The sequence below is a fragment of the Cryptomeria japonica genome, chromosome 2 (assembly GCF_030272615.1).
Source record: "Cryptomeria japonica chromosome 2, Sugi_1.0, whole genome shotgun sequence".
Classification (NCBI taxonomy): Eukaryota; Viridiplantae; Streptophyta; class Pinopsida; order Cupressales; family Cupressaceae; genus Cryptomeria; species Cryptomeria japonica.
The window spans coordinates 650,929,002-651,073,180 of NC_081406.1; the positions used below are offsets into that span (position 1 = coordinate 650,929,002).

The 144,179-nt window shown below is 37.7% G+C and overlaps 1 protein-coding gene across 4 annotated transcripts; it reads left to right on the top strand.

Annotated features, from left to right (window-relative positions):
• The first annotated feature begins 21,136 nt into the window (after positions 1–21,136).
• On the top strand, positions 21,137–98,925 carry LOC131038394 (protein PIGMENT DEFECTIVE 338, chloroplastic). Of its 4 annotated transcripts, none has more exons than XR_009104412.2 (9): positions 21,137–21,976; positions 51,562–51,636; positions 51,819–51,893; positions 52,192–52,272; positions 63,174–63,271; positions 65,716–65,841; positions 96,484–96,532; positions 96,815–98,558; positions 98,648–98,925. XR_009104412.2 is itself a non-coding variant. In XM_057970819.2 (8 exons), the coding sequence occupies exons 1-8, from the start codon at positions 21,251–21,253 to the stop codon at positions 96,959–96,961; spliced, it is 1,377 nt and encodes a 458-aa protein (XP_057826802.2). In that variant the 5' UTR covers positions 21,137–21,250; the 3' UTR covers positions 96,962–98,925. The 4 variants fall into 4 exon arrangements, 1 of the variants encoding a protein (XP_057826802.2); XR_009104413.2 differs by having other exon boundaries at positions 98,660–98,925; XR_009104414.2 differs by having other exon boundaries at positions 21,137–21,972.
• The last annotated feature ends 45,254 nt before the right edge of the window (positions 98,926–144,179 follow it).

The window sequence follows — 144,179 nt, forward strand, 5'->3', positions numbered from 1 at the left end:
ATTTATTTAATTCCCTTTCCTCTTATTTAAATAAATTAAACATTTATTTAAAAACCCTAACCAAATCCCTATTTAAATAAATCATTATTTATTTAAAAATTCCATCCACTTGCATTCTCCTACAAATGCAAGTTGCACTCCCTATTTTAATTAAATAAAAAAATTAATTAAAAGGCCTATTTATCCTCACCCACCTGCCAAACTCACTTGCTCACTAATCCCCTTCTAGATTCTTCTAACCTCCTTTTAGACTCTTCTAAGCCCTTCTAAATTAGCCTAATCCCTCTTAAAATCATTTGCACAATCCTAAACCAAAATTAACCCCCAACCCATCATCTCAACCATTTAAGACTCTTACAGAGTCATAAATGGTTCCCCTTCTTCAACACACTAACCCACATGGGTCTTGACCCTTTAGTCAAGGCTCAACCATGGGTAAACTTTTCACAAGAGTTTACCCATTGGATAATAACCTTACTCTTGGATAATAGATTTATCCAATAACCCAACCCACATGAGGTTACCCTCATGTCTTCTCAAGCATTAAATGCTCTTTCCCTCTGTTATCAAGCCATCTCATGTTGACACTTGTCATCATGGGATTGGGTTGAAAACCTTCACATGGATCATGAATCATGCAATCTTGGCCCTCCACAAACTAGATCAATCTTGACCATCCAATCTTCTATTTTGCCTATAAGTAGAACCCTTCTCCTCAAGCGAAAGGTTGAAGCATTAGAGCATTGTTACTATACTAGAATTAACATAGATACCTAGCTTTCTCATAGCATTACTCTTTGCATTTGCATAGCATTAGTGTTTCATTTTCCAACTATCTTGAATCTCCATTTGACATCCATGGTTAGTGCTAAAAACTGAGAGCTACACTCATTTGGATCTTGGAGAGGAGAGAAACAAGGGAGGAGCAACAAAGACATCATGGAAGCATCTTACGGAGTCTGTTCTCCCTTCTTTTAATTTGTTCATGCTTCATTTATTCTTTTAATCTCCTTTGGTATGTTTTGGATTAGTTTTTAGTTCATTTGTTTTGGTTTTTTTATGGTTGGAAACTAACATACTAACATTTGAATATTGTCTTTGGCTTGTCCTCTTTTCCACACACACACACACACATGGAAACAATAGGGTTAAATCCTATCAAAGAGATTCAATCCAACATTTTGAGCAAGGATAAACAAACCCTACTAAACAATGCTAAAAAAACAAAAGGCATCTTACCACTAACCCAACTAGTCTAACTCAACTTGACCAACTAGGTTGTGAGTGTGTGATAACTCAATACTTAAGGCACATATATTAAGATTACCGAACCAAATTCCTCTCCCGAGTGATACTCTTCCTCTCGTTCGAAGGCTTGTTAATTTCCTGCATCCAACTTAGCACATCACAACAATAGTTAGCTATGATTTAAAACATACGTATATATGTATTCATCATATAATTCATATCAAAATTTTATATTGATTGCATTATCATTCATTTGATTTCCTAATCAAAATACATTTATATACAAAATATATTCATGCGATAAAGCATTTTAACTAAAACAAGTAAAAGTAAACAATAATATCACAATGGGGTAACACTAAAGTTAAACAAACTAATTGCATCTTAGATATTTAAATGTAGTACATTCACACACCTCGCTATTTTTTTATGTTTACATGTCCAACTCTTATAGTGAGTTGGTATAAATCCTTAACATATTCGTTTACATTTGCTTCCCTTTGTCTCAAGTTTTGTAACCTTTTGAGTAAAATTAACTGATAATTTGAAGGTAAGAGTTTGGCCTTCAACTTTGACACCATTTACTCCAATTTTGATTTTCTATTTCCTTTTTCGTTGTCTTTCAACTTGAACATAGTCCCACATAATACTACATGACCTTTTGACCTTCACAATCAAAGTATCTTTTCATCTATGTGATCTAATCAACGAGTTTGTCACCATTGATGCTTCCACTATAATAAGGTGTATCCATTAGAGGTTTACCTCCAATCTTTACAACAACTCTAATAAATATGGTCTTTGTAGCATCCAACACTTCTTCTTCATGTCCTTGAGCTTCTTAAGTCACTCCTCCTTCGTCATCACTCACATCTTTGAGGTAAACTACTTTTTTTTGCATTGTCTCTATTGTAACCAATCTTCCTAGGATCTCTCCCATTCTTTAAGCTAAATCTACAGTTATAGATGCTTATGCTCTCCCATGCTATCTGTTAGCATCATACTTTAAAAAATTATTTGTACATTTTTCTCGACAGTATTAGAGCTCTTCTCACACACTCAACTCAAGGATCGACTCGATTCGATACCAATTGATGTAGTTGCTCTCTCTCTGCTTATTAAAATGTAGTTGAAATTGTAGCATTCCTTATACATGGAATCATATTTATAATAGAAAGAGAAATGCTTCTATTAAATCTATAACCGAACTTAAATGTTCTAAACCATAATGTATAAAAAAATAAAAAATAAATGATATTCAAGAATATCTCAAGACTAAAACACTTAGAAATGATTTGCAACACATAATTTTATTTTATTCACCAGTCACATTTAAAGCACAAATTTAGCACAAACAAACATGACATACATGTACCAATAAATGAATTTTACCACCTGAAACTCTTATAAACACTAATCTCGCAAAACAATACCAAATACTAGTGGTACAAAACACTCACAAAAACTAACTTCCTACATACCAATAATCTTTGCTGAAATGAATCGCATTCTACATGACTTTTTTAAATTCTTACTCTCACTCTCATGTTTGCTTTGCCTCAAACCTTCCTCGATTCATTTGCACACACCCCAAAATAGAAAATACAACCACCTTTATTTATTAATGCTATGATAAAATATGAATCCAAAAAAATTAAAAGAATACACCTTTATTTAACCGATCATGATTGTAGACACCTAAAATTGTCATGTCTAATTAAATAAATATTTTATTTATTTAATTATCTAAGCTTAATTCTTCTATTAATTAAATAAATCTTTATTTATTTAATTAATTCATTTATCCTCTTCTAGCCTTATTTCTCATTTAAATAAATACATTTATTTATTTAAATTATCCTTTTCCTAAATTAAATAAATATCTTATTTATTTAATTTATCCCACTTCTTCTATTAATTAAATAAATCTTTATTTATTTAATTAATTCATTAGCCTTTTCTACCCATGACACGTGTCATTCATCTCTTAATTCATACACTACCTACCCCTTTCATTATTTTATTATTTCTTTTACCTACCCTCTAATCATAGCCGACCTCCTTTTACACCTCTCAATCTTATCCCTCCATTTCATATAGTGTCTTCTATATAAGGAGATGCTTCCTTCATTATCAAACCCTAATGATTCATCCTAATGATACATTCTAATGAATCAATTTATGCAATTGACTACACTACAATCCTATTTGCAACCACATTCCGTTCTTTGTTGAGCTCTTGTGCACATAAAATCTGAGAGCAAATATATCAAGCAAGATCAATGGAGATAGGAAGAATGGAGATCCAAACCCTATTGGACATGTGATGGTATAATCTTTGTGATTTCATTTGATTTGCATTATCTTAGGTAATCTTCATATGTTATGGTGGATCTTTGTTGTTGTTAGGCTAGGGTTTTGTGGTTGAATTCATTTAGCCTTTCAATATCATTATTATTGTTATCCATTTTCACCATATACATTTTGGCACGCCCAGTGGGACTCTTGTCCCTTTTGCATTTAACATCCCTGTTGCAGATTTTGTATTTTGAAGTTGCAGATCTGACATTTTCGGCAGCATTTTGATATTTCCGCGTCTGCGTACTTTCGGATCGCATTTTTTGATTTTTTGGCGCGTCTGCGACATCTGGAGTCGCGTCTGTGTTATTGGCAATATTTTATTTTGCAGGTTCCAAGAAAGCACGTCTGTGTTATAAAGTCGCGTCTGCACTATTTTTAGTCGCGTCTGTGTCTCACAGAACCACGTCTGTGTCACCCAGTCACGTCTGTGTTGAGGGTAATCGCGTCTGTGTTCACCAGTTTCAAATTTTGGGTTTTTATTGATTCAGTTTTCGGATTTTGCATTTAGGGTTTCAGATCTGGTTTATTTTGAGCTAACATTTTCAGATCTAGCTAACGAAATTGGTGCAGCTTGTCTTAAAAGCTAAATCATTTGGTTGAAGGCCCCTATTTTCACAAAGTCTTTTGGGTTTAAAATTTACCTAACTTGTGTGCTTGCAGGAAGGGGTGATCATTTGAAACAATCCAAACTACTAACAACTCTTTGTTGCAGGTCCTTGGCAAGGGTTTTTAGATTTTTATTGTGTGCCTTGTTTTCATAGACTAGCAAACACTTCAATTGGTGCACTAAAATTGAATCATTGTCTTTTGTGTCTTGAGCAATAGGCTCTTTTTGTTTAATCTTTAGAGGGTCTATCTTCCCGTGTGGTCATTAGGACTACTAGTGAGAAGAGAATGACCCAAGTGGTAGCGAGGAAAACCCACCTCTTCCGAACCACTATAAACAAATGTATTCATGGTGAAAACTATGAATAACGTGTACTGATTAGTTCATACCGACACTATGTCTCCGCATAAACCCGTTTGATCAAATTTATTTGATCACTTGTAGGGCATAACCCCTACCGGCTGGGAGCCTTCTATATTTACAAAGCTGAAAGTGCCGCATGTATGGCCACACGAGCGGATGCCCTTACTAGCACCTTTTTGTTTTAGAAGCCCAAATCCTTCTAGTTGTTGGGGCAGGAGGTCGGACCTCTAGTAGTGGCCCACACACATACGGTTCTTAGTAGAGATACAAAGTTCACCACGGGGAGTTTTCGTGGGGACTGATGCTTGGCTGACTCGAGAAGTGAGTGCCGAGGGTGGAGCCAGTGAGGTCAAGCATCTAAGTATCCGCTCTGAATAGCGTAGCCTCAGGGGTAAAACCCCATGTGGGATCAACAACTATTGTCTTGGCGAGCCATAAGAATTGTGCTTGACTTATTTTAAACATTCAAAACATTCAAGATCAAAAAGCAAAACATTGTGTCTTTTGTGTCTTCAAGTGTATGCAAAACCTTTTTACATCAAACGACACACTTTTCTTAGAGTCATTTTGAGTCTAGACACTTGCAAACATTGGGTCTTCATCAACAGTGTGTCCTCTTGTCACGAAAAAACAGTCAAACAGTCAGATTTGGTCACAACAAAATGACTTCACAGATTGGAAAAACAAATTGCACAAATTTTACAGAAACGTGTCTGTGTCGGACATAATAGCGTCTGTGTGGTATAACCGCATCTGTGAAGGGCAGAATCGCATCTGTGTTCCAACAATCAACATTACACTTTGTGAAAAAATCTTAGAAACGCGTCTGTGTTAAACAGAGTCGTGTCTGTGTCGAGAAACCGCGTCTATGAAGTATACAGGCGCGTCTGTGTTCAGAATTGAAAAACTGTTATAGTCCAGCAAACAAACATAGTCAGTTTCAGAATTCTTGAGCTTCCTAGGTCATTTCTCCAGGGTTTCATTTAGCATTCAACCTATCTTTGGGTCTCACAAAGTCCATCATTGCTTCACATCTCACTTTACATTCACAATTGTCTAAACTTGAGTCAAAAGGTCACTTGCTTGTCCTCACTATACTTTGTCAACACACTACATACAACACTTTGCTAAGTGGTCCCTCATCAAGGTTTCTTACCTTTGGGTCTCATTTGGTCTTACTTAGAGTCAAGGTCAACTTACCTCATCAAGAGAAACTATCCTCTCTTTGGAAGTCACACCTACTCTACTACATACATACTTGGTCTTACACTTTGGACATTGCAAGTACACCTCAGATTCATTTACATTCCATTCAACTCTTGGTCTTCCATACTTTTTCTATTTTTCATCTAGTCTCACACATCTTGGTCAATACCTAGTTCATGGTTGAAACCCGTCTTCAAAAATCTAGGAGAGAAACTAAAGAGGCTCAAGAGTCCGCAAACATGAGTTCTTATGAGTATGACAATGATATCTTTTTCAATTCTGATCATACTACATTACCTAACATGATGCCTATAGAAACATTCCAAATGTTGAGAACATGGACACTATAAACAACAATGCTATACATAATGACAATATGGACAACTTTTCAGTACATTCAGCAGATGTGGAAGAATCCATTATGAATCCCCATTTCAATCGATTGGTTGAGGAAATAATGAGGAGGGATAGACAATACTTCTTACAAATGATGGCACAAAGTGGAGCCAAGATACCTCATGATTTTGACATGTCTCAAATAATGGAAAATCGACCTTTGCAACAACCTCACTCCAACATGGATCAAAGGAGACCTAATAGTGGAGGCAATAGAGGACCACATATGGTACCTGAATCACCATCAACTTTGCTTCAAAAACCAAAGGTCCCACATACACATGGTCAAACATATGATACTTACCTTCACAGACCATTATGGAAATCTTATGGAGAGAAATATGCTCAATCACATATCAATGCTAAGGATCAACCACCAAAGCAATTGGATATTCAAAGGCATGCTCAAAATTTGGACACAAGGAAACCCCGTGTCAAATTTGGGGGCAACACATTAGAACATGACATGCCTGTAGAGTATGGTATACATGCACAAAATAGATATGGTGTTCCTCAACATGAATCTATACCAAGTGGTCGATATACGCAGCATCATTACAGACCTCCTCCATATGAACATGTGTATGATCAATATCATCCATATATGCAACATGCTCCTCCTCCAATTGGTGCCTCAAGCATGGGGTATGGTCCAAGAATTCGATCTCCACCTAAGAGCAATTTGGAGCAACAAATCAGGGACTTACAAAAGAAAATGGAGGACATAAATACACCGAAGCCAACATACACAATGAGAGACATATGTCCTTATCTATTTGACAAGAGCATTCCAATGCCTCCTTTTCCTACACACTTTGTGACGCCTAAATTTGATAAGTATAGAGGAAAAGGGGATCCTAAGGCACACATAAGACAGTTTTTCACAGCTTGCATGGAGATAGCAGCAGAAGAGACATATTTGATGAGATTATTCCCACAGAGCTTAGGTGATCAAGCTATGGAATGGTTCTCCCAACTTCCACCTGGAATTAAGTCATGGGGTGACTTAGCAGAGGCATTTATTCAACATTTCTCCTACAACATAGAGACAGACATATCAATCACTACTTTGTGCAACACCAAGCAAAAGGAGGGAGAATCTTTTGCATCATTCTTACAAAGATGGAGAAATCTAGCCAGCAGATGCTCTTGTGAAATTCCACAAAAACAAATGGTAGAGATGTTCACACAAAATGTTAACAAAGACATTGGCTATGATCTAAGAAAAGCTTGTTTGTCCACCTTCAATGATGTCATTGAAAAAGTCTTAGCGACAGAAAAGGTCCTAATTGAATAAGGAGTCATTAAGATATTCAAGGAAAACAAAGATGACTTTAAAGAAAAAGACAAGCCAAGATTTTGGAATAAAAACAAGAACATAGTCAATGATGGTGTTGTTGATGCCAATACAGTGCGACCCAAATTCATTTTTTCTGGATCAAGTTCTACAAACAATCAAGTGAATACTCAAACAACTTCCAGATCACGAAGGAAGTACACTCCATTGGGAGAACCGCTTGAGTCAGTTTTCAAGAAGCTAGTGGCAAACAAGGTAATCACTATTCCAGATTTTCCTCCATATGAACCAAAGGTTAAACCAAATTGGTGGAATGATGATGAATATTGTGAATTTCATAAGAGCAAGGGTCATAAGATAGGAAATTGCCATCGACTGAAGAACATCATACAATATCTCATTGATAGAGGTGACATTGAGATTGAGGGACATTCGTCTAATCAAGAACATGAGATGTTTAAGGAACCATTCCCAAAACATGACAAGGGAAAAGATAAAGCCACAGAGGATCAAACCAACTATACCAGAGCATCTTACAACTATGATTCAACCATCAATCACATCTCGATGGACAATTATGTCTCTACCATTATCATCAAGGACAAAGCGTCTAAGAATTCTACTCGAAGACCCAGGATTGTCCTAAAAGGTGTTGGATCTTCTTCTGAACCTACCTCTGAATGTCATGTTACAACCCGCCAAGGTAAAATCACTTTGCAAGGTGCTCCAACTAAAAACACCACTTCTTCATCAACTAAACCTGAGTATGATCTTGTAGAACAACTAGGGAAGACACCCGCGCTCATCTCCATCCTTGAGCTATTACGCATATCTCCCGCACATAAAGCCATTCTTGACAAAATCTTGAGAGATACCGTTGTTCCTACTGATCTGAACGTGGACCAGTTTCAAGCCATGGTGGGATACCTTTCCATTCCACACTCCCTTACATTCACAGAAGCCGATGACGCCTCTGTAAGTCAGTCACATAATGCACCATTACACATTGAAGCCTTCATACACAAACATCGAATAAAAAGAGTCCTGATAGATGGAGGAGCAGGTCTAAACATTTGCACATTAAGCACTATTACACAATTGGGATATTCTGATAAAGCTGTGAATTCTACAAATCAAATCACCATTAAGGCATATGATGATGAAGAGCGTTCATCCAAGGGTACAGTCACCTTACCTCTTAGAGTTGGGCCAGTTACAAAGGATGTGGTTTGTCAAGTCCTGGATTTAAATCTCACTTATAACATATTGTTAGGACGCCTTTGGATTCATGAAATGAGGGCAGTCCCATCCACATATCACCAATGCATTAAGTTTCCTCATAATGGTGTGGAAGTAACAGTTAACGGTGATCCTAATCCATTCATATACTACAATAACCTAAAATCAAAGACTGAGACCATCATTCCCAGTAATTGTGAGGATGTTCCTTCGTCGGCATACATTGATCCTGAGTCATTAAAACCTTCAACATCAAAACAAGGTAAGCTTAAAGGCAAGTTTCAGGACAAAGGCATGGGGGAATATACTTTAAATCAGACCATGTACTTACGACAAGTCATGAGTTCCCCAAAAGAATATGGAAGACCACATCCTAACAAACAAATCTCCATCATGATGCTCAAATGGGACCCTACTACCTTTCAAAGATGGGGTGAACTAGAAGAGGAAGATTTATACCAAATGCTTTTCAGAGACAATGAAGAGGAAACACAAGACCACATCAATCTACCATGTGAGAAATATGGCACAGGCTTCAAAATTCTACAAAAATTCGGGTATGATGGAAAAGCCCTCTGGGGTTATGAAAGGAAGGCATCATTGAACCTTTACAACCTGAATTGACTTTCAAGAAGGAACGCTCGAAAGGACTTGGTTTCTTAACTTCCAAGGTCCACACCTAAAGGACAGAAGAAGCCTTACAAATCAAAGCTGCCAAAATACAACAAGAGGATCGCTATTCCACAGATTCTAACGAATGGGAATGGGGTTCCGACAAGTCTTCCAATGACTACGAGCTCACCAAGATATTCAGAAAGCCAAATGAACCCACAGAAGAAGAGAAATTTTATAACAAGTTTAGAGTTGGTCAAGAAACAACCCATGAGGATTCCACACAGTCCTTGTCTCAAGGTTCTAGGTTGAAATCACATAGGATTAGAACACCTGTCCCAAAATGTGCTACTAGTGATGATAATTTAGATTCACTCGCGATCGAGACTGATGAGGAGAGTGCCATCGATGACCTCGATAATTACCTTGACATACCTGAATATAACTACATCTTCACTCTTAGCTCCGCTAACTTCGAAGACATTAATGGCCTTCCCCTTGTTCACCACCAACTCATTGACTAGGATCATGAAGGACCTGCACAGTTTGACACATTCGAAAATGATGAAGCTTTTATTGACTACCTGGGGATATGGGATGATCTTCCCCTTGGAGACCATAAAGCGGGATACACTAGAGAACTCAATAGCATGGCATATTTTGGTGAGGGTGTCGGACCTTCCAGTTGCAAAAATGTGAAAATAAGAACAAATCAAGGGTCTTATGGCGAAAACCACACTGTGGCGCTGTCTGACCCCAAAAAAGTGAAAAGAAAGGACGTATATGAGGGCGAAAACCTCTCTGAGGCACCCGAAGATGGAAGGCTCGACATTCTCCCAGCATCATATGAGGAAAAGTCATCCATGTTGGTAGAGGAGACTATCAAAACAAATATTGGTACAGAAGAGGTTCCACACAACATATTCCTAGCTCAATCATTGACAGAGTCCGAAAGGTCAAAATTCATAAGTTTCTTCAAAGAGCGACAAATCAACTTTGCCTGGTCATACGCTGATATGCCTGGATTAGATCCGGATTTGGTAATGCATCATTTGACAGTCAAACCGGGGGCAAAACCAATAAAACAGAAATTAAGAAAAATGCATCCCCAAGTGGCATTACTAGTCAAAGCAGAACTTGAGAAGTTATTGGATGTCGGATTCATACGCCCAATCGATTATCCCGAATGGATCTCCAACTTGGTACCTGTTAGTAAACCAGATCATAGCATCAGAATTTGCATAGATTTCAGAGACATCAACAAAGCTTGTCTAAAGGATGACTTCCCATTACCAAATATTGACTTGATTGTTGATCTCACAGCAGGTCATGAAATGTTATCATTGATGGATAGATTCTCTGGTTATAATCAAATAAGGATCGCACCCGAGGATCAACACAAAACATCATTTACTTGTCCGTGGGGAACTTTCTGCTAGAATGTCATGCCTTTCGGGCTAAAGAATGCAGGTGCGACATATCAAAGAGCCATGACTACTATCTTTCATGATCTCATGCATGTAACCGTGGAAGATTATGTTGACGACCTCTTGGGCAAATCAATAGACAAAAATACACATTTGGACATACTTTCAGTCGTCTTTGATCGGTTGGAAAAATACAAAGTAAGATTAAACCCCAAGAAATGTGTCTTTGGAGTAACCTCTGGGAAGCTCCTAGGATTCATTGTATCCAAAAGGGGAATTGAAGCTGATCCAGCAAAAGTCAAGGCCATCTTGGAAATGCAACCACCAAGAAATATCAGTCAACTTCGATCCTTACAAGGTAGACTCCAGTCCATCCGAAGATTCATAGCACAACTGGCAGATAAGTGTAATCCTTTTCAGCACCCGCTACATAAAAACATCAAATTCAACTGGGATGATAACTATCAACAGGCTTTCCAGACGCTCAAAGATTATCCTCTAAATCCGCCAGTCTTGATGCCACCAGTTCCAGATCAACCACTGTTACTATACATATCAGCTACTCCAACAGCACTGGGGGCACTCTTAGCACAACAAATTGCTGAGGGCAAGGAAAAAGCAGTGTACTATATCAGTCGCACATTGGTGGGATATGAGCTAAACTACACACCAATTGAGCGTGCATGTCTCGCCGTGGTCTTTGCTTCACAAAAATTACGACATTACATGCTCACTCATAAGACTAAGTTAGTTGCAAGGATAGACCCATTGAAATACCTTCTTAATAAGGCAACACTTACTGGGCGACTGGCCAAATGGGTAATGATCCTAAGTGAATTCGACATCAAGTATGTGGACAGAAAAGCAATAAAAGGACAAGCCATCGTAGATCAATTAGCAGATGCTCCCATGATAGATGATGTTCCTCTAAGTTCAGAATTTCCAGATGAATCCATTTTGACAACGTCACATGCAAAGCCATGGCAACTGTACTTCGACGGCTCATACACACAGCATGGGGCAGGAGCTGGCATCCTCTTTATAACTCCTCAAGGAGATTCTATACCAAAATCATACCGCTTATCATTTCCTTGCACTAACAATATAGCGGAATATGAGGCATTAACAACAGGATTACGAATTGCAGTTCAATGGAAGATCCAGGAACTTCACATTTTTGGGGACTCCCAACTTGTCATCCGTCAAGAAACTGATGATTACCAAACAAAAGATGAAAAATTAATGCCTTATAAACAAATGGTGGATGATCTGAAACAACACTTCACAAAGATAGACTTTGAGTAGATACCAAGAGAGCAGAATCGTACGGCAGATGCCATGGCTACAATTGCTTCCCTGATTGATTTACCTCCAAACGAGACCCGCTATGAGTTCTTGGTGGATAACCTTTTGGTTCCTTCATATGAGATCATGCCTACTGAGACACTATGTGTTGTCGGTCTCGAATCCCATATATATGGTTCCATTTTCACATACCTACGTGACAATACTTTACCTCCTGATCTATCAAATAACCAACGTCGCACTTTCATTCACCAATCCTCTTGATATGTCATTTTAGTTGATATCCTATACCAGCGAGGTCTAGATGGCACTCTTCTTAGATGTTTAGAAAGCGACGAAGCTCAGATTGCGTTACGGGAAGTGCATGAAGGGATATGTGGTCCACATGCTAGTGGTCCTACCTTGGCCAAGAAACTCATCAGGACTGGATATTATTGGCCCAATATGGAGAAAGACTCATATCAGTTTGTCAAGAAATGTAAGCAATGTAAAATTCATGGAGACCTCATACATGCGCCAGCACAAGAACTTCAACCACTTGTGTCTCCTTGGCCCTTTTGTTAGTGGGGACTCGATCTCATAGGCAAGATTCACCCTCCTTCTTCCAATGGTCATAAATTCATTATCACTGCCACAGAGTATTTTACAAAATGGATTGAAGTCGTGCCTCTCACACAAGTTACTGGAAAACAGATTGCTACATTCATCCTCAACTATATCATTTGCCGATATGGTATTCCTGTTTCCATTATCACTGATAATGGGCATCCCTTCAAAAATCAAGATGTTCGTGAACTCTGTGACCGCTTCCATATTTCCCATCGTTTCTCCACACCATATTACCCCCAAGGTAATGGCCAAGCTGAGGCATCTAATAAAACAATCCTTAAAATCCTTAAGAAGACAGTCGACGATGCTGGTCGTAATTAGCATATCCAACTTAATCCTGCACTTTGGGCCTATCGCACAAGTGTCCGCACACCTACAGGAGCTACACCCTATTCACTTGTCTATGGTACTGAAGCCATCTTTCCTATTGAGGTCGAGCTACCCTCTTTACGGGTTTCTTTGCAAAACATCATCAGTGACGAAGACTATAGGGTCTCTCGCTTACAAGAGCTGGAACTATTGGATGAACGAAGACAAACTGCTTTTAATCATCTCAAAGCTTACCAACAACGAATGAGTCGCAGCTACAATCACAAGGTCAAGCCTCACACATTTGAGGTAGGTGATTTGGTTCTCAGAGAAAACCCCCAAAATCAACAAGACAGAGAGAAGAAGGGCAAGTTCGAACCAAACTGGCTTGGTCCTTACATCATTACAGTAGCATATGGATCTAGGGCATATCAGCTCTCAACTATAGAAGGTGAACCTTTGGAGGATCCTATCAACAACATGCACCTTCGCAGGTTTTACACATAGCTCTTCAGAGTATCCTAATTCAAAAAATACAAAAAAATCAAAAATTTCAAAAATACAAAAAAAAATTATAAAACAAAAAAAATCGTTACTTGGTGAAAACCTGGCAAACAGGTGCCTTGTGACACAAATTTTTTTTTGAAAAATTGAAAAAAGTAAAGAGAAATAATTTCGTCCAACGGTGAAAACCACTTCGGTGGCGCCCTAGGCAAGTACCATGGTGAAAACTGGGTCACCAGCGCCATGTGTAGAGACATTGCTCCTCCCTCCTTCAAGATTCTCTTTCATCACTTCACTTTGCACACAGTCACGACCAATTCATCCATAATAAACTTACCCATTCCCATCATGGCTTGTTATTGATCTCCCTAAGATTGGTTAGCCATTCATAATAAACCTCCCTTTTCACTCCCTTTCCATCCATAATAAATCAGATCCTATCTATGGCTAAGACAAATCCTACGTTTAGTGATGGGTGTGGAACTGAGAACATCACACGCTCTGAGGAGTACAGTTTCTTCTAGCTTTCTTCAATCTATCCGTGCACAATCCACAATAAAGCAACATTTGCATCACAGATCCGCAATAAAGTTTCATCTTCTCCGCAATAAAGTATCAGTTTCATGGATTCAGTTAGTTTCAGATGAGACACAACAACAACAATGGGCTTCAACAAATCAAATCTTTCGACAGACTCAGACAACATTATGGTTCAGTGCTATCTATCCTTTTTGTGAAAGTAAACATTGTGACCACAATCAAATAAGACTTATACAAGTGACAAGAGACACTAAATTTGAGGACTATAGTGGATGTTGGTGTCGAGTCTTGGTTTTCTTTTGATTTCATCTTTTTTTTGGTGACATGTCTTTTAGCTTTTCCGGGATGTCTTTGACTAGAGATTCTATCTCCAGGATGTCTTTGACTAGAAAGGCGAGGATGGGGTATCGTCACCTATTTGTATTTGTTGTCTGTGGATTGTCTCTTAGTAATGCTATGACTTGTCCAAGGATATGAGGACACTGTGAGTCTAGTATGAACTGGGGCATTCCTTGTTTGCAACTGTCTTATCTCCATGCAAACAGGTACAATGACTTTCTGGGTTGAACATATGCCTCGATTGTCATAACCTACTTGCCATAATAAAGCTCAATGATGATACCGCAAAAGAAGCTCTTTCACTTTCATATCTTCTATCTTCCATACACTTTCTTGATTGACTTCCATCATCCTTCTCGAGTCCGCGTAGCCTGCTATCACATGACTGAGTATAATGACACACCAAAAACATTTGCATTTCATGTAGTTGCACCTGCATTACCACATATAAGCATTTCATACATACATATAGATATCACAACTGCATCACATCCTGCACACAACACCTGTTAGCACAATTTACATTTGCATTATCATATTCGTTTGCATTACATACACTCACATTTGCATCATGCATACACATATAAAACATAAAAGAACAAAAAAAATACTGCATTACATCATATACATATTTGCATCCATATCATAAGCATCACATAAGAACATCTCATCACATAGGTACGCATGCATATAGCTGCTGCAAAGATGAATCATCTCATACATACATATATATATATATATATATATATATATATATATATATATATATATATAAAGTGTCATGATACAATGATGTCAAAATCATATGGCTACAAAAGCACCCACAGGTGTCTACAATACAAAAACGGTACAATACTGATACATAGGGAGCCCTCTACGGCTATGATGAACTCCCTCCCTCAGAGCTGCCTAGCCTCGATGGAATCTGAGCCCCTGAAGGACCCGCCCCAGGATCATCCCTCCTGTCTCCTCTATTTGGTGGTGGTGGAGGACCCATAACCCCACCACTCGATGCCTGTCTCCTCCGGCTCCCTCCCGTAGCTGTAGCTGTACGCAACGGTCTATGGAAGCTCCTCGCCCGCTGATCTGCTGGCACTGCACCATAGTAGAGATCTCACCAGTAGGCAATCTCCTCCCCTGCCCACAGGACATAAGCATATCCTGCCCCTGTGTCCTTCGCTGCCTGTCTCCCCACCCTCAGCGCTGTCTTAGCCTCTGTATAACGCTGAATAACCTAATCCCGCTCCCACTCAGTATCTCTGAGCCTCCCTATGAGCTGATCCCTCTCCCTCTCCAACTCCTGGATCTCATCTGCCTGGCCCTGGCAGATCTCCCTCAGCTCTATCAGCTCATCCTCCTCTGCGTCAGCCCCCTCCGCCTTTGCCTGTGGCTCCCCTTGTACGGGTGCCTGCCCCTGTGCCTGTACCTGTACTGGTACCTATCCCTGTATCTGTCCCTGTACCTGTACCTGTTTGGGACCCTGTGCTGTTGGCACCTGTAGCGGCAATCCACCGCGACCCCTCATCACCCGAGCCTATCTCTCCTCACCACCCTCCCTCCGAGGTGCAACCCTCCTCTCTCCAACTTCTCCCCTCCTCCTCCGTCGGCCTCTGCCCCCATCACCTCCACCATCATCATCATCCCCACCCCCATCTCCATCCAATGGCTCTCCCGGATTTGTCAAGCGTGGGAAGGGATGCTCTGCCCAGTATGCTATGTACTCAGCATCCATGCCGACATCCTCAATCTTCGGCCACATGTCCCAAGGTACTGACATCATCTCTACCAGCTGTGTAATTGCCTGATCATATGACAGCAAGGGCCCAAACTGTGCTTGATCTCTGACTGTCCGTGCATACATTCCTGAGCCCCGTGGCATCCTCTGAATACTGCCAAACTGTCGGCTCACCCTGTCCGCTAGCTGCCTCTCCAGCACATAGGGCATCCGCCCAATCAAATACCTGCTCCGGAAGGTGTAGGGAAGCTCAACTGCATCATCCTCCCACTGCTCGCAGCCCAGGTATGGCCTCCATATGACCATGTCGATATCATCTATCACCCGCCGCCAGTGCTCCAACCTGCCAATCCGTGGCTGTGACGTGATCATGTCATACAAGTGCACAAAGCTGCGTCCATGACCCCTGCCTCTGAAGTGTATCGGCCTCATCACTGGTAGATGCTCATAAGCCCGCACCTGCAACAATGTCACCCCGCAGCCCAATCCCACTGATCCGTGGTACACAAACTGATGCAGCTCATAGTAGAGGTGTGCCAGGACACACGGTCCCCAAGCATATCTGGTGTGCTGTGTCACCAATGTCTCCAGTGCTCCTCCCCAGCCCACAGCCAACCCCCGTGTCGCCCTATCTGGACACAGGAACCCACTGATCGCTCCTCCTACCACTGCTGGCAGCGCTAGCCCTATGGCTGTCATGGTGTCCCACGCCACATGTCCTGCCCTCATCTCCAGTCCTGGGTCCTGGAATACTCGTCTCAGGGCCTCCCTGTCTCCATCTCGATCGTATGGGATCAGCTCCCCATTGATCGGTATCCTCAGTATCCTATATACATCCTCAAGGGTGACTATCATCTCACCCATCGACAAATGAAATGTACAGGTCTCGGAGTGCCATCTCTCCGCCAGCGCAGTCAACAACCCCATGTTTGCCCGAAACTCAGGCACATATAGAACATGTCTCAATCCCATCTCCTCAATAGTCGCTCGGTCCTCGAAGGTCAGCTCAGGTCGCAACCTCTGAGTAGACGAGAATCTCTCCGGTGACTCCAGCATCGGCAAATACTCCTGTAGTCAAGCAAATCACTCATGTCAGTCATAGTGGCATTCCCTGTTTATCACAAAATGCTACTTTTTATCTAAATGCATATGGCATTCTATCCTAGTGACACTCATTGTTCATCACAAAGTGTTGCTATCTATCCTAGTGACACTCACTGTTCATCACAAAGTGTTGCTTCTATCCTAGTGGTACTCCCTGTTCATCACAAAGTACTATATCTTGGTACTCACTATTCATCACAAAGTGCCTTGATCTATCCTAGTCTTCCCTAGAGGACCTGCTTGAGTGTATCCTCTCAATAGCTTATCCAATCGACAACGTATGTTCATCATAGAACTGCCGATTTGACCTAGAAGATCAAAACTTAACACAAACGCGCTTTCTTGACATAAACGCGCTTAAAGACTGTACAGACGCGCCTGACAAACACAAACGCGCCTGAAAAACATAGACGTGCCTATGCTCTGCATAGATGCGCTGGGCGACACAGACATGCCTTCTTGGCACAAACACGACTGACCATCATAAACGCGGCCGCATTTGACATAGACGCGGGTTCAAACGCAGACGCGCCTGGCACAAAGACAGACGCACCTCGCGAGCACAGACACGCCTGGCACCAACGCAGACGCACCTGGATGTTTTTGGACATTTTTTGGACCCTAGTCTAATTGCATTTATTACCCTATCTAGCATGCATTAACGACAAAATTAAATGCGTCAAAGTACGAGGAGGTTTGGTGGTACTTACCGGCTCTCCTGCCTCTGCTGGCCTCTGAAATCGGCGAACGCGGTCGAATTTGTGAATGAAGGCCATCGCTACTAACTGCTGCTGCTCTATCTTCGCTCTGCAATTTGCTCTCGTGGATGTGTAGATGACAATGAGGATGTATTTTTTCCCCGTGGTCTATCTTATAGCCTACCCTACCCCTAGCCCTCGTTTCCTGAGTCAGTCTTCATTATCCCGTGACTCTGTCACTTTATCCGGTCAGTCCATTCTAGCCTCTCTTTCTTATCGAGAGATTGTCTGCAATCTTTTCAGACATTTTCATCCAATCTCTCGAGGGGGCATATCATTCCCATCCTGGGGCAACTCTGTATCAGTTCATCTTATTTTCTTTGAAACAATGCGACAAGCCGCATTGTCTCAAAGAGGGGCAAAATGTAGACACCTAAAATTGTCATGTCTAATTAAATAAATATTTTATTTATTTAATTATCTAAGCTTAATTCTTCTATTAATTAAATAAATCTTTATTTATTTAATTAATTCATTTATCCTCTTCTAGCCTTATTTCTCATTTAAATAAATACATTTATTTATTTAAATTATCCTTTTCCTAAATTAAATAAATATCTTATTTATTTAATTTATCCCACTTCTTCTATTAATTAAATAAATCTTTATCTATTTAATTAATTCATTAGCCTTTTCTACCCATGACACGTGTCATTCATCTCTTAATTCATACACTACCTACCCCTTTCATTATTTCATTATTTCTTTTACCTACCCTCTAATCATAGCCGACCTCCTTTTACACCTCTCAATCTTATCCCTCCATTTCATATAGTGTCTTCTATATAAGGAGATGCTTCCTTCATTATCAAACCCTAATGATTCATCCTAATGATACATTCTAATGAATCAATTTATGCAATTGACTACACTACAATCCTACTTGCAACCACATTCCGTTCTTTGTTGAGCTCTTGTGCACATAAAATCTGAGAGCAAATATATCAAGCAAGATCAATGGAGATAGGAAGAATGGAGATCCAAACCCTATTGGACATGTGATGGTAAAATCTTTGTGATTTCATTTGATTTGCATTGTCTTAGGTAATCTTCACATGTTATGGTGGATCTTTGTTGTTGTTAGGCTAGGGTTTTGTGGTTGAATTCATTTAGCCTTTCAATATCGTTATTATTGTTATCCATTTTCACCATATACAATGATAAACTAGCAATCGCACTTTAGTGTGCAATGGGTATGCCGAAGAGGTGTGAAAGGTCAATCAGGGCAAATTTTGGTCAATTTTTTGCACAAATTTGTGTAGTACATGAGATCAATTGGTAGGCTAAATTTAGAAAATAATGTTTCTTGTGCAACAGAGGTCTCAATGGAGAAGTGATGGTTTCAAATCCACTTTGCATCCTCTTACAAGGTTCCAATTATAACTGAAACAAAACTTTTCAATTAGGAAGATAATCAGGTTCCATAACCAACAGACTCATGTTATGTTTGCAATCAGGTGAGAGGGAGAGAGACAGAGGGGGGAAGCAAGAGAGAAAGAGAGAGAGGTAAAGAGATAAATTTAGAGATACAGATAGAGATGAAGATGAGATGAATATGAAGATGGAGAAAAGGAAAGAGATATGGAGGGAAACAGATAGAGATGAGATAGGATTAGATATATGTGGAAGCTCAAAAAATAAGGAGAGAGAGATATAATAAATAGAGAGATAAAGAGATGTAGAGTTCGAGAAAAAGATATATAGGGGGATAAAGAGGTCTATAGAGGAATATGGAGCGATAAAGGAATATGGAGCGATAAAGAGATATATAGATGGTGAGATAAAGTGATAGAGATATAGAGATATAAGGGGACATAGAGAGGGAGAGATGATGAGAGATGCAAAGATTGATATATAGATATATAGAGAGAACTAGAGATAGACAAATAGATATGAAGGGAGAGGGAGCAAAATATGGGGAGATAGAGGAAGAGATAGACATATATTGGAAGAAGAGCGAGAGATAGATATATACAAGAAGAGAAAGGGAAAGAGAGGTAGTGATAAAAAGATAAATAGTGGTATACAGATGGAATGAGGGAGGGAGAGATAGGGGGGAAATAAAGAGAGGAATAGCTATAGATAAAGGGAAATATAAAGAAATGAAGAGGGATAGGAAGAGAGATAGAGATAAAGAGAGGGAGGGAGAAACAAAGAGTGTGTGTTTGAGTTAGAGAGAGAATAAGAAGAGAGAGATATAAAAATAAAAGTTTAAAGATAATTATTCTACAATAAATTAAAAATTAATAAGACAAATGTATTAATTAAATTAATTCTATTATCTTTTGAAATTATTATTTGTAACTTCATAAGACAAAAATAATTAAAATTAAATTTTACCTTAATGTAAATTAAACCTTAAAAGAAAAAGATGATGATTAGAATAATTAAATTAAAAAAAAGATAGAATATCCTAATAAAAGAAGATTAAATTAAAATATATTCTTATAAAAAAAAAAGATAGATTTCTAATTCAAAAAATAAGTATTCTACAATAATTAAAATTTTAATAAGACAAATAAATATAAATTAAATGAATTCTAATATTTTGGAATTATTATTTGTAATTTCATTAAAAAACATAAAAAATAAAGTATGATTTTCACTTAATAAAAATTAATCACTTAAAAAAGTAGAAAAAGTAGCTAATTCTTTTTAAAAAAAAATAATTTTGCCTATTCCACTTGTCAAACTTAAAAAAATATGGAATATTCAAATAAAAGAAGATACCATTAAAAGATATTATTATTAAAAACGAAAAAATAGTAGATTTTTCTTTTGTACACATTTTTTTTTCTAATTAATCATATTAAAATATGTTTTTTAGATTTTTATCACTTTTAAAAATCAATATTAATGTAAACATAGGATTGAGATCAATTCAATTGTCTTGCATCCGTCTAGAATTGATTTCAATAAGTAAGTTGAAAACTTCATATAGAATATGCCTTTCGCATAAATATGAAACCCAGAAATTAAAAATAAATATCTAATACTAAATTTAATATAAATAAATAAATTAAATTGAACATAGAATAATACTATACCACAACAATAAATCTAGATATAAATTAAAATTATAGGATGTTTACATACTGTATATATATATATATATATATAAAAACATATAAACATATAGTATGTAAATACCTACAAAATATTTAATATATGCGTAAAATTCTAAGATGTTTACATGAAAACGCATATGAAGACGGACTTTCCCTGGATTGCATCTTCTATGCTTTTTTCAATACGTTCCTAAAACCTCGAGTTAAACCCTACGCTGTCAGAATGGCTGCTCACATCTCTTATTGCAGTCATTTAACCTCACGCACTATCTTCCTTCCTCATCAAAATTCTCAACAATGCAGACTGCATGGAAAAAATTCGGCCAAAGTTCTCAACAAAAGAGACGAAACCCCCCGAAACACGATCAATAATTTCCATTTTCTCCAAGCAAATACTTCTGTATACTCTACTAAACTGGGAAATGCAATAATCCTGGAGAGAAAATCAAATATATATAATCTAGCCAAAGCAATTTTAAGACCCAGAAGCCCTTTTAAGTATGAACCAAAACGAGAAGAAGAAAAGGAAGATTTGGAGTATTATAATCCCAAAATGGGGGACCTCGTTGTTGGGGTTGTGGTTTCCTGCAATGATAATAAATTCAAGATCAATATAGGCTCCGAAAGCCTTGCTTCCATGTATTTGGGTGAGTTACTCCCTATTAACCAATCTGAGACCGCCCAAATATCCTGTGAATTGCCCGCGAACATAAATGTAGAGGGAGCATCTGAATCATCATCTTCTTATTCGTCTGCTGTTAATGGTTATTATGACCGTTTTGCGAATGGTAGAATGGGTATTCTGACGAACAAAATTGCGGCAACAAAGTCTGTTATTGAAGAGGGAACTCTAATCTATGCTGAAGTTCTTGGTCGTTCTTTTAATGGCGAGACTCTGCTTTCGTCCAGGCTTTTTGCTAGAAAGATTGCATGGCAACGACTCAGGCAGGTTCTTTTCTATCTTCGATATTCCCTTTCTTTAATTATTTTTGTTAGGCACTTTCAACAGCATACTGCCTTAAGTGCTCTAGGACTTGTCTTTAGACAATGTAATGCTCTTCTTGTTGGTTTAAAAATTGTAGGATTTGTTATATATTTAACTTGTATATTACAGACCTTAGTAAGATATCAGGTCTCGGGTCTAAACTATACGAACATCTTGCTCTCTAAAATTTATCATTAGTATTTGAGAACACCGATGACATTTGTGGTTTCTTCTAACAAAATTGTTATCCTTCACATTCCTTTTATTTGGAGATTCTTCTTAGGTGTAGATGCAAGGATGTAGTTATCAGTTGAATGAGAGGTCCTCCAAGTAGCTAGTTAGTCTCTTGCCCAGTGAGAAATCTCGGGGTCAAGCATAAACTGGGTATAGCTGTTGCTAATTTAGTCATGGCATAAGCTGCTACTAATTTAGTCATATTCATCATTCATTTGATAGGTGTCTTGTTAAGGATACCTCTAGGAATACCCTCCTAAGTTAAGCTAAACCCAAAGTGAAGGAGAGAATACCCACTCTTAGAAATTGGCTTTTATTCATCCACAATCCACTGAAGAGGCCATGTCCCATCCTCTTGAAGAGAATTGCTTGGCCCTTGAGGATTGTGAAATTGCAACTTTGTGATCCAACAAAATGGCATTGTTGCTGGGGATGTAAAATTACTTGGTTTTGTTTATTTTTTATGCCACAATAGATGATGACTCCTTTGGTGAGTTGAACCAAGACTAGTTTGTTGCCTTGGAGATTAGGTTTTTTTCAAGCATAGTTTGCAAATCCTGCAATTACTCGTTGAATTGCCTAGGTCTTTGGGAATTTGTCAATCTCATATCACATAAACATTATCCTTTGAGTTCGATGGTTGGCGCCTCGATGTTTCATTTTTTCTTGGGCCTTTGGGCTTATGTATGCTTTGTTCTTTCATTTTTGGTACAATGTCATCTTGATCCCTAATCCTTGAATTTTGTTCCATGCGATGTTCTAGGCTTTGGGGATGGGGATTTTTCTTGCCTTCATCCTTGGTGTACATAGTATCACGTATCCTCGAACCTTGAATCATGACAAGTACTCCATTCCTTTTTCCCTCTTGTGTTGTGGTATTGGAGATCTCCACATTCTAATCATCGCTTCCTCTTCCTTCAACATCGATATTCTTTTCCACCAATCCTTGATCACTTTCACCAAGCTTGTGGACTTTTCTTTCTACCTTCTCCCCAAATTGCATCAAGTACCTAGTAGCTCTGATCCTTGTTCCCTGCTAGTTGATATCTGGTAGGCCATAGCTCCAATCGTCACTTGCCCTTATGAAGCAATGCATAGGTTTTTTGACTTTTTCTCCTCACAACCTTGTCCCTCGATATCCCATTTTCTTGGGATCTTGACCTCCTTCCTGAATTTCTTCCTTGGATCTTTGAGGTTTTCCCTACCATCATACCTTTGCAGCGTTGTTTGCCTTTACCCCTTGAAACCCCAAATCTTGTTGTTCCTCTATTCTAATACCTTAGGTCCGTGGATCTTTGCCCTTGAAATCCTTGCACCCCAACTCTTGACTTGTTGGTCCACTCTAGCATTCTTGCATCCCTCTCGGCTTTCCTATCCTTGGATCCTCGTTGTCAATCTTGTGGAATGTTTCTTCCATATTTTCTCTCTTTGGCATGTGTTTCAGCGGGACCTTGTAGTTTGAATGCCAAGTTTCATGTACGACCTTGCACAACCTATAATGCCATTAAATGCTTTGAGTGGATTGGATTTGACAAAGGAAGATTTTTGATTGCCTCTTAGCATGTTTGGAGCCCTTAAGGATGTGGTTTCAAGTACATGGCCATGTGAAGATGATGCAAGTGGACATGGGTAGCCTACAAGCTCCTTTGACACTCAATTTATTTGCCCAACTTGTGAAGTTGTAATGCTATAAATACAAGTTATATAACAAGGGTTGGTCATTGAGCCAATTTACTAGTTGTATAGTGTCTCAAGTTGTTCTAGGGCATCAATTAATGCAAGTTTGGTTTTAAGGGGACAAGATATACATTGTAAATCATAGGAAGATTATTCAATGAACACAATGCATATAAATGAATGTCTCCATGGTAGTTTATAATAATTTAGGGGGATTTTTTAATCTAGTCATGCATCCTCTCTTACCACACGAAAGATTCCCAATCCTGAAAATTACCACTTTCCTTCAAATGCGCTAATTTCTGGTAAAATAAACACTGTTGTTTTGGTTCTCAGTTAAGGTTTTCAGTCTCAACAGAGTAAGATAGTAAATCCATGAGTAGACATATCTATTTGACCAAAATGTAGAAGCATTTTCAGAACCATTTAGACAAACTCAACCAGAATACAATAACAGTATTTTCTAACCTCACAGATGTTACCAGTTATTGGAGTGCATTCACTGCTGTAGGTTTACAACGATATATCCTTGGCGTTGGAAGTCGTCAAGCTAGAAAGACATTATTTTTACAGAGACAACGATATCAGAAAATACTCTTGTTTGAAGTCCAAGCCCAATCGGATACTCCTTTAGCTTGAACCACCATGGCTAGAGAGGATGCTTGTGCCCTTAGTAGAGATTCTCATCTTAGATGAGGGTTGCTGCAATGAGTACAAGTTTTGCCTGGTTTTGTTCTCTTAGAAGGTAATATGTAATTCAAGCTTTCCTGTGCACTACTAATTTGATATACTCCACGACCTTAATATGATTGCCAATCTTCTCAATAGCATCAGCCAATTAAAGTGTGTCTCTCATCAAATATTAAAATGCTGCACATCTCCAGAGAAGTTGTTGCCAAGATATATTCACTGCCACAATCTAATTGCTCCAACTCTTATGCGTAGGTTCAGAGATAATATATGTGCCCAGCGATGAATAGATAGCCCGCAACTTGAGTCAGTTCAATTTAATAGCTTAGGCGGATAGAGATGTTATGCTCAGAATGATATTCACAACCCCAGTCAGCTGAAGCAGAGAAAATACTATAATCATGCGATTCTGAACAAGCCCTGATATATATCTATATACGCAGGATTGATGCAGAGTCCAGAAAAATTGTGATGGAAGAACTTGACAAAAGACACATTGTGATTGGGAAGGATGAAGATAAGATCATTTGGTGCTCGCCAAAAATGGGGAGATATGCAGTTAAACTTGGTTATAAGTTGGAGACTTTGGTCTGAGAACAGTGTAAGTGGCAACACTTGTGTTGGAGTGCTCCAATTTTGCCCAAAGCTGGAGCCTTTACTTGGCTGGCTGTATAGTACGAGTCTCTTATAGGGGAGAAATTGACGAGATTGGGATTCATAGGTCCCTTTCGTTGCCCTATGTGTAAAGAGCATGAAGAAACCACAAATCATTTATTTGTAAATTGTCCATTTGCTTATGAATGTTGGTCTTTCTTTTTGAATATGATGAATTGAAGACGAGCTTTGCCTGGTACGATTAGTGGATTGTTTGAAAGTTGGCCCATTGTGAATAAATCCTGATTTTTGGGGGGGACTATGGTATGCTATCCCTGCTTTAATTGTTTGGCATTTATGGAGAGAGAGGAATGCATGTATTTTCAATAGTAAGGAATCTTCACTATACACTGTTCTAAGCAGCATTGAGGTTGGCATTTGTGAGCATTTGAATACAAAGGTGGCTGAGAGAAAGCATGTCCATTTCACTTGGCAGGATCTTCAAATGGCAGCAAAATGGCCACATCTTATCCCACCTAGGGAAACTATTGGAAACAACAAAGCTCGGGATGAAGCTCGATGGATTCTTCCGCCAACAGGCTGTCTCAAACTCAATTTTGATGGAGCATCTAGAGGGAATCTTGGTTCGTCAAGTGCTGGGTTTGTTATCAGAGATGAGAGAAGAGTTTTGGTGTGGGGAGGTTCAGTTAAACTTCCAGATGGCACTAACAATGATGCTGAGTATGTGGCCCTGCTTGGCGGTCTAAGACTATTTGCAAAAAAGAACCTTTGATCGATTGATATTGAGGCTGATTCTCTCAATGTTATTAGAGCGGTTATTAGGCATGTGTATCGGGAAGCGAGTAGGGATGCCGATCTTCTCTCCAATCGTGCCATTGATCAAGAAGTTGTGGAGTTCATTTCTAATTTGGTAGAGTTGGGATGGACTGTGCTTGGTCGCTGCCGATACAAACTCACGGGATGTTCCTGTCCAGCGTGTTTAACTGATCTAGACAAATGGGTGGTGGAGGATCTATGTTCGTCCAGCATGTGTGGATTTCTTCTTGCAAACTGGATTCGTTCCTTGCAGATTGGATTTGGTAATCCCTGTGGAAATACACACTTGAGAGTGGTGAGGCTATAAAACAAAGCCCAATAAACATATGCATCACAGTGGATAGATTATGGTAGGTTTTAGGGGCTCGGCAAAATTCATCAATATCCACCAGTATGGTTGTGATCGTGATCAAGGCTCCATTGCAGAGCAGCTCAAGGAGATTTTTTGTGGAGGATGGTGATGTGGTAGAGGAGGTTGTTGTAGATGACATAAAATGCCTATGGTTTTATTTGTTATCTGCCAATGTATTAATTAATTATATTAAATGGGTTGTCACTCTCGGTAGTTATGTGTCGGTTGGTTGACGATTGTGTTCCTCTTGACAACCGTTGGGTTCTTTAAATATTTTACTTCCTGTTGATGTGTTTTTCATGCACATGCGAACACAAAATTACCTTATCCTCTCTTGAATAAAGTTTCCCGACTGCTGAAGATCTCGCCGAAGGATCAGTTGAGGCAACCCCAAGGTTCTTGTATGTAGGTTCTCTACTCATGGATAAGCTCTTTGTGGTATGATGTGATTTTGCTGGAATAAGGGAGATCTTGAATATCTCAGATTCAACTTGAACGTTCAACTGGTTCCAGCTTGCTTCCTTGTTTTTGCAAGTCCAACTGACGATCCAACGAGCACCTCCTTTCTCTGTTTTTGCAAGTCCAATTGACGATCCAACGATCACCTCCTTTCTCTGTACCACCTATGTTGAGTGTTGAAGATGACTTTCCATTGATCTTCCTTGGATTCAAGAGTTCGCATTAGCTCACCTTTCTTCTCCTTTAATTTTGTTGAGCGTGAAGAGGGTAAAAAGCTACGGATATCTTCTCTAAATATGACCTGATAAGTTCCATTGATCGCGGCTTAACAATGATCAACCCTCCTTCTAGCGCCAATTTTGTTGAGCGTGGGAGGAGGGACAAAAGTCTTGGATAACTCCTTGCGAATTAGGATTTCGATTTCATCTACTCACGACATGCTAATGCTCAGCCCTCCTTCTAGCGCCAATTCTGTTGAGCGCGGGAGGAGGGTGAAAAAAAGTCTTTAAGATTACTCCTGTAAACATGAATTGATAGAATCTGAAGTCTAGCTGTTAGGCATTCATCACGATCATGCCCTCCTTCTAGCGCCAATTCTGTTGATGTGTTTTTCATGCACATGCGAACACAAAATAAAATACCTAAAGGTACCTTATCCTCTCTTGAATAAAGTTTCCCGACTGCTGAAGATCTCGCCGAAGGATCAGTCGAGGCAACTCCAAGGTTCTTGTATGTAGGTTCTCTACTCGTGGATAAGCTCTTTGTGGTATGATGTGATTTTGTTGGAATAAGGGAGATCTTGAATATCTCAGATTCAACTTGAACGTTCAATTGGTTCCAGCTTGCTTCCTTGTTTTCGCAAGTCCAATTGACGATCCAGCGATCACCTCCTTTCTCTGTACCACCTATGTCGAGTGTTGAAGATGACTTTCCACTGATCTTCCTTGGATTCAAGAGTTCGCATTCGCTCACCTTTCTTCTTCTTTAATTTTGTTGAGCGTGAAGAGGGTAAAAAGCTACGGATATCTTCTCTAAATATGACCTGATAAGTTCCACTGATCGCGGCTTAACAATGATCAGCCCTCCTTCTAGCGCCAATTCTGTTGATGTGTATTTTGTACACGACCAAACACAGAATAAAATACCCAGAGGTATCTTATCCTCTCTTGAGTAAAGTCTCCGAATGCTGAAGATATCGCAAAAAAGGATCAATCGGAAGGACTTCAAGGTTTTGCTTTGTAGGATCTCTACTCGCGGATAAGCACCAGTGGTCGTTGTGTTTGCTGTTTCTTCAAGGGGCCTTACGTACTTTCAAAGAAAGCTTGTCCGTGCTACTATCTTTCCAAATGAGGAAACAGGATTTCCCTAATACTAACAGATTTTCAAAAAAGATCAAAAGATAAGGGTTTCGAGGAAGAGATACTTAAACTAATCCTAAGAATGACTTAATGAAGACTGGTCTTGATAAGATTCTACCAACTTCAGTATCGCCAAAGGATTACAACTTCACTGGAATTGGTGCGATCTTCTAAGGGGATTCAACGATTTTCAAATCACCAAGGAGATAGATACTATCAGGGAGATACATATCAATACTTCTAATGATAATTGAACTCTTAATCAATTTCAATGTTTCCAGTTGACTACACAAGGCGTTCTTACCATCAGTAAGGAGCTAGTGGTTTGGAATGAGTCTTATCAAAGATCAGGCACAACATTCGTCCTTCAAACTTAAAATCTAAATGATATTTCTACTAAGAGTGATTCAAGAAGATAAACAACCATGAAGATAGCCACAAGGATTGCAATAAAACACCATAACTTCAATATTTTATTGATCTCATAGCCAAATAAACAACAATTGTTCAACTTTCTCTCTTCACTACTCAATTTTGCTACAAACAATATTAAACTTATTTCTCTCCAACTTTCTAACTTTTCTAACTTTTCTAACCCTTTTCTAATTGCTTAAAATGAAATGAGTGAGGGCTTATATAGCACTCTCAAATACAATGAACGACCTGGATCAAAAGAAGATCGATGGTTGAGATTCTGACACCTAAACCCTAATTAGGGTTTGTTACAAAAAAAGTCCCCATTTAGATAAAAATTATCAATCCATAGCCAATAGGAATTGGCACAAATAACGAGGAGACATAGACCAATAGGAATTAAGCTACCACATCATCTTATAACAACTTTTCATCTAGAACTTTGTTCCCTTTCCTATGCTCTTTTCTAGCATATTCAACGAATCTGGACACAATTCCCTCAATCTTAGCAATGGGAATCTCAGGAAGATTCTTCATTCGTTCTTCCAAGTGAAGGACTTGATCAAAAGCAGTGAGAAGAGTCGTCTCCCACCTAGGCTCAAGTTCTTTGGTCTTCTCAATCAGGAACATAGTAGCATACATTTGATCTCACTGCCTTTCTGTAACAATGTTCTCTTCCTTGCAAAAGATGACCCTTATTCTGTCCTCCAACTCCTGGATGTCCACATCTGTCTCGATCTCAATCCGTCTGTCAAGGATGGTACACAACACCTCAAACACCTTGTCTTGAATTGGATGGATGGTGCCTTCAACTCGGCTGCATCTGGTGTTGACGTCTTCGAAAAGAACTTCTTTCATCTGGAGCAGAGTTGACCATTGCAGGAGGCTATGGGTTCCTCCATCCATTATATTTTCTTGTGCTAGAATCCGTCTTGGTGTCTCTCTTATCACTTGCAAGACTGGGATGATAACATCTCTAGTGTGAGTGAATGCAGCTACAGTTATCATTAGATTATGGATAATCTCAAGGACCTGGATGGCTCGATGAACTGTCTTCATCATTCTTGTTGCAAATTCAATGGCTACCTGGTAAGATTCTTCAATCCAAGAACTCATGAGTTGGACTAAGCTCTTCACCCTCTCTGCCTCACTTATTGATTCAAGAGGAAGTGCATTTAAAGGAGATATTGCTGGATCTTGTCGTCTCAAAGGCTGGTTAAGATGGCTAAAATAATTCCTCCAAGCATTGACCTCTCTTTCAAGCTTCTTATTCCTTTCCACTTCTTCTTTGAGTTTGTCTTTGAGTGCTTTCAGTGAATCAGTTGCTTCTTCCATAGCTTGCTCGGAGGTAAGTGGACCAAGATCAAATGTTTCTAGATCATATTCTTCTGCTAGAATCTCATCCTCATACTTGTCCACCACTGGTGTAGCTATCTGCACTTTTCTGGATCCTGTCTCATCTCTAATTACCTTTGACATCTTTGTGGCCTTCTTCTTTTCTATTACTTCATGAGAATTTCCTATAAGGCTTTCCAAGTCAAATACATGTTCTTCCTCTTCAACCACAACTACCCTTGTCAACCTCTCTTTTAGCCAATCCGGAATGGTAGATCTCCTTTCCCTCACTTGTATTTCTTTAGGCAGAGGTCTATCTTCCCTAAAAGGAGATGTTGCTTCATCATCATTCTTTTCTTCTTGTTGCTCATTAGCACCAACTTGGGGAGATTGACTTGATGAACACTGAGGTGTCTGTCCTTTTCCTTGTTTATTATTCTGTACCATGGATTCCATAGACTCATCAATTTCATACACTATCTGCCTCTGATCTTCTCCTTGTCTTGCTTCCTTTTCATGCCTAGAAGATGTGCTTGGTGGACGATCAGGATTCACTTTCTGCTTCTTCTTGGAAGGCTCTCTCTTCTCAGGTCCTTCTTTCCTCTTCGAACCTTTTGAATGAGAAGTATTCTCACTCACACTTGCCTCTCCTTCTTCTGGTCTTGTTTCCAAGGTGAATGTCATAGATACATTCTGCTCCTTCAACTTTTGATGCTGTACGTCCACCCATCTGCGAGTGCAAGATAAAACGGGAGCCATCAAAGCTCTTAGGTCTGAAACCTCTAGCTCATTCCAATCTATCTTCACTTCTTTATCTTCCTTCTCATAGGATGATTGGAGGTATCTACCCCTGTCCTGGGCTTGATCGGCTACTCTATAAATTTTGCATTTCCTGATGAGATCTAAGGGTAACCTGGAATGCATCTTTCTTTTGACCTCTACATCATCTTGGACATTCATCCAAAAGTCTTCCACTTGAAACTCATGTTTGTACTTCTTCCCGACTGTCTCTTCTATATGACCATGAGGATCAAAATTCTCCCTTGAGGCAAAGGATGTGAATGAATATAGAGATAATTCCTTCTCCGCATCTTCTGTGGCCTGAGTATTAGGACACACTTCAACTGAGTTCCCTAGTAAGATGGGTACGGGAATTCCATTTCCATGTTTGTGTCTTGATGCCTTTGCATAAGCTGCCAACTGCCTAGTCACCTCAAGTAGTATTATCCTGTCTGTAGGATATCTCGGCAACATGTAGGGAGGTGAAGGACATCCATGAACTCTGATGTACGTGAATTTTGGAAACTGAATGAACCATGCACCATGCTTCTTCACGAGCTCCTGTGCATCCAGAGACAGTCGATTGTGAATCCCTCCTTGCAATGTCCTGGTGATGTACATCGTGAAGGTGTCATTGACTAGCTTGTAGTCACTTCCTGGCGGATGATGCAGTTGAACATAAGAATCACAAACTCTTATTTCTCCGGGTCCTCTTCCAACAACTCCTCTGTGAGGTAGTCCTGCATACTCAAAACCTCTGATCAAGACATATATAACATATGAACTCATGTGAAATGACTTGGTAGGCCTTAGTCTTCTCAATTGCACGTCCAGGCTGTTGCTAATGATTTTAGCCCAATTGAGCATTCCCTTTCCTTGGACTATCAGTTGTATGAAGAAGAACATCCACTTGTCGAAGAAGAAAGCTTGAGAGGCACCCGTGACCCGATTGAGCAAGGTTATCAAGTCCTTGAATTCTTCTTGGAAGTCGATTCTGTGTGGTGTATTGGGAATCTTGTTCAGGCGAGGTCTACTCTTGAGTAGCCAATTCTTGTTAATGAAGTTCAAGCAGGAATCAGGATCATCCTCATAGATAGACCTAGCTCCTTCTAGACTTTTGTAGATCATGTCTCTATGTTCCGGGAGATGAAAGGCTTCACTTATAGCTTCCTCCGAAAGATAGGCTAAGATAGTTCCATCCTCGGCTATAATCGTTCTTGAGTGTGAATCATAGTGCCGGGCACACTCGATCATCAACTCATGACACTTGATTGCGGGAGGGAAACCTGCAGCCTTGATGATGCCACTCTCAATTATCTTCTTTGCAACAGGTGACGGCTTGCCGATGTAGGGCGCTTCCCGAAACTTCTTCATATTGAAGTTTCCTAGGTTGGTGTCTCCGATATTGCTCCACTTGGACACGATCCTGGTCTCCAATTCGTCATTCTTCTGATCTTCTTTGATGAGAGCCTGCCGAGTAGCAGATCCTCCGGCCTTGGGGGTCGTCATTTGATACCTACACAAAAGCTTAAAGTTAGGGTTTGAGCATAATATCTTAAGGTATAGGATTTAAGACCTTTCAAGGAAATAACTAAATATTAATTTGAAAATGATATGATAAATCCTAGAATTATGGATTTTCAAATTAATAGTAATTATGAATGGAAATCAGATTGCACAAGACTTAGATTTTCAAAGGATTGCTATGGAAATCAAACTAAAATCTTGAACAAACTTTCAAAAATCTGATTATTCATACCTCTCCCTTTATTTTTAGCTATCAACCTTTGAAAAATGAATGAAGGAAGATGAGAATTTGCTGGACAAGGATGTTTAATTTGAATTTCTGGTCCTTTCTTTGATGAATTTAATCCTCAATCGGCCTTCAAGAAGAAATTCGCCTTCTACTAGCCTTCAAATACCTTCCAAATTCTGGAAATTTGCCTTCAACTAGCTCAATTTCGCACCTCCAAATCTGCTCTTCAAGTTCGCATGAGAGACAATGAATGAATGATTTGAATTTGTCAAAACACACCTCTCTTAATATAGGGCGCTCGCCTTGATTTCCCTTAAGGCCGACTTGGTAAAGGTTAAAATAAAATAAAATAAAACACCTCCACAAGCATGGCCGACTTGTTTTGCAAAGGCAAAATAATGAATATTGAGCGCTCAAGCATAATTTTTAATTTTTTAAATTAATTTCCAAGCTAAGGGTGGATTTTTCATTTATTTTAAGGCTTAAAAATTAATTAATCAAATTATAAGTGCCTTAATTTATGCGAATTTGCCTTAATCTCCCAAATGTGCTTTAATTGGCAAATTTAGTGAAAGGCTATAGGCCAGCTTAAGGAATGTTAAAGCTTGATCAAGGCTTGAGGTATCTTAGGCATTAAAATGTTCAAAGTTTAGGTCTCTCCAAGGAGGCTTGCTTGAATTTTTATCTAGGTTTGTTTGCTTCATTATTCAACATCCTTACAACTTGGATTTGCCATCTCCCATGTTCTTGCCATCATAATTTTGCAACTTGCCTTCAACTTAGCCTAAACAAGGTGAATAATAGGTGTTTTCAAGAATTTTGCCTTGGACCCTTTGGAAGGGTTAGGAGTGATTTTCTTTATTAGGCCTTGAATACCTCCTTTTCTTCACTCCAAAATCCTTCGGAAGGCGAGCTTACGCTTGTTTTGGTCTAACAAAGCCTAGGATTTCAAATTTTAGCCTTTCACATGGGTAAATTAGGTGCAAATGGGAATTTCGCTCTGGACCCTTTGGAAGGGTCAGGAGTGAAATTCACTTTTTAGGTCAAAATTCACCTTTGCTTGATCATCGACCTTCTCCAAGGCAATCTAAATATCTTCTTTCATTGTAGTCCAGGCCTGGTTTCACTCAAGTCTTGAAGGAAAAAGTGTTTTTAGGGTTTTTCGCTTTGGACCTTTTAGAAGGGTCAGGAGCGAATTTCTTTGCTTGTAGCTCATTTTTCATCATTTCAACTTCAATTCACCTCACAAGGCTAGGAAATAGTTCTCTTCTTTCATCCAATCCAAGTTTGATTTGATTCTACAAGGCAAAATAGGTGATTTTAGGATTTTCGCTCTGGACCCTTTGGAAGAGTCGGGAGTGAAAATCACTTTTAGGCTCAATTCTTTCATCTTCCATGGTTTCTAGCAACTTAAAGTCATTCATAGGGGCAACTTCTCCTTGACCTTACCTTATCCCACACTTGATCTTAGCAAAAAATTGATAGCAAAGAGAAGTTTTGAGAGAATTCGCTCTGGACCCTTTGGAAGGGTCAGGAGCGAAAATCTCATTCTTGACCAAAAATCATCATTTTTTCAACTTGAAACTTCTTTGCAAGGTAGAATTTCATCTTTCATTGCCCTAGGAACAAGGTTTCATGTCCAATAAAGGTCAAAAAGTAGGCTTATTAAGGAATTTCGCTCTGGACCCTTTGGGAGGGTCAGGAGCGAAATTTCCTTTCCTGGCTAAAATCCTTCATTTTCATAACTTCCAAACATCCCCAAGGATTCCAACATGTCAATTCTCTCCTTCAACATGCCTTGGTCATCAAGATTTGGCCAAACAAGGAAAGAAATGCCTTTAGAGAGATTTTCACTCTGGACCCTTTGGAAGGGTCAGGAGCGAAAATCTTGACTTGGGCTAAGATTCTTCATTTTTTCAATTCAAAACATCTTCAAGAAGCAAAGACAAGCTATCTCCCTTCCATTCAATTCATAAAAGACCAAGAACTTGACCTTCTTCAATGCAAAAAATAAGAGTTTTCAGGAATTTTGCTCTGCACCCTTTGGAAGGGTCAGGAGCGAAATTTCCCTTTTGGTCCAAAATCCTTCATTTTTCAATGCTTTCAAACATTTCAAAGGCAACAAGAATGTCCAACCTTCCTTCCAAGATACCCTGCAAATCAAAATTTAGTCAAACTTAGGAGGAAATGAGCTTCAATAAGATTTTCGCTTTGGACCCTTTGGAAGGGTCAGAGCGAAAATCTCATTCCAGGCTAGATTGCTCACTTTTCAAACTTCAAACCACCTCATAAGGCAAAATTAGATTATTTTCCACATTAGGAACAAGGTTTCTAGTCCATTCAAGGCAACAAATAAGGTTTATGATGAATTTCGCTCTGGAGCCTTTGGGAGGGTTGGGAGCGAAATTCTCCTTTAGGCCAAAATCTTGTTCTTCAAAATCAATCAACTCCATCTCCGGGCAAAAACATATCAATTCATTCTCAAACATGCCTTAGAAACCAACACTTAGCCAAAATTGGGAAGGAAATGTGGGCTACAAAGATTTTCGCTCTAGACCCTTTGGAAGGGTCAGGAGCGAAAATCAAGAATTGAGCTTGATTCTTGACCTTTTGAACTCCAATTTTCTTTGAGAGGCAAACAAAGACCCTTCTTCATGCATCCCCGTCAAGATCCTGCCTTTAGCCAAGTAAAAATGTGAGCTTTCAAGAATTTCGCTCTGGACCCTTTGGAAGGGTCAGGAGCGAAAATCATATCCTTGGCTAGTTCCTCACCTTGGTCCATTTCATCTTCCATCAAACTTGATCAAATCAACTTCCTTCTTTCACTATCAAGACAATTCTCTATCCAATTTGGTCTAGGCAAGGTCCAACTGGGTTTTCAGGGCCAAAGGGAGGCAAGAAAGGGAGATTTCGCTCTGGACCCTTTGGAAGGGTTAGGAGCGAAAATCTCATCCTAGACTGGCTTTCATCATTTCAAAGCCTAAAAACTCTTCTTCAAGGCGAAAAATGTATCAACTTTCTCAATTACGCCTCAAAAGTCAACAATCTTGATTATTTCCTTCCAAAACTCCTTAAATCATCATCCAGTGCATTCATTCATCAATTTCTGAAATCATCACTTTCATCCCTCTCTGACCACTGACTCTGCTCAATCGACTTAGACCTGGAAGAAAACATGACTCTAACAAGAAAACCATCAAACTAGACCTATCTTGACTTGAGACCTATTCACCCTCTTCTTCAATCTCACCATCTTGATACTCCTAAAAGGAAATACTTCATTAAGGCAAACTTAAGGTTCCAGGCAGACAACTAACGACCTCCCAAAACTAGGCTAGACTCAGCTTGAAAGAAACCCTAAAATGAGCTTTCAGAGATTAGCCCTAATCTAGCCAGCCTGGGCAACTACTCACTCACTCAAAACCAAGCAAGCAGAGAGAAAAACTAACTAAGGGAAAGCAAAACCCTAAGAAAAAGAGGGGGTCCCCATTCTAATGGGGCGATGTGTGAAATGGTCACAACACTACCGTGTTTGGTATGCATTGTCCTGTAGATAATCATTTCCTGCATTTAATTTATCAGTTGTAGCGGTAAACATTTTGGCACCGTTGCCTTAAAAGAAATCGGGTCAGCCTTGAGTGATTCATGTTCGTAGATCCCATTAAAGGTGAGAAGAGGCCATAGGGTGGTCAAGTCCAAGCGATTAGGTGATCCGCTGACCCTCGGCCGGAGGGAGCACAGAGATGAGTTGGAGCCTGGAAGTACTCAGAGTGTTGGGACATTGGAGGTGGATGTGTAGAGGACGCGCACGCGTTTGAGAGTGCAAGGAAAGCATCGAAACGTAGTGGTCAGAACAGTCCACCCAGGTTTGACACACCTGGAAGTACTCGGAGTGTTGGGGACGTTGGAGGTGGACGTGTAGAGGATGCTTGCGTGGCTGAGAGTGCGGGGAAAGCACCAGAACGTAGGTTGAAACAGTCCACCGAGGTCTGGCACACAAGGCGAATACACATGTACCTTCTGAGTGAAAACAATGTTGAGCACCTAGGAGAAGTAGAAACTGCCGAAGTTCACGGGGGATGGATTAGAGGATCCTGTACGACATTGTAAGACATGTATAACAATATGGGAGGCGAATGGCCAAGATGACAAGGACTACTAGTTGAAGGCATTTCTCACCACCCTTCGGGGGATCGCCATTGATTGGTACACAGACCTTGACGCCCAACACAAGATGAGATGGAGTGATCTGAAGGTGTTCCAAGAGGAATTCAAACTCCCGAGGGATGATAATGAGATCGTGACCGAAATCTATAATACCAAGCAAGGGATAAATGAGAGTGTAGGTGCTTACAACTGTAGGCTCAAAGAACTGTTAAACAAGATGGAGAACTAGCCAGCCGACGGGTTGAAGAAGAGGTGGTTCACGAAGGGATTGATACCCTCACTGCGCAAGAAGATGAAATTAGCACCTCTGTCCTCGTACGTCGATGCCTACAATCGGGCGATGGACATCGAGAGTGAAAACAAAACCTCCTCCCAAGAGAAGAGGAAGACCAACGATGATGAGAGTCCCAAAGGTAGTAGTGACGAAGAATCCAAAACCGTACGAGCCCTTCGACGGGATTTGTTGAGAATGATGAAAGAATTGAAGGCTGAGAAAGGAACCAGCAAAGATGGTAATGAACTATGATGTACTGAGTGCAAAAGGGAGGGGCACACGAAAGGTAGTTGTCTTAGAAATATGTTTTGTGAAATTTGCCAAGTGCTGGGGCATTCAATCAAGGAGTGCTTGTACAATTTGAAGATGAGAAGTACACAAGTACTCTTCACACAGGGAGAGTCCAACCCATCAAAATCACCGAATGTATCGCCAAGAGGTTATGGAAATCAACAAGGGCGAAACCAAATATAGTACGACTCCAGAGGACGTCCTATCATACAGTGCCGACAATCTAGTGAATGGGGACACTTTGCGAGAGATTGCCAGAACAAGAAAGACAACGTACAATTATTGTGCAAATGGTGTGGACCAGGTGACCATGAAGACACCAACTGTCCAAAGTAGAAAGGGGTAAATATGCTGGACGTCAAAGAGCTAGATGAGGAGGTACTCACAATCATGAGGTTACAAAGCAAAAAAGCAGTGTACTCCTATCCCCGTACGGAGAAGGAAAGACTTCGAGAGGCAAAGGCAGATGTTGAATGCGTGTGTGGCGGAGGAGAAAAGGGCCTCACATGATGCCGCCAGTACTACACCACGGTTGGAGTCCGAAAAAGCTATCATAAAACAAATGTTGCAAGCTACCCTACCAGTATTGGTATCTGATCTTCTGTAAACTATGCCACAATTGAAAATGGCGCTCACAAATGTAGTTGGTGACAATGTCATCGACCAGGAACGTCGCGATATGACGACAAAATCACCTAGCACATCTGCCATGGACCAACCAGCGGCAAAACGATTTGGCACATCGGCTGTGGACCCCATGCTGCTCACTGAGAGTATTGGTCGGGAGCCAACTGTGGTGGAAATGGACATAATGGAACAAAAGTTGACGAACACAATCGTGGACGATGGCTCCGGGGTGAACGTATTGCCAAAGGAGACATGGAGGGGTCTGGGCAAACCAACCCTCTGGCCACCAACATTCCACCTTGTCGGTGCGAACTAGCACGACATCAAGCCCCTTGGAACGCTCATGGCACAAAAGGTTATGGTTGGCACAGAACATTTCTTTCTTGATTTCGTGGTCATCCCATTGGAGAGAAAAGCTTATGATGCTCTCCTCAGAAGGGGTTGGCTGATTATGGTCAAGGCAAATCACAATTGGAAGAGAAATACACTCTCCATTGAGAATGAAGGCCGCAAATATGTGATTGACTTGAGGAACTAGGTGGTAATTGAATAACTGGCATCCTTTGATTCAGAGTCTGAGGGTGGAGAGTTTGGTCTAGACAAATGGAGGAAAGGCATGGAACCCAACGATGAAGGGGTGCTCGAACTGGAAGATTGCTCTGAAGATGAGACGAGTTCCCTAAATGGACTATTCCATTGGCAGATGGAGGACTATGAGGTGTTTTCACCAGCATGTAATTTTCTTGAAGCTACAACTCTTGGTGAAGAGCAACTGATGAAAGCATGTCGAGTTATGAACGATACATCTGGTAGTACGGAGATGGAAAGTGGAAGGGAAAAGCCCACGAAGGAAGAACAAAGGTAGTACGAACAAGGCACCCGAAAGGAATTACAAGTTGTCAAGTACTAGAGCACATTAAAGATATGTAGAGGAGAAAACCAGTTGGCAACTCAACTGTAATGCCCCGTACAAAATTTAGGAAGCATCATTGGCACAAAGCCGTACACACTTGTACGAGCCTAGGAAAGCAACAAAGAAGGGAACCAATTGTACAATTTTGCACGAGAGAGATATCTGTACAAACCCATACGACAAGATATTGGCGAGAGGGAAGATCGGCCGTACGCATTTGTACGGGCTTGCAACTTTGGCAAGAAAACATCACATGCACCATATGAATCTGTATGGAGAAGATGACGGTTGGTGTTGTATGGATCCGTACGGATAAAGCAGGTGACGAGACAGAAGGGCCCTACAAAAACCCGTATGAAGGTTGGGGTTGTTTGTACGACATTGGTAGAGAGGGGTAAAGGGATCCGTACGGAATTGACTAGGGTAGAAGGCACAAAAGTTATCTGTACAAAATTGCCAGACAAATTTAGAGAAATTTGGAACTCCGTACACGAAGTTGCAAGATTGAATTCGTACGAAATCCATACCATAGCAGAGGAAACAAGTCGCACGGGAGGAAATATGTATGACCAAACACAGGAAAATCCGTACGGCGAGACACAGGAAAATCCGTATGGCCAGACACAAGGAAATTTGTACGGCTAGCCACAAGAACTCTTGTACGGATAAATAGGAGAAATTCCACATGAACAATTATGAGAGATTCCGTACGGCCAGGGGCGGACGGAGAGGATTCCGTACGCACAAACTGAAGAAGGATTTTTGTATGATGAGGAGAGGTGGTCCATACATAGTCCAGACCATACACTATATGGCTTTGAGGCAGAAATTGTAGAAAATAATCACCAGAGAGGAAGTTGGGAGCCGTACATGGAGGTGCCACCTGAGCCGTGCGAGATAAACTCTCACTGGAGACTATTGTTTGACTTCATCAACAATGTTTTTGGCATCTCAAAAAATTAGAAAAATGATGTGCGCCATGGAGTTTTGTGTGGTTTTGAAGGTTGTAATTTGGTGTTGGCAGCGGGGGCGTTGCCCCTCGACCCAACCCTGTACTGCGACAGGGAGCGCGTCTTGGGCACTGCCCCCAGACCCCTGCAAGGGGCGTTGCCTCTTGACCTTGTTGGGGGCATTGCACCCAAACCCCCATTTGATTTGGCAGGTACACTACAAGTTGGGGTTGTCCAGTACAAGTCATTTCTTACACTCTTGTCATTAGTCTTTTCAGATGTTACTTGATGTTTACTTGTCGTTTGAAAGGCGACTTTTTCTTTTGGGGGCGATGATGTAGACGACATAAAATGCCTATGGTTTTATTTGTTATCTACCAATGTATTAATTAATTATATTAAGTGGGTTGTCACTCTCGGTAGTTATGTGTCGGGTTCTTTAAATGTGTTGTGCACCGGCAAGGAAGAAGTACGGTATTGTCGGATCTATTGTAATCCTTGGCCAACCATCTCTAGTCTTCTTCTTTGTAACATTTGCATGTGTGAATAAAGATATATTTTACTACCATGTTTGGTATGTATTGTCTTGTACATTATTATTTCCTGCATTTAATTTATCAATTGTAGCAGTAAACAGTTGTGAAGAAGATCATTCGGGAAAAGCTTTAGTCTAGAGATCACTCTCATAATGGAGCTCTTTTGGAGCACTTTGTCTACAACATAGAACGTACTATTGGAGATTTTAATGCTTTAGAGATAGCTGTGAGGAGAATGGTGGTACATGGGCTACAAGAAGCTACAGTGAAGGCTTTGAGGGATTTAAATCTTGTTGATGTGTGTTTTATGCACATACGAACACATAATAAAATACCAAAGTATTTTACCCTCTCCTGAACAAAATCACCTCAGATGCTAAATATCTGATCAACTAAGACGATTCCAAGGTTTCTACGGTCAGTTCTTGACATGTGGGTAACTCAATGGCTTGATGTGATATGTTGTTTGCACTTGGGGACTTACACAATTGTTCGAGTTTGTTGAGCGTATCATGGATCTGGAATGGGTTATGTTGATGACTTAGGATTTTGCATTGAAGCTCTTAATCTAATCTAAGAAGGATTTTTAAAAAAAAGGGACAAAAGGAATAGGGTTTAGGAATTCTATTCTAAAACCTAGAGTGCAAGAGGCAATGAATGATTCAATGGAATCGTACTAGGCAAGTTCTCATCATCAATGAGCAATTTGACACAAGCTTAGTGCAATCATCTAAGGTAAATTTCGTAGATATTCAAATTATCACCATCAAACATTGATACCATCAAGGCAATACATACCACTTGAAGTGCAACAATTGAAGTTAAGTTCAATTTTAAATTCCAGTTGACCATGTGAGGCAATCTTACGATCAGTAAGAAGCTGGTGCTATGGATTTAATGGATTTTACACAAATGCATTCAATAACTTTTTCATTCAATCTAAGAAACTTGAAATAAATTCTAATTTAACTTGGAGTTAATGAGAACCACAAATGCATACAACACTTAAACTAAATCACCAAACTTCAATGATTGTATTCAAATCTGTAGTATATAGGTGACAATTCATAAAAATCTCTCTTACAAATGAGACGCAATGGGGTATATATAGAGTCTCAAAAGAAATGAATGGCCAAGATTCATTTAGAATCAAGGGTCAAGATCATGCCAACACAACCCTAAAGTTGCCCTAATTAGGGTTTATATCAAAAAAGGAATCACCTACATGTGATCCAATGGAATGACGCCTAGTCATCAAATAGGGAATCTTCTAGAAGATTCGGGCTTGCATTCCTCTCTCTAGCAGCATATTCCAAGAATTCAGCCAAAACCGAATCGAGCTCCTCCATGGTGATGCTGGGCAAAGCCTCTTGTTGTGCATCCATTACATCCAATGCATCTGAACAAGCATCCTAAACATTCTCCCAATTTGGCATAAGCTTCTACGAACTATGGATGTGGATCAATAGGGAAACTAAGTCATCAATTTGATTCTTCTTGAAAGAATCCAATTGGCTGAAGTACATGAACTTCATCTTTTCTCTTAATTCTTCTAAGTGTAGATTGCTGGAAGCACTGACATCTACCCCTAACAATTCTTCAATGGACGAAAGGATTTTGGATTGAATCTCATGGATCGATCCTTCCATCTCTGCACAATCTTTCCTTGCATCCTCATAAGTAGACTTCTGCTTGGGCAATGAACAATACCATTCCTGAAAGTCATAAATATCTCCCTTGCGCGCAACTCCCTCATGGATCGAAGTGTAATCAGAATTTGCTTTAACACCCTGAGTCGGGGAATGGTCTTCTCCTATATCGGTTGGAATTCATCCCAAACTCCTTCCAAATATTGTATCTTGAATGTGAGCATTGACAATTTGTCAAATACCTGGAAAAACTGAGTTAGGAAATCATCCGCCTGCTTTGTCACATCTTCAATCCACTTCCCAAATTCTGTATGTGTATTCCTCGCTACCTTATGATCAAAGTGAAATCCATGATCAACTGCAATAGGCGAGACAAAAGTGGGATCTTCATTCCTATGGGAGCTGATCCCTGCAATATATTCCCTAAGTCTCATGTTCTCTTCCTTATATTCGTCTTCTCAATCTCCCTACCCAATCTTGCACTGATTGCTTGGACCGTATCATTGAGTTCTTGGAAGTCCTGCTTCTTTGTAGTTCGTCCAAGGGCAATCGAAGTAATCTGATAGTCCATGGGAGTGGCCACATCTTTGGTCACATCTCTAGCTACATTGGAAAATATCTTAGTTAGCCTTCTTTTGCTCTTTCTCCTTGTCTGTCCTTGCTAAGACATCAATATTCTTAGTAGGCTGCGTCCCTGCCATCTTGCTTTTCTCCGTACTCTATAATAACAAATAAGGAATGGTGGAAATACCCATCCCATCATCAAGGCACATCTCTCGATCTAGTCCTCTCAATGCTGAGATGACATCATCATCTTCCTACTTATCCCTAGTCAAATCAAACACATTATTGCCCAAACTAACATTCAAATGGAATGTGGGAGATCCTGGTGGCTTTTCATCCTCATTCGGCGGTGCCAATTGCGGTGTAGCTTGTAATTCTTGAATATTTTCCAGCAAAATCTCCATATTGGAACACTGTTCAAACTCTTTACTCTTCTTTGGCATTCCTATTTGCTTGATTGATGAGGAACTGGAAGTGGATAAAGGAGCGCTAAGCTTATGCTTCTTCTTCTTCTTGGATTGTTGGCTAACTGTCTCCTTCCCCTTCATTTTTGATTCTCCAAGCATACCCTTCCTTCTTTTGGGAGCATGACTCTCCTCATTTGCATGTATCCTTATATCAGTAGGTGTTCTTTCATCATCATCATCATCGTCAAGAGAAGGCTCCACTTGCCTCGTTTTTTCATAGGTAAGGGTGACACCAATTTCTATCAATTTGTTCACGTATTTATCCACCCATTCCCTGGAGAAATCAATAACTTTCTCATAAGTTCATTCAAGTCCACCACCTCAGGCTGCGTCCAACTAGGCAATAAGATGGGCTTGCCCACTTCATTTACTGATCAGGAATGGAAAAGATTTCACATTTCCTTATGAAATCCACTGACATTCGAGACCACATTCTCTTCCTTACTGCTTGTTCATCCATGAGATTAGCCCAGTAATCGTCAATGTCAACCTTATGTATGAACTTTTCTCCTCTGATCTTCACAACTTTATTATGCGGATCAAATCGATCTCTGCTCTTGTAAGTTCCAAGGCGATAAAATGCAAGTTCATCAATCACCGAACTAGCTGCAGTCGCATTGTGGCACACCTCCAAAATCTTCCCTAATGCAATAGGGAGATCTATCCCTATTCTATGCTTCTCCTTCTAGATAAAATCAAACTCCAAAAGCTATCTCAGCACCTCAATTAGGATCATTTTGTCTCGAGGATACCTAGGAAGTTTGTAAGGTGTGGATTTGAATCCCTGAATCCACAGTTATGTGAAGGTGAGAAACTGAATGTACCACGATCCATATTGTTCAATTAATTCCGTTGCCGCCTTGGACAACCGTTGTGGACTCCGCCCTGCAGTAGCCTTGTGATGTACATGGTGAAAGCATCGTTCACCCCCTGTAAAGTTCAATTTTGTGCATATGAAGTTGCAGATAGCATTCGTAAACTCTGTACTGTCCCAGTCCGTTTCCAACTTCACCTTTGCATATCAATCCCTTGTATGTAACAAAACTTGCAAGTAGGTACACAAGGTAGGAAGTCATTCCAAATGACTTGGTTTTCTCCACATTTCTCAATTGAAAGTCGAGATTATCACTTATAATCTTGGCCCAATTGACCACAATTCCTCTTATACAATCTTGGATAAAGTAGAACATCCAACCCTCAAACAAAGCACCCTGAGGCATTCCCATCACTTGATTGAGTAGGAACAACAAGTCACTATACTCATCCTTAAAATCTGTACGCATGAGCCTCTTGGGCATCTTTGAATGGTGAGACCTTGGTTCAATCATCTACTCTTTGTTCACAACTGTCATGCATGCATCTGCCCTCTTCAAGAACTTTGCCTCATATTCATCTTTGGTTTTCTCTCTTATATCCGCACTCCTGGGGATCCCCAATACTTCCATGATCGCATCCTTGGCAAGGTATGCAAGCACGGACCCCTTTAGGCGATCTGATCATTTGGGTCATAGTGCTTGGCATGCTCCACAATTAGTTCACTGCACTGTATGGATGGAGGAAAGCCGACCGCCTGGTATACGCCACTTTTCATGATATTGGCGTAAAGTGTGGAAGGAAGCTGATTCTTCATTCCGAACATCCTTTGCTGCATCCGCTCAATGTCCAAGAACTCCATGTTTGTATCTGAAATCTTCTTCCATCGGGATGACAAATGTGAATCTGGATAGAAACCTTCTTGCACTATCTTCAATTGATCCTTCCTCACAGTGATCCCTGCTTTAGACATAGTACCTGTATGAAACTTGAAGTCAATATCATTGAAAAATTACCTAAATGATTCATTTTCAGAATTGTTTAAGTTCCGATTTCTTATGATTTAGACAAATTTAGGAATAAAAATCAGAAATTCTAGCGTTATTCATCATGAATTCGGAAAATAGAATGAAAATTTGATAAAAATAGGGCATAAGGTCTGATTATAAAAACTGTGTCTGAAAACAAGCTGGTATACTCAGAAAATTGTCAAAATGGTGTTTGGAAGCATACCACAAGTCTGATTCCCTTTGGAAAAGGTGGACAAAAGTCTGATTTTCAATTTTCAATGTCTGAAGAGACACCCTTCCGAGGTCAACAATGGCTGCCCAAAGTGTGAAGACAACCTCTCCAAGGTTGAAAATGGCTAAGTTTGGGCACAAATAAGTGGCTGGAGGTGAAAAACCAGTCTGAAGACAACCTGCAAATATGGAGTTTCAGACTGTAACAGCAATGGAGTCCTCAAAAAATGCCTTCAAACCTCTCCAAAATGATGCACAATCAAATCGCCTAAGTATGAAGGTGGCTGGAAATAGAAAATAAGTCTGAAAATGTGATGTTCCAGCCAACAATGATGCGAAGACCACTTCCAGCTATGGTGCAAAATCTGATCTGAGTGAAATGCAGCCCTCAAACATCCATAATGCTCAGCAACAGCAACAAAATCGCCCCACAAAGTGAAGCAACCAGCCACACAAGCAAAACTGTGGCCTCCCCAAAATGGCGCCACCTCCAAATTGGCAAATTCGCCCAAATGTGGCCCAATCTGCCACTGAAACTCTCTGCAACTCTTCCTAATGAATGACAGCGTCCAGGTCTAATTGGGCAAATAATCTTCTCCAATCTGCAACTTCGCTCACAACAATGGTGTCAAGTGGACGCTTAGGCAAAAATCGCCTAGCTGGGAACACCAATCAGCCTCCAAATAATGTCTTCAATCAATCACATCAGCAAATATAATATTATTATATTGCTAGCTGGGCATATTTAAACTAGTTTTCACCTCAACATTTCACCACACAAGCAATGTGGGATAAAACTTGCCTTCTTATACTTGCCTGGGAAAATCGATTTGTCTTGGAAAAATATTTTAATCATTAAATAATTGTCTCCCGACATTAAATAATTGTTCTTGATCATTAAAATTATTGTTACTAAGGCAAAAACAATTAAATCCAACCACAATTGCATTAAATTCGTTCAATTTCATTGAATTCTAGCCAATTGGGGAAAATCGCCCATATCTGGATAAAAAATCCTCATTAAAAATTGTCATAACTCATCACAATTGCCCTTGGGGAAAATCGACCTCCATCTAGATGCATAAAAACCTCTTCGTTTTGCTCACCAAGTCAAAAATCCACTTTTGGGGAAAATTGACCCCCATTTGGATAGTTATCTTCATCAATTTTGGTCACAAACACATTTTGGGGACATTCGCCCTTCATCAGGGCAATCATCTGCACTAATTTCCATTAAATTCACTCATGAACTGACCTGAGGAAATTCGATCTTCATCAGGAAAGTTTCCAACACTTAGACAAATTTTGGGCCCTTTGGTGGAAAACCGTGGTCCATCAAGAAAAATAACAGGATACCTGGGAAAAATGCCCCTCATCAAGAATTTGAGTGGGGAAAATCATGGGTCATCGGAAATTTGTCCAAAAAGCTTAGGGAAAAACGTCGTCCAGTAGGATAACTGACTTCTAGATCTCAATTTAACGTTTTCCATCGGGAATTTGATGATTTTCACCCTCAAAAACATCTAGACATGTCAAATTTCATCATTATGCATCGGGACTTGTCAAATTTATTTGAATTTGAGCGAAAAAATTAGGATTCCATTGGGATAAAGTGCAATTTTGACTTAATTATCCTCCTAGTAGAGGAAAAACAACTCCTAAAGGACCTCTTTACGTTCAGGCACAAAAATATCACCAACTTAGACACATTTAAACTCAATTACGCTCAAAATCCAAACTTCGACAAAATTAGGATTACCTAGACAATCTAACATTTCATACACTTGATCCTATTCAAAACTCAAAACCCTAATAGCACTTTAGGCACGATCACATCAAAACTTGAGACTCAAGCATTGAAAAGCTCAAAATTGCCACCTAACTTCCAAAACCCTAAACTAACACGATGCAGAAAGCAGGAAAGAGGGGGTCCCCGTTTGCAATGGGGTGATGTGTGAAAAGGTCACAACAAATCCCACAACACATTTTGGTCTGGTTGCAGATGCTTTTCCAGTGGAGGATTTACTGGCTGATGGGAACAAAGTTGACCTGATCAAAGTATTGAGGGATGGCATTTGTAGCAACAATCTTGAGACTTGTGAATATATGATGTCTGAAAACAACAGTTTGTTCCCGTTTGAATAGATTGAGAGAGCGCAAGAAGTCATAGAGGCCATTCAGACCTTGTTGTTCTCTCTCTGTGCTCAATATGTAATCCTTTTGAAATGAATAGAATGGTAGCTACCCCTAGGTAGTAGTTTGCTTATACACACACACATACACACACTACCTCAAAGCCTTTCACAAATATTAGCAATCAATTCATTGATACTCCTTGTCAAATGTAACTATTTAGTTAAAGTCACCACTTCACTATAATATTTATTTATTCAGCAGATAATAAACACTAAACTCAAGCCACAATCTGAAAATATGATATTCAGATAATAATATTTTCCTCAAATAAGATATAATCATCAAAATCGCAATCTGACAATAACTTTATTTTCTGAAACAAACCCTTACAAATTTGTCTCCAATGGAGACTTCTCAAATTTGGCACAATGCAGATTCTGTCACAAATCCACTCCTAGGAAGAGTTAGGTTTTCGTCCAACCCTTCTGCTAAACCCTAAAGGTTTTCGTCTCTGGAAAGCATAAAACGTTTATCCAATTTCAAGCATGGCCAACTTCCTACATCTAGTTTCCTTATAAAGAACTCCAAGAAGCTTCTAGATATTAGGCCGACCACATTTGGAGAACTTTATTTAATAAGTTGACATTATTTTACTGTTTATTTAATTAAATTAATTAATATTAAGTCATCATTGAATTTATTATTTATTTTTGACAACTTAATAAAAATCAATTTAATTAATTTTCACTTTTCAAATTGGGAACAATACACCACATTTGCTGGTATGAATGTAACAAGGTTAGACAAATCTGTGATAGCTTTATTACAAAACATTTGTAATGGACTTTCCTTTGTTTCATGTGGTTTATTGCAACATTTTGATGGATTATTAAGCAGGTTTTAGTTGCATGCAATGTTATTTATGATTTGTATTTTTGAACACATCTAGTTCCATTTATGCTTAGCTGGTATATCTTCTTCTTGCCTGTTGATTGTGACTTTTTTGGCTAATGGAGTAGGCATTGGAAGAAAGGGCAAACATATTTTGATTTTAATCTCTTTGTCTTTACTATTTTAAGAGTAGATTAGGGTCCTACATGCTTTCATGATTCATTAATACAACCTGGGATTATTCTAAGTGAGAACACACCATTAAGATTGTTAGACAATCATGTCATGCATGCCTATACCTTGGATTTGTGTATGAAATATTAACTGGATTCACTTGTGGGGATATAGTATTGTTGTCATATTTAGGTGCATATGCAAGGATGTAGTTATTGACTCAATGAGAGGTCGTATAAGTAGCTAGTTACTTGTTGACCTAATGACAAATCTTGGGGTCAAGCATACATTGGGTGTAGCTGTTGCTGGTTTGGTCATATCATCATTTAGAAACACTCTCCTAAGTTTACCAAAGCCCAAGATGAAGGAGAGAGTGCCCATTCTTAGAAACCAGCCTTTAATCCATAATCTACTGATGGGATCATCTCCTATCCTCTTGAAGAGAACACCCTGGCCTCGAGGATAGGCTAATGCTCTAGGATTTTGGAATGTGACTTTAGGACCCAACATGTGCAGCACTTAATAGTTATTGGTTCCTTTCACATGTGCGACCGCCAAGATGAAAATGAATGGCATACTTGGAACATCATCACTCTATTTTCATTCAACGTACAACACTTTCTTTAACATTTGTGACTAGTAAACAAACAACTGTGATGCTTAGGACTATCTCTATCTCAACTCAATCACTAGGTATTGCCTAGCTGGGTAAATGCCCACACATATGTGCACGTTATAGATAGAACACCATGAAATTATTCAAGTCTCTACATGCAATTGGCACCACACAACCATAACATTCATTTATTATGCTTCTTGTTTACTTTTTCACTTGTAAGGAAGTGATTTACTTGCCGATGGTTCTCCCTTTATATAGGTTGCTGAAGATATTGCACTCCACCAAGATGTCATTGTGGCACATTTACCACTCTCATCTCTGTGCAAGACTACCAGTGCATTGAGCAAGCCTTGAATAACATTGCAAAGATTTTCCTTCAATGTTTGCTTTGCCGATTCTCAACTAGCTTTACATGCTACAAAATCATATCTCTTACAAGTCACTTCTAGTCTTCTTGTGAAACTTCTTGATTGATATAAGTTTGACAACTTCTCATCTTCAATCTATCTCGTTTAGAAATGCAAAGGATTCAACTCTCCTTGTGAATTTCTTCCTAGTATTGGTCAAACATCATTATCCCTCCTTGTCACTATTCCAAGAATAAAATGATGTCTCTTTTAGATATATTCATAATTTAATAGCCATGCCAGTCCACATTTGCTTATCTTGATTACTTCCTCATACCAGTCCAAAATCATTCTTTTCATTGCTCTCTTTCCACTTGAGTGTGCCTTAATCCTCTTATTCATTTGATATGTATCTTTCTCTTCATCAGTTGTGCTCCAAACTTGAGGCAACCATCCTATCCATCATTAAAAAGAAACATCTCAAATCTGATTGGCCTTCCTCCGTTAATGCTTGCAGAGATCCTCTTTCATTCCCTTCGCATTCTTTCTCTTCTTGTTATGTTGCTCACTTCATTTCTTCATCATTTTTGAATTCCATTTCTTTTCATTAATACTCTTTACTTACTGCCCAACTCTAACATTCCTTTGTCATTCTTCTTATGCATGTGACACTTAACATCTTCCTACCCCTCTCATTTCTTATTAGACACATTACTTAACATCTTCCTACCCCTCTCATTTCTTATTAGACACATTATGCCCTCATCCCATCTTAACTTTAAAACTCAATTTAAAGGGCCTGAATGTTCGTATGACCGAACCTAACCAAGCCAAGGCATACCCACATAAGATCTCACAGCTTAATTTCTCACGTAGTCATTGAAGACCATACACATTATCTACGTGACTATATGCAATACTTTAGACATCACAAGGCTCGGTTTGTTCTTTGGTGCCTAAACAGAAACACATGTTTCTACACATGAGGTAAGTCCCTTGATTCCAGTTTGATTTAACCTTGTCATTTGCTCACTCAAATAAACATCAAATGCAATCACGGAAACTTATATAGCTGAAGCAACATGAAAATGCAACACCTCATCATGTAGAGGGTGTAGACACATCAGACACAAAATCATAGTTAATTTATTACATTGCATTCCACATATTCAATCCATTCATAATGTCAACTTTACTGTCAATCCATCCAAGAATTACTTCATAATATTTTAATGCTTCAAAATAAGGAACATTAAGTGCAGATGTTTCCAATCAACATTCTAAGTATAGCCTCTTAACAAAACACAGTGATGCTATCAACAAGTTTACACGTGGGTGAGTGTTACATTGGCTAATTTGAGACCTGACCCCAGGTAGAAAGAGCTACTTTTAACAAAAGAACCTGAATGGGAAGCTAACATCATCCCTACACCAGCTGGACCTGAGTTACCAATCACTCTTTGGATGATTTTACTTTTTTTCGATTATCCTCTTAATGGGATATTTCTTGATGCAATTAGTGACGACATTAATCAATCATGTTGGGAAAGTAATAAGTTAAGAAGAACAAAAAATATTATTCCTTGTTTAAAGATATTGAGAGACCACTGGCTCATGGAAGAGAAGCAATAAGAAATCTTTAACCCCATTTTTAAGCGAATAGACTGCTGCTGGTTGGTGTTAGTAGGTTGGCCCAGTCAGTCATTCATTTAAATTCAATTTTTTCTTGATGTTCAGTCCCTCGGACCAGCATACCAACCAAGGAGAACACAGTCACCAGTAATTTAATCCTTCCATCAAACCTGCCAACTTGGTCTGATGGACTATTCAAAAAGAAGATAGACCTCAGCAACAATGAGGAACATTTCTAATTCTTTTACCAAACTTTAAACTCCTCCACTTTTTTGTGATCTCACTAATCCTATTGTTTGTTGCTTAGGCAAATATATCAATTCCTTATGTATGAAAGATAACCTGCGTCTTAGATAGCTACCGTAGCCTTTAGCCTATGTTTTATAAGTTATGAGAGGCACACCATCACTGTATCACATGCATTCATTAATATTTAAATAATTAATACTAATAACAATGAATGTTCTAAAGACAAGGATAAATTTGTCTACAAAAGAGAAGAATAGATTTTGCTTTTGGGATGTGGGAATTTAATAGTTTTGGGTTCATAGCATACCAATGATTAAGTTACGAATGCCAAATGCTAATAAGATATATTTAGGTTTTCTAGAGTCAAGTTCCACTTGAATCGGGAAAGCTGATTTTTCTATATTGTTTTTTGTGGGGTGCTTGTCATTGAAGAGCTTATTGACATTAGTCAATTATTAACATGTTTTTTGACTTTAAGAATGGATTCATTCATCCACTCTTTTGCGTTTCTTGTGATTTACAGATAAAACATATAAACAAACCAATTGAAATCACCATTTCTGAATGGAACACTGGTGGCCTTGTCTCACGAATTGAGGTATTGTCAGTACTAACCAAAGCTTCCTTTCAAATTTTCAGTAGGTTAGAAGGTTATTTCAAGGAGATTGATTTATGTCTCTCTTACTTAGGTGTAGAATTCATCTTATTTGTTTTGGTTTCCACAATCTTCAGAAGAATATCAAGTTTATTATGTAAATCTAATTAAAGTTATATTTTCAGGGGCTAAGAGGGTTTCTTCCCAAACGTGAAATTCTGAATACACCTCTTGATAATTTTTCAGTGTTAAAAGAATATGTAAGCCAACAACATATCTTGTACCTTAATGCATTGTAAATTAGGGATATCATTTCAGGTCTAATTCTTAACAGGATATGTATAATATCTTTGGTGCTAAAATTGGATGGAAGTCCATCTAATTTTGGAGATGCGTTTGCCTTCATTATATTCTGAAAATTGCCTCTATTGTGCTCGTAATACAACCCAGACTACAAGAGAAGTGTTTTTTTTGCAGTTCTTGGATGAATATATGATTTTGGTTGTTGAGGCATAGGTTCACTCTGACAGAGGCAGATTATGATTTTTGTCTTTGCAGGTTGGCACAAGGATGGAAGTGGTTATTATTGACGTGAATGAAGAAGTAGGTGTTCTAGTAGTTAGTGAAAAAAGCGCTTGGGTAAGTTTATAATTTACTTCAATTGTCATTTTCAATATCTGCTATGCAGAAGTAATGGTCTAACCCCCATCCATTCTCATAAGTGATCACATTCTGCATATGCCCTCCTCATATTCACGTTGTTTTATATCCTTTGATTATTTGATATTTGATATTTATGTCACTTTGCAATTAAGTTTTACATTATTCAATGCAATATGCAGTTGTTAAATAATTAGACAAATTGGAAACTCACAAATTATACACAAACACAAATATTTAATGCGGTTCACCAATTTGGGTACATCCACAGGAAAGCAAGCCTTAATCTTTATTATTCATTGCAGTTTACATACATAGGGATTTACCCTCACATATATACAATAGTCTTCAATAGAAGACGAAGCGACAAAGATGGGAAGATGAAATGAATAGTCGGACTTCACATCCAACGATCTCCCACTTGAAGTTTGACTCATGCTTCGACTTCACATCTGAACAGCCTCCCATTTGAAGTATGCTTTCCATGACCCATTTGCTGCTATCCATTCTCAAGCAATATCCAAACACAATCACCAAATTCCATGGTAATAAATAGGCCAAGAATCAATTACCATAGCTGGAATAGCAACCACAACTAATTGCTAATCACATCCAACTAACCATACAACATTAGTAAATTCATGCCAACCTATCCAGCCAATACAACAACTCTTATCACTGTATAATCCATTGTCCTGCTAAAAAAAACCATCTTCAAGGATAACAAAACACACCATAAAACCATTGATGTGCAAAAAATGTGAAGACCCTTATAGTATAGTCCAATGAAAAAGATTACACATGTTGCATGAGCAATGTCAATCTACCAATCAGCACTTACATAAAAGGTGTTGCAATAATCAAATCACAATGATCTGCAACCTGCAACTAACCTGCTGCAAAAGAGCTTATTTGCTGCTCAATTCTCTCACCTTTGATCTCACTTCACTTCTTCCAAGCCTCATTTAAAACACAACATACTGCTGTTAAAAAACAATAAAGTACAAGAACAATATATGACCACAAACCAATGAATAAGAGACTTTAGGAAGAAACATAATGTCAAAAGAGAAAATGCAAACCATATCTCATCCTTCTACCAGCACCACCAAGTGCTAAGTTGTGCCAAGTATGATCTCCTTTACCTCCCCAAATGAAATCATTAACAACACCAAACCAACATGGATGTAAGCCCCTTTAAACAAGGAAGATCAAACTCAAATTCATTCTAAAGCTGGGAACAAACTCAAACATCTCCTAAATTCAAATGCATAAGGAGATCTGCCAAGTAGACCAAGACTGGGGAGTGAGAATGCTCCTTTAGGATACACCAAGTCACAATGACTCTCTCCAAGAACAATCTCGTCCAGTTCCATAATGAACTTGCGTCCATTACTAGGTGTAGGCTCCTTGGTCTTCTTGCTGAAACCTCCAAATGAAAAATTGTCACAACAAATGTTCTCTAATCCCAAGAGAACTCCAGACTTACCCAAGTCTCCTAATAGTCAAGTGTACCTCCATGATCAATCGAGCAATGTACTCAATACCAAGAGCACCAACAAGACCAATGTCAAAACTCCCTTTGCATGTCTGCATAACCTGGGAACACAACATGACAACTTGATCTAACATCTCCAGAAAGTAATACCACATGCTCCAAAGAGCATAACTTGCCAAGAGAACCTGCGTCATGCCAATGCTCTAATCTAGAATCAAGAGCCTACCATGGCATCTAAGAATCAATATCTCCAATCACATGAAGATAACTATCTTGTGACAGCAAAAAGCTCACTACCAAAAGAAAACTCCCACTGCAGTGTGACACTGACTATTCATGGTATCATGATAAGCATGCCACAAGTCTAGTGGAGACACCCTAATTATCCATCCGGATAATCTGTAGACTTAAAGATTCAAACACTAGATCCACCTCAGATCTGATTTGCCAATCCACAACAAGTAATCATGTTCATAGACATCATAGACAAAATCTATAAAAGAATACCAAAAAACTCCACATTTAGCAGTTATAACTTACAGCTGCAAACACCTTGTCACCATCAAATTTCCCTCTTCTTTGAAAATCTTGTGGCTGCCATTGTAATCAGGGCATGAAACAAACCTCACATCTCCATTATCAACAGTGTCTTCATAACCGCCAGCTAATAGAATTCTGGTGACCAGCAGAACCCCTCGCTGTGTTTCTTCTTCTCCAATGAAGCCAATCCCAGCTTGAAGAGGCCTGTGTAGGTATTCAACATCTCCATTACACTTCCATCCTCCTCCTCTACCTCCCTTCTTGTCCTCCTTAGATTTCTTCACAGACACCAAAAAATAATAACTATTCTTCTCTCTAATACGATTGTGCTGGTTCAAAATTATGCCAAAATTCATATTGTTATTCATAGACAATCTCTGCCGCTTTGTTCCTCTGTAGATGAAAGCTATAGATTGCTGATCGGGAGGAATTCTCATCAACAAAGCCACCATATCTCATCAATTGAACCCAAAACAACAAAGCCATTTGAATGCATGTTTATACACTTATCCTGTAGATGTAAACACCATTACATTGATATCTGTCATTGGTTCATTTACCCATTTTCCATTCTTAGAAAAAATTTATGTTACCTTGAGTTTCCGGGACGTTTTTTTGTTTTCTCGGAATAGGGGATGACAGGGGATATATATATATATGTGTGTGTGTGTGTGTGTGTATAATGGAAATCTGAAATTTATATAACATTGTAACACAATAAACATTCATCATAGCAACATAATAACATTTATAAATTAGAGTCTTGATTCTAATTCCAAATAGTCTTACAAGTTGCTGTTGCTTCTTATATTTTTTTAATTTTTTCCCCTTGCTCAGACCAAAATCAAAAAAGTTAAAAACCCTTTCAGCTTTAAGCATTGCTGTGAAAGCTCCTCCCGTCCAAGCTAATGTTTTTTATTTTTTTTGTTTGGGAATGACTTATGGTATCCATATAGTATTATATTGTATGGAAATCGACAGTGAAACGGAAACCAGAAAATGTGAAAGTAAAAAAATTAAAAAAATTAATCTCTTACTGAGTTTGTAAATTATTATATTATTTAATATTTTTTAATAATTATTAATTATGTCCAAGGGGTTGAGCTCAATTGGTTAAAGCATTGAGTTCTCATTGTGGAGATCAAAGTTCAAATCCCAAAGGGACAGCTAATATGGAATTCAAAGTTGTGACTCTTAGTCTTCCACAGTTGGCTTCTAGTTTGGAGGTGGTTTCTAATAAGTGGATTCTTGTAACATGCTAAAATTAAATGAAGCATTTATACAAAAATATAACTTGCTGAAACGAAACTAGCCGTTAACAAATATAGTCGTTATCCAGATCAATTTCAAACTTAATATATAAGGAGGAGATTTTTTATTTTTTATAACGAGATAAACAATATCTACAAGTAATTATATTACTCGAAACTAAACGAAAACGTAAGATAGAAAATAACTAACATTGCATGAATTGAAAGAGAGAGGGTTTAGAGAGTACATTTCAACTGATGCTAATATCCTAAACTTCATAACTTTATCAAGTTAGCGGGGAGGGAAAGTATAATCAGGGCGCTTTTCCGCCCAACCACGGACTATCTAGTCCCCTGTGCCATATCCAACTGGATTGGCTTGACCCTTCGTAGGGAGTTAACAGGAAGTGGAACTCAATGCCATCTGAACCACATATAATCCTACACAAATCCCTAGTCGGTCATACCCTATAGGTTCCCCCTAATTGGTATGACCTCTGACTAGATTGTGTATCTGGATTAACATATTGGTAGACGTTTAGAGAAGTAACATCACTATGTCTGAGGGTTTCTAGGTTATTGCAAACGCGCTAAAACATGAAGCCAATTGTCTACATCCTGCTTGGTTGGATTGAATTCCTGAAGATGACCAAGTCCTCAAATCTGTCTCTATGCTACTGCATTCTGACTCTATGAGGCTCATTGGCTACGTTTGGACTCAAGTTTTCCATGTTGGTCAACAAACTCGAGATAACTTATACTCTTAGAATGAAACCTTTCTTGACAAACCTTATGTTAAATACTTGTGCCCTTGAGCTAGCAACCTGCTCTTTCACAGGTACAAAGATGAATCCAAGTTTAACGAATATGTAGAAATCACCGTCCTACTTCTTTTCATGAACCAATGTTCTGTACAAATATACCAGTATTAAGTACAATAGTTGAATAGTTCGTATTCCACACAGTCTCAATGCTATTTACACAAGGAAAGTAGCCCATACTTGGCCTTTATTAACTGGCATCCGCCATTAAGTTACAAATGATTAACAAATGATGCCCTTTTTACACATGAAGGTTACATGAATCTCAACCGTTAGTAGTTCATCACAAATTGGCATGTTTGATTTTATTGGCTGGTACTCTACCTCATCCTAAGGTTAAAAGCCTTATTTATTTAGATACAAATTGTTCCCTTCTAGTTTCATTGAAGCATGGTTTAAACCGAAATACTTACCTTAGTGAGGAAAGATGAGATAGACGACAGACAACCATCACCCTCATCAACATTAGCTTCTATGTTTTGTGCGTATTGAGAGTATTCGTGCTGCTACTATACTGTTAGAGAAACTGTTTGCTTTGTTTGAATGCCAATTGCATTTGGGCTGTGAAGCTATGTATTTCTATACAGAGGACCATCAGCATTAAGAGCGTTATAAGTTCTCTTGCCTATCAACCCCTTTCTCATTGAGGTAATATTTACTAAAAGTCTTAGTGCTCCCATAATGTTTATTATGCCCAACTGCATTAATGAGCTTTGAAATACTATTCTGGTCAAACGTTTCTTACCAGGCTGAAGATAACTTAACCATCTTGATTGACGCTCTGGTAGGAGGACCCCTTTGGCCCCAAAGGTTTTCAAATAGCTGCAATTACACTTCGAGTGAAATCATAATTACTCCCTTCATGACTGCAATTAAAGGGCTCTAGGGCATAGGTCTAGAATGAGCGAGTTTTAATTTACAATTGACCATATTTGTGCTCACATGGCGACTATTGGTCACATTTATTTTACATTCATATGATAACGGCTCTAGTACTCTTAACAGTTACCATTTATTTCTTCTCATTTAGTTTGCAAAGGTTGTAGTGATACAACTAAATCCCTGGAATGGGAAAGTAGGGAGCATAAGAGTCGCCAGCTGTACATCCAACTCATAAGTAGGGAATATAAACCATACCTGACATGTCTCTGCTGTCCTGACATCTTGAGAGTAATCCCTCAATGGTGGATGCTATCTGCATCGAAGTACAACGGTGCCCTTCTACCCACGGCCTTCCTAGGCTAGGGTATTAGTGGATTTCAAATCTAAAGAGGATAATCTCAATTAGATAGGTTGTCCGATGTTGTTGTTTTGACTGATAAGACTTAGTCAAATTTGAATTAGCTCGGAATAGAGGTTAATTCTTCATACCACAGTCTTGGGTGTGCAACCCTTTAACTGATGGTGTAATTTTGCAAAACAAATCTGTACATTCTCCCTTCTTATAGGCTGTACCTCATACCTATATATACATATAAAGATGTAAATTACTAAATACGCATGATACATGAAGTTTATCTCTGCTGCTATATATTTCAGACTTAACCAGTCATGGTGAAATGAGTAGGCTAAGAACCCACCAACTAACCTAAATGGTTTTGCAAAAGACGAGGATGTACTAATCAGTACTATAGACTGAGATTTTTCATAATTTTTACTTTTTTCAAATCAACAAACTGTCAGATGTTTAGGTGGAGTATCCTTTGCATTCCTAACAGCAATGTACCCTGTTATAACTCTCTTCCAATATTAAAGTAATTCTGAAACTGAATAATATTTTAACAGATTCATAAAGGTTTTCAGATTTATTTGGAATGATACAGTCTCACACTGAGAGGTACTGCTGAATGCATTTGTTTCAGCTGGGTTTATCATATCCCAAGTATTTTTAAACCATTCTTTCTGAAAGAACATACAATACACTCAAGTTTCCATACGTATTTATTACTTTAGCAGATGTAAAGACTGCATAATCAAAAATTTATATAAATTTCTTCCTTGTTCATCTAGGAGCAGTTTGAACAAATATAATACATCATCCAATTTAGGTTTGCACATCACAAATGGAGAACAGCAACAGCAAGAAATAATTACACCTTAATCTTCTTTGCCAAAACAAAAGAATGACCACACAACAAAACTATCTCAGCATTCCCAATATATATTTCCTTTGCCATATCATTAAACTTCGAAATTTAGGAAGCAATGGAAGGAATATAAACCAAAATCGTAGGGTTAGTCTAACTACATGACCTGGTATGATTTTTAGAAGATGAAATGTCTGGTAAATGCTTCCCACACTGCAAACCCTCTATTATGGAAACGTTCAGCAGAAAAAATGAAATTCGCAGAGCACAAAACCCTCTTTCTACGGCTGCCAGGAGTAAGAGTAATGAATCGTTCTTTTCTATATTGGCTTAAAGTATTCCCAAAAACGTTTTCCCTTGTTGCCAAAACGCCCTAATACCAGGCGGATTCACAAATCAGCTAGGAGTCACGCCATACTTGTGCTCCATCCTCACGTTTTGAGCTTCCTGGAGAAGCTTCTTGGGCTCACGCCAAAATGCTTGCTTCCCAAAATATTTTCCTTCTTCTCCATAATATAATGAAGTGTTTGAAATATATTAAAAGTTCCTGTAAACACTTGCCCGAGCAAACATCTTTTATTCATATCGATATAAGAATATATATCTTCCCATTTGTTTATGCCCCAAAATATATCAAAGTTATGCGATAGATATTGTTTGATATGTATATATGCACTGCGTTTTTTTTTAAAAAGAAACCTCTTAAATTTTGGCCAATAAAATATTATTGACAAGTGAACTTAAAAGTTTAATGAATCATGCCATGAAGGGGATGAAATATTTGTTTAAGAGTCTTTTATTTTAAGTCACTATTACTTGGTGACTATAAGGTGTGCCCCTTATTTATTTATTTGTTTTTAAATAAATAATAAGGTTTTTTCATTTCTTTATTTTTTTTTAAGGTTACTTAACCTTTAAATAATTTTGCAAATTATATTCATATATTACATATATGAATATATACCTATATAATATTTATGCATGATTAATCATGAGCTTCTGAGGTATTTAAAAAAAATTCCTTAAAATAATAGCAATGAGTTACCTCGAACTCAAACACAAAAACCTAGGGTTATAAACCCTAAAATCTTTGTGCTGACCATCTACGGTTACCTGACGCGACGACCAACAAGGTCACTCAAAAGTCTACCTGGCTCAGCTTAGGGTTCCAGACGACATAGAGTTCTTTCTTTCCTTTACCTCCCGGCTTGATGATACTTTCCTTCCCTTCGCGGAGGGCGATGATCTCCTGCACACACTTGGCCAATGAAATCAGTTAGATCCAAAATCTTGTCCTGCTCTAACATTTCATAATTCATTGGCATAGGTAAAACATCATGTCACAATATTAACTATCAATTCATCTATTTACCAATTAAAATCCATCAAATCATCTTTATAAGCATAGTGGACATCATTCAAATATGCATGAACATCTGAACATATACTTAAAATTAGACATGAAAACTAGGGCACGTTAAACATCTTGCAAGTATAGCACAAATGCACTAGGGCAAACATGTATCAGGGCGTAAATACTGCATATTAACAACTAGGGCACAAGTGGGATGTAACAATTCTAATTTGTGACTCTTGGTCTTCCATAGGTTGATTCTAGTTTGTTTGCTTGAAATGAGCTAAATATTAGTGTCATGGTTGTGGTTGCTCGAAATGAGCAAATGTTAGTGTCATGGTTGTGCTCTGAAATGCTTGTAATGGTCTCATGTTGATGCTCGTATGAGCAAATATTTGTAAACGATTTGGAATATTAAAAAAATAATTATTAATTATTAAAAATAAAAAAATCACTGGCTTTCTATTAGCGATCAGGAATTTAAAAAAAAAAAATTTAATTGTTTTTTTTAATAATAATTTTTAATGGCAGCATCTGAAAAATGAAAAATATTTTCTATAATTTTTTTTTTGATTTTTAATTGTCCCTACTGCCGGAAATGGCCATCTGTCCCTGGGACGGCTACAGGATGGCTTGGGTGTCCCCAGCCGTCCCGGGGACAGTCAACGGTCCCTGAAAAAAAGGTTGACCGTATCCGAGTTTCTAGGACGGTTTCCGAAAATTTTGGGTGATCGGGGACGGCTTGGAAACGTTTCCGACCGTCCTCAAGTCCCCAAAACGGTGTCCATTTCCGAAACATGTGCTGGGTAACACCTGAAAAAATGCAAAGAAATTTGAAAACCACAATCATCACATTTACACCAGACAGCAAACATAATCACCAACACTAGCTGCATTTGGTGTAGACTGCATACTTATCAGAATCATATTCACCACTTAGCAATCCTCAAACGTTTTTCGTATTCCTTGTTAGTGTTATAACATAAATGTAAAATTGGCTATATAACTTGAAATGCCCTACGAAAACAAGGAGATTTAAAAAGAAATTGTACATTCTCAAAAATTTGAATAAATTCCAGATAAATGCAAGCGTTTTTCTTGAGTGGCCATTTAGGCAAATAAGCACATATCACATTCGGTGTAGACACAAGAGAAACAACCCTCGTTGTTGATGAGTTTGGGGCATCCCCCTCAAAACCTTTCGACTCACCCTTTCCTCTTCCATGTTGCAATTCAATTCACTCTGAAGAAAATTTGCACACACCAGTCAGGGTTCTTCACAGCATAGTAGTATACATGGTATTCATCTCCATTTTGGATCTTGAACGTCCACTCTTTTCCACACCCTCTGCAACGAACAAACTCATCTTAGTGAAAAATTAAAACCAAACATGTCCCTGTTGCCTATGGCTCTGTAATAACGGAGCAGGACTGTATTGCAAAGGGAAACTTTCTTGGTCTAACCGGATTCATCACTCATGGTAAATCAAATTGAGCCCTTCCATTTCTAGCGATCACTTACACACCACAATTAACTCTCCTTGTTGTCTAATCCGTAGTGAGCCCACAAAATCTCTGAAACCCAAGCTACTAATGCACCCACAGGTAATCCCAACAAAAACGCTTCCCAGCTTCCACCCAAGCAAACCCTTCATATCTTCACTTGTTTCATATCCAATTTTATGACAACACCACACGCAGGAGTACCCACCAACATTCAATTTGGCAGACAAACTTTATTAACAACTCATAGTCTATCGTCTACCATGTGCTTAAACCTCCTACCCTTTAAAGCTTGCTCTCCTTGGATCTCTCATAACTGTTTTGATCCCAATTGTTAAATAATTAGACAAATTGGGAACTCACATATTATACACAAAGACAAATATTTGACGTGGTTCACCAATTTGGCTACATCCACAGGAAAGCAGGCCTTAATCTTTATTATTTGTTGTAGCTTACATACATAGGGATATACCCTCATATATATACAGTAGTCTTCAATAGAAGACGAAGGGACAGAGATGGGAAGATGAAACAAATCATTGGACTTCACATCCAATAGTTGTAAAATAAATATTCAAGTACAAGCATTGAAGGCAGGAGGGAAAGTTAATGTGAGCAGCATTGGTTGTTTTCCACTCATTGGCAATGCATATATCCATAAATACCTTTATTCATTTATATATTCATCCATTTAATTTATCATTCATATATGTGCCTCATGCTCACGATACATTTACCTTTTGAGCCTAATCATTTGGCCAACTAGATAAACTAGGTAGTGTCAAGGACTATAATGAAATTGCTACAACAAGACTATTCAACCTCCTTTAAAGACACTTCATTTATTTCTGTTAGTGGACATTGAGATTCCAATATGTTGAATGATAACCAGCTGAGGGGGTTGATGATTTCATTCATTGTCTGCTAATGCCATTGGTGACACTAATTCCCCGGTGATGGAAAACAGTATATTTCAATCCCATAACTTCTACCTGGGGGCTTGAAATCTAGGAATATCATATACCATGCAGAGTTTTCAGTGTTCACTTTCGAAAAATGAAGTCAATCTCACACTGTGTCTATGATCGATGTACCATTCAATGAAGCTGCTCCACCAATCCAATCCCTTGTCAATTCTTGTTAATCACACAGGAATACTTTAGGTCCTTATACTTAAAACATTTCTTAGGTTCTATTAATTGTTAATCTCAGATCTGATAAATTCTTTCACTCACAATTTCTTGTTTTTAATACCACAATGTGTAGAAATCCTACACAATATTCACTCGTGTGATACTCTAAATCTGGTCCTTTTGAGCACATATTATTTGTATTTACTAATATTATAAATCTTTCACTTGTGTTGTAATCTTGTATGTAACTCCTTCGAAGTTTGATGTAGAGAAGGATGACATTTAAATGGACAAATGTGACATTGAGAATCAAGAACTTTTAATTTCCTTTTGACCAACATATGCGCAATACATATATAAAAACCTATCACATTGTGAGATCAAACAGTTTCTTGTCTCCTGGAGTGCAACAATTTACCTTTTTTCCTGTATGTATGATGATGCTAACCCAACTTAGATGTGAGGTTGAACGGCTGCTTTTCTCTTCTGAAGTGAGCAGTGCATCTTTGTTCTCTATTTATGATGGTTCTGGATATGAAGGTTTTGTGTTTGTGATTCACACGGTCTGCTATTTATACGGCTATAAGTCCAGCTAAGCTTTTGTTGTTATTTTCCGGAATCTCTTTTCAAGTTTGGTATTCTTCAAGAATTATGTTGAGGTTATGTAACCACCTTTTTGATTGTTTTTTAGGAAATGAGGAATTTGTATCAAGGCAGTTTACTGCAGGGAACAATTAAAAGGCTATATCCAAATGGGGCACGAGTCATGGTTGATGGAACAGACAAAAGGTCAAGTTTATTATCCCCCTTTAAACATTTATTAGCCATTCTCCCTATAATGGTAATCTTCATGCATAATTTTCTTTATTTTTGAAGGATATATTCATTTTTTATGTTTTTATAACGAAGCACTATTGCCAATATTGTTATACCTACAATGGGAGCAAGGGTTGAGTGTAATGGTATGTGTATGCACAAAAAATGCCTCATTGCTGACAAAACAAAATTTGAGCAAAACAAATATTAGACAAAAATCTTAGCCAATTGACAAAGGAAATTATTAGTAATGAATGGTGACTTTTACATACATACATACATACATACCTACATACATACATGCACACATACACACGCACACATACATACATACTTACATACATACAGATACATACATGCATACATACATACATACACACATACAGATACATACATGCATAAATACATACATACATACATGCATACATACATACATACATGCATGCATACATACATACATTTATTTATGATATTTACTACCCTTTTCAAAACAAAAGTATTACCACAAAATACAAAGCACCAAAAGGGAAGAGAAGCAAAATTAAAAAAGCAGCAGTAGAAACAACAAGAGCGATTAAACATTTCGAACAAAATATAAATATTTTCAAACAAAATATATTAAATTTACCGCATTTAAAGTGTGCTATGGTTTTATTAATTTTTTTTTGTATGGAATAAAATACTTTGAAGTACTAAACAAAATGGTAAGTAAAACTATTGATATGGCTATAGTAAATAAAATAGTAAGTAAAATAATTGAAATAGCTATGTAATTCAGATATGCAGTAAATAGTTTGTTTCTTCTAGCTTTTTAAGAACTCTTGAAAAATAAAATAGCTTTTAAGTAAAAGTAAAAGTTTTCTGATGTCTTAAAATAAAATAGTTCTTAAGTAAAAGTTATGTGTTCATGTGTGTATATATAGTGGTTTAAATAGATATTCATATTATAATTAATATTCATAGAGGAAATTAATAGAAACGAGAATCCCGGCGAGTCCGGGTCAGAGTCATGCCTCCTGAGTTTGTAGAGCTCGGACTCGGACTCAGTTGAGTCTAGGAGGCAAAATTGCCAGACTCGCCGAGTTGGTGAGTCCAGTGCTTGAAACTCGGTCACCGGCTGGGTTAAATAAAATGACAAAAAAAAAACATTTTAAAAAGTTTTTTTTAAAATGAATGATCTCGTCTTTGTTCACTACAACCTCTGCCTGAGAATGAGAAAAATTAGGGTTACAACATGTCAGCCAATAGAAAAATAACACCCGCAAGGGGCGATGCCCCTTGACCCCACATTGGGGGTGCTGTCCCCAAACCCCCGTCGAAAAATATGGGGGGAAATTGTGTCGATAGAAGTAGGGAAAATTTAACCTCCGAGTCTGACATTGATTGGATCGACTAGGTAGATATAGAGGCTGAGACTGTAGCCATGGTAGAGGAGGAGCGGAGAGCACGAGCAGAGACATGGATTTGTATGGATTTGGTATTTGTATGGAACATTTGATGATGATCATATGATGACATGGATTTTTTATTCCATGAGTTTTGTAATATTGTATACATTTGACAATATTTATATATCTATGTTTGTTATTTCCTTCAGCTACAATTTGTGTTTAGGCTTATGTGATTGATGTATACTTGCATATGTAATCAAATGAGCCGAGTTTGATGATGTTATTGTGTCTTTAAGGTATATTCAATAAAGGGTGCATGAAACAAGTTTTAAATCTTTAAAAATCTCTAAATTTCTGGAGTTTTTCACTTTCCTGAGTCCAGCCGAATCTGAAGCCGACTCTAACTCCGAGTCCCGAGTCTGAGTCCGGGTCGGCCTTGCCAAGTCCGAGTCCGAGTCCCGTTTGATATAAAAAAATAAAAAAGCTCTTCAAGCAAAAGTTAAAGTAAATAAATTGTTTTCATTTGCCCTTTTGATAACTTGTGCATGGTTTCTATGATTTATTGTATTACCATTTATAATAGAAAAGCTTTCTAGGTAAAAAATATTAAAACAAGTCATATATGATAGTCTGGAAACTGGCTTAGGTATCTTAAACACGTCTCTCTAAAAGATGCTGAGAGATCATTTTCAAGGAACCTACCTAACTTATGTGAAAAATCGAAATGATTTCTCTATAAGAGTAAAGTTCAAATTTATTTTCTGGGAATTAAAACATAAAAATAACCAGTACAAAGAAATCCATGGATTTATTATAGATATGATGGCTACGTTTTCATTGGACATAATAAATTATCCTTTGGTGATGTGAACTTCGCCGTTCTCTATGGTCTTAAGGCTGTGTTTGTAACTGAGTTTGAATTCAATTTAGAAATTTTCTAAGTGTTCATATCATCAGTAATTTCCTTTCTGCAGGTAGAATTTGTTCCATTTAACCTGGAAATAACAACATTTTTGTTGTCTGCAGTGGTTTCCTTCACATTGGAAACATGTCTCATGGAAGAGTTTCATCCGTGACTGATTTGTTCTCAGTGGGAGAAAGGGTGAAAGTTATGGTGGTTCGCTCCAATATACCAAATAAGCTCTATTTTAGGTAAGCCACAAGATTTGTTTATAACAAATATACATTTAAGTTGATGGAAAGGAATTGTACCTAAAATGGATTTGGGCTCTTGTTAAATGTTCAAATGAAAAAAAGTAGGACATGCATTCAAGATGTATTTCTGTGACTTTGTAAAGATCTGGCAAAATGTTTTTTATTTCAAACTGTTGTTGCCATTTATTTCTTTGGTTTTGATGGGTGCAACCTGAATTTGAACATCTTCACTTGTAGAGAAAAGTAGAATCAAATAATTAACAACATTTCTGATGTCTTTGTATCCAACAAAGAACCAGAGCCAATCTGTGTAATTGAGAGCATCGTTGCATTTGTTGTACAACACTATAGTTTTCCTTGGGGCAAGTCATCAGAAATTAGAAAGACTTTGTCCAAAACAAACAAAGCTAGATAAGGAACATGCACCAAAAATACGAATTGAAAGTATAGACAGCTTCTTATACATGAATTTTAATTAAAATGGCACTCATTCAAAGGAATATAATTGTAATGAAATAAATTGCTTCAGACAAATAACCTTGGCTATTCAAATGAACAATAATCACTAAAAAACAAATTAACTTAGATTATGGAGTTGGATTGATAAAGTGAAATGCTATTTATAGAAATTAAATTTAAAGGATGGATGTGTTGATGTTATTTTTTGCACACAACAACATAGATAAAATACTGAGTACTTTATCTCTTTTGCAAGGAATCAAATCCCAGATAATGGAAAATGACTACCCCAAGGTCTGGACTGCCAGGTCTTGGTCTTACAAAATAACTCAGTTCAAAACTTCAATATGTTATTTCTGTTACAAGGGGCTTTGTGTTTATAAACCAGAAATCTAATGTTGGAATGATTTTGTGAAAAATATGAATCACTCTAAGTGCTTTCTTAGATCTGGGATCTGAAAATGACTCTTTATCATCTAATTTAGCAATGAAGTTGATGCTTTCCTAATTGATTTTGATATCAAAAAGAAACTTCAAAAGATGGGCGTGATAGGAAAAGGTTTAGATACTCCTAAGGACAATCCAATAACAATCAAATGATTCAATAGACAGATCCCACATATATAAACTGGTTTCCAGTTAATTAGAAATTTAGAAGAACTCACAATGCCACAAAAATAGTGAATCTTAAGAGGAAATAAAGGTTTTTAAATTATGAAAATTGAAAATTCATTACACTTGATTTTGGCACAGTTTACTTAAACTTCTATAATTGAACTCAAAATAATAATAAAGTGTTCGGACTAACCAAACAAGGTACCTTACAATCAGCAAACCACCAGTAGTATGGATAGGAGATCCATAAAAAAATCAGCAATTAATTGTAACTGTAATCGAACTTCATCTAATATTGAAAAAGGAACCATGCAAGCCATTGAAACAATAACAGATATCACCATTGAGAATGATTTTGCTTGTACTGATTTCAAAATAGTCAAGTTTCAACAATTCCTGTTCAATCTTTACTTGAGGGAATGACTGCCTGTTATAGACAAGGCAAGAAAACTTAATATACAATCAGCGGCGAGGATTAATCTAACACCAAGGGTCTAGATTTCATGATCATTTAATGTTTGGAGCAGCTTTAAATATTTAGAGCAGCTTTTATTATATCCATATCCATCTCCATCTCTAACCAACCCTGGCTCCCTGTTTGTCTTTATAGAAAAAGACTAACACTTTTCTTTGATTTTTTTATAAAGACAATATACTTTTGCCACAGCTGGCCTAGAAAAGGACAAATCTGGCTTGTTTTCCCAGGTTGGCTGAATAAGACAAACTACATCCCTTGGATGCTAGAAGACAAAAAGGGCACACCAAGGTAGATATGCCAGGCGTAGATCTCTGAGTTGATTAACTGAAGATAAGTGATGGCAATTAATCCTCTTGAACAGGCACATCATCTTCAATTGCAATCTCTCACATGTCTTCTCTTTCTTTACATTTGCCATGAATGTGTTATATTACAGGAGCTATATCTTCTAGAGGAGGGCCTTGTGTAACATTTATCCTATAGCACTTAGTATCATAAGCCTTTGTAAAATATTATATGAAAGTTTCTCCGCATGAGTACCCCCTTGAAAACTCTTGATTTTAAACAAAAATGTAGTAGCTGCATGTATATTATTCTGATTGCAAGGAGCCTCTTGTGGATCTCCATTTAGTAATAACTTTTATTACTGTCTAGGTGAGTCGGCATTGAATTCAACACTTTTATCAACGGGTTGTCCAGTTAGTGCATTCAAGAAATCAACACAGTTATTAATAATATTGTCCACCTGGGACTTTATGTGCATGGCCTCCTGTTGAGCCCTTTCAACTATTTCTCTTCGATATTTCATAGAATCTTTCAAGTAATAAGGCTCCCTTAAATTATCCTTTATCAGAATTTTTTTTTACCAAAATTTCAGGAGACAGTTTAAATAGTGCTTCTACATTCGGGAAAACTTGGGAATGGAACTTCTCATTTCCCTCACAATCATCCAAGAAAGTATTCATTCTCTTCTTCCAAAGAGAAGAAATCCTTTTGAAAATGTATTGCCTCATGAATGGCATGACAATTTTTGTCATACACATCATCAAGTCAGGTTTTAGTGGCTTGGGCCATAGATCTCATTTTTTCAATTTCATAAAACTCTTGCCAAGACAGGCTTAGTGGAGGAACTACAATGTCATCGTCCTTTTGCACAGGGACGACAAGATGCTTGATGTAAGCTTGAAGTTCAGTCACTTGTACCTTCAATTGAGTCTTTGTTAATTTGTCTTTGTTCATTATTTGCACAATTGTATTCACAGAGCTCAGGAGTTCTTCAATCTTTGTGACTTTCGAAGTAGGACCTAAACTGATGGTGGAAACGTTAAAATCTTCAGGCCTGATGTCCCTATGGTCCTTATCCATTGTCGGAGTTGCAGTTTGTACAACTCGAGCCTGTAGCATCCTTGGAAATGTGGGATTGCACTGTAGCCTCTTTCTTGTCCTTTAGTTTCTCAATTTTGCTGAGAAAACTGGCTAGATCCAAAGTAGGGGCCTCAATAATAGGCTGCTTTTGCTTTAACCTGGACTGTAGCCACTCTCAAGCAGAGGAATCATTAGTTGGTTGCTGTTGTTGAGGAGGAGAATCAGGAATCTCTTACTGTCTCCTTTTTTGAAGACTGATCCTTTGGATCTGACTCCCTATCAAGTGTAGAGACGGGTGACTCTTATGTTGGCAGTTGTTCACCAGAAAGGATTTCAACAACTACTTCATGCTGCATTTTCTTAAAAAGGCCTGTGGATTAATACATTTTCAGTAGTATCTACATTGGGAACTAATATCTCAGCAGAAGTATTGTCTTGCACAGTAGGAGAGGTGGTGTCATTCATATGAGCAAACTCTTGTGCTTCCAATTCCTATACATCCGGCCAATGCCACCCAAAGGTGGAGGCTCCATATTTTTAATAGCTGGTGAAGTTTCTAAAGCAATATTTGCCTGGGACACCAATGCTCTGCTTACCTCAGAAAGCACATTGGCTACAACTTCCTTTGGGAAAGCTTGAGTGAGTTGGGAGATGAAATAAGGAGGTATGATGCTGGGAGTAGAGAAGGGAAGAGATGGATGACATTGGGGAAAAAATAGTGGACATGGTAGAGATGGCAGCAGGAAAAATGACTGGCATCAACTGTTGGGAGAGTGCCTGGGATGGCAATGGAGAAGAAGAAAGTAAAGGAGTTAAAGAGTTTGGCAATGGAGAAGAAATTGTGACACTAGGATGGATGGTAGAGGCAACAATCTCAGCGCCAGATGATCCTATTGTTGTAGCAGAGGCAGCTTCTTGTGTAGTATAGAGAGCAGATGTAGGAGTTTGAGATGAAAGGGGTAAGGTGGCAGGTGATTATGATTTGTGAGTATTTTATTATTCGAATATATAGTAGAGCACATTTAATATAGAGCAGTTTTTGTGAAGTGTGAAAGTGCAGAAAAATATGTTCATCATACGTTGAAGAAGCAGCATTCAGAAGGTGAAATTTTGTAGAAGAGGCTGGTGCCTCCTAAAAGAAGAGATTGGTGTCTCTTGTTGAATTGGTGCTCAATTGTGGTGATTGGTGTTTCTAGTGGGTTGGTGCCTACAAATATTGTAAGATCATGTTATTTTTGTTGTGGTTAGATTTGGATGATAGATTCAAGTAGCCCTTTTGTGTGGTTTTTCCTCGGAAGGGTTTCCATGTAAATATTGTGTTCTTAACTCAATGGATCTTGTGCGTTTGCTATTATAGTGGTCGTTAAAATTTAAATAAGTAAAATTTTGTCTTATACTGATTCACCTCACTCCTCCCCACCTCTCAGTATAAGTATGTTCTTATCACTTGGTATAAGAGCGGATTCCTTCAAAAATAGTCTAACAGCTAGAAGGTAGATCTCGGAAGCACACGTGGATAGTCAAGAAGGTTTCTCCTCAAATAGAGCTAGATTGTTTAACATAACAAAATATGCATTTTGGAGCATAAGGATGTGAACTTATCTAATGGCTCTTGGCTTTGATATTTGGCAATCAATAGTAACTGGTTATACAACTCCATCATCTCCACTGACAGATTAGGCTGGAAAGAAGGCTAGTGAAAACAATGCAAAAACCATGAATAGTAATGCATTGTGACTTGACAAAATAAATTTGGAACAAACTTAAAAACATCTATGAAGGTGATGACAAAATTAAGAAGGCTAAACCCCAAACCCATAGAAGACAACTCAAGAGCCTGGAAATGAAAGTTGAAGAAAATATTGCATCTCTCTTCTTCGGGTTGATGAAATTGTCAACACCATCAGAGGACTTGGTGAAAAGGTTGAAGATTCAATGATTGTGCAAAAGGTGCTAAGGTCTCTCCCCTTAAGGTATGATGCAAAGGTTTCTGCCATTGAAGAAATGAAAGACTTGGATATATTCACAATGGATGAACTACATGGGATTCTCATTGCGTATGAAATGAGGACTGAAAATAAGAAGCCATCAAAGAGAGAAGCAACTTTTAAAGCTTCAAAAAAGGTGAAGAATAAAGAGCTTGAATCAAGCAACGAGTCAGATGTAGAGGAAGCACATTTTGTGAGAAAGCTGAAGAAAGAATCTAGCAAATATAAAGGTAAGCTATTGTTTAAATGGTTCAATTGTGGTATAATAGGACATTTTGCTGCTATGTGTCCATATGCAGAAAAGGATGATACTAATGATGAAGGAGACCATAACAAGAAGAAAGGGAGCAGACATCAATAAAAAAGGATCTTCCGTAAACACAAGAAAAGCCTTTACTCCAAAAAGGACAACTCATCTAAAGAGAGTGATGAAAGTGTCTTAGAGAGTGATAGAGAAGAAATTTAGTTCATGGCAGTAGAGACAAGGGTGTTAATGTGATGGAAGGTGAAAACAATTGTGTGAAAGAAAAGATGGATTCAGAAGAGGAAGAAGATGCTGAAATCAAAGGAGAAACTCATTTGTGCTCTTAGTGAGATCAAGAAGCTTAAGAAAAAGAATCTAAAGAAAAAATTTGCAGCTGCAAAATTATGAAGAGAGCTTTGATTTAAAAGCAAAAATGTCTCAAAGCCTTGAGGAAATGGAAAAGATCATCATTAGTCTGAAGATTCAATTAGAAGAGGCAAAGAGGATAGAAGAGGTGGTGAGAACTCAGCTGAAGACAAAGGAAGAAGACTGTGAGAAGCTAGAGTTTGAAATTGTTACCTCGAGGAAGGAACTAGAGAAAATAACTGCTCAGCTGAACGAAGGCTTGAATTTTGAGAAGAGTACTGAAATTCTAGATGACGTTATCAATTGCCAAAGGTCATCATTCATTAAGATTTGTTTTGGCTATGAAGAAAATTATAAGAAGATTGAAGAAGATCAGAATCCAAAGCCTACATAACCACCAATAAAGTCATTTGTTATGCATTGTAATTGGTGGTTCCCAACCAATTGTTAGTTAGTAGTTACCGATGATTGGTAATCTTAACCAACGTTAGCCTACTATATATTGTATCTTTGGTTCAAAGTTGGGAACTCACGATGGATTGAAAGACTGACATATGAATATTGTAATCATTGCATATGAATAATAAAGAGCGAGAATGATGTCTTTCGTATACTGTTGTAAATGAATAATTGCTTTGTACCTGTAATTTTATTTACTTTTGTAACTGGTAGAGTTAGGCAGTAAACAAAATTTGACCTAAAGTTTGAAGAGCTATACAATAAGCTCTTATAGAAAGACATTTAAAGAAACATTTTGGTACTAGCAATGAGGCAATGAGTGTGGAACAAGCATTTGTAGCCACAAACAAAGGCACAATCAAATGGTCACACAAGAAAGGACAAGGTCATAGTGAGGATGCAACAAAGAATTTGAAAAACATTACACCATTATTGTGGTAAGTTGGGTCATATGAAGAAGCACTATAGAAAAAGGTTGGCCGAATAGAAATCCAAATAGGGAGAGCCTCAACAAAATCAATAGAAGGCTCATATTGCAGAGCATTTATAAGAGAAGGCATTGTCTTTCTATTCACTCATGGCTTGAAGATCAATAGATTAGTTAGAGTCATCTACATGGTACATCAGTTTTGGAGCATCAGGTAACTTCACCAACAAACGAGACTAGTTCAAAGTACACTCCTTTCTTTGATTCAATGATCTTTGGTGGTGGTGACAAGTACATAGTTGAAGGCAGAGGGATTGTACGAATAACCTCTCGAGTGAAAATGTTACCTTTTCTCAATTTATGCTATGTATTGGGAATGGAGCTCTGTAAGTTAGATTATGCAATGTACTCGTAATATAGATGCTATTTTCAGCAAAGACAAATGTAGTATCATTGACAAGGAGACCAAGACTATTGCTTTTGGTATAGAAGATCATGGACTATATAGATTAGTTGAAATTGGACAGGTTAGGGAACATGCATTGGCAATGAAGAGTGCATCAACCATTACTACTTTTTATCATTAATGTTATGGACACCTCAATTTGTTCTACCTCTCCTAGTTGGCCAAAGAGAACTTGGCAGATGAAATTCTTGACATTCAACAATGAAAACAGAGTGTGTTTGGGGCTTGCCAAGCCAAAAGTAGCGTAGAACATCATTTGATGTCGAACAAGCTTGGAGAGCCAAGTGAATCCTATAGTTGGTTCATGTAGATATTTGTGGACCAATGAACATGACATTAGTCAGTAGGTGTAGGTATTTTGTTTTTGTTTGTCGATGAGTTTAGTAGGAAAATGTGTGTTTTAATTTTCTTAAAATCCGATATGTTTAATGAGTTTTAAAAGTTCAAAGCATTAGAAAAAGAGTTAGATTGTTGCAAAGATTTTAAACAACTTTTGTGCTAAACACAGCATCAAAAGATAGTTTACCACACCCTACACTCCATAGTAGAATGGAGTAGTTGAGAGACAAAACCATACTATAATAGAGGTGGCCCAATGCATGATGGATAACAAGACTGTAGCCAAGAGGTTTCAGACAAATGTAGTATATATTGCAGTTTACTTGCTAACTAGATCTCCCACACAGTTAGTGAAACTTAAGACACCAAATGAAGCATGGTCTAGGAGGAATTCGATAATAGCTCATCTTAAAGTCTTTGGTTCCATTTTGTTTGCTTGGATTCCAGATGAAAAGTGAATCATATTAGATCATAAGAGTAAGAAATTGATGATGACAAGGTACAATGACATTGACCTTTGGAGTTTTAGCAAAGATGTGATTGATGAGAAAGTAGGTCCTTTCTAGGCATCTCCAGAGTTATAGGTTTGAAGATCAGCCTATTATGGCTAAGGATTTATGTGTTCAACTTTAGGTAGCTCCACCCAAAATGGGGATTCAAAGCACGAGGAAATAGATCCAATTTTCATTAATGATAACTTGGTTTGACATTTGGATGACACAAATATAGGTAGCACAAATCATGATGACAATTTTGATTTGGATGTAGAGACTTCCACAAGAAGACCAAAGTGGTGGGAAAGCACCATTGGAGATTTTCGAGTAAAGTGAAACGACAGAGGGTAGATGATAAAGAGGCAAGAGCAAGACAATCACATTGTTGTTGTGGTCAATATTGAGGGAGTATGAGCCATAGGTGTTTGTTGAGGCGAAAAGAAAACTTGAATGGGAAAAGGCTATGGAAATAGAACACGAGCTTTATGAAGAATGAGGCTTTCTCGAATTTGATAGACAAAACCAAGGTTTTTGAAGGGGGTACCTATTTTTATAATTAGGTTGGACTTTTCATGAAGCCGTGGCATGTGGGTTTTAATCCTATAGAGGAGCTACCATCTCAAGTTCTAGTTTGGATCCGACTCCCATGGTTTCCTATGGAATTTTGGAGACATGATATTTTCTATTCAATTGCTTTATTGCTTGGGAAGCTGGTGGGCTTGTAATCACATACGATGAATAAGAAGGTAATCACCTATGCCCGAATTTGTGTTGAAGTTGATTTGAATAAATCACTATCAGATTCTGTAGAAATCCAGCTGGGGTCCTCCTCTTGGATACAACAAGTGGACTATGAATAATGAAACCCTGTTGTTTAGATGTCGCTTATGTCATGAGTATGGGCATTTGTAGCGAGCTTGCCCAAAATCTAGATCAACCAAGCCTTCAAGCCAAATGCCAGTTAATCAACCCCACAAACAAGACAAAGGAAAGGCTCCAATGGCATAGGATAAGGAGGGTTTCATTCAAGTCAAGGCTAAAAACAAAGGTAGAGGTCAGAAGCGAACATGGACGGAGAGGCAAAATCATGAAATGTTCAATAGATTTGATGTCCTTGAAGAACTGGACCGGTTTGATGAAGCGCTTGCCGGGATGCCTTCTAATCAAGTGATTCAATGCCTGGAGCCTCCTATTGAAAACCTACCCATTAGCCCCTAGGTGGATCTTTAGGATGGAGGTATGGAGAACAGGATGGAGATAGATGTTTCTCTTTTGTCTTCAAGGAAGGTAGAAGCAAGTGGTTCCATGGAGATAATTACGACCCCAAAGGAAACCAATGTAGTGGACATATCTTCTCAAAATCCTCAAAATGAGGGTTTTGAGAAGGAGACCGCTCTCTCTCTAGGAGTTACACCAGAAAGTTCTCAAGAAGAGTGCTCCGGAGAAGACCTCTAAAGTAGGAAGGAAAAAAGATTAGGAAAAAGTAAAGTTAATTGGTGAGACCTTGGTTGAATGGGGCTCTGTGAAGAACATTGATTCCCATTTCAACTCATCTCAGAAATGATTGTTATCTCATGGAATGTAAGGGGTATGAATAGGATCCCTTGACAAAAGGCTATTTGAGAGTTGATTCGGTTTCACTCTCCTGATATAGTTTTCATCCAAGAGACGAAGATGACAATGGATAGTATGCTGAACCTTGCACCAAGGATTTGGAATAGAGGTAAATGTCAGTGTATTGGGGCAGCTGGAAATTCGGGTGGTCTGGCTTGGTTTTGGGACCCGCACAAGATTGTGCCGTTGCACCAACACTGGTAACTTCTAGCTTGGATACTGGTGAGGCCGATCTTCTCACTAATGTGTATGCTCCTTCTGACACAGCAGGATAATTGACGCTTTGGTTTCATATTAGAATGGTTAGATCTCATGCTCCCTATCTCCCTTGGATCTTGGCCAAGGATTTAAATGCGATCCTCAGTATGGAGGAAAAGAGGGGTGGTGTTGGTAGGCTTGAATAGTCCTCGCGGATTTTGAGTGATAACATTGAAGCTTTGAATCTGGTGGATGTGAAGCCTGCTAGTGGTTTATTCACCTGGAATAATAGGAGGATGGGTGTGGAGGCTGTTTTCGAGAGGCTTGATAGGTTTCTTGTCCAGTAACTGGGTGGGTGACAACTGGATTACTAGTTCTGAGATTTTAGATGGGAGAGGCTTTGATCATTGGCCGATCAAGTTTTCTGCATTCATGTTCGGGTCTTCAAAAAATCCCCCTTTTAAGTTCGAATTAATGTGGCTTTAGGACTCCTCATTACATGAGTTGATTGCAGAGTGGTGGATTTAGGGGAAACTTGCCTTTGGGACAGCAATGTTTTCTTTCACAAAACGTCTGTAGTTTGTGAAGTACATGTTGAAGCAATGGAATAGGCACTGTTTTGGGAATGTGTTTTCAGCCAAGGCTATTGCCCAATCCCAATTGAATGAAATCACAAGGATTATTCGAGATTGAGGCCTCATTGAGGACTACTTTTGTCAAGAAGCTAAAGTGGTTAAGGATTTAGAGGAATGGGAACTTCGGGAGGAAATCTTTTGGAAGCAGAAGTCTCGCGTGGATTGGCTCCAAGAGGGAGATCGCAACACTGCCTTTTTTCACAACTCTATCAAGGACAAAAGCAAGGTAATCATATTGCTTCTCTTAGGGCTGCAAATGGGGACCTTCTATCTTCTATTAGAAATATTTCTAGTGAGGCGGTCCACTACTTTTCTACTCTATTTACTGAGGATACCCCTATTGCTAATGAAGAGGAGAGTCTCATTTTAGATTGTATTCCTTCTTTGGTCTCGAATGAGATGAATGAACTTTTAATCAAACCTATCACCTTGGACAAGTTGGAACGGATGGTGTTTCAGTTGAAGAAGGGTAAGGCCCTTGGCCTTGATGGCTGCCCCTCAAATTTTTTTCAGGAGTATTGGGAAATTGTCAAGCTGGATCTATTGGAGGTGGTTATGGAATCTCAGAGAAATAAACAGATGCTGAAGGCCATGAATACTACCTTCCTTGCTTTGATCCCAAAAAGAGGTGAAGTAGACTCTCTAGATCTTTTTAGGCCTATTGCTTTATGTAATGTTGTTTATAAAATCATCACTAAATTGATTGCTGAGAGACTCAAACCATGGCTCGGTCTTCTCATTTCGAAAGAACAAAGGGGGCTTTGTGGTAGGAAGACAAATTCTAGATGGGGTGGTTGTTGCTACAAAAGCCCTTCATTCCATGGCAACGTTAAAAGAGAAGGCTATGTTCATTAAGCTTGATATGGCAAAGGCGTATGATCATGTCAAGTGGTCATTTTTGGCAAAGATTCTTGGTGCTTTTGGCTTTTGCTGAGAGCAGGTCTAGTGGGTCATGAGTTGTGTTACTTCAGCTTCTTTCTTGGTGCTCATTAATGGGGAACCATCTGAGTTATTTAGATCCTCTCGAGGTCTGTGCCAAGGTGATCCCCTTTCTCCTTACCTCTTCATTTTGATGGCTGAAGGCTTGGGGCGATATATCTCTTCTTAGGTAAGGCATTGTATTATTGAGGGCTGGAATTGGGGTAATGTAATTCCTCCCCACTCACATTTGTAGTTCGTAGACGATATTGGCTTGGTGGGTCTGGCTAAGGTTAAGGAGGTTGTGAGTTTCAGATCAGCCTTGGACATATATTTGGCTACTTCGGGGCAAAGGATTAATGAAGATAAGTCGTCTATTTACTTTAACACTCCTAAGCTGGTATAGAATAGTGTGAGGATTTGTTGAAAATAGCCAAGATCAAGAGCTCAATGAATAGCACAATAGAGAGACAAAATATTTGATAAGAATAAACTGTATTCTAATCAAGATGAAAATACTGATCAACTGGATCATCATTACATACAATGTATGATAAGCCTGCTTATAAAGGCAAGGCTAAGAGACAAGGGAGCACACAATGATGACATGTGGCTCAATGAGATGCAAGGGTAGGTAGGGGTAGGTAGGAGAAATAGTAAAATATTCCACATGAGGTGGATCACTGACCGAAGGTGGAATTATCACTCCACGATAAGTGGATATGATAAAGTAACAACAAGATCACACCATAAAAGGTGGAAATTCTCCTACATACCCACTCCCAATGTATGGACATCTCCCTAAGTGTCTCATATGCAAACTACAATGCTATGCATGTACCTAAGTAAACTTAAGTAAAGTGTAATTATATCCAAGATGAATAAATAATTACACCAACAAATAGGATTGCAAGAATTCTCAGGTTCCAGGGTGGATCTCTCCCCTTCACTTACATTGGCATCCCTATTGTCATTGGTTCGGTCCCTAAGGGGTTTTGGCAGGATATATTGGATAGATTTTGTAGGAGAGTTTCCCACTGGACTCATAGATGGCTCTCTGCGGCTGGTCGCATTACCCTGCTTAAGTCTGTTATTCAAGCTCTTCCTTTATATAGAAGTTTTGTGTAGGCTTCTCCTTCCAGTTTCCTTAGGAATTCGATGCTCTGTTCCACCAATTATTATGGGCTGGCATTTTAAGAATGAGGAAATGGAGTTTGGTGAAGTGGACTTCAGTTTGTAGACCGAAGTAGGCTGGGGGCTTGGGTCTTCGTCAGAATTCACGTAATGGTCAAGCTTTGGTGGCTAAGCCTCATTGGAGATGGCACTGTTGCCAGAATCAGGATTGGGCCAAGATTCTTAATCTTAAGTATCTGCATGGGGTTGCAAGTTGTGATGTGCCTCGGTACAACATTGAAGGGAAGGGGTCCATGATTTGGAACACTCTCAAAAGAGGGGCATGTCTCATTAAGTAGGGTCTATTTTGGATTTGCAACAAAGGTTTTGAAGCCTTATTTTGGTTGGATTCTCGGGATGGGTTCCCTCCCATTCTAAGTACTCATCCTCATTTGAGATATTTATGTGATATCTTTATGGTGGCTGGATGGAGTAAAGTGTAGGAGTACAAGATTTCTGAGTGGCATGGACAAGCTAAATCAACTAGATGGAAAGGGCTTGAGGAATGGTCTCCAGGAGGATCAATCGAGGACAGGCATGAGTTGTATAGTATCTTAGTTGGTAGAGCTTGTAGCTCGCTGGAAGCGAGGGATTGCCTTGCTTGGGGCTTCGACCCCAAGGGGAAATACACTGTTACCCTAGGATATCAGGAACTTGATAAACACATTTATGGGTGTGGAGAGATTTCATGGTGGAAGTAGGTGTGGAATAGATTTGCATGGCCTAAATGTAATTTCTTCTTATGGTTGGCTACTTGGAGCCATTGTCTCACATAGAATAACTTGAGATAGAGAGGTTTTCTTGGTCCCTCTATGTGTTTTCTATGTCAACAAAGCGAGGAAAGTTCTTCTCATCTTTTCTTATCTTGCCCTTTCTCTAGGGAAATATGGCATTGCTGGTGGGTAGTCTGGCAAAAGGCTTGCTCTCATGTGTCCTCTTTGCTTGAGTTTTGGGATCGTGTGGAGGTCGCTCCTGCCTGTTGACGTGGCTAAAATCGTATTGCTACAACTCTATCCGGCCAATGCAGAATAGAATGTTCTCACTGCGTATCCTATCCTCTCTTGTATAAGGAATCCCTAATGCTGTTTTAGTTGATCAAAGGGGACAACCTCAAGGTTCCAAATGTCAGTTCATGACTGCGAGATAGCTCAACGGTTGATGTGTTTTGCTGGGAGCACAAGGGGCCTTACGTTTACAACAAGTTGGTCTGCATCCTAAGATGCTACAAGAAAAATAAATGCAAAAGGATAGGGTTAAGAGACCTAAAATTAACAAGACTAGTGTGCGAGTAGACGGATTCGACATAACCAATCCCTGCTTGGCTAGAATAACTCACAACCTTGCAAGAACGGTGCAATCTTCAAGGGAGACTTAGAAGATTTTCAGACTGTAGGTGCATGCCTAAACACCCAATTCTGGTGCAGCTCAGACGGATACCTGCAATTGAACTAAGCATGATTTTAAAGGCTTAGACTAACCATACACAGGGATACACAATCAGCATATCCCCAATGGTATGAACTCGAATCCATCAAATACCTACACACCAGAAAGGATCTATCTAAACCTGTTGAAGGAAACCATGCAAACAAAGAAAAGCAAGATAACAAATATATTGATTTTGGCTATCATTACAACAATTCTTGGAGCAGTTCTACTCTATTCCTAACTACTAAATTCTAACCTTCTAACAATCCAACTAGAATCTAACCCCTTTACAAGAGAAGGCTCCTACCTTTTATAGATTTTACAAATTGAACCAGAGGCCAGGATTGACTGCATCCAACAGTCCTGATCTACCTTCTAGAACTTCGTAGCTTTAACCCATGCTATTCATGTTAAATTTGAACCAGAATAAAAGGTAGAAGAAAACTAAACTTATGAACAACACAAACACAAGAACTTATCCTAGGAAAACCCTCCACTTGAGGGTGAAAAACCCAGCCCACTCAAAAATGAACTTTATTATATCTGAAAATGAATACAACTGTTGATAGTTTCAGATTACTATCAATCACAATAAGATAAGATAAGTTTGATTCTCTACAAATCAATCATGACAATGAAGTCAAATGATACATCACATATACATTCTATAAACCTTCATAAGTCTGAAAACTCTGAACACAGAAAACATAAAATATTACTGATTTGACAGACTCCATACACATTATTCTCAACTTGCTACGAGACAAAATTGGAAGCTAACAATATGACTATCAATCTGCCGAAGAAGAAGACCCATGAAAATGGAAGAGCGATGAATATAAATAATCAAATAGCAAGTGAAGAGACTCCACGATGGAAGAGGAAAAGTCACCGATAGCCAAAGACATCTTCACCGATAGCCACCAAAGCGTTCATAAAAGAAGAATATCGAAAGAAAAAACGAAAGCCAATGAAACAATTCAAGATAGAAAAAGATAACTGAAGCCACGAGATAAATAAGGGACGTTGCATCTTGAATCCCTATCGCAGCTATAACTTCAACAATTCAATCCTCAGTTATCCCCCCAACCACCATCTCAACTATCTACAACTGCTTAGCATTAATTCAGGTCAATTCGGTAGTTGGAAATAACTGACCTGTGTCCCCTCACTTTAAATCCATTAGACGTTGTCCACAGGTAGCCTTCTACAATAAAACAGTTCAGTTTTTAAACTGATTTTCTGGAATTTCTTCCAGCTATGCATTTCGGAGAATGCATGCACTCGTTGCATTCTGAATGTTCTTCATCTTTGATCTTGAGGGTGGATCTCAACTTGTGATTCAGCGGTGGCGCACTTCCCCATGCTTCATTTTATGCTCTGCGATGCGTTCTTCATTGGCAGTGCTTGGGGCTGTTGTTTTGATCCTACGCTTCTGCATCCTTGCTCTTTAGGCTTTGATTGTGATCAAGTCCTCAATTCGTGTTTCAGGTTGACGTCGATTTGCAAACAATCAATTTCCATTCTGGATTAATCATTTTGAAAAATTAAATAAATTAATTTAACAAATATCAAGTTTTAAGCGATGTCGGGCTTGGTCTTGTCAAAGACGAAAGATGTTTGCATTTAAAATCTCCCCTTGCGAAATTATGGTTTTAAGCTCAATCTCTCAATATAATAGTTCGGTCAATTGTAGTGAATAAGTGTGAAGTTTGTTTTCTTTTTATGAATCAAAACGCTAGGTCTAGCTTTGCAATTTCAACTTCCTTGGGCGATATTTTGCTAAGTCACCTCGCTTTAGAACTTCAGACATTTTAATCTAAATGCGTGACCTTCTAGAATGCCTCGTCTCTCTTCATTTTCGGGTCTTTGATTTAAAATGTGAGATGACTTACCCTTTTAGTTGAAATGTTTTGTTTTACAAACTTCAGACCTTACACTTTATTTGTGCGATTTTATTTCAAGTCAATAGGGTCCTTTAAAACTTGTGCATTTCACTTAAAAGAACCTATTCTCTTTAAGTTTTTAAAAAAACCTCCTTTAAATTTCGGCCATTTGGGCCAAAATGCGAGATTTTGGTCTTGTGTTTTAAGTTGAAAAGGTTTCTTCAGTGATTTTCGGCCAAACAGGGGCAAAAGTGCGATTTGAGTTTGATTATAAATGCCCAGCCTTAAAGAAATTTCGGACATTCTAAAGTTTATGTGTGATTTTCAAATTTACACTTAAATGTTCCTTTGCTTGTGTTTTCGCGACTTTGAGTAATTTGATTTCTATGGGCGAAGTTTACTTTTGCAACTTAAAACAAATTCGGCCATCTTAGACAAATCGTGTGAACTCTGTTTTTGGTTTTCTTTTTCTGCGGATGAATTTCGGGCAGATTAGCTTCAACGCGCGACCTTTTGTTCCCTCCCTTTGAATCTTGGCAACTCATAGAAAATGTGCAATTCTGGCTTTATGCAAAACTCAGGTATTTTTGGATGAAATTTGCATGGCTTTTTACCCTCAAATGCCAAACTTTTAGACGCCCCTCACGAAACTTGGGCATTTGAGATGAAATGCGCGGTCTTTGGCTTTGTTTTCGAGCGCCCAATGAAATTCGCGCGCCTCTCATTTTCTATGTGATTTTGGATTTACACCAGTGACTAGGGTTGTGATGATGTTCGGGTATTTGGATGTTTTTGAAAGATGATTTCCCTTTTGGTTTTAAATGCCTACCTTTCAAATTTCGGCCATTCTACATGTATTAAACAATTTTGCTTCTTCAAGTTAAAATGCCTTTGCCTATGAACTTCGGGTTATTTGAACCATTGGCGCGATTTGCAAAAACGGCTCGATTTTGCTTGATGAAAGCTGGCCATTTTGCAAGATATGTGTGATTTTTGCAAGATATGTGTGATTTTTGAACTGTTCGACCTTCCTGCGCGACCTAGGATTTGACTTGGGATTAATGGCTCCGAGTTGCAGAATCAGTCATTTCCTCTTTTCCTCTATTAGGTAGATTTAGACCAAAAATGGGGGTCCCTGTGAAATAGGGGTGTGCTATGTAGAGCACAACACTTTCAAAACTTCGTTTCTTCAAATTGCTTGGGACATAGGTTCTTTCATTTTATAGCATATTTTGCTGGAAAGGAATAGACGGATCTTTCAAGGGAAAGGAATGTTAAGTCATCAATTGTGGATGCATATAATGAGCAGCTTGCTGGAAACTATCATGTGTAACTGTGAATTGTCTGGCCTAGTGGATGATAGTGATCTGGTGGTTATCCAGAGGTTGTGCTTGGCTGGATGTCGGGGTAGGACCCCCCCTCGCAGGGATGGCTCACGTACCAAGAAAAAGGTTGGACGTGATGGGTGTTGGACTCCACCCTCTTTGGGGATTTTGAAGATAAACATTGATGGTTAATCATGTGGCAATCCGGGGCATTTTGGAATTGGGGGAGTTGGTAGAGATAACAATGGTGTGGTTCAATTTTTCTTCTCCTCTTATAGGGGACATCGGACCAATAACTTGATGGAGGCCTTGGCAATTCTTTATGCTTTGGAGAAGGGTTGCTTCTTGGGCTAGAGGAAAATTATTGTTGAGTCGGATTCTTAGATCATTGTGGATATGTTATCAGGCAAGTAGCTGGAGGGTGTTGGTTGGCATTTGGCTCTTGTTGTAGGACAAATATTTGAGATATGTGGTTCTTTGGACTTTGTTACCTTCTGCCATGTTCCGCGGGAATGGAATAAGGTGGTGGATTGCTTGGCTCGATGGGCTTTGGAGCAGATTGGTTAGTGGGAGGTGGAGGATTGGAGTCAATTGCCCTTGGATAAGACTCGGGCTCTTGAGGATTTTCTTATGGAAGATATGTGTAGACATATGGGTAGGTGGAATGAGACTTGATTCTGGGGTGTCTGGGTTTTGGCTTTGTTTGGTTTCCTGGTCTATTTGCTTTGTAATGGCTTCTTTTGATTAATAACTTTTTATCCCTTTGTTCAAAAAAAAAAAAAGAAGTTTTTGAATATTTCAAATCTTACACCAAGGAAGAAACGCATTGGCTGCAAATGGATGTAGAAGGTCAACTATAAAACAAATGGTACACTTGATAAGTACATAACTAGGTTGGTCGCCAAAGGGTTCTGTAATGTCCCCACTCTGAAAATAGAATTTATTTGTAAATAATAATAATAAAATTCAAATTCAAATGAATAAAAAAAAATAAAAAAAATATAAAAGAATATAATTAATTTAATTAAATCTAATTAAGTTAACGAATGGTCAAAAGGTATGGAATGAAAAGTTGTGACCCCCTCAAACAAGAGATATAAAAGGGAGAAGAGAACCTCATTTGAGGAGGGATAATTTGGGAATCACAAATGCAGATCTGATTTAAATAAGAAGTGCAGATCTGAAGTGCAGATCTGATTGTGAAAGGTTGTGTCCCTTTCAAAGGGCAGAAATAATGAAGAGTTGCACTTTTTCAAATGGTGCTAATGGTGAAAGGGTGTGTCTCTTGCCAAACGGCATACATTATGAAGAGGCATGACCTCTCCCTCAGATTGAGAGATATAAAGGAAAGGAATCAAAAGCGTCCAATGACAGCACCATTGATCAGATCTTATCAGAACTGTTATAAAGTTACAGGCAGTAACATTCTTGTTCTTGGTGGTATGCATGGGGATGTACTTAATATGTATGTTTAATATATGATGCCTGATAATGTTCTTATGTAGTATTTAATATTAATATTAATGTAGACTGCAATATGTGAGACAGTGTAAATATGCCTTTCTATCACTAACTGCTCATATGACGATTAAGTAAATTATATGATGGAGTCTGTAATACCTTTCAATCTCACCATCCACAAATGGAGGGAGAATACAAGGAAGCAAGAGCACTAGGCTCCAGCAGGTACGCCAACCCCGAGTGTGGGCCAAGAGGGCAAGTTGACGAGGTCCTTGGTGCTCTTGGGCTTGTTGGAGAGGGACAGACTTGAGGCACCTTGTGATTCTCCTTGAGCTCCATATGAGGACAGGTTTAGAGACATAAGAATGACAAATATATGTCTATCATTACATAATAGAAATGTTGTCTAATTTGTTGTGCAGGTCCCAGACCAAGCTTTAGTTGACATTAGTGTCCTATTGTTTTCTCTATGTACTAAAATTGTGATTCTAGGACAGAATATAAGAGGGTCCCATTAGGGGACAACAGGTTCTCACAATTAGAGGGCATTGATTATTAGGAGTCCTTTGCTCCTATAACATAGTTGAGCACTGTTCAAATGGTTCTAGCCATGGCAGCTTAGTTGGTTGGACAGTCAATCAAATGGACATAAAAAGTGACTTCCTCAATGGAGATTTGGAGGAAGAAGTGTACATGAATCAACTATAGGGTTTTTAGGTTGCAAAGAAGGAGATTCTTGTATGCAGATTGAAGAAAGGTCTATATGGACTCAAGTAGGCACCTAGGGCATGGTGCATCAAAATTGACAACTATTTGGTTGAAAAGAGATTTCAATGGAGTCTTTTTGATGCCAATTTATACGTCAAAAGCTAATAATGATCTCATTCTTCTCATGATATATGTGGATGATATCATTATTATAGGTAGTGAGGCAAGTGCTGTTGAACATATCAAATCTGATATTAGTAAAGTTTATGATATGGCTGATTAGGCCTCCTACATTACTATCTAGGTGTAGAAGTCTAGCAAAAAGATGGCAGTATTTTTATTTGTCAACTCAAATATCCCAGGAGTCGATGCTTGACAAAGTCAAAATGACAGATTGCAAAATTTTGTCAACATTTATGGAGAAAAGGCTGAAACTCTAAGCCAAAATTGTCTCAAAAATAGTTAAGGAGTTAGCATGCTCGCAACCAGTGGGAAGCCTTATATTTCTTACACCCACTACACTTGATTTGAGGTATGTTATGAGTCGCATTTCGAGATTTATGACAACACCAAATGTAGAACATTGGACTGCAACAAAGAAGAGGGCATTTTGTACACAAAAACAAAGATCCTAGGCTGGTTGGGTTCATAGATTCAGATTGGAAAAAAATTGTTGATGACAAAAATTCCACTTCTAGATATGTTTTTAGTCTTGGCATAGGTGCAGTCTCATGGACTAGCAAGAAGCAACAGACACTAGCTCTCTCTTCAACTGAAGAAAAATATCGAGGAACAAGAAGAGCAAGGTGTGAGGCAGTATGGCTTAGATGGATGCTTTTGAACATGAAGATGCCTTAAGTAGAGCCTTCACCTTTGTTTGGTGACAATCAAGGGATGATCGAACTTGCCAAGAATCTAGTCTTTCACGAGCGTATTTAACATGTGGAACTACATGGTCACTTCCTCAAACAACTTGTAGAAGATAGATTGGTTATGTTGTATTTTTGTTGTTCAAAAAATCAAACTATAGAGATCCTTACCAAGCCTTTGGGTCCTGACAAATCTATAAAATTTTGGAATAAGCTTTTTGTAGTTAGTAGATTGACCATTAGGGGAGAATATTAAATTAGTATTTCATTTATAATGCTCAATTAGCTTTTGGGATATAATTTAGGATCTTCTTTTAATAAAGTCGTGAGATTAGGTTATTGCTTTTTTCATTATTAGTTGTCAATCTTATCCTCTTTAGATAAGGTGTTTGTAATTTTTTGTATTTGTTTTTGTAATAATAATCCCTTCCTCAACCTTTCAGAAGATCCACAAGGCTACACAATCTAGTTAATAGGTATAGCCCACTAGATTTCCATTGTGCACTTGCTATTTTGAGTACTGATGATGAACCTAGATCTTAAAGGGAAGCTATTCTTATAGATTATAGCGAGTCTTGGAAACTAGCTATGGATGAGGAGATGATGGCATTTGAATCTTGTGACCCTTGGGATCTTGTTTGTTTTTCTAAAGGAAGGAAGGCTACCAGATGTAAGTGGTTCTACAAAAACAAATTTTGAACAAATGATTCATTGGAAAAGTACAAGGCTAGAGTGGTAGCTGAGGGCTAGTCCTAAAGAGAGGGAGTTGATTTTAGTGAAATTTTCTCTCATGCTAAATTATCTTCTATTAGATTTCTTTTATCCATAGCTGCTGCTTATAACTTTGAAATTGAGAAAATGGATGTTAAGAGTGCATTTTTGTGTGGAAATCTGGAAGAGGAAATATATATGCAACAACCTAAAGCTTTTGAAGGGAAGACCATTTGGTTTGCAGGTTAATACGATCTTATTATGGTTTCAAACAATCAACCGAATGTGGTATCAAAAGTATGATTCTTTTATGTTGAATCGGGTTTTGTGAGAAGTAAAGTTCATTATGTTTATATTAGATCTATTGATGATTAGTTGCTAATTGTTGCCTTGTACGTGGATACCTTGTTTTCTAGTAACACAAAGGTTATGTTTGGTGAGCAGAAAGTTCAACTTTCAGGTGCATTTGAGATGAAATATTTGGGGGCAGCAAGGTACATATTGGTAATGGAAATCAAAAGGGACCGAGGTAAAAAAATCTTTGGTTGTCATGAAGCAAGTATGAACACTATTTTGCATAGATTTAACATGGAAGACTATAAGCCAGTTATAATTCCTTTACCGATTGGCACTAAGCTTACTTTAGATGTGTCCCAAATCTAAGGATGATATAGAGGATATGTCTAGCATGCCATATGCTAGTGTTGTAGGAAGTTTGATGTATGAAATGGTGTGCACTAAACTAGATATTGCCCAAGCAGTGGGAGTATGAAGTAGGTTTATGTGTGACCTTAGTAAAGAGCATTAGAATTATGCAAAGAGGGTGTTAAGATATTTGAGTGGTACTTGGATTGCTATTTGGTTTATTTTGGTCCTAACAATGTGGATAAGACATTGGACATATAGGGTTTTGTTGATGCAGATTGGACAGCTGACTTGGACAGTTGATAGTCTACTAGAGGGTTTGTGTTTGCTCTTTTTGGAGTAGTTGTGAGTTAGATGAGTAAGAGGCAACCCATAATTGCCTTATCTACTACTGAAGCAAACTATATGGCTGCTAACCATGTTTCTAGGGAGGCAACATGGTTACAGAGATTGTGTAGGTATTGGTTTTGATTGCAAGACAATTCAGATTGGTTGTGATAGTTAGAGTGCAATTTGTTTAGCCAAAAATCCTATGCATCATGCTCAAACTAAGCATGTGGATGTTCAATATCACTTTGTTCGATAAATGACTGCAAATGGACATTGATTTGAAAAAGATTGACACTAAGCGAATGTTTCTGATTATCATACCAAACTTGTGAGTACAAAATGTTAGGAATTGTTGTCATTGATGTCAAAGAGAATTTTGTGGAATATTTGATGGAGGATAGCTTGTGCACTACTATCAAGACGTCATTGAGCAAGGAGGAGATAAATTGCATATTTAATGTTAAGTTAAAAAATGCCACCCCCCTCTTATACCACCCAATTATGGGAATTAAAAAATGCATTCAAATATTATTTCAAGAGGGACACCCCCCTCTTGAAAGGTGCACCCTAACTTAAGGGATGAAAATAAATAAAATAAAATTCTTTTGCTTGTGGCTGATCCCCCTTGGTTTGAGTGCCCACTTTGGGCATGCAAATAAAAATAAATAAAATATTTAAATATGCTCCTTGGCTGACCAGCATGAAGGGTTGCATCCATTGGGTAAAGGCGTGCATTTGCTTGTATAAAAGGAAGATCATTTGGAGTTTATTTTAGCAAGCATTCATTGAATATTATTCCCATCTAGATCAGATTTAGAGAAGACCTAATGAGCAGAAAATATTGAAGATCGTGAGCAAACTTTAAAGTGATTTATTGCAAGCCTATGAGCTGATATTATTGTAGCTTATTAGTAGATTTAAAGAAGCATTTGTGAGCAGATTTTGTTGGAGATTGTTGATAGCATGAGCTTTTATGGTTGTCATTGATGTCAAACCTGATTATCTGGATGGATGTTGTTCCGGATATGCTTTTGGTTGTTACAGATTTATGTTTTATGTTGCAATTAATGTTTTTGGTGTTGGTTGTGTCATCCTGTATTCAGGGTGGTCCACAATGCTTTTGGTGCTCTCCAGATATGTTGCTAATTGTATTGCGGTTTAGTGGATCATATTCTTTTGGTCTGGATATGTGTTGGAAGATGTGTTGAGATGTTAATTTGGGTTTCACCATGGTGTGTGGAGATCTGCATGGAGTATTTTGGATTAGAAGAGGTTATGTGGCTGACTAGTTGATTATGTCTACACGTTACGTTTGGTAACGCCTATGGAGTATGTGTTAGTGTGTGTGGATTGTTAGATCAACAATGGAAGGATGTATTGTGATATGTTTTTGTTCCCTCTTTCTCCTGGAGTGGACCGCTTTGAGTATTTTAGGTCCGAGTGGCTTATTTTGTATAATATTGCTTATTCTATTTTGGCTGACCCTTAATTAGGATTTCAAAATTGTATTTCATATTTAAGATGTGCAGATGGATGAATTGTGTGTGGATGAGAAGTGTATGCGAATGATTTGCAAGCAAATTTGAGTTTGTGGTGATGTGAAAGTTAGTTTGAGAAGAGCTTTGAAGGTGATATATTCTGCAAGATAGTGTGTTGGGACAGTGAAGATTATCATAATTGTTTGTCATCATGTTGGGCGCTTGATCAAGTTGTTCAAGGACAATTTCATGTTTAGGAGAATCCTTTGTCAATTTCAATTCAGCTATTTCATTCGTTGTTGATTGATGGTGTGTCCTTCGGCAGTAGTTTGTATCTTGTCCTAAAGAAGTGATCTTCAGCTATGCAAGTCCTCTTTGTATCTTGCCTAAGGTTGTGCACCTTAGTTGTACAAGTCTTTCAGGTGTTGGTGCTCCTTGGCAGTAAGCCTAAAATGTTGTAAACATTGCTATTCATATTGTGAGTTAGTTCTCACAGTGGTTTTTCCCTGTTTGGGTTTTTCACGTAAATTTGATGTTCATTTGTTGATGGTTGATGCTTATATGCTAATGATTAATGTGTTATTGCTAAGTAAGTTAATGTTGTTCTTTAATAATTGATTTTGAAGTTCCGAACTGATTCATTCCCGGGGTGTTCAACAATTGATATTAGAGCAAGGTTCCTTTTTGGAAAGCTGAATTGCTTGAGGTAGATCTAGAGATGGTGCAAGACCTTCATGTTAAAGCACTGATGTTTGATGGAACAAACTTTACTTGTTGGAAGGAAAGAATGGAGTCTTACTTGGAAGCATTGCAAAATGGAATCTGGGAGATTATTTAGATAGGTTACCAATGACTTCAGAATGGACCATTGACCCGGGATGAGATCAAGGCTCAATTTACAAATGCAAAAGCTAGAACATTACTTATCAGCTGTCTTAGTGATGAAGTATTTGGTAAGGTTAAAGGAATCAAAGAAGCTAAGGGAATTTGGAACAAATGTTGTTATGCATATGAAGGTGATCCGAAGACTCAACAAGCAAGACTTTTGAACCTAAAGCAGAAATTTGAAGGTTTCAAAATGGCTGATGATGGAAGTGTTGAGAGCTACATACATAGAGTGACTGATACAGTGGAAGCTATCCAAGCTGTTGGTGGAATGCTAGAAGAAAGTGATGTCATTAGAAAGATCTTGTTTACATTGACCGAACCCTACAAACCGAAGAAGTGTGCTATTGAAGAATGTCATGACCTCAATAACTACATAATTGATTAGCTTATTGGGACATTGTTTGCCATGTCAATGGATTCTATGAGGATATTTGCAATTAAACTTGCAACTTTCACTTGCCCCTCACAATCCACCACTTTAAAAAACATCCCCCCTTTAGGGCACATTGCTATAACATTGATCAATGGCCTATTTTTACAATCTTTCCATCCATCAGAAACGATGGATACACTTGTTTCCGGCCATGTATCTTTGATGTCTTTCAATTGTCTCTACGAAAGCTTTATCCTTACCAATAAGGTGGTTCGTACCCTTTCACACCCGGGACAAACATAATTAGAAGGTGTATTGCAAAGGGTATGCACCATGTCCCGAAAAATAGGATGATCTAACAATGTTGAAAGGAAGCCCATTGCCATAAATGCAATGAGAAATGCTCTGATTTGCAACCTCTTTGATTTCATTTTTGAAGGTAGTGCCTTTTTTTTGTGTAACCACAACATTCTTGGTTCAAAAGGTGGTGGCATTGGCATGAAAGGATGCGGGCCAGCCGGTCTTGTGGAGCCACTACTACGAGAAGGCCTTTTCGAGCTTGCCTTGGCAAGAGGATGATTAGTCTTTGGTTTGTTGCTTCTCTTGTCGGCTTCCTCTTGTTCTCTAATATATTCCATATTTATAGCTTTTGGCAGCTCTTTGCCAACTGATCCCTCACAAAATTTTATTCTATGTCCATAGATGAAGCAAAGGTGACCTTTTACTCGATAATATGAGCTGGTATACTCTATGCCACAATGGTTGCATCACCAAAGAAAACTCCCACCAGTAGACATTTTCTTGATCATTGTTGTATAATGCCAAAGTAGCGAATCGACATTAATTTTAAAAGGGTTTTGTTGAGTTCAGGCCTGGGCAACTGAACTAGAATTGCACTTGCACTTCCAGCCCGAGCCATTATGTATGAATAATGAACCTAAAATAAAAAATGGAAACTCAACATTTTTGAAAAAAATTGAAAAATATTTGGCATTGTAACCCCCTATTATGCATACAAAGTGTAAAAAAATTTCAAACTTATAAATTAAAAAAAAAACTTGAAAAATCTTGAAAACTTGAAAAAAATGAGGATTCGCTCACCTCTGATGGCTAAATCTGCCTTCTTCAACGATTCCTAAGCCTTTGATGCGTGTCTCACACCTTTGTAGCCTTCGCCTTTGAGGAAAAATGCAACTGCATTCAAAAAAATCTTGGAAGAAAAAAATGGTGAAAAATGCAAGTGAATCAATGCTAGTAGACTTCCACAATCCATGATAATGTCTATATGTTGCTTCTGGATTTGATTGGGTAAGTATTTTTTGCATCGACGTTTCAGATCACACTTTGTGATAATAGAGTGTGATCCAAAACGTCGATGCAAAAAATACTTACACAATCAGTTCCAGAAGTGACTTTAATCTCCTTATGCTCTCTATCATCCTAATGATGGATCACACAGTGTGATCCGAAGCGTCAATGCAAAAAATACTTACACAATCAAATCTAGAAGCGACATACAAACAATGCAAGTGAAATAAATTAATAAGCAAATAGAAGGTGAAAAATGTCTCATATGGGCATAATTAGGGTTTCAATGGTTTTTAAAAGCAAAAAAATTGTTTTTAATTGTTGGTGGGGCTGTTTTTGGCTGCCCATGCACCTAGGTTCGTCTCGGGTGCGTCCTTGGCACCTGGGATGAACCTAGGTGCGAACTCGGGCCACATCGGAACCCAACTCGTACTAGTACCGGGCCATACCCACAAAGAACCCGAGTGTTAGGGATGCACTCGGGACAAACCCAGATTCGAACTCGGGCCACATTGGGACCTGACTCGTACTAGCACCTTAATCCGGCACCCTTCAGGAGAATTCGATAACTTAGCTATACGATGATTAGTAGGTTTTCATCTTAAAATCCACAATAATATTATACTTAGCGCCTATCTCACAAGGTTCGAGTTTGTGTTCAACAACATTAAAATTTGGATGAAGTTTGACAATGGAAAACAAATTGAAAATAATTTGTGATTAAATTTGCCTTATATAATTTAGAAAAAAAAAAATATATCCACAATATTATCAAAATAGTTTCACACTGCTAAATAATCAAGTTCTGGATATGACATTTTTTATCTTCTCATATGGATGTGTGTGTGTGTGTGTGTTAAAATCTATAAAAATTTATTTAATTTATTTTATATTTCATTAATAAAATATTAAAATAAATAGCCTATATAGAAATAAAAATAATTTACTTTATATAAAATCATAATATAATAAATATTATATATTAAAATATATAAATATCCTCTTGTAAATGTATATAGACTGTGATGACTTTCAGAACAATCAGAATTCTGAGACAATGAATTTATACTGTTATTGTTTGATTTAAAGAAATATAAAACTGATTGTATGTCTTATCAGTTTGCCTCTGTAGATATGAAGACCAAGCAATTATCCCTTATACCATTCACCGCATGTATCGTGCTGTGTCTTTTATTCAATAAAAGATGGAGGATATATATCATTAGTCTTAATTGGATCGTGCCTCCACAGGGGGTCACGATCCTATGTGGAACCACGTGGTTCCACATAGGGTCGTGACCCCTGTGTGGAGCCACGATCCTTCTACACCGGCGGAATTACTTAACCAAACGTCACAATAGCAAAACTAGTATGTTAGTTTATTACTAACTTAAATAAATCAATTAAATCGCGAGTAAAACAAAATTGAATTTCTGGGCGCTTATAAACAGATTATGATTTTATTTAGAGTTACGACTGAGACAAATTTTAACACCTCTCACCAGTCATTTAGAAATATGATTGATTTGACCGTCGACATATTACTAACAGGAGAAAAACCTTTACCTTTGCAGAAAGAATGATGGGTAGTACTAGACCGAATCCCACTATGTTTGCACACTCCACGATGGATCTTTGCAAGTGAGATCTTCTCTAATCATGAACAGACCCACTTATATATGTACGGAGGTCGAGGTCATAAGAAAATAATGATATTAAGAACATGTTAGAGGGCCCAAGGGTTATCAACGGTGAGGGAATCCCCTTAAGGAGTTGTCAGTGTCGAAGTGGAAGAGGAAGTGAGAGATCCAGACTAAATGAAGTTTTGATCATGCAAAACAAAGCTTGCGAATACTTTGTGCAACTGCAGATCCACATGAATGCTTAGTGCAACTACAGACCCAAGTGGGCTAAACTTGTGATATCGAGTGTGGAGAAAAGCCCCATAAACATATTTAAAAAAAATATATTTTAATAAAAATAGTGCACTTCCAACTGTACAAATTTTTGATATTGTTTTGAGGTCTGCAGAATTTCGAACTTCATGGCCAATAGATTTTACTGGCTTGAATCTAGGTCTTAAGACAGTTTATAGTTGACAAATGCCAGTAAACCTCAACATTATAACCAATAACACCATTTTTATTGATTGATACCACTTATGCAAAATATAGTAATATGCACAAGGCACAAAAGTCATTTGATAAAAAGCCTTGAGGAATAAGTAGCCTTGCACAGGGCATTTAAACTTGTTTGACAAATGCCTCACAAAATAAACAAATTCAATCCATCATTTAACCCATACCCTTCCATTCATTGGGTGACTAGAGAAGATACAAACCTTAATACTATCAAAGAACCAAACCCTATTGGTGGTTATTATCGAAGTAGTTTTAGCAATGAAGAATCCTGGCAGCTATTAGCCTGCTATTATGGTAAATGGAAAAAAGAGATTCTGAGATTGAAAATCACAACCAGTTGGGTTTGAGAACTGTCCATAAAGCTGGATGATAAGTGATTGATACCAAATATCAATGGTTTCCCTAATTGACATCTACTTCCAATAGTATATTCCCATCTATATGAATTAAACTCTACTAAATATGATTATCTTTCATGAGAGGGTTTTATCAAAACATTAGCCATAAGCATAAATGAACCTAGATTAATTCTTTTCAGCTGTTTGAATGGATAATTCAGAATTAAATCCCATTTTAGGAAAGTAATTGTGATGGAGGAGTTTACAGTCCACTAAGATACATACACATAAGCATAAATCAACCTACATGAATTATCATCAGCTGCAGGAGTTAATAATTCAAAGTTGAATATTATTTTAGGAAGTAATTGTAAGGAGGAACATACCTAGCTCTAGAAACAATGGTCAAGAGGTTTCTGATGTAGGTGTTGAAATCTGCACGGCTACCAGTGAGGCCGCCTACATGGCAATTGATCTGATCACCAGTGATGCAGCCATTGCCCATCATCTCATCTGCAACACAAGCATCAATTGCTTTTAAAGCAGCCAAGGCATTGCTTTGCATTTGAATTGGGCCTCCGTGCTGACCCTCTCCTCTCATAGTGCTTGATCCTTCTCAAATTCTTTAACATCAAAGCCTTTCTTCATCACAGCAAGAGCTAGAGACAGCCCCTCATGATATTTCAAAAACAGTTTCTTTCACTTGAGTAGTTTCATGGAATACTTCCCTGGCAACAGGCTTGTGTACTGGCTGTACTAGTTTGTTGCTTCTTTTGCAAAAGTTGCACAGTAGAGCTACCATCTGTGTTTGGGTGTCTACCAGCATGGTCATTTGCAGCAGCAAATGCTATATCTTATATTTTTTTAGCATCTTCTGCATCTTCTTCTTTTCTCAAAAGACCATATCTTCTGGAAAATAGGATTCCTAAGAAAGATTACTGGTCATGCACTCTACAAGAATCAAGTGAGTGTTTCACTCGAAGGCCATAGCTTGATGGAGAATTCTCTGTGTGAGATTCTGGGCGGTTGCCTTGACCTCTGTCAAAAGAAGAATGCTTTGATTCTGTTATCGGCAACTCCACCTCTCTCTTCTTATCTTTGACTCATACCATGGCAAGTCTTCCTGTCTCATCCATTATCAATCGCAATGGCTGGAAATCCATACCATCTTTAATGGAGTTGTAGGATGTTTTTTTAAACTTCCCGACCAAGTGAATTTGTGTCCTCTCATTAGTCCTGAATCTCCTGATCCTTTTTCGTCAGATTTTTGAATGTGTAGGGTGCAGATTCATTCTAGACAGCTTGGAGTGCATGCACTTCATACGATATGTTTCACTGGCTATTTGAGCGACTTTTGGCAGTTCTAGAACTTCAATATAAACTGTATTATTATGTATTATTTTATGTGTATACATAGAGTTTAAATATTTTATTTGTTAAGAAGTATTATTCAAAATATATTGTACTATTGTAATAATAAATTATGCACTAGTAGTCACTAATTAATAGGTATTAAAAATAATATGTTGAAGAGTACTATCCGGTGTTCAATCATTCATACTGACAGGACCTTGAGACTCTAATCATTAGAGTCGATCCTTGCTAGAATCCACGAGTACATACATCACATATTGATCAAATCCCTAGTTGTGACAGACATACATTTAAACAACTTGACATGAAGTTGGCATTAGGAACACTCCCCAAATGAACAACAGAGCCTGCATCATCTGGCAACCTTGGGAATGGTGAATTGATCATCATACCTGTCTAGAACACTTATATCAGATGCCTTCGAGGGAAATGACATTAAAAAAATGCATGGGCAAACTGCAAGGGCTGCAGCCAGTAAAATGACATTCCTTGTGTAATGAAATATATGCTGGACTAGGCTAGAGGTTGATGACAACAAACAGAAGTGAAATAGAAAATTATAAGTGTGAATAAGAGAGAGGAAAGGAAGAATGAGAAGAAACTAGAAAGAAACATGAAAGTTATTAATTTCGACAATTATCAAAAAGCTTTTGAAAATATGAAAAGCTGTCTTTTTACCATTTGCTAGTGAGGATATTAGGTCTAGGACCTAGTGTGTGTTATTGCAATCAAATCTTATGTTGGCCTGTTCTATGCCAAGCAAACTTGGTGTTTTGGTGTGGATTTAATAACGAGAGAAATTGCCCATTTGAATCAGAAAAGGATGTGATTTTGATGAATTATTGGATTAATCATTAATGTGTATTATGTCCCGTGTAAGCTTTCTCATGAATTACAGCTATAGGCTATGGCAAAAGAGGGTCTCTGCGTGCTATTTCTTTCTATGTCAAATAAGAACATACATTAAAATCAAAATTTCATTTTCTCATCTCGTCTTTTAGTGTATTTGCTTTTTAAGTTTTCAAAACAGCCAATTAATGAAATATGGACTTATGTATAATTTGTTAATCTTGAGTTTTTAAAATATCAAATTAGTGGCATATGTACTTATGTTTATCATCCTTATTATTGAGGACAGTACGGCCAACTTGGAGAGTAAGAACGGATTGATTCTGTACAATAAAGAGGTACTTAATCCATACTGTAATTTAAGATTTTTTTGGACAATTGGACTCTTATAAGGTTCAAGTTATAAAGACTTGCTTTCCTGGCTTTAGTAACTTGTAACTTTTAAGATATCTTGTGAAAACAGAAAATGAATGCAAAATTTTAATGTAATTCATTTCTTGTAGACTTTTTTAAGTTCATACACGTTTAGATTATTTTGAATTTGGGATCATACGTATTAAGATTCAGTTCTGTTCTTGGTAATGTCATGCATATCTCATTAATGTCCATATCTCGTGCAGAGAGTTTTTGAAGAAGCAGAACAGATGGCAGCTGCTTACAGAAGTAAATTTGGTTTTATGCATGAAATGGAGGCCAGTGTAGATGATCTAGACATATGTGACAATACTTTTAAATGCTATGCAAATTGGGACTGGTTTAAAAATTAGATCTGAGCTGGTTTTTCATATTTATTTTTAACCTTTTGCCTAATAGAGTAACGTGTACAGAGCTTGTATGTTTGTTAAATGTACCTTCTTATGCTAGAGAATCGTCAAATGCCATGGGTTAATAGGGGTGTATGCCATTGACATGCATGATTTTAATTGCTTCTTACTTGTGCATTTTGAGAACTAAGTATATTTGGCTTATGGAAGTGTATTTTGGGGTGGCAAGTTCTTCACAATAGTTGCAATGTGTCGTCTTGAAGGTAATAGTTGAGTTACATAGCTTATGGAGGTGTTTACCATTGAAACACAATTTGAAATGCTTCATTTCATGCCGTTGAAACTTAAATGTAATTGATTTACAGAAATGTGCATTTGTTGTGGTAATTTCTTTGGAATACATGCAATGCCTCTTTTTGAGGGAAATAGTAAAGCTGCATAGCTCAGTAATCAGAAGCATCTGATTTTGCTTCATAGCTGAGTGTTGAATTTTAATCCTCAATAGTCACGTGATTGGCTGATTAAATTCTGTTTATGAATAGAACAACTAATCTATGCCAAGAAAGCTGTCTCTAATATTGAGGGCTATCAGGCATTTGTTGAATGATGAAAATTATAGTTCTTCTGAGGAATGGTTTTGCTGTGTTGGAAGAAACTGGAAATCATTTAGTTAATAAATCATTGTGAGGCAGGAGTGGAGTAGAACTTTATGCAAATTAATAAATGCTCGAGTACAAATATTGTGCAAATCACTTTTTGATATCATTCGCACGCCCTTAAGAAAAACAGGTTGGACTTATTTTTCTTATCTTTCATATATACCCATGATTTTTTCTGTGTCTGGCTGATATGGGTTCAATAACTTGAGTTCATTTCAGCATACATGTTTATGACTGAATAATCTGGTGGCCAGAAAAGTGTGAACTGCATGAAATTTCAAACCTCTATATGTTTTAGATTTTTTGTGTTGGAGTACTTACGATTAACAAACGCCATAACATAGTAGAACTGAATGCATATCAATAGGTTACCATGGAATGACTCCAGAGTCCAGAGTGATTGGAAATGGGTATGCGCATGAGTTGATTCCAATGGCATCCACTTTATAATATGATTTTACATATGCCTACCAAATAGCGTAAGAGATAAGGATTGTTCAATTCACCATTTACTCCCCTCTCGACGTTCTTTCAGTAAGAAGGGAGAACACGTTTACTTAGATACGAACATTTATTGAATCAACTCCTGTAAGCCATTGTTAATTTAAGTAAAACTTATCCGACTATCTTCAGAAAACTTCCAAAAGATAAGTACGCTGTTTTTAAGACCATTGTTGTTTAAATCGTTATTAATTTAACTTCAAAGTAGTCTATGTTTGGAGAAATTGTAAATTTTATATTATTATAGAAAAATTGTTAATAGTTTAAGATGAGTTGTGTTTCTATATTGGGTTGCTATGAAAATCGCGTTGTGTGCTTCCTGGTAATTCATAAGGAGGCCAGCTCAGCTCCATTACCCACCACAAGCATTTGGATGAAACTTTGAGGACTGCTTCGATTCGAACTCTTGTTTTTTGGGACCTTGGTTAGATTCCTTTTGGGTAGGTTCCACTCAACTAGATATTTTTATATTTGAGAGATTTTTAATTACGCAGGGAAATTTCTAATATTCTAATTTTTCTTCTCAAAGATGTTATTCCAGAATTACCTGCATGGTGTGTATGTTGGTGAATATCACGAAGCAACGCGAATGGCATCCATAAGGTACAACTGGAGAAGGCATGGTGATTTTATTAAAATACATTGTGCAGTTACTATAACTATTTTGTTTTTTCATGGTTATGCTGCTGTTGTGGTTGTTTGCTGCTGCTCCATTTGTACTCTCCTTGACAGTTTCTGGACTGTCAAATTAATGTAATTTTTCCTTTCATTATTTCAATGAAAAAAAAAAACTATTCTGTTTTCTTCTACGAGGCATTATACAGTTCACATAATAATTTTGTTTTTCCCTTTAAAGATTAATAAGGCTTTTCCATATTATTATTAAAAACGGTTACATTTTAATCTGTAATTTAGATTTTAAAAAATATTTATTTGAAACGAAGAGAATAATTTAAAGTGAAAATTGTACTTAATTTTATATACACATTTAAAAAAATAATTTATATTATATAAATTAAATATTTTTATCTTTATGTTTTTTTTTCCCACATTCTGAAGTGTTAAATACAGTTTTGTTTCTTTTATTTCATGTTTGCAACCTTTCCTTTAGGCGCTAAATGGTTTTTTGTTTTGTGTTTTATTTGAAGTTTTTAATACATAATTATCATACTTGAAATCACAAATGTGAAGGCTATTGCAAATTAAGAGTTTATGGGCAATTAAACAAGGTAGACAAGGAGTTTGAGAAATGTTAACATTATTGTAAATTAAGAGTTCATGGATAATCAAATGGGATATACAAACGTACTAAGAATTAAAATGAATTATTTATTAAATGGATGAATAGCAAGGTGATAATGTATTAAGTACATGAACTGCCACAAACATCAAACAATAGGATTCATTGACAGTCTTAAGGTGTTTGAAGTACTTGGTGGGTATGTGCAAAGATAATCATTAGACATGGAGAGTTCTCATCACATTTGAAGGTGATTGACCTTTGTGGGTCCTATGAGAAAATCTAATACACATATGAAACAAAGATAATAAACCATGCCCCAATGTATACTAGTCCAAGAAACATCATGACAATAATTATGATAATTATTAATAGGCATAGTCCAAGTTAAAATATTTATCACGAACATGATAAATCAAAGATAAAAGATAAAGTGAAGATCAACACTATTACAAACCAAAATATAAATCAAAGAAGGAAAAAATCAACTGTCACTAAACATACAACAATATAACCTCTTGCCAAGGTACTAAGAGGATAAATGAATGATGATTATGCTTGATTGGGGAAGGATGCATCCTATGAAGGGAGATGATGGATCAAATAAGAAAGTTTGATGATTGGCAAATGATATGACAATCATATATTATCGAGGTTGATGTTGAGTTCATGATTGGTATTAAAGTATATGTTTCTAGTGTGTGGTTCTAGGACATCGAAGGATATGTTTAAATGATGATGAAATGATTAAGATGATGAGTGATGGAGGAGGATGAATATGGAGGGGTGCTAAAGGAATACTAAAGATATTGTCTCTAGCCAAGCTAAGACTAAATGATTCATTGATCGATGATACTATTAGCATTGTTTATGATAAAGCGTGAGGATTGACTTGTTAAGGATGTTGGTGAAGAGCTACTGCAGTGTTATCTGGCATGTGCCCCTGAGACTCCTTATCTAGATGATGAGTGATGGAGGAGGATGAATATGGAGGGGTGCTAAAGGAATTCTAAAGATATTGTCTCTAGCCAAGCTAAGACTAAATGATTCATTGATCGATGATACTATTAGCATTTTTTATGATAAAGCGTGAGGATTGACTTGTTAAGGATGCAAATAATACAATGATCGGGAATGATTTATCTTGATGATGATAGTTTCAGAAAAATAGATTAAGGTTTGAAGAAAGACTAGTAACAAAACCTTTTAGATAGTTTGGACATGATGTTGGATTGCATGGAAAGATGACCTATGGAATGAGATTGTTTGGATTGTGGGGGATGTAGGATAGGTTTATTGTGAGATTTCATTCATGGGATGGTGGAAAATTCTTGAAAGTTTGGTTATCATGGAAGTATCTAGGTCACTAAGTGAGCTAGAAGACATATCAAGATTTATTTCAGAGCACAATGTGATCATCTTCCCCCACTGTCTAACAAGGCATGGGACACTATAAATGGATGAGTGGATTGGTGTGATGGAAATGAAAAGGTGAAGGATGAGGAGGATAGCCATTATACTTCAAAGGGATATCTTACAATGGGATAGCATGTTTTATTCAAGCTAAGAGTTTGGAAAGTGCTATGTAGGTGATGACATGATATTAGATGGTATAATTGATGTGAACAAGGTTTTGGATCTAGTAAGGTCTTGTACCTAGTGTTTTCGCTAGTTCCTTATGGGAGACTTATTCACATGTCTTAAGTTTACTTAGGTGTTAGGTGTCCTTCTAGAATATTAATTAGTTGTCACATGATTTTATCTTATCTCTTGTAGCAATCTTGTAATCCTACCTCTCACCTTGCTTTTATAAGCAAGACACTCTTATTGTCTGTATTCATATTCAACCATTATTCAATCTTGCATTGTTGAAGCAAGCTATTCTTGTCATTCTCTCTTACAAAAGTTATTTTGGTCTTGCCTAGTTCTTGGGGGTATTAAGTAGTCACCAATATACTCCTACATGTTATAAGAGCTCTAGAATTGAAGACTCCTTCCCATTTTTGAGGAACATAATTTGGCTTGAAGAATTTGTTGGGTGCAAATTAAGGTTGAATCCAGTTAGGGTTTCTTGTTGTTTCATCAAATTTCATTGTGTTTTGCCAAATCAACAAGGGGTTGAAGTATGAAGGTTTGTTGATCCAAGATGTCACTAATTTTTTGGAGCATTTTGGGTTCAAATTGACCTTGCCATTCCATTCAGGAGGTTGATTTGATAATTTTTGGTTATAAAATTGTTTATTTTTTATTATAAAATTGTTTATTTTTTATTATAAAATTGTTTATTTTTGATAAAGTTAATTTTGGGGCAATTTTTTTGTTGTTGGGTAGGGCGAACCCCCCAATGCTAGGAAAATATCAAAATTAAATAGCCACTAATTTTTTATTTTTTTTAATTGTCCATGGCTGGGAAAATATTTATCATTATATAGCCATTAAAAAATTATATATATCAAAATTAATATTTTTTTTCAAAGCAACAATTTTTTTTAAAAGGGGTAGGGTTCGCAAGTCTTGTCAGGGTGATCCCACAATAGTGGGTTACACTTTTTGGCCAACTTTGACACTTAATGAACATTTTTGAAAAAAACCCTTCACTTTCCAACACCTTTAACTTCTAAGCCGTTAGGAATTTGAAGATGATGCAAATTAGTGATTTGTGACATCTTTTTTTTTTTTTGATCGGTAATTGGCCGAAGCCTGAATAGCTTTTGACTGGAGCTATGAACCAGTGGGGACACAGTAGGGGGCCCCATCCCCATTACATATCTTTGGATTATTATTATTATTATGTTTGATTAGATTGACCCCAAGACCTTCCCCATCCTATGGAAGGCCAAGAGTCACAACATAAAATTCCACTTCAGATGTCCCTATTGGGAATTGAACTTGGGTCTCCACAGTGAGAACCCATTGTTTTAACCAGTTAAGCTCAACCCCCTGGACAAGTGATTTGTGACATCTTGTTTGTAGATTCTAAAATAATTTTTCAAATCAGTTTGTATTCATTTTTCCATCTCCTTTGAAAAATAGTTTTTAACAAGAAGCAACATTTTTAAGAGTGATTTGCATTCCGTAACGCATAACTTTTTTTTCTACGAATGATAAAAACTTGATTCTTTCAAATTTAGGTTTTTAACCTTGATACCTAAGGCATGTAGATGGTTTCATAATGATATGTTGAATATTTTTTATTTTATTAAGTTTTGAAGTCGAGCTAGTTATAATTTAGACTTAGGTGTATGTTTGAACTCGTAACTTGTTTTGTGTATATCGAAATTCATTTTTTTTTTGGTTGGAAAGAGGAGATCAATATTTAGGGCATAGACATTTTTTAGAATTTTTAAGAATTTATTTATTATTTTTTCAAATGCATTGAACAAAGAAGTTGATGTTCGATTAATAATCTATGTTTAGTAAAATTTTAAAAAATAAGTTCATATTAAAGTCTATGTAATAAAATTATAGTCATTGGAAAGATTGCTTCGAGGACCTCCATCTTGCTTTGTGGGTTTTCAAGATTGTCTCATTTGAGCCTTCAACTAGAGGTTTGAAGGCCACAAATCTGCATAAATTTGCAGAGTTTGGAGGAGAGATGCATATCAAGGGGCTTTAATCGAACACCCCTTCGAACAAACAGGTTCTTTTGAGCCCCATAGTGTTCACTCAAACCCGTGTAACATGTCTGACAAAAATATTGTTGTAACGAATGTGTTCGTATGAATGTGGTTTTTTTCAACTGCCAACGTTCGTATGAACATGGGGTTGACAATTTTTTTAATTAATATTTTTATATAAATATAGATTTTTTTTTTCATTTTTTAAAACACAAAATAGCAAATTAATTCACATTTGTTGTGAGAGAAGGCGTTTTAAGGTGATTTTTTCTTGTGTGAAAATTTTAAGGGCCATAATTTCAAGCGGAGGTCATGGGGAATAAAAAGACAAGGGAAAATAAGACTTCAAGGAAGTATTCACCCAAGACAGAACAACGATATCAAAAATAAAGAATGCAAATATATCGAGAATGTATGCATCTTTACTTAAATTCTATTTAATTTTACATGTATGAGGTACCTAAAATTGTCCTTATTTGATTAAATCATTTTTTCTTATTTAACAATTTTATCTTAACTATTATTTATTATTTAACTAATGACTATGTTCGTGCTATCTTAAATTATCAAACATTTGGAATTGATGTATTAAAAATAATCTTGTTTGAAATTACTCTCTCTCTCTCTCTCTCTACTTAAAGTTTTTTTAGAACCCCCCCTCTCTCTCTCAAGTCTTTTTAGGACCTCTCCTTTTATGATCTCTTTTTAGGACCTCTCTATACAGTAGAAAACATTTGGGATTGGTCTATTAAAAATAATCTTGTTTTAATTTAGTTTCTATATCCCCCCTTAACTCTCTCTCTCTCTCTCTCTAGTCTATTTAGGACCTCTCTCTAGATTAGAAAATTATACTTGGAATTGGTGCATTAAAAATAATCTTGTTTTAATTTAACCTCTCTTTCTCTCTCTATTTAGGACCTCTCTCTAGATTAGCAAATTATACTTGAAATTGGTGCATTAAAAATAATCTTGTTTTTTAATTTAACCTCTCTCTCTCTCTCTAGATTAGCAAATATTTAGAATTGGTGCATTAAATATAATCTTGTTTTAATTCTCTCTCTCTCTCTCTCTCTCTCTCTCTCTCTCTCTCTCTCTCTCTCTCTCTATTTAGGACCTTTCTTTTTAGGATCTCTTTTTAGGACATCTCTCTAGATTAGCAAATATTTTGAATTGGTGCATTAAAAATAAACTTGTTTTAATTTACTCTCTCTCTCTCTCTCTCTCTCTCACACACACACACACACACACACACACACACACACACACACACACACACACACACACACACACACACACACACACACACACATCTTTTGTGTGCAGAAGAGGGTCAACAAGAAGAAAGTTCTCGAGCGGGAGTTGAGGCAAATGAGGTTGAAGAACATAGTTGAAGATAGGGAGGAGGCCCAAGTCAAAACAATGGAGGTTGGAGAGGGGATGTGCTCGCTTCCTTCTATTGGTATGGATGAGCATATTGCAAATCTAACTAAAAAGGTGAAGAGAAGAATTTATTATAAAAAATTAGATCATTTACTTGAAATGGATATCCAGAGCAAGTGAAACTTCTCAGTGAACAATCTAGACATACTAAAAGGAGGTCAATGAATAAAAGTGTAAAGGAAATGATTTCTCATTTCGAAAATCTTGATACACTAGAGAAAGCCCAATTGTTACCAATTTTACTTATTTGTAATGAGTTAAAAGATGCATTAAAGTTGTTGGGTATAAATACAACAAATAAAAAAGAGGAAAAGTTCTCAACTACAAAAAGCTATTGTTGAAAATGTTAAGAAAGGTTTGGGTTCCATTGGGAAAAAGTATCGATCATCAGATAAGACCATGCTAAGAAGAGTGATGTTGACATCTATACTAAATGAAAAAATGCCCCAAAAAAGAAAAATCTCTTCACTGTCAATTGAGTTTGGTTTTAGTAGAAAGACAATATCAAAATATGTGAAAAGGAGAAAGATTTTGGATGATACTACCTCAGAAGGGAATTGGGAAATTATGTGTAGAGATCCCCATTCTGATAGGATTGAAGATGTTATTAGGAACTTGGTCTCAATTTTTGGAATGATAATACTCGTCCTTCATCAAATAGTAGAGATGCTATCAAACATAGGATTGGGTCTGATCGGTATGATCTTCATGTAAAACATTGGTTAGACACAACAAAACATGAATTATATGTGATGTTTAATAATTAAAATCCTCATAAATATTGGAGAAACAATGCTTGAAAGGTTAAGGCCATATTATATGAAGGTAAACAAAGTCTTTGAAACTTGTTGTTCTTGTTAGCATATTGAATTTGATCTCTACTATCAGGTGTTTCAAAAGATTAGAGAAGAAAGTGATGGTTATCAAAATGCTCCTCAGTGAACAAATGAATTCATTACATCCATCTTATGTGATAAACCAGACGATAATGCAACTGGTCAAATAGATTGCATAAAAGAAGTTTGTGAAACATGTGGAGAGTTGGCTATATTGCCTTTGAGAAATGAAGATACTAACATGACGAAGATGGTAAATTGCAAGAGTTACAAGTACAAAAAGTTTGAAACAAAATTTGGTAAAGAATCCACAAGGTTAGATGATGTAGAAGAGGAGATACCTATTGGAACATTTATGAATTTTTTTTGTAAATTAATACAACTATACATACGTCATGGTTTTGTTGCCAAGTGGTAAGCACAACAGTTTCAGACATTAAGAGACACTTTCCCACTTGGAACTATTTTATTAGTAGTCGACTTAGTAGAAAATGACTCTTTCATACGTGAAAAAGAGATTCAATTAGATTATTACTTTTCAAACCAGATCACTATTATGGTGCATGTGTGTTATCGACATGTACAATTGGATTTGGATGGTGTTGATAGTACATTTGAAGGATGAGTCATTAAGAAAGAACATCACTTCTATATTACTGATGATAAGGAGCATGACACACATTTTGTAGAACATTGCTTTAAGTTTTTTTTTGAATATTTGGCAAATACGGACATAAAAATTGATAAGCATTTTGTTTGGTCTAATGGATGTGAATCACAATTCAAATTATCAAGGCCATTTTATGCACTATGTAGATATCATCGAAATGTCACGATACCACATGTTTGGAGTTTCTTTGAGAGTGGGCATGGAAAGGCTGAACATGATGGTGCTTGAGCTTGTATCTAACATGCTCTAAGAAGACATTAAATAAATTATACACAAGATTGTATAGATGATGCACATGATGTTGTTGAATGGTGTAAGAAACACTTTGCACCAATGATCCTGGTCCATCATTAGGAACACACAGGTTCATTCCGTATAGAGTGTTTTGGGAGACATCAAGTATGTGATCTTTTGAAAGTTTATTTTAGTTAAATCAATTTTTTTAAAATATTAAGTTTAATATTAAATTAAATATGTTTACAATTTGTTTAAAATGTATGTACATTTTGAAGTTGTGGATAGAAGAACAATGCATGGATGTAATAGGGTAGAGAAGACATAATCTTTGCATTCTATCATGAGTACAAATAATCACCCATGAATATTGTACACCAAGGATTATTCATGTTGTTGTTGTGACTACATTTTGGAAAACTATGAAAAATGCATCAACCAAGAGCTTGGATTTGCTAGTGAATGAAATTTGGTGCCACTAGTTGTTACTAACACATATGATGAAGATAAGGATAAAATCTTTGAGGGCATTCTTTTGATTTCTAGTGATTATGACCATATTTGAGGACTGATTAAAAAAGGTACGTGCACACGTGTATAACTTTATATATCTTCAACATGCAAATTTTTAACAAGTACATTATATTTAAAAGTTTGAATTTTTCATATAAATTTGTTGTGTAGGAGATATTTTTGTAGTCATTGCAAAGGCTGAAAATATAAGTGGTGTTTGTTATTATTTATTGCGTTGCACAAAAGAGAGGAAGAAGTTAACAAAAGCTAAAACGAGAGATGGAATGTTGTTTCCCACAAGTTCACTAATTCATGTTAATTAAATTTATGCATATTTTGAATTTATATTTTACAAATTCTCACCTTGGAATTTGTTGTTTCCCATGCAGGTTTAGTTGTAGTGCAAGGGGCATATTTCGAAAAAATAAAAACTGTTCAACATGGGATTCATTTTATTGAATATTAAATTGACAACAAGGTATATCAATATAGCCACCTAGTAAATTTTGTTGGCCTAGTTCTTCATCCAGTTCCATGTTCACGTGAACGTCAGAAGTGGAGACTAGACAGTGAAGATCACGAGAAAATGTTAAATGTTATTGAAGATTGAGCTCAACCACTTGATGGGGTATAAGTATTTAGCTCTCATAGTACTCATGTTTGAACTCATGAATTGAATTTATATCTAGAACTTAGTGTTTGAACTCATAAATTATATTGTTTGAACTTTTCATGTGATATGACTTGAAATGAGATCTTATATTTCTTATGTTATATTGTTTAGTTTTATGAAATTCGAACATTGTAGTTTCTTATGTGATCTATTCCAATTATAATATCTTAGCATGTTTAAAATGATTCAAACATTTTAAAATGTCTTAAAGGGATGTACAATTAGGATGTATGTAAATTATGCATGTATGATATTTATATATGATTTATTGATAATCACTTGAGTTTGTAATTGTTTTGAAATAATGAGACCTATATTTCAAGTCAAATCCATGATATGGCTTAATGAGATGATATTTATTATGTGTGATCTATTTCAATTAATATTATACAGAATAATGTGTTTAACATGACATGTTGAAAATTTTGTTTATATATACTCAAAAAATTGAAAAAATGGAGCTCCCGTTGGCTGCAATGGTTCCCTTTCTCGCCCAAGCTGGTTTGAATGATGGAGCTCCTAGTTTGATCAACTCTCTCCCAGGTTTACTCGCTGCTCCTTGCGTCGACTTTGTTGGTGCTTTTTCCCAGGCATTGGGTGACCCCCCTATGGAAGTTCTTCCAGGGGGTATTGTGGCAACTCTCTTAGGGGATGCGTTTGGTGTTGCCATTTCCGCTTCTACCCTCCCGTCTATTGGGGATGTAGTGGTCTCAGGTTCTCTGAATGGCTTGCGTGCCCCCTCTCATTTTGCTGAGGGTGTTGTCATGGGTTTTGGATTTGCTCTGTTTGGTAGAGCTGCTGCTACCAATGTTGTGGATCCTAAAGTTTCCAGACCTTCTGCAGGTGGGTGTAGCTTCGCTCATGTGGCTAGATCTATTGCTCATCCCACCAAGGGGATCCACCCTTTTCCTTGTGCCAAGACCTCTCCTGTGGTGGTTTGTGTTTTGGAAGTTACTGAGAATATTGATTACTACCAACACACAACGTTGGTATGCATTTTTACGGGTTTGTGGCCTTCTCTCCCGGATCTCCATCGTTGAGTGAGTGTTTCGTGGAAACCTTTGGTTGCCTGCACCATTAAGCTTTTCCCTTGTGCTAAAGGTTTTTTCATTGCTGCTTTTTCTTCTTACCATGATCACGATTTAGTGTTGGGTAAGCTGTGGGATTGGGGAGACCACTCTCTCTCTACCAAACCCTGGACAACTTCATTTAACCCCCTTATCAAACCACTCAATGTGTGTCTGGTTTGGGTCCGCCTACCTGATCTTCCTCTTCCTTTTTGGGAGCACTCATGTTATGAGGCCATTGGTAACTCTATTGGCCAACTCTTGAAGGTTGATGATGCCACATCTTCTATGGGTCATTCTACCTTTGCCTGCATTTTAATCGACATTGACATTTCCAAGCCTCTCCCTGGGGATGTAGTTCTTATGGTTGGGGATAGACCTTGGACTCAATCATTGGACTATGAGGGCCTTCCCTTTTGTTGCCAAAGGTGCTTCTCTATGGGTCACTTGGCTTCGAACTGTTCTCTCTCTCGACATAAAGGCTCTTCTACTTGGTGGAAGGATGCTACTGCTGATCATTTGACTATCAATGTTGTTGATACTGATGACTCCTCTTAGGTGGATGAATCCTCCTAGGATGAGGTTGTGCCTCTTACTATTGTTGAACCCCTCGATGCTACTGACTTGGCCTCCTCTGGCCCTATGACTGCTACTCCTGTTCTACATCATGGATCCACTCCTGTCGAATCTGCTATTGCTGATGTTCTACTGTAGCAGCCTGCTGCAGATGCTGACTATAACTCTGTAGGGCCCTCCTCGCCTAATCCTTCCTTTGATGGTCATAATGATAGCATTGCTTGGACCATGGTTCGTCACATGTAGAAGGGAAAATCTTCCTCCCTCCCCCAAATTTTGCTTGGCTCATATGATTTTTCCCATCTTTGAGCTGGGTTTTGGGATGTTGCAGGTTTGACCTTGGTTCCTCGAGTGACCTTGGTTCCATTGGGGTTCGTACCCCTATTTTTTGATTGTTTTACCGCCTTTGGGATGTGTTTTAAGGGTCTACACCCTTGTCTACTATTTTTGTAATGTTGATAGTCTTTGGCTATGTTAAGGGTCAACGCCCTAGTTAATGCTGTTTTAATAATAAAAAAATATGACATGTTTGACTGTTTGACTAAGTGGGGATGTACAATTAAAAAAATTCTATCTAACTTAAATTGATTAATTGAACCCAAGTAATCTACATAAGATCCCTTAAGACCCCTTAAATTGACATAAATTGAAAGTACTTAAATGTATGTATATATTATATATAATTTATATAATTAAAGTTTGTAAATTATGCATGTATGATATTTATATTTTATTTCAAATAATATATTTATAATCAATTGAGTTTGTAATTATTTCAATCAAATGAGGTAAATTTGAAGTCAAATTCATGATGTGGCTTAAGGGGATGATATTTCTTATGTTCAATAATATTGTTAGTTTTATGAAATTGTCATTGCAATTTCTTATGTGATCTATTTCAATTAAACTGTATCTTAACATGTATCTTAACCTGGGGATGCGATTGAAAGATAAGTAAGGGGATGCAATTAGGACATGGAGCTTGAAAAGTTTGGGGATACAATTGAATGGCTTAAGGAGATGCATTTATTGTATATAGTTCTCAAGACAATATTAAATAGATCAAATTATGATCTATATAAACATAGATATATTGACATCTAATTTATAAACATGGACCTAATCTCTAAGAGATATAAACATCTAACATATATAAATGCATCTAACATATAAACATCTAATCTTATCTACTTGATATGACAACTGTCTAATGATCTATAAATGTATGTATATATAATCATCTAATGATCTATAAACATGTATATAAGTTACAAATTCCAAAATATATATAAACATGTCTAATGTACACATACATATAAACATGATATCAAATAAACATCTAATCTATATAAACATGATATCAAATAAACATCTAATCTATGATCTCTATATATAAACATCATCAAATAAACAAATGTAGTTTCTAAATCTCAACAAGTGTACATGATGTCTCATCAGCCATGTATTTAAATGCCAAACATAAATTATATCAAATGTATATAGGCACACATCATCAAACATGTAATCAAGTCCCTAGAAATACATGTATATATAAAACCTGTACAAATATATCTAAGAAAGTCTATATAAAGGTAAAAATGTCTACAAAAGTCTATATAAAGGCAAACATGTAGATGGGCATGCTCTAAGTGGCAACTCGATCATCATGTTGGCTACAAACAAAGCGATCCTCTAAGTGAGAGTCTTGGTCTGATGGATGTCCAACTGATCCCTGCAAATAGTAGAACACATTAAATATCAATTGATATTCTCAAATAGATCAATAAGTGTAAAAATAATGTACACACACACATACAAGTTTGAAATTGTATGTATAAGAATCTACAACTCACTTGTCCACTAGCATGTGTCGCATCAACAAAATCTCGCCTACACACACGCTTTGAACTCAAGCTGGGAGTAACGTGAGCTAACTATAACATGTGTACATGTTAGAGCTAGTTAAATAATTGAAAGTTACAAAAATTACAAATTAAATATAAGCATGGATATTTTTAAATCATTTATTATACGTCTGATCATCTACTACAATCACATCTGCCACAACAACTGCATCTGCATATATTTATGTGACAGTCTCAATGAATGAGTGTAGGGGGCTATGTAGACAAGAGGGCATCAATGAAGATTCTAACCATAGTAGCATATCCATAAAACCAGTGTGGTTCAATCCTTGTAGCTGCTCCTCAAATGAATCTAGGCCCTCTGGTGTCATATGAACCTAATCAACCCATATCTCCTCCTCTACAACAATAGAGTGATTTGTAGGCAGGTCATGCTACATAGAGTGATGAGAATGCTATGAATGTCGGCGTATGAGTTGATGCTCTAGCCTATCTCTCTAAGCACCACCTACCTGACCTCACCCATTGGTGTCTAAAGGTGAGATGAAATAAAATAGCATGCATGTAGGATGTCCTCAGCCAAATAGTGAGATGTCTGCATTTGTCAAGCATCTCCTAAGATAGTTGCTATGTCTTGTGGCATGGGGATGCCAACAACATAATAGTGATCATCAACCACATGACTAGATGATGCACCTATCAATGGTCTCAGTCGTGGCCGACTCGATGTATATATATCCAACCTATTAGAATACATGGTAGACGTCGCAATTGTATTATCTCTAATTCTATCAATTGCTTCCCTCTAAGAAGCAATGACCACTTGATTTGTTGTGGGAGCAAGGGATTGGGATATCGTAGGAAACTTGTGACCAACCAATTGCTTGTGTGTTGGCACCTATCGATCAACTCTTTGATATGGATCTCAATTAGACACTCTACCTCACTGCTATCCAAAATAGCCCAGAAGGTCAAGGTAGTTGACCTTCAATCCCAAACAGACCTCAGAGTACACCTGTTGAGAAAAGTATAATGGAATCTAGTTGTTATTAGGATAACAACCTTGTGCAACTAAGAACCGAGGGTATATTTTCCTAGCCACCTTTGTATATATACATCATGTAACCTGGTATCCTCTAACCTTATTTTTGTCTTGATAATAAGGAAATAGATCTCATTTAATAATTTCCTTGGGGACCTGATGTTGGACATCCTCCAAGGAAACATTACCTAAGATCTCTACCCTCAACTCCCTAAAAATGGCATCCACAATTTGAGGGGAGTATGATGTATTCTGCCTAGGAACTCTCTATGGCTCTCTACACTCCTCAAAATGGTTTGGCATGTATTATTATACACACCATCAATAAGGGGGTCATCTATTATGACTCTCAATTTTTGGATCTCCTAATCACTATAACGGAAAATAGCATCATAATCAGGAACCACATTTTGATGTGTAGGTGCTACATGTGGAGCCTGATCATCCATCTATCTAGGTGTCATAAAGTTAAAAATTATGTAAGTGTACATAAACACGCATGTGAAAAGCATGAAATTTAGTCTATTTAATTTATTTTTTAAAACTGCATATTAAGAACTACATAACTTATTTAAACGCGCATTTATAACAACCCAAACTATTTAAATACTAATTTACATACTAAGTAACATTAAATTTAAATACTGCTACATTAAATTTAAATACTAAACATTAAGCTTAAACATTAAATACTAAACATTAAATTTAAACACCAAGTTACATTAAGTTTAAATACTAAGTTACATTAAATTTAAATACTAAGTTACACTAAATTTAAATACTAAACATTAAATTTATACATGTATGTGAACTGAAACTAAACATTAAATACTGGATGTTAAAATTTACACATGAACTTGAACTCAAACTACATCAAAGATAGTTTGAGAGAGAGAGAGAGAGAGAGAGAGAGAGAGAGAGAGAGAGAGAGAGAGAGAGAGAGAGAGAGAGAGAGAGAGAGAGAGAGAGAGAGAGAGAGAGAGAGAGAGAGAGAGAGAGAGAGAGGATTAAGGGGAGAGAGGGAGAGAGAGATCTAGAGAAAGTGTGTAGAACCTGACTTAAGGGGAGAGAGGGAGAGATATTTAGAGAGAGTTTGTAAAAATATTTAAGATCCTGAGATGGAGAGAAAGATCTAGAGAGAGTGTGTTAAGTTCCAAAGATGGAGAGAGATCTTGAGAGAGAGTGTGTATAAAAAGACTTAAGGGGGAGAGAAAGAGAAAGATAGAGTAAACAGAATTAAGTGGAGAGAGGGAGAGAGAGAGTAAAAAGACTTAAAGGTGAGAGAGGGAGATAGAGATAGAGAAGACTTAAGGAGAGATGGAGAGATCTACTAAAAAGAATTGAAAGGGGAGAGAGGGAGAGAAGGAGAGAGGGAGGTTTCAATGAAAATATTTTAAGGTTTTTAAATATTTTTCTATGGTTTTGTAATGTAATGCAAGAATTTTTCTAAGGTTTTCTAAAAAAATTGTAAGGTTTTGTAAGATTTTTCTAAGGTTTTCTAATTTTTTTTAGGTTATCTAAGTTTTTCTAAATTTTTTCTAAGGTTTTCAAAGATTAGAGCTATCAGATTTCCACAATCCATATTAACATTTAATAATTGCTTCTAGATTTGATTGTGTAAGCCAATTTTTAACATCAAAGTTTAGAATCACACTCTGTGATTCATCATCAGGATGAACAAGAATACCAAGGAGATGATCTTAGATAAAAAACAACTACATACAAGAAATTTTAAACAATAAAAAAAGAATTTGGTGCACCTGGTATGATAAAGATGGAATAGTGGGTGGTGTTGGGTGCTGAGGAGCTCTGCTGGCTGAAAATTGGAGAGGGGGTTCGATCTAATGCTTTGTGGAGCCTAGAGAGACAATAGAAAGTGACAAAATAACTGCCACCTTGAGTTTATATATTGTTTGTTAAAAAATTCGGTTTAAAAGGGGTTTGATCGAAGGGGGTGTTCGATTGAACCCCTTAGAATATTAATAAAATACCCCATTTGATCGAACCCCCTTGACGTCACCTGTATGATCGAACACCCAAGGATAGTTTGATTGAGCACCCCCTGTTTGAGCGAACATGCTTCACAATTTTTTTTCCCACTCACATTTTTTCCTTCGTGGGTGAAAGTGTAACCCACCATTGTCGGATCACTCGTCAGACCCATACCCATGCACGTCAGTCCTTTTTCAAGTTTTTTTGACAAATTTGGGTTGACAGTGTTTATGGTGAAAATGGATAACAACAATGTTGAAAGACTAAATGAATTCAACCACAAAAACCCTAGCCTAACAACAACAAAGATCCACCATAACATATGAAGATTACCTAAGACAATGCAAATCAAATGAAATCACAAAGATTGTACCATCACATGTCCAATAGGGTTTGGATCTCCATTCTTCCTATCTCCATTGATCTTGCTTGATATATTCGCTCTCAAATTTTATGTGCACAAGAGCTCAACAAAGAACGGAAATGTGGTTGCAAGTAGGATTGATTGCATATGCAAGTTCAAAAGCGTAGTCGGGGCTGAATGCATAGTGAGGGTTTGATAATGAAGGAAGCATCTCCTTATATAAAAGACACTATAAGAAATGGAAGGATAAGATTGAGAGGTGTAAAATAGGTCGGCTATGATTAGAGGGTAGGTAAAGAAAATAATAAAAGGGTAGGTAGTGTATGAATTAAGAGATGAATGACATGTGTCATGGGTAGAAAAGGTTAATCAATTAATTAAATAAATAAAGATTAATTTAATTAATAGAGGAAGTGGGATCAATTAAATAAATAAAATATTTATTTAATTTAGGAAAAGGGTAATTTAAATAAATAAATGTATTTATTTAAATGAGAAATAAGGCTAGAAGAGGATAAATGAATTAATTAAATAAATAAAGATTTATTTAATTAATAGAAGAATTAGGCTAAAATAATTAAATAAATAAATATATTTATTTAATTAGACTGGACAATTTTAGGTGTCTACATTTTGCTCCTCTTTGAGACAATGTAGCTTGTTGCTTTGTTTCAAAGAAGATAAGATGAACTGATACAATGTTACCCCAAGATGGGAATGATATGCCCCCTCGAGAGATTGGATAAAAATGTCTGAAACGATCACAAACAATCTCTCGATAAGAAAGAATGGCTAGAAAGGATTGACCGGATGAAGTGACAGAGTCACAGGATAATGAAGACTGACTCGGGAAACGAGGGCTAGGGTAGTCTATAAGATAGACTACGAGGGAAAACATCCTCATTGTCATCCACACATCTAAGAGATCAGAGTGCAGAGAGAGAATAGAGTAGTAGCAGTCAGCAGTGATGGCATTGGTGCATAGATTCGATTGCGTTCACCGATTTCAGAGGCCAGCAGATGCAGGAGAGCCATTAAGTATCACAAAACCTCCTTGTACTTTGTTGCAATAAATGTTGTCATTAATGCATCTTAGGTAGTGCAATAAATGCGCTTTAGAATATGTCAAACAAAGTCAAAAAATGCTTAGGCGCGTCTGTGTTTGTGCCAAGCGCGTCTGTGCAATATGTAAGCGCGTTTATGTCTTCTAGGCCAAATCAGCAGTTCTGTGATGAACATACGTTGTCAATTGGATAAGCTGCTGAGAGGATACACTCAAGCAGGTCCTCTAGGGAAGACTAAAATAGTAAATAGGGCCAGGATTGACAATTCTGTGATAGAACATATGTTGCGAATTAGAAAACTACTCAAGAGGATACACTCAAGCAGAGGCCCTAGGATAAGATAGATCGAGGCACTTTGTGATGAATAGGGAGTACCAAGACATAGTACTTTATGATGAACATGGAGTACTAAAAAAAGAGCAGCACTTTGTGATGAACATGGAGTACCACTAGGATAAAAAGCAACACTTTGTGATGAACAATGAGTGTCACTAGAATAGAAGCAACACTTTGTGATGAACAGGGAGTGTCACTTTGATAGAGTATCATAAGCACTTAGGATAATAAGTAGCATTTTGTGATGAACAGTGAGTGTCACTAGGATAGATAGAAACACTTTGTGATAAACAGTGAGTGTCAATTTGATTGACACGATTGATTTGCTTGACTGCAGGAGTACTTGCCTATGCTGGAGTCATGAGAGAGATTCCCATCGACTCAGAGGTTACGACCAGAGCTGACATTTGAGGATAGAGCAACTATTGAGGTTATGGGTCTGCAATTTATTATGCATGTGCCTGAGTTTCGAGTGAACATGGGGTTGCTGACTGCACTTGCTGAGAGATGGCACTCTGAGACATGCACGTTCCATTTGTTGATGGATGAAATGACAGTTACTTTGGAGGATGTATATAGGATACTGAGGATACCGATCGATGGGGAGTTAGTACCTTACGATCGAGACGGAGATAGGGATGCACTGAGACGAGTGTTTTAGGATCCAGGACTGGAGATGAGGGCTAGACACATGGCTTGGGATACCATGACATAGACAGGATTAGCACAACCAATAGTGTTGGTAGGAGTTATCAGTGGGTTTCTCTGTTTGGACAGGGCGACATGAGGATTGGCAGTGTAGCCATATGTATTTTGACATCAGTGTATCATGACACTTATGATTTTTGATATATGAGATGATTCATCCTTGCGGCAGCTATATGCATGTGTACCTATGTGATGTATGTTTCTATGTGATGGTTATGAAAGGGATGCAAATATGTACATAATGAAATGCAATATTTTTGTTCTTTTATGTTTTTAATATGTTATGCCAATGCAAATGTGAATGTATGAAACACAAATGAATATGATAATGCAAATGATTATTTACATGATGAAAATGTAAAATGTGCTAATATGTGTTGTGTGCAGGATGTGATGCAATTGTGATACCTATATGTATGTATGAAATGCTAACATGTGATAATGTAGGTGCAACTACATGAAATGCAAATATTTTTGGCGTGTCATTATACTCAGTCATGTGATAGCAGGCTACACGGACTCAAGAAGGATGATGGAGGTCAATCAAGAAATGGGGATAGAAGATAGAAGATATGAAAGCGAAAAGAGCTTCTTGTGCATTATCATCATTGAGCTTTATTATGGTAAGAAGGTTATGACCATCGAGGCATATGTTCGACCCAGAAAGTCATTGTACCTGTTTGCATGGAGATAAGACAGTTACAAACAAGGAATGCCCCAGTTCACACTAGACTCACAGTGTCCTCATATCCTTGGACAAGTCATAGCATTACTAAGAGACAATTCACAGATAGCAAAAGAAAAATAGGTGACGATACCCCATCCTCGCCTTTCTAGTCAAAGATATCCTGGAGATAAAATCTCTAGTTAGAGACATCCTGGAAAAGCTAAAAGACATGTCACTAGAAAATAAAATCAAAATAACACCAAGACTCGACACCAACATCCACTGTAGTCCTCAAGTTTAGTGTCTCTTGTCACTTGTATAAGTCTTATTTGATTGTGGTCACAATGTTTACTTTCACAAAAAGGATAGATAGCACTGAACCATAATGTTGTCTGAGTCTGTTGAAAGATTTGTTGAAGCCCATTGTTACTGTTGTGTCTCATCTGAAATTGACTGAATCCATGAAACTGATACTTTATTGTGGAGAAGATGAAACTTTATTGTGGATTGGCGATGCAAATGTTACTTTATTGCAGATTGCGCGTGGATAGACTGAAGAAAAGTGGAAGAAACTGTACTCCTCAGAACAGGCGATGCTCTCAGTTCCACACCCATTACTAGACGTAGGATTTGCCTTAGCCATAGATAGGAGTTGATTTATTATGGATGGAAAGAGATGAAAATGAATGTTTATTATGAATGGCTAACCAATTCTGGGTAGATCAATAACAAGCCATGATGGGAATGGATAAGTTTATTATGAATTGATAGGCTGTGAGTGTGTGCAAAGTGAAGGATGAAATGGAATTCTGAAGGATTGAAGGAGGGAGGAGAAATGTCTCTACACATGGCGCTGGTGACCTAGTTTTCACCATGGTACTTGCTAAGGGAGCCACCGAAGTGGTTTTCACCGTTGGACGAAATGTTTTTTTTTTTTTTTTTTCGTTTTTCAATTTTTTTTTTGTGTCACAAAGCGCCTATTTGCCAGGGTTTCACCAAGTAACGATTTTGTATTTTTATGATTTTTTTTGTATTTTTGATATTTTTTGATATTTTTTGTATTTTTTTGAATTTTTTGATTTTTTTTGTATTTTTTAATTAGGATACTCTGAAGAGCTGTGTAAAACCTGCAAAGGTGCATGTTGTTGATAGTCTAGATGCCTAAAATTGTCATGTCTAATTAAATAAATATTTTATTTATTTAATTACTTTAGCCTAATTCTTCTATTAATTAAATAAATCTTTATTTATTTAATTAATTCATTTATACTCTTCTAGCCTTATTTCTCATTTAAATAAATATATTTATTTATTTAAATTATCCTTTTCCTAAATTAAATAAATATTTTATTTATTTAATTGATCCCACTTCTACTATTAATAAAATAAATCTTTATTTATTTAATTAAGTCATTAGCCTTTTCCACCCATGACACATGTCATTCATCTCTTAATTTCTATACTACCTACCCTTTCATTATTTTCTTATTTCTTTTACCTACCCTCTAATCATAGCCGACCTCTTTTACACCTCTCAATCTTATCCCTCCATTTCATATAGTGTCTTCTATATAAGAGGATGCTTCCTTCATTATCAAACCCTGGCTAATCAATTTATGCACTTGACTATACTACGCTTTTCATATGTGATCCTACTTACAACCACATTCCGTTCTTTGTTGAGCTCTTGTGCACATAAAATCTAAGAGCAAATATATCAAGCAAGATCAATGGAGATAGGAAGAATGGAGATCCAAACCCTATTGGACATGTGATGGTATAATCCTTGTGATTTCATTTGATTTGCATTGTCTTAGGTAATCTTCATATGTTATGGTGGATCTTTGTTGTTGTTAGGCTAGGGTTTTGTGGTTGAATTCATTTAGTCTTTCATCATTATTGTATCCATTTTCACCATATACATTTTGGCACGCCCGATGGGACTCTTGTCCCTTTTGCATTTAACATCCTTGTTGCAGATTCTGTGTTTTGAGGTTGCAGATCTGACATTTTTGACAGTATTTTGGTATTTTCACGTCTGCGTACTTTCGAATCGCGTTTTTGGTTTTTTGCCACATCTGCGACATCTAGGATCGCGTCCACACCCTTGACAATATATTTTTTTTGCAGATTCCGAAAATCGCGTTTGTGTTCCCTAGTCGCGTTTGTGGGGTTTTCAAGCACGTTTGCGTCCAGAAGCCGCATCTGCGTTCCAGAGTCGCGTCTGCGTTCTGGAGTCGCGTCTGTGTTACGGAGCCGCGTCTGTGTTTCATAGAAGTGCGTCTGCATCCAGAAGCCACGTTTGTGTTTATGGTAACTGCGTCTGTGTGCACAAATTTTATTTTGGGGTTTTCATTGATTCAGTTTTTAGTCATTCAGTTTTTCAGATCTGGTTTATTTTGAGCTAACATTTTTAGATCTAGCTAACAAAATTGGTGTAGCTTGTCTTGAAAGCAAAATCATTTTGTCGAAGACCCCTCTTTCACAAAGTCTTTTGGATTTAAAATTTACCTAACTTGTGTGTTTGCAGGAAGGGGTGATCATTTGAAACAATCCAAACTACTAATACATCTTTGTTGTAGGACCTTGGCAAGGGTTTTTGATCTTTATTTTGTGCCTTGTTTTCATAGACTAGCAAACACTTCCATTGGTGCACTAAAATTGAACCATTGTCTTTTGTGTCTTGAGCAATAGGTTCTTTTTGTTTCATCTTTAGAGGGCCTGTCTCCCCGTGTGGTCATTAGGACTACTAGTGAGGAGAGAATGACCCAAGTGGTAGCAAAAGAAAAGCCATCTTCTTCCAAACCACTATAAATAACTGTATTCATAGTGAAAACTATGAATAACGTGTGCTGATTAGTTCATACCGACACTATGTCTCCCCATAAACCCATTTGATCAAATTTATTTGATCATTTTAGGGCATAACCCCTACCGGCTGGGAGCCTTTTATATTTACAGAGCTGAAAGTGCCGCATGTATGGTCACACGAGCGGATGCCCTTACTAGCACCCTTTTGTTTTAGAAGCCAAAATCCTTCTAGTTGTTGGGGCAGGAGGTCGGACCTCTGGTAGCGGCCCACACACATACGGTTCTTAGTAGAGATACAAAGTTCACCATGAGGAGTTTTCATGGGGACTGATGCTTGGTTGCCCCGAGAAGTGAGTGCCAAGGGTGGAGCCAGTGGGGTCAAGCATCTAAGTATCCGCTCTGAACAGCGTAGCCTCGGGGGAAACTCCATGTGGGATCAACAACTATTGTCATGGCCAGCCATAAGAATTGTGCTTGACTTATTTTGAACAATCAAACATTCAAGACCAAACATCAAAACATTGTATCTTTTGTGTCTTCAAGTGCATGCAAAATAATTTTACATCAAACAACACACTTGTCTTTGAGTCATTTTGAGTTTAAACACTTACAAACATTGAGTCCTCACCAACACTGTGTCCTCTTGTCATGGAAAACAGTCAAACATTCAGATTTAGTCACAACAAGCAACTTCGCGAATTGGAAAAATTGCACAAAATCTCCAGAAACGCGTCTGTGTCATCTAACCGCATCTGTGAAGGGCAAAAACACATTTGTGTTCTCAGAATCAACATTGAATTTGCAAAATCTCATAAACGCGTCTGTGTTTGATAGAAACACGTCTGTGTTAGGAAACCATGTCTGTGAAGTATACAGGCACGTCTGTGTTTAGAATTGAAAAAACTTTTATAGTCTAGCAAACAAACATAGTCAGTTTCAGAATTCTTGAGCTTCCTAGGTTATTTCTCCAGGGTTTCATCTAGCATTCAGCCTATTTCTGGGTCTCACAAAGTCAATCATTGCTTTACACCTTACATTACATACACATTTGTCTAAACTTGAGTCAAAAGGTCACTTGCTTGTCCTCATCATACTTTGTCAACACACTATACTTTGTCAACACACTACATACAACAACATTTAGCTAAGTGGTCCCTCATCAAGGTCTATCACCTTTGGGTCTCATTTGGTCTTACTTAGAGTCAAGGTCAACTTACCTCATCAAGAGAAACTATCATCTCTTTGGAAGCCACACCTACTCTACTACATACATACTTAGTCTTACAATTTGGACATTGCAAGTACACCTCAGATTCATTTACATTCCATCCAACTCTTGGTCTTCCATACTCTTTCCATTTTTCATCTAGTCTCACACATCTTGGTCAATACCTAGTTCATGGTTGAAACCCATTCCCAAAAATCTAGGAGAGAAACTAAAGAGGCTCAAGAGTCCGTAAACATGAGCTCCTATGAGTATGACAATGATATCTTTTTCAATTATGATCATACTACATTACCTGACACAGATGCTTATAGAAATATTCTAAATGTTGAGCACATGGACACTACAAACAATAATGATACACACAATGACAATATGGACAACTTTTCTGTACATTCAATAGAAGTCGATAGAAATGAGGATTCAATAGAAGTCGATAGGAACAACATATCTTAATCCATTCATATACTGCAATAACTTGAGACCGAAAACTAAAATGTTCATCCCAAGTAATAGGGAAGCTGTTCCTTCTTTTGCATACATTGATCCTAAGTCATTAAAACCTTCGACATCAAAACAAGGTGAGCTTAAAGGGAAATTCGAGGACAAGGGTATGGGTGAATACACCTTGAATCAAACCATGTACTTACAACAAGTCATGAATTCACCAAAAGAATATGGACGACCACATCCTACTAAGCGGGTATCTATCATTACACTTAAATGGGATCCTATAATCTTCCAAAAATGGGGTGAAGTGGAAGAAGAAGACTTATACAAAATGCTTTACAAAGACCTTGAAAATGATACACAAGATCATATCAGCATACCATGTGAAAAGTATGGCAAAGGGTTCAAGATCCTACAAAAATTCGGGTATGATGGAAAAAGTCCTCTTGGATTAAGAAAAGAAGGCATCATTGAGCCTTTACAACCTAAATTGACACTAAAAAAGGAACGTTCCAAAGGACTTGGTTTCATGACTTCCAAGGTTCATACTCAAAAGACAAAAGAAGCATTACAAGTCAAAGTTGCCGAAATTCAACAAGAAAATCGCTATTCCACAAACTCCAATGAATGTGAATGGGGTTCAGACAAATCCTATAGTGACTATGAGCTCACCGAGACATTCAAAGAACCAAGTGAACCAACAGAAGAAGAGGAATTTAATAGAAAATTCAAAGTTGGTCAAGAAACAACCCCAGAGGATCCCATACAGTCTTTGACTCTAGGTCCTATGTTGAAATCACATAGAATGAGAACACTTGTCCTGGAATGCGCTACTAGTGATGATAATTTGGATTCATTCACGATCGAGACTGATGAGGAGAGTGCCAATGATGACCTCGATAACTACCTCGACATACCTGAATATAACTGCATCTTCACTCTTAAGCCCGCTAACTTTGAAGACATCAAAGGCCTTCCCCTTGTTCACCACCAACTTATTGATTGGGACCATGAAGGACCTACATAGTTTGACACATTCCAAAATGATGAAGCCCTTATTGACTATCTTGGCATACAAGAGGATCTTCCCCCTGGGGACCATAAAGCGAGATACACTATAAAACTCAACAGCGTGGCATATTTTGGTGAGGGTGTTGAACCTTCCAGTCGCAAAAATATAAAAATAAAAACAAATCAAGGGTCTTATGGCGAAAACCACGTTGGGGTGCTATCTGACCCCAAAAAAGTAAAAAGAAAGGACGTATCTGAGGGTGAAAACCTCTTTGAGGCACTCGAAGATGGAAGGCTCGACATTCTCCTGACATCATATGAAGAAAAGTCATCCATGTTGGTAGAAGAGACTATCAAAACAAATATTGGCACTGAAGAAGTTCCACACAACATATTCCTGGCTCAATCTTTGACAGAGTCAAAAAGGTCAAAATTCATAAGTTTCTTCATAGAACGACAAATCAACTTTGCATGGTCATACGTCGATATGCTTGGATTGGATCTGGATTTGGTAATGCATCATTTGATAGTTAAACTGGGGGCAAAACTAGTGAAAGAAAGATGCATCCACAAGTGGCATTATTAGTCAAAGCAGAACTTGAGAAACTATTGGATATCGGATTCATATGCCCAATTGATTATCCTGAATGGATCTCCAACTTAGTGCCTGTCAGTAAACCAGATCATAGCATCAGAATATGTATAGATTTCAGAGATGTCAACAAAGCTTGTCCTAAGGATGATTTTCCATTACCAAATATTGACTTGATCGTTGATCTCACAGCAGCTCATGCGATGTTATCTTTGATGGATGGATTCTCTGGTTACAATCAAATAAAAATTGCATCCGAGGATTAGCAAAAAATGGCATTTACTTGTCCTTGGGGAACCTTCTGCTGGAATGTCATGCCCTTTGGGCTAAAAAATGCAGGCGTTACATATTAAAGAGCCATGACTACTATTTTTCATGATCTCATGCACGTTACTATGGAAGATTATGTTGACGACCTCTTGGGCAGATCAATAGACAAAGATACACATTTGGACATACTTTCAGTCATCTTTGATTGGTTGGAAAAATATAAAGTAAGATTAAATCCCAAGAAATGTGTCTTTGCAGTAACCTCCAGGAAGCTCCTGGGATTCATTGTATCAAAAAGAGGAATTGAAGCCGATCCAGCAAAAGTCAAGGCCATCCTAGAGATGCAACCACCACAAAACATTAGTCAGCTTTGATCTTTGCAACGGAGACTTCAATCCATACGAAGATTCATAGCACAACTTGCAGATAAATGTAATCCCTTTCAGCACTTGCTACATAAAAACATCAAATTCAAATGGGATGATAACTGTCAACAGGCTTTCTAGTTACTTAAAGATTATCTTCTGAATCTGCCAGTTTTGATGCCACCAGTTCCAGATTAGCCTTTATTACTATACATATCAGCTACTTCAACAACATTGGGGGCACTCTTAGCACAACAAGTTGCTGAGGGCAAAGAAAAGGCAATATACTATATCAGTCACACATTGGTGGGATATGAGCTAAACTAAACACCAATTGAGCGTGCATGTCTTGCTGTGGTCTTTGCTTCACAGAAATTACAACATTACATGCTAACTCATAAGACTAAGTTGGTTGCAAGGATCGATCCATTGAAATACCTTCTCAATAAAGCAACACTTACTGGGCGACTAGCCAAATGGGTGATGCTCTTGAGTGAATTCAACATTGAGTATGTGGACAGAAAAGCAATAAAAGGACAAGCCATCGTAGATCAGTTAGCAGATGCCCCCATGATAGATGATGTTCCTCTAATTTTAGAATTTCTAGACGAAGCCATCTTAACAGTGTCACATGCAAAGCCTTAGCAATTATACTTTGACGGCTCATACACACAGCATGGGGCAGGAGCTGGCATCCTCTTCATAACTCCTCAAGGGGATTCTATACCAAAATCATATTGATTATCATTTCCCACACTAATAACATAGCAGAATACGAGGCATTGACAATTGGATTATGAATAGCAGTTCAGTGGAAGATCCAGGAACTTCATGTTTTTGGGGACTCTCAACTTGTAATTCATCAAGCAACTGATGACTACCAAACAAAGGATGAGAAATTAATGCCCTATAAAAGAATGGTGGATGACCTGAAACAACATTTATTGAAGATAAACTTTGAGCAGATACCAAGAGAGCAGAATCGAGCTGCAGATGCCATGGCTACAATTGCTTCACTGATCGATCTACCTCCGAATGAGACCCGCTATGAGTTCTTGGTGGATAACCTTTTGGTTCCTTCATATGAAATCACTCCTACTGAGATAATATGTGTTGTCAGTCCTGACTCCTAGTTATATGGTTCCATTTTCACATACCTTCGTGATAATACCTTTCCCCCTGACCTATCCAATAACTAACGCTGCACTTTCATTTGCCAATCTTCTCGATACATCATTTTAGCCGATATCTTATACCGTCGAGGTCTAGATGGCACTCTTCTTAGATGTTTAGAAAGCGAGGAAGCTGATATTGCGTTATGTGAAGTACATGAAGGGATATGTGGTCCACATTCTAGTAGTCCTACCTTAGCCAAGAAACTTATCAGGACAGGATATTACTAGCCCAATATGGAAAAAGATTCATGTCAGTTTGTCAGGAAATGTAAGCAATGTCAACTTCATGGAGACCTCATCCATGCGCCAGCACAAGAACTTCAACTAATTGCGACTCCTTGGCCCTTTTGTCAGTGGGGACTCGATCTCATAGGCAAGATTCACCCTCCATCCTCCAACAGTCATAAATTCATTATCACTGCCATAGAGTATTTCACAAAATGGATCGAAGCCATGCCTCTCATGCAAGTCACTGGAAAAGAAACTGCTACATTCATTCTCAACTATATCATTTGTCGATACGGTATTCCTGTTTCCATTATCACCGATAACGGGCATCCCTTCAAAAATTTGGATGTTCGTGAAATCTGTGACCGCTTCCATATTTCCCATCGTTTCTCCACACCATATTACCGTTGATGACGCTGGCCGTAATTGGCATATCCAACTTAATCCCGCACTTTGGGCCTACCGCACAAAGCGTCTGCACACCTACAGGAGCTACACCCTATTCAATTGTCTATGACGCTGAAGCTATCTTGCCTATTGAAGTTGAGCTACCATCTTTACGAGTCTCTTTGCAAAACATTATCAGTGATGAAGACTACAGGGTCTCTCGCTTACAAAAACTTGAACTATTGGATGAACAAAGACAAACTGCTTTTAATCATCTCAAGGCTTATCAACAACGAATGAGTCGCAGCTACAATCACAAAGTCAAGCCTTGCACATTTGAGGTAGGTGATTTGGTTCTCAGAGAAAACCCCAAAAATCAGCAAGACAGAGAGAAGAAGGGCAAGTTCGAACCAAACTGGCTTGGTCCTTACATCATCACAACAACATATGGATCTGGTGCATATCAACTCTCAACCACAAAGGGTGAACCTTTAGAGGATCCTATCAACAACATGCACCTTCGCAGGTTTTACACATAGCTCTTCGGAGTATCATAATTCAAAATACAAAAAAATCATAAAACAAAAATTCGTTACTTGGTGAAAACCTGGCAAACAGGCGCCTTGTGACACAAAAAAATTAATTGAAAAATAGAAAAACATTTCGTCCAATGGTGAAAACCACTTCGGTGGCGCCCTGGGCAAGTACCATGGTGAAAACCAGGTCACCAGTGCCATGCGTAGGGACATTGCTCCTCCCTCCTTTAGGATTCCATTTCATCATTTCACTTTGCACACACTCACGACCTATACATTCATAATAAACTTTACACATTCCCATCATGGCTTGTCATTGATCTACTCAAGATTGGTTAGCCATTCATAATAAACATCCCTTTTCACCTTTCTCCATCCATAATAAATCAGCTCCTATCTGTGGCTAAGGCTAATCCTACGTCTAGTGATGGGTGTGGAACTGAGAGCATCACATGTTTTGAGGAGTACAGTTTCTTCCACTTTTTCTTTAGTCTATCCGCAATAAAGCAACATCTGCATTGCCAATCCGCAATAAAGTTCCGTCTTCTCCGCAATTTTCATGGATTCATTCAGTTTTAGATGAGACAGCAGCAACAATGGGCTTCAACAAATCAAATCTTTCGACAGACTCAGACAACATATGGTTCAGTGCTATCTATCCTTTTTGTGAAAGTAAACATTGTGACCACAATCAAATAAGACTTATAAAAGTGACAAGAGACACTAAACTTGAGGACTATAGTGGATGTTGGTGTCGAGTCTTGGTATTATTTTGATTTTATCTTTTGGTGACATGTCTTTTAGCTTTTCTAGGATGTCTCTGACTAGAGATTCTATCTCCAGGATGTCTTTGACTAGAAAGGCGAGGATGGGGTATCATCACCTATTTTCTTTGCTGTCTGCAGATTGTCTCTGAGTAATGCTATGACTTGTCCAAGGATATGAGGACATTGAGAGTCTAGTGTGAACTGGGGCATTCCTTGTTTGAGACTGTCTTATCTCCATGCAAACAGGTATAATGACTTTCTAGGTCAAACATATGCCTCGATTGTCATAACCTACTTGCCATAATAAGCTCAATGATGATAACGCACAAGAATCTCTTTCACTTTCATATCTTCTATCTTCCATCCCCATTTCTTGATTGACTTCCATCATCCTTCTTGAGTCCGCGTAACCCGCTATCACATGACTGAGTATAATGACACACCAAAAACATTTGCATTTCATGTAGTTGCACCTGCATTGCCACATATTAAGCATTTCATTCATACATACATATAGATATCACAAATGCATCACATCCTACACACAACACATGTTAGCACATTTTACACTTTCATCATGTAAATAATCATTTGAATTATCATATTCATTAGCATTTCATACATTCACATTTTCATCGTGCATAACATATTAAAAACATAAAAGAACAAAAATATTGCATTTCCTCATATACATATTTGCATCCATATCATAATCATCATCATAAATCACATCAAAGCAACATCACATAGGTACACATGCATATAGCTGACGCAAAGATGAATCATCTCATATATATATATAAAGTGTCATGATACAATGATGTCAAAATCATATGGCTACAATCACCCGGAGGTGTCTACATCATAATACAAAATGGTACAAAACACTGATACATAGGGAGCCCTCTAAGGCTATGATGAACTCCCTCCCTCGGAGCCACCTAGCCTTGATGGAGTCTGAGCCCTAGAAGGACCTGCCCCAGGATCATCTCTCCTGTCCCCTTTATCTAGTGGTGGTGGAGGACCCATAACCCCACCGCTGGACGCTTGTCTCCTCTAGCTCCCTCCCGTAGCTGTCGCTATCCGCGATGATCTGCAGAAGCTCCTTGCCCGCTGCTCTGGTGGCACTGCCCCATAATATAGGTCTCGCCAGTAACCTATCTCCTCCCCTTCCCATAGAACATAGGCATATCCAGCCCCTGTATCCTCTGTCGCCTGCCTTCCAGCCCTCAGCGCTGTCTCAGCCTCAGTATAGTGCTGGATAGCCTGATTCCGCTCATGCTCTATCTCCCTCAGTTGCCTCCTGAGCCTAGCTGTCTCCCTCTCCAGGTCCTGAATCTCATCTGCCTATCCCTGACAGATCTCCCTCAGCTCAATCAGTTCATCCTCCTCCTCCTCGGCCCCCTGTGGCTCTGCCTATGGCTCCCCCTGTGCCTGTACCTGTGCTTGTGCCTATACCTGCCTCTGCCCTTGTCCCTGCACCTGTCTAGGACCCTGTGCTGCTGGCACCTGTAATGGCAATCCACTGTGACCCCTCACCACCCGAGCCTATCTCTCCTCTCCACCCTCTCTCTATGGAGCCACTCTCCTCTCTCCAACTGCACCCCGCCTCCTCCGTCGGCCTCTACCTCCACCATCTCCATCATCATCTCCATCCCCCCCACCATCTCCATTTATCACCTCCCCTGGGTCAGTCAGTCATGGGAATGGATGCTCAGCCCAATATGCAGTGTACTTTGCATCCATACCTGCATCCTCAATATCCGGCCACATATCCCACGGCAAGGGAACCATCTCCACTAGCTGCATCACGACCTGATCATATGACAACAATGGCCCAAAGTGTGCCTAATCCCTAACTGTCCGAGCATACATCTTGGAACCCCGTGTCATCCACTGAATATGGCCAAACTGCCTACATACCATGTCAACCAGCTGTCTCTCCAATACATAGGGTGTCCGTCCAATCAGATATCTGCTCCGGAAGGTATAAGGTAGATCCACTGCGTCCTCCTCCCACTGCTCGCACTCACGGTATGACCTCCATATCATAATGTCGATCTCATCCAGGACTCAACACCAATGCTCCAACCTGCCAATCTGTGGTTGTGATGTAATCATATCGTATAAATGAACAAAGCTGCGTCCATGACCCCTGCCCTTGAAGTGTATCGGTCGGGTAACCGACAGATGCTCATAGGCCCATACCTGCAACAATGTAACTCCACAGCCCAATCCTACGGATCCATGATACACAAACTGATGCAGCTCATAGTACAAATGTGCTAGCACACACGGTCCCCAGGCATATCTGGTGTGCTGTGTAACCAGTGTCTCCAAGGTGCTCCCCCAACCCACAACCAACCCTCATGTCGCCCTGTCTAGACACAGGAACCCATTGATCACTCCTCCTAGCACTGCTGGTAGTGCCAATCCTGTCGCTGTCATCGTGTCCCATGCCACGTGTCTAGCTCTCATCTCTAGGCCTGGATCCTGAAACACTCGTCTCAGGGCCTCCCTATCTCCATCTCGATCATAAGGAATCAGCTCCCCATCGATTGGTATCCGCAGAATCCTGTAAACATCCTCTAAGGCGACTGTCATCTCACCCATCAGTAAATGAAACGTACAAGTCTCTGAGTGCCATCTCTTAGCCAGCGTAGTCAGCAACCCCAGGTTCACCCGAAACTCAGGCACATACATAATATGTCGCAAACCCATACCCTCAATGGCAGCTCTGTCCTCGAATGTCAACTCTGGTCGCAACCTCTGAGTCGACAAGAATCTCTCTTGCGACTCCAACATAGGCAAGTACTCCTGCAGTCAAGCAAATCAATCATGTCAGTCATAGTGGCATTCACTGTTCATCACAAAATGCTACTTTTTATCTAAGTGCATATGATATTCTATCCTAGTAACACTCACTATTCATCACAAAGTGTTGCTTCTATTCTAGTGACACTCACTGTTCATCACAAAGTGTTGCTGATTATCCTAGTGGTACTCCCTGTTTATCACAAAGTGCTGCTTACATTTGCACTCACTGTTCATCACAAAGTGCTGCTCATATTTTAGTACTCCCTGTTCATCACAAAGTACTATGTCTTGGTACTCACTGTTCATCACAAAGTGCCTTGATCTATCCTATCCTAGGGCATCTGCTTGAGTGAATCCTCTCGAGTAGTTTCCTCATTGGCAACGTATGTTCTATCACAGAATTGTCAATCCTAGCCCTATCTGCTATCCTAGTCTTCCCTAGAGGACCTACTTGAGTGTATCCTCTCAGCAGATTATCCAATCAACAGTGTATGTTCATCACAGAACTGCCGATTTGACCTTCACAACATAAATGCGCTTATAGACTGCATAAATGCGCCTGCTCTGCACAGACGCGCCTGAAATACACAGATGTGCCTATGCTCTTCACAGATGCACCTGTCCTGCACAAACGTGCCCACATTTCACAAATGTGCCTGAACAACGCAGACGCACTCGCATTTGGCACAGACGCTTTTCCCAGCATAGACGCGCTTGGCACAAACACAGACGCGCCTAGCCAGCATAGACGAACCTAGCACCTACGCAGACGCGCCTACACATTTTTTGGACATTTTTGACATTTCCTAAACATGCATTTATTGCACTACCTAGCATGCATTAATGACAACATTTATTACAACAAAGTACAAAGAGGTTTTGTGGTACTTACTAGCTCTCTTGCCTCTACTGGCCTCTGAAATCGGCGAACGTGATCGAATCTATGAACCAATGCCATCGTTGCTGACTGCTGCTGCTCTATCTTGCTTTGCACTCTGATCTCTTGGATGTGTGGATGAAAATGAGGATGTTTTCCCCTCGTGGTCTATCTTATAGACTACCCTAGCCCTAGCCCTCGTTTCCCGAGTCAGTCTTCATTATCCTATGACTCTGTCACTCTATCCGGTCAGTCCATTCTAGCCTTTCTTTCTTATCGAGAGATTTTCTGCCATCTTTCTAGACATTTTCATCCAATCTCTCGAGGGGGCATATCATTCCCATCTTGGGGCAACTTTGTATCAGTTCATATTATCTTCTTTGAATCAACGCGACAAGCCGCATTGTCTCAAAGAGGGGCAAAATGTAGACACCTAAAATTGTCATGTCTAATTAAATAAATATTTTATTTATTTAATTACTTTAGCCTAATTCTTCTATTAATTAAATAAATCTTTATTTATTTAATTAATTCATTTATCCTCTTCTAGCCTTATTTCTCATTTAAATAAATATATTTATTTATTTAAATTATCCTTTTCCTAAATTAAATAAATATTTTATTTATTTAATTGATCCCACTTCTACTATTAATAAAATAAATCTTTATTTATTTAATTAATTCATTAGCCTTTTCCACCTATGACACATGTCATTCATCTCTTAATTTCTACACTACCTACCCTTTCATTATTTTCTTATTTCTTTTACCTACCCTCTAATCATAGCCGACCTCTTTTACACCTCTCAATCTTATCCCTCCATTTCATATAGTGTCTTCTATATAAGAGGATGTGTCCTTCATTATCAAACCCTGGCTAATCAATTTATGCACTTGACTACACTACGCTTTTCATATGTGATCCTACTTGCAACCACATTCTATTATTTGTTGAGCTCTTGTGCACATAAAATCTAAGAGCAAATATATCAAGCAAGATCAATGGAGATAGGAAGAATGGAGATCCAAACCCTATTGGACATGGGAGGGTATAATCCTTGTGATTTCATTTGATTTGCATTGTCTTAGGTAATATTCATATGTTATGGTGGATCTTTGTTGTTGTTAGGCTAGGGTTTTGTGGTTGAATTCATTTAGTCTTTCATCATTATTGTATCCATTTTCACCATATACAGATAGGATCCTCCAAAGGTTTACCCTCTGTGGTTGAGAGCTGATATGCACCAGATCCATATGTTGTTGTGATGATGTAAGGACCAAGCCAGTTTGGTTCAAACTTTCCCTTCTTTTCTCTGTCTTGCTAATTTTTAGGATTTTCTTTGAGAACTAAGTCACCCACCTCAAATGTGCGATTCTTGACTTTATGATTGTAGTTGTGTTGTTCCTTGACTGAATTATATATAGCTCGAGTGACTGTCTTCCTTGATAAAGGAACTGAGATATAATTACTAATGTGTGGACTATGTTTGCCCGTATGCGTGTCACCTAAAGAAGTTTGGGCATCCCTGATAACAAAGTCTCTTGAGGAAGCTCCATTAAAGGTCCATGATGTATCACCAGAAGGGAAAAGATGTGTGGAACAAGTGAATGAGGAATGAAGGCTTATGATTGTGAAAAGAAGTGAAAGTAGGATAGCATGATGGAGACTTAGGATCAACAAGTGTGCTTTTTGGCTTAAAATTTTAGATCTTTTGCCCCTAGTTATTTTGATATTAGGGGAGATCATCTCTTTCTCTTTTTTCTTCATAGGATTTTTATCCTTGACTTTGATTTTTGTAGAATCCAATAGCTTTTGATTTTGATTTGGACTAAAGGACTTTTCTTTATTTTTGAATTTTAGATTTTTCTTTTCAAAGCTTGATTTTTGATCCCCAATTAGTAAGGGATTTTGTGATTCTTGTTGATCCAAGTCTGGGAGAGGAGTGGAAATGGAAGGAGTGGATGATGTGGTAAAGCTATGTGAGTTATCAAGAGGGCTGACGATATGCTCAATAGATTCTTTGTTGGAACCACTCTTAGGACTATTGATATCAAGAGTTGCTTGCACCACTAGAGGAGATTTGCATTCAAACTTAGTAGCCACAACACTAGGTGGTTCACACCCAATTCCTTGCAAATTGTTTATAGATTGTTCGTGTTGACTGAATACCTTAGGAGATAGTGGGAGTTGATCAACATGAAAGATATACTCACCACATCCCAGGTCTTTAAACTTGAACTTTTCTTTGATCTCTGTTTTCTTTGATGTAGAAGCTTTCAAGGATTTTGGATCCACATATGTTGATGATGGAATTGCTTCTCTATTGATTGGGATTGTTAGTTCTGATCTAGGTCGCAGATTGTTGCAGTATATGAATGGATTTGGGTCAGCTTTGACGATCACTTCCACTCCATTATGTGGAAACTTGATACATCAATGGTATGTAGATGGAACGACTCTCATTTCATGAATCCATGGACGTCCCAAAAGTATGTTGTATGTGAGATCTAAATCAAGGACTTGACAAACCACATCCTTAGTAACTAGCCCAACTCTAAGAGGCAAGGTGACTGTGCCTTTGTATGAACGCTCTTCATCATCATATGCCTTGATGGTAATTTTGTTTGTAGAATTCATAGCTTTATCTGAATATCCCAATTGTTTAATAGTGCTCAATGTATAAATATTTAGACCTGCTCCTCCATATATCAAGACTCGTTTTATTCGATCTTTGTGTAGGAAGGCTTCAATGTGTAAAGGTGCATTATGTGGCTGACTTATGGAGGCGTCATCAGCTTTTGTGAATGTAAGGGAGTGTGGAATGGAAAGGTATCCCACCATGGCTTGAAACTAGTCTACGTTTCGATCAATAGGGACATAAGTGTCTCTCAAAGTTTTGTCAAGAATGGCTTTATGTGCGGGGATATGTGTAAGAGCTCAAGGATGGAGATGAGTGCGAGTGTCTTCCCCAACTATTCTACAAGGTCATACTCAAGCTTAGCTGATGAGGAAGCAGTATTTTTAGCTGGAGCACCTTGCAAAGTGAATTTACCTCGACGAGTTGTAACATTACATTCAGAGGTAGGTTCGGAAGAAGATCCAATGCCTTCTAGGACAATCTTGGGTCTTTGGGTATAATTCTCAGGCATTTTGTCCTTGATGATAATGGTAGAGACATAATTGTCCATCGAGATGTGATTGATAGTTGAATCATAGTTATAAGATGCTCTGGTATAGTTGGTCTGGTCATTTGTGGCTTTAGCTTTTCCTTGTCATGCTTTGGGAATGGTTCCTTAAACATTTCATGTTCTTGGTTGGATGAGTGTCCTTCAATTTCAATGTCACTTCTATCAATGAGATCTTGTATGATGTTTTTCAGCCGATGACAATTTCCTGTCTTATGACCCTTGCTCTTATGAAATTCACAATATTCATCATCATTCCACCAATTTGGTTTAACCTTTGACTCATATGGAGGCAAATCTGGAATTGTTATTATTTTGTTTGCCACTAGTTTCTTGAAAGCTGACTCTAGTGGTTCTCCCAATGGGGTGTACTTCCTTTGTGTTTTTGAAGTTGTTTGAGTATTCACTTGATTGTTTGTAGAGCTTGATCCAGAAAAAAAAGGATTTTGGGTCGCACTGTATTGGCATCAACAACACCATCATTGACTGTGTTCTTGTTTTTATTCCAAAATCTTGCCTTGTCTTTTCATTTATAGTCCTCTTTGTTTTCCTTGAATATTTTAATGACTCCTTGTTCAATTAGGACCTTCTCTGTTGCTAAGCCTTTTTCAATGATTTCTTTGAAGGTGGACAAACAAGCTTTTCTTAGGTCATAACCAATGTATTTGTTAACATTCTGAGTGAACATTTCTACCATTTGTTTATGTGGAATTTCACAAGAGCATCTGCTGGCTATATTCCTCCATCTTTGTAAAAATGATGAAAAAGATTCTCCATCCTTTTGCTTGGTGTTGCATAAAGTGGTGACTGATATGTTTGTTTCTATGTTGTATGAGAAATGTTGAATAAATGCCTCTGCTAAGTCACCCCATGACTTAATTCCAGGTGGAAGTTGAGAGAACCATTCCATAGCTTGATCACCTAAGCTTTGTGGGAATAATCTCATCAAATATGTCTCTTCTGCTGCTACCTCAATGCAAGTTGTGAAAAACTATCTTATGTGTGCCTTAGGATCCCCTTTTCCTCTATACTTATCAAACTTAGGTGTCACAAAGTGTGTAGGAAAAGGAGGGATTGGAATGCTCTTGTCAAATGGATAAGGACATATGTCTCTCATTGTGTATGTTGGCTTCGGTGTATTTATGTCCTCCATTTTCTTTTGTAAGTCCTTGATTTGTTGCTCCAAATTGTTCTTCGGTGGAGACCGACTCATTGGACCATACCACATGCCTGAAGCACCGAGTGGAGGAGCATGTTGCTTATATGGATGATATTTATCATACACATGTTCATATGGAGGAGGTCTATAATGATGTTGTGTATATGGACCACTTGGTATAGAGTCATGTTGAGGAATGACATATCTGCTTTGTCCATGTATACCATACTCTAAAGGAATGTCATGAGTTTTTTCTAGTGTGTTGCCCCCAAATTTGACGCGGGGTTTCCTTGCATCCAAATTTTGAGCATGCCTTTGAATATCCAATTGCTTTGGTGGTTGATCCTTAGCATTGGTATGTGATTGAGCATATTTTTCTGCATAAGACTTCCATAATGGTCTGCAAAGGTGAGTATCATATGCTTGACCATGTGTATGTGGGACTTGCGGTTTTTGAAACAAAGATGATGGTGATTTAGGTACAAGATGTGGTCCTCTATTGCCTCCACTATTAGGCCTCTTGTGATCCATGCTGAGGTGAGGTTGTTGCAAAGGTCGATTTTCCATTATTTGAGACATGTCAAAATCATGAGGTATCTTGGCTCCACTTTGTGCCATCACTTGTAAGAAGTATTGTCTATCTCTCCTCATTATTTCTTCAATGAATCGATTAAAACGAGGATCCATAATGTAGTCTTCCACTTCTGCTGAATGTATTGAAATTTTGTCCATATTGCCATTGTGTGTATCATTGTTGTTTATAGTGTCCATGTGCTCAACATTTGTAATGTTTCTATAGGCATCCATGTCAGGTAATGTAGTATGATCAGAATTGAAAAAGACATCATTGTCATATTCATAGGCACTCATGTTTGCAGACTCTTGAGCCTCTTTAGTTTCTCTGCTAGATTTTTGGGAACGGGTTTCAACCATGAACTAGGTATTGACCAAGGTGTGTGAGACTAAATGAAAATGGAAAGAGTATGGAAGACGAAGAGTTTGGATGGAATGTAAATGAATCTGAGGTGTACTTGAAATGTCCAAAGTGTAAGACTAAGTATATATGTAGTAGAGTAGGTGTGGCTTCCAAAGAGATGATAGTTTCTCTTGATGATAATTTCCTGTCTTATGACCCTTGCTATTATGAAATTCACAATATTCATCATCATTCCACCAATTTGGTTTAACCTTTGGTTCATATGGAGGAGGTCTATAATGATGCTGCGTATATGGACCACTTGGTATAGAGTCATGTTGAGTTATCTGCTTTGTCCATGTATACCATACTCTATAGGAATGTCATGAGTTTTTTCTAGTGTGTTGCCCCCAAATTTGATGCGGGGTTTCCTTGTGTCCAAATTTTGAGCATGCCTTTGAATATCCAATTGCTTTGGTGGTTGATCCTTAGCATTGGTATGTGATTGAGCCTATTTTTCTGCATAAGACTTCCATAATGGTCTATGAAGGTGAGTATCATATGCTTGACCATGTGTATGTGGGACCTGTGGTTTTTGAAACAAAGATGATGGTGATTCAGGTACAAGATGTGGTCCTCTATTACCTCCACTATTAGGCCTCCTGTGATCCATGTTGAGGTGAGGTTGTTGCAAAGGTCGATTTTCCATTATTTGAGACATGTCAAAATCATGAGGTATCTTGGCTCCACTTTGTGCCATCACTTGTAAGAAGTATTGTCTATCTCTCCTCATTATTTCTTCAACCAATCGATTAAAACGGGGATCCATAATGGAGTCTTCCACTTCTGCTGAATGTATTGAAATGTTGTCCATATTGTCATTATTTGTATCATTGTTGTTTGTAGTGTCCATGTGCTCAACATTTGGAATGTTTCTATAGGCATCCATGTCAGGTAATGTAGTATGATCAAAATTGAAAAAGACATCATTGTCATACTCATAGGCACTCATGTTTGCGGACTCTTGAGCCTCTTTAGTTTCTCTGCTAGATTTTTGGGAACGGGTTTCAACCATGAACTAGGTATTGACCAAGATGTGTGAGACTAGATGAAAATGGAAAGAGTATGGAAGACCAAGAGTTTGGATGGAATGTAAATGAATCTGAGGTGTACTTGCAATGTCCAAAGTGTAGGACTAAGTATGTATGTAGTAGAGTAGGTGTGGCTTCCAAAGAGATGATAGTTTCTCTTGATGATAATTTCTTGTTTTATGACCCTTTCTCTTATGAAATTCACAATATTAATCATCATTCCACCAATTTGGTTTAACCTTTGGTTGATATGGAGGAAAATCTGGAATAGTGATTATTTTGTTTGCCACGAGCTTTTTGAAAACTGACTCAAGTGGTTCTCCCAATGGGGTGTACTTCCTTCACGCCTTGGAAGTTGTTTGAGTATTCACTTGATTGTTTGTAGAGCTTGATCTAGAAAAATGATTTTTGGTCGTATCGTATTGGCATCAACAACACCATCATTGACTGTGTTCTTGTTTTTATTCCAAAATCTTGCCTTGTCTTTTCATTTATAGTCCTCTTTGTTTTCCTTGAATATCTTAATGACTCCTTGTTCAATTAGGACCTTCTCTGTTGCTAAGCCTTTTTCAATGATGTCCTTGAAGGTGGACAAACAAGCTTTTCTTAGATCATAACCAATGTCTTTGTTAACATTTTGGATGAACATCTCTACCATTTGTTTTTGTGGAATTTCACAAGAGCATCTATTGGCTAGATTTCTCCATCTTTGTAAAAATGATGAAAAAGATTCTCCATCCTTTTGCTTGGTGTTGCACAAGGTAGTGACTGATATATCTATCTCTATGTTGTATGAAAAATATTGGATAAGTGCCACTGCTAAGTCATCCCATGACTTAATACTAGGTGGGAGTTGGGGGAACCATTCCATAGCTTGATCACCTAAGCTTTGTGGGAATAATCTCATCAAATATGTCTCTTTTGTTGCTACCTGAATGCAAGCTGTGAAAAATTGTCTTATGTGTGCCTTAGGATCCCCTTTTCCTCTATACTTATCAAACTTAGGCGTCACAAAGTATGTAGGAAAAGGAGGCATTGGAATGCTCTTGTTAAATGGATAAGGACATATGTCTCTCATTGTGTATGTTGGATTCGGTGTATTTATGTCCTCCATTTTCTTTTGTAAGTCCCTGATTTGTTGCTCCAAATTGTTCTTCAGTGGAGACCGACTTCTTGGACCACACCCCATGCCTAAAGCACCAAGTGGAAGAGCATGTTGTATATATGGATGATATTGATCATACACATGTTCATATGGAGGAGGTCTATAATGATGTTGCGCATATGGACCACTTGGTATAGAGTCATGTTGAGGAACGAAATATCTGCTTTGTCCATGTATACCATACTCTATAGGCATGTCATGAGTTTTTTCTAGTGTGTTGCCCCCAAATTTGACGCGGGGTTTCCTTGTGTCCAAATTTTGATCATGCCTTTGGATATCCAATTGCTTTGGTGGTTGGTCGTTAGCATTGGTATGTGATTGAGTATATTTTTCTGCATAAGACTACCATAATGGTCTGCAAAGGTGAGTATCATATGCTTGATCATGTGTATGTGGGACATCTGGTTTTTGAAATAAAGATGATGGTGATTCAAGTACAAGATGTGGTCCTCTATTGCCTCCACTATTAGGCCTCCTATGATCCATGTTGAGGTGAGGTTGTTGCAAAGGTCGATTTTCCATTATTTGAGACATGTCAAAATCATGAGGTATCTTGGCTCCACTTTGTGCCATCATTTGTAAGAAGTATTGTCCATCTCTCTTCATTATTTCCTCAACCAATCGATTGAAACAGGGATCCATAATGGAGTCTTCCACTTCTGCTGAATGTATTGAAATGTTGTCCATATTATCATTGTGTGTATCATTGTTGTTTATAGGGCCCATGTGCTCAACATTTGGATTGTTTCTATAGGCATCCATGTCAGGTAATGTAGTATGATCAGAATTGAAAAAGATATCATTGTCATATTAATAGGCACTCATGTTTGTGGACTCTTGAGCCTCTTTAGCTTCTCTCTTAGATTTTTGGGAACAGGTTTCAACCATGAGCTAGGTATTAACCAAGATGTGTGAGACTAGATGAAAATGGAAAGAGTATGGAAGACCAAGAGTTGGATGGAATGTAAATGAATCTGAGGTTTACTTGCAATGTCCAAAGTGTAAGACCAAGTATGTATGTAGTAGAGTAGGTGTGGCTTCCAAAGAGATGATAGTTTCTCTTGATGAGGTAAGTTTACGTTGACTCTAAGTAAGACCAAATGAGACCCAAAGGTGATAGACCCTGATGAGGGACCACTTAGCAAAATGTTGTTGTATGTAGTGTGTTGACAAAGTGTGATGAGGACAAGCAAGTGACCTTTTGACTCAAGTTTAGATAAATGTGAATGTAATGTAAGGTGTAAAGCAATGATGGACTTTATGAGACCCAAAGATAGGTTGAATGCTAGATGAAAACCTGAAGAGATAGCTTAGGAAGCTCAAGAATTTTGAAACTGATTGCTCTTTTTTGTTGGACTATAAGTTTTTCCAATTTGTGAAGTTGTTTGTTGTGACCAAATCTGAATTTTTTGACTGTTTTTCATGACAAGAGGACACAATGTTGATGAAGACTCAATGTTTGCAAGTGTTTAGACTCAAAATGACTCAAAGAAAGTGTGTTGTTTGATGTAAAAAATTGTTTTGCATACACTTGAAGACACAAAAGACACAATGTTTTGATGTTTGGTCTTGAATGTTTGATTGTTCAAAATAAGACAAGCACAATTCTTATGGTTAGCCAGGACAATAGTTGTTGATCCCACATGGGGTTTCCCCTGAGGCTACGCTATTCAGAGTGGATACTTAGATGTTTGACCCCACTGGCTCCACCCTCAGCACTCACTTCTCAGGACAACCAAGCATCAGTCCCCATGAAAAATCCCTGTGGTGAACTTTGTATCTCTACTAAGAACCATATGTGTGTGGGCCGCTACCAGAGGTCCGACCTCCTGCCCCAACAAGTAGAAGGATTTTGGCTTCTAAAACAAAAAGGTGCTAGTAAGGGCATCCACTTGTGTGGCCATACATGCGACACTTTCAGATCTGTAAATACAGAAGGCTCCCAGCTGGTAGGGGTTACGCCCTACAAATGATCAAATAAATTTGATCAAACAGGTTTATGGGGAGACATAGTGTCGATATGAACTAATCAACACACATTATCCATAGTTTTCACCATGAATACAATTGTTTATAGTGGTTCAAAAGAGGTGGGTTTTCCTCACTACCACTTGGGTCATTCTCTCCTCACTATTAGTCCTAATGACCACACGGGGAGACAGACCCTCTAAAGATTAAACAAAAAGAGCCTATTGCTCAAGACACAAAAGACAATGGTTCAATTTTAGTGCACCAATTGAAGTGTTTGCTAGTCTATGAAAACAAGGCACACAATAAAGATCAAAATAAAATCCTTGTCAAGGTCCTACAACAAAGTTTTGTTAGTGGTTTGGATTGTTTCAAATGATCACCCCTTCCTGCAAGCACACAAGTTAGGTAAATTTTAGATCCAAAAGACTTTGTGAAATAGGGGCCTTCAACAATGCGTTTTTTTGACCAATTCAAAGATCTGATTCATCATAAAAAAAGACCACCTGTAAAATTTCAAGAAATTTCCAGAAATGTAAGAAAATCAAATTTTTTTTGCTAATTTGCTCCAAAAATTTATTTTTTATGAAAAATAATAAAAAATTCATATAAAATGCAAAATCGATCCAAAAAATCTAAAATTTTTATTGGAGAGTCTTGATGGTCTTCCAAACCTGCATAAAAAGATTTCTACAACAAATCCAAGCAATTTGTGAGATATGAGTAAAATAATGCAAAACCCTAATTTTCAAAGATCCAATTTTTGAGGAATTATTTTGCATCAAATTTAAAATCACAAAGAACAAATCCTATGTATAATTCTGAGAGATTTCCAAAAATGTAAGAAAATGTGAAAAATTTGCTAATTTTCTCTCAAAATTAATTTTTTATGAAAAAACATAAAAAATTCATATAAAATGAAACCTTGATCCAAAAAATTTGAAATTTTTACTGAACACCTCTGATAATCTTCCTGACCTACAAAAAAATTTTTTATGCCAAAATTTGAAGCCGTTTGTGAGACCTAATCAAAATAAGGAAAAAACCTAATTTTTAAAGATCCGATTTTTAGGGAAATATTTTGCATCAAAATTAAAATCACAAAGAACAGATCATGTGTATAAATCAAAGATCTTTACAAAATATAAGAAAATCTAAAAAATTTGCTAATTTGCTCTTAAAATTAATTTTTTTATGAAAAATCTTAAAAAAATCATGGAAAATGCAAATGTATTCCAAAATTTATGAATTTTGGATTGAGAGTTATTAATACTGTCCTCAACCTGCAAACAAAAGTTGGTGCAAAAATTCTTAGCTATTTGTGAGATCAAATCAAATCTCTCCAAGATCTTGATTTTGTGTCCAAAACCCTAGCTACATAAGGTTATTCTCCAAATTGTTTTACAAAACAACAATATAGGGCTAGAAAAACCTACAAAAAACACAGATCTAACAAAAATCCATGTCCCATGGGGTGTGCCAAAATGTTTATGGTGAAAATGGATAACAACAATGTTGAAAGACTAAATGAATTCAACCACAAAAACCCTAGCCTAACAACAACAAAGATCCACCATAACATATGAAGATTACCTAAGACAATGCAAATCAAATGAAATCACAAAGATTGTACCATAACATGTCCAATAGGGTTTGGATCTCCATTCTTCCTATCTCCATTGATCTTGCTTGATATATTCGCTCTCAAATTTTATGTGCACAAGAGCTCAACAAAGAACAAAAATGTTGTTGCAAGTAGGATTGATTGCATATGCAAGTTCAAAAGCATAGTTGAGGCTGAATGCATAGTGAGGGTTTGATAATGAAGGAAGCATCTCCTTATATGGAAGACACTATAAGAAATGGAAGGATAAGATTGATAGGTGTAAAAGAGGTCGGCTACGATTAGAGGGTAGGTAAAGAAAATAATAAAAGGGTAGGTAGTGTATGAATTAAGAGATGAAAGACATGTGTCATGGGTAGAAAAGGTTAATGAATTAATTAAATAAATAAAGATTCATTTAATTAATAGAGGAAGTGAGATCAATTAAATAAATAAGATATTTATCTAATTTAGGAAAAGGGTAATTTAAATAAATAAATGTATTTATTTAAATGAGAAATAAGGCTAGAAGAGGATAAATGAATTAATTAAATAAATAAAGATTTATTTAATTAATAGAAGAATTAGGCTAAAATAATTAAATAAATAAAGATATCTATTTAATTAGACTGGACAATTTTAGGTGTCTACAGATAGTTTACCAATTTGTAGGATCGTACCTTCTACTTTGGTTGGCTTTTTTGGCAGATCGACATATTGTAGTTGGGTATTTATTATTTTTGGAGGATGGATAATAAATTTTGGCACTGAGCCCCTTAAGAGTGATATTAGCACCCATCCTTGCTTATATGCCAAACCTTGTGCATAAGCCCGCACGTTACCCTCCCATTATTGATACCTCTGCCACAGTTTGATGGCATCACTCCTTCCAAAACCTCTACTTAAGCTCTCTGCCACTCTGTGCGACCTTGCCACAACTGTAGGTGTCACCCTTTTCTTTGCTTCAGTGCCCAAGGAGGACCTATGGATAACTAGGGTCAACCCTTGCTTAGCCCTTAGGGGGCCTTCTTTTCTGCCCAAAATCCCTAAAACAATTTTTTTTCCAAATGAGCATAACTTTTGTTATAGAAGGCAAATTTTTTTAAACGAGATATTGTTGGAAAGCTAACTCTGAGAATTTTTCAGTGTTACAGATATATTTTTTTAAAATTGCTATTTTGTGTCATTTTTGTAGGTTGATCTTCTTTTTTTAGTTCCATGCTCATAACTTTTTGCTTTGGACTGTGAATTTCACGATTCAAACAATATCAGGAAGGTATTTAGTAGCACTATAGTTCTATACTTGCAATTTTTTTGCAGAATGGTTTTCAGAATTATAGAATTTCATTTTGATGCTAGTTTAGTACTTTTGGATACATTATTGTAAATTTACAAAAAATGTGTCAATTTATCTTGAACAAAGGGGTTATTTTATGGTATTGTAAGGGGTAACTTGTTGTTCCTCTATTGTATTCTCTAATTTTATCATGAATTTTCCAAAAGTTGTACTTGTAACTCCATATAACTATCCCTAGTGGAAATCACAAATGGAGATTTTTTTGGTGAAATTATCATTGCATAGAATTACAGTTGGCCAAGATCGAGGACCCCAAGGTGCTATAGAAAAGAGGAAATAGTTTGATAAAAGAGATGAAGCTCTTGGTATTCTCGTTATGACTATTTCTCTCGATCTTAGATATCATGCTGTATCTTATAAACATCCTAATGAAATTTGTACTACCTTAGAGAGTCTTTTTGGTAAGCTAGATAAGATGAAATTTAAGTTGGATAGTCAACCAATGAGTCTTAATCCATCAAATTTTGATAACATCTAGGACTTCTTTACAAAGCTCAATTCTTTTAAATTGCAGTTAATTAATTTTTGGATCACTAAAGAGGATGAACAATTGATTCTCTTTGTTCTCTCTAGAAGTTAGGTTCTAATTATTTAGTGTTTGTTTTTGCATTTTATGCTACTATGGATGCCCTTGGCAATGCACACAAAATTTCATCTCTTGATAGATTTGCAACTCAGCTCACAAGGGAACAAGCCAAATTAGTGAACATGGGCATGTTGAAGTCTTCAAAGTCTTAGGATCTTTTTGCAAAAGATCCTAATTAAAAGGCCTCAAATGGTAAATGTAAGAAGTAGAGTAAGGATCCTAAGTCTCATGAGAACAATGCAGATTCTTAGGTTCATAACATACATTTGAGCCCAATCTCTCTGATAGGGAGGCTACCTAGTTTGCCATCAATTAGATTTCTTGATAGTTTGCTTCTATCCCTTCTCGGGTTCCAAGTCTACCCCTCTAGACTTCTAAGTGCTTCCCTACCAGTATTTGCTTAACACACTCAATACAAGCTCATAAAGAAGCTTGTTCTCCATGCTCCTAGATTCTGTCACTATGAGTTGCAGAGGTGTAGGACTACCCTTGCTTACTCGCAGTCTATAAAGTCATCATCCTGTCTGATTTTGCAATTAGACTTCTACACCAGTCCTCCCCTACACTTGCTTTTTTACGGTCACTGAAACCTAGCCGAACTTCTTCCAAGCTCGC

Excerpts from the sequence above, each read along its gene's own strand:
- LOC131038394 (XM_057970819.2), top strand. The coding sequence starts at position 21,251 with ATGGCTGCTCACATCTCTTATTGCAGTCATTTAACCTCACGCACTATC. Across the intron at positions 21,977-51,561 it reads CATGGCAACGACTCAGGCAG|ATAAAACATATAAACAAACC; the intron begins GTTCTTTTCTAT and ends TGTGATTTACAG. Across the intron at positions 51,637-51,818 it reads GCCTTGTCTCACGAATTGAG|GGGCTAAGAGGGTTTCTTCC; the intron begins GTATTGTCAGTA and ends TTATATTTTCAG.